The following is a 144,179-nucleotide window of genomic DNA, read 5'->3' as shown; positions in this document are numbered from 1 at the left end:
AACGTGATGTTTCTGATTTTGTTCAGTCCTGTGTTACTTGTGCCCGTGCCAAAACTCGGCAAAGACCTGCAGGACTCTTACAGCTTTTACCCATTCCAGAGACTCCCTGGTCCCATATCGCCATGGATTTCATCACCGATCTGCCACCTTTTCATAATAACACTGTCATCTGGGTCGTGGTAGATCGGTTTTCCAAAATGCCTCACTTCATTCCTCTACCAGGTCTTCCTTCTGCTCCACAGCTGGCGAAGTACTTCTTGTTGCATGTCTTTCGTTTACATGGTCTTCCACAACACATCGTTTCGGATCGAGGTGTGCAGTTTGTCTCTAAGTTCTGGTGAGCCCTTTGTAACCGTCTGGACATCAATCTGGACTTCTCCTCGGCCTACCACCCTCAGTCCAACGGTCAGGTGGAAAGGGTCAATCAAATCCTTGAGACTTATCTTTGGAATTTTGTTTCAGCTCGACAAGATGATTGGGTCGACCTTCTCCCCTGGGCTGAATTCTCATATAATCTTAAGGATTCCGAGTCCACGAGGTCGTCTCCCTTTTTTGTTGTCTACGGACTCCATCTCCGTCCTCCTCTTCCTCTCCCAGTCTCCTCCGGTGTGCCTGCTGTTGATGAGCTGGTCCATGACTTCTCCACCATCTGGCAACAGACCCGATAGTCAATGTCCCAGGCTTCTTCACACATGAAGGCGCAAGCGGATAAAGGTAGAATACCTCCTCCATCTTTCTCTCCTGGTGACATGGTGTGGCTTTCATCCAAATACATCCGCTTCAAGATCCCCTGTTACAAGCTCGGTCCCCGCTACCTTGCTCCCTTCCAGAGTCTACAAAAGATCAATCCTGTTTCCTACAAACTCCGTCTACCTGCTACGTTACGTATTCCCAATTCCTTCCACGTCTCTCTCCTCAAGCCTCTTGTTGTAAACCTGTTTTCTCAGAAGAATCCTCCCCCAACACCTGTCTCCGGCTCATCAGATGTCTACAAAGTTAAGCAGATCCTTTCTGCAAAAACTGTGAGAGGTAAACAATTTTTTTTGGTCGACTGGGAGGGTTACGGTCCTGAGGAGAGATCTTGGGAACCTGAGGAGAATATCCTGGACCGTGACCTTCTCAGGAGTTTCCTCTCTCGTAAAAGGAGGGGAGACCAAAGGGGGGGATACTGTTACGCTATGCGCTCCAGCCTCACACGCTGGCCGTGAGCGTATGGTCCCCTTACCTTCTGCTGCCGACGGGGCTGGGACTCGCACTGCGGGACGCACCCGCATGCGAGCCCCAGTCCGTCACTCTCCGGGTGTTTCCCCTGCCTCTGCTTCCACCTCTCTGCTCCAGCACACGTGTCCCTGTCCCTTAGGGCGTGCGCACGCCGGAGCTTTAAGATTTAAAGGGCCAGTACGCTCATTAGTGTAACCACCTGTGTCTTGTTGATAAATTCCTCCACCCTCCTCAGTTCTCTGCCGGATCTTTGTTGCCTTGTGCCCTAGAGAAAGTGTTCCTTTATATTGCCCTGCCATGTACCAGATCTCCTGCTCTTGTGACCTTGACCTTGCTTCTCTGCCGCCTGCCTACTGAACTTCTGCTACATCCCGACTATGCTACTGTGCTGCCTGCCCTGACCTACAGCTATCCTGACTACGAGTTGTCTCATCCCTTCTGTGCTTCGCATCTCCTTAGCCGCCTGTGTGGTTGAGCCGTTGCCGGGGGTTACGACCTGGGTGTTGCCTGCAGCAGCAAGCCCATCCTGCTTTGCGGCGGGCTCTGGTGAAGACCAGCGGCACCTTAGACTCCGTTCCCTGGCACGGTCCGAGTCATCTGCCACACAGGTTCAGCGGATCCACATACACCGGAGTTCCTGTCTTCAGAAACGTGAGTGTTACAGAACAACATGTTAAAGGACATCTGTGCTGCATGAATTTTACATATTCCTCACCTTTTACATATAACTCACCTTCCTACGTTCCCCTGTTGCTCTGGTGCCGGCCTCACGGTTCTCCGCTGTGGTCCTCTTGCTGCTTCCTGGGGACAGGAACGTCACAGAGCCATCAGTGTATCACCGGCTACAGCAATGTCCCTCCTCGGCCGATGATAGGCACATGACAGTGCGCTCAGCCTATCACCGGCCGAGGCAGGACATCGCTGTGGCCGGTGTTACGCTGGCAGCTCTGTGATGTTGCCGTTCCCAGGAAGCAGCAAGAGGACCACAGCGGAGGACCATGAGGCCGATACCGGAACAACGGGGAAATATAAGAAGGTGAGTTAAAGTTTATTTTATTTTTTTTTTTTTTTACAGCCCAGGCACAGTAATATGTAAAATTCATGCAGTACAGATGTCCTTTAACTATACTCAGAGCCATAGAATATCAGAGAGAATTGAAGAAACATAAAAAGTCTAAACCTATAAATCTAAATGTGATCCAAGGGAGAGATGTAGGACGCAAATTTACTGAGAAGAAAACATACACTGGTGAGAGGAAAGTTGTTTCTTATAAGGAGACAAAAGAGAAGGGATTGTGTTTCTATTGTAAGAAGCCAGGCCACTTTGACTTTACATGGGGTTGTGGGTGTGTATTAGCACACGGGTGTTATGTAGTGCATCTGAGTATACACTTCTCAGTGTAGCAATCTTCAATAGAAAATTCACTCAAACAACCAACTTTGTGTTCCAATTTCAATACTTTTGCTTCACATGTTAGTCTTCATACGAACAACTTTCTTTTACATAGTAGCTGCACACCTTGCTTTACTCTGAGAACAGCGTCTGGGAGCTCACCGGCCGGTGAGCTCCCAGATGCTGTTCTCAGAGTAAAGCAAGGTGTGCAGCTACTATGGACATTCCAACACAGTGCTCCAGCTGGGGCATAAGAAGTTGCACCAGAAGCTGAATATCCTAATCAGTGACTAAAAAGCACTGGGTGAATATCAAATTGTGTTCTTATATGCTGTTTCCATGTACAAGAAAGTTGTTCGTATGAAGACTAACATGTGAAGTAAAAGTATTAAAATTGGAACACAAAGTTGGTTGTTTGAGTGCATTTTCTATTGAAGAAGCCAGGCCACATAAAGAGAAATTGTCCATCCTTATCATCCCCTGTGCGATCTGCTGGAGTTCATTTGGCACAGGAGATGATGAATAGGAAATCGTCAATCCAGAGTCCACCCCATCCCTACTAGTCAACACATCGGGGCCACAGAGATATCTTGAACTACAGAATGGGGAAGTAGTCAATTGTTTAGTGGACACTGGAGTAGCTAGAACAGTACTTGGGGCCCAAGAAATACCAAAATGTTTATTAACCAAACAGCGGGTGGAAGGAATGGGGTTGACAGGAAAGTCTATATCACTATGGGAGACAAAACCTTTGACTGTGCGAGTGAAAGGGACCACTCCAGTAGTAGCACAGATGTTAGTGTCAGAAACTTGTCCAGCCAATTGATAGGAGCAAACCTTCTGTCAGCCCAAAAAGCAAAAATAGTGTTCAAAGATGGAAAAATGAAAATTGAAAAGTATGCCTCAGAGTGTCAACAGGTGGCCTATGTAGGTACATGAAGTACTGTGGGTACAAGAAGTACTTGTGGATCAGCATCCGAATGCCCAAAGGGAATTTGAAATTGAATACCCATTCCAAAGTCTGGCAACATTGTTAATTCAAGTACCAGACTCCTTATGGGCAAAAGACAAAATGGATGTGGGGAAACTACAAGTCACCCCTGTTAAAATTAAAATGAAGCCAGATAGAGTCCCAGTGAAATTCAAGCAACATCCTCTCAGTAAAGAGCAAACTAGGGCAGTGTCTCTACAAATTCACCAACATCTCCAAATAGGGGTTATACATGAATGCAGATCACATTGGAACACTCCTCTTTTCCCAGTAAAAAAGACCAAAGAGGGGGAAGCAACATTCTACAGGATGGTACATGACTTAAGAGAAGTAAACAAATGCATGGTGATTGACAGTCCAATAGTCTCAAATCCTCATACGTTGCTAAATCAAATTCCACCCAGGGCAGAATGGTTTACAGTAGTGGACTTGGCCAATGCCTATTTTTCCATACCTCTGGAAGATGGGAGTCAATTATATCTAGCCTTCACACATGACGGAAAACAATATTGTTGGACCAAATTACCTCAAGGGGGAGGGGCACTTCACCCTCAGCTTTCTCAGAAGCTATGCAAAAGGTTTTGCAGGGATGGGAACGCACTATCCCACCACCAGGGGGATAAAACAGAAAGGGGAGTAATATGAGGGGGTAATACAGAAAGGGGAGAAATATGAGCAGCATAATTTACAATGGGGACAAAGGGAACAAAATGAGAGGGATAATAGGGATGATATACCATTGGGGGCAATATGAGGGGGTAATATAGAAAGGGGAGCAATATGATGGGGAAAATAAAGAAAGGGGAGCAATATGAAAGGATAATATAGAAAGGGGGAAAATGAGAGGAGTTATATACAATGGTGGCAAAGTGAGTGGCATAATATACTATGGGGTAATGTTTCTGGCATAAAAACCTATTGCGGCAATGTTTGGGCCTGCTAATCTATAGGGACAATTTTTTTACCTAATACTGTACAGCTGCACAGAGGGATCTAATACTATCTAGGGCAGTGTGATACATATAGGAGGTTTGTAAAGAGTTGAGGACTTTTCTGTAGCGAGGAGCCCAAAATGTTTGCCTGGCAGATTCGGTGAAGACGAATTGTGATCGGGAGAAATCTTCATGATGACCCAGGACAGATGGAGAAGAAAGAGAAAAGTGAACGACTCTGATTAGAGAAGTATAATGACTTATATGATCTGCAGCACCTGTGTACAGCTAAGCTCTACTTCTATATAGGGGTTATTGATCTTTTGTATAGTGGTTTTTATTCAATAACAATATAGCAGTGTTAGTCATTGGTAATGGTAGTGGTCATAGTGTGGGGGAATTATATGCCCCTTGTATTGTGGTGTTGTTAGTGATAATGGTCTGCTTATAGTGGCTTTTATTTCCTTACAGTATGGTGGTATTATTTAGTCACTCTTTAACTAATATGGAGTGGTGATATTATTTTATGTTTCTAAGCTTGATAGGAAGATAAAATCCAGCGTGTGCCACAGGGAGGGGGGGGGGGGGGTGTTTAAGACTACAAGCCGTGTAAGGGGCCCCAAAATTTCTGATGGCAGTTCTGCATCTACTACAACACATATCAGAAACGATGGCTGGTCAGGGCACTGGAGACGTGGAGCCTACATCTCACGGCCACATGAGCCCTGTGGGGGCTGAACTGGAGGAGTAGGGAGAGGAGCACAGTTTAGGTTTCGCAAGATGGGCGGTTTTTCTAGTCATTGGACGAAGGAGAAGGAGCAGCTAGAGGAGCTAGAGGGTTATGAGGAAGGCAAGACAGAGGACCCAGACACACCGTGGCAGTATGCAGTGGAGATGGAGGCAGGGAGTCCCTCCGAGTCACTTGCACAAATGGTATGATGCTTGCTCACTTGCTTGCGTAGTGACCACGGAATTGTCAAATGGGGGCCTTTTTTACACCCACTGAGAGGGAGGACAAACTGACCTACTACAGAGACATCCTAGGTAGTCAGTTGGCTGATGTCTTTCTGCGCCATCGTTCATCCTCTCACAGGTCTGAATTGGGGGGCCCTCTGTTCTCACCTTCCACTGCCATGGCTGCTGGGGAGGGGTGGGGTGGCAGGAGCAGTACCAGCTCCATCAGCAGCAGCCTGAGTCTACAGTCGCTGATGAGTAGCTTTCTTCACCCGCATAGGGAAGCAACTTATCAGAAGCAGGTAGACCTGGAGCAGGACCTGAACCAGCAGGTAGTGGCATACTTTGACATGACCATGCCAACACACCTTGAAGATCCGCTGGACATTTGGGCAGCCAAACTTGATTTGTGGTCGCAAATAGAAGAGTTTGTCCTGGAAAAGCTGTCCTGCCCGGCCAGTAGTGTGCCATTAGAGCAGGTGTTTAGTGCGGCGGGGGCCATAGTAACCTCAAGGAGAACTCATCTGCCCACGAAAAATGTGGAGAGACTGACTTTTGTGAAGATGAATCAGGCATGGATCAGCCAGGATTTCCAACCACCAATGCCAGATGTATCAGAGTAGATTGACAATGGTGCCACACCAACACTTCACAAATATGGATAGTGCAAAACATGTTTAAGGTGCTGCTCCCCAGTTACAGACATTCCTCGCCATCAGACCACAAGTAAATATTGAGGATATGCATTAGCTAAAACTTAATTGTTCTTAGGATAAAATATATGTACTCATTTTTTTTAAATCAAACAAAAGGAAAAGTGTGCAATAAACACCATGTACCACCTACACTATCAAGTACAATGGACAATACGTTGTTCCCTTCCATCTTTTCAAGGAAAGTGTTACTCGTCTTAAAAAGGGCGGCCCCACACAGGAACCAATCCTTATTTCACCTATAAACCTTGGGAAATGGCAGTGTTTGTAGGTGGAAATAGGGAGAGGTTCCTGTGTGGGGCCGCCCTTTTTAGGGCGAGTAACACTTGCCATGAAGGGAATTAATAATGCGAGAGTAGGGCTTTACAGGGGAAGTGTTTACCCCCACCAGTTACAATGGACCATACGTTGTTCCCTTCCACCTTTTAGAGGTCTTTGCATCACATCAATACTTGGTGGTGTAGGTGGCACATGGTGTTTTTTGCACACCTTTCCTTTGGTTTGATAAAAAAAAAAAAATTGGGGGCCATATATTTTAGTGTAAGCATATTATTAAAAGTTAAGTGTTATGTAATGCATATCCTCAATACTTACTTGTGCACACTAACACTTTTATAAAAAAGACCGTTTTCTTCTGCCTACCTGCCTCAGCTACTATTCTGATCCTACCACCCGCCTAATGCCCCACATCTGATGCCAAGTTCTCCTTTTTTCACCCACCTTCGTCACCGGGTACTGGTATAGCTACCCACCACACCACTCTGTCACTAGGTCACTTTCAGGACTCCCGATGCTGCTGCTGCCACCTCCAGGCTGTCTCATCCTACCATCATATGTTCTCCTCATGCTGATGCCAGCTCCAAGCTGTCTCATACTGCCACCATATGTTCTCCTCATGCTGATGCCACCTCCACACTGTGTCATTTAGCCACTATACGGTCTCCTCATGCTGCCGCCACATCCACGCTGTGTCATTCAGCCACTATATGTTCTCCTCATGCTTCCGCCACATCCAGGCTATGTCATTCAGCCACTATATGGTCTCCTCATGCTGCTGCAAACTCCAGGCTGTGTCATTCAGCCACTATATTATGCCACCAACTCCATGCTATGCCATTCAGCCAATATATGGTCTCATCATGCTTCCGCCACCTCCAGCCTGTGTCATTTAGCCACTGTATGTTCTCCTCATGCTGCCCCCACCTCCAGGGTGTGTCATTCAGCCACTATATGTACTCCTTATGCTGCCACCACCTCCACGCTGTTTCGTTCAGTCACTATATGGTCTCCTCATGCTGCTGCCACCTCTAGGCTGTGTCATTCAGCCACTATATGGTCTCCTCATGCTGCTGCAAACTCAAGGCTGTGTCATTCAGCCACTATATGCTGCCGCCACCTCCAGGCTGTGTCATTCAGCCACTATATGCTGCCACCAACATCAGGCTCCACTATGTGATCTCCTCATGCTGCCGTCAACGCCAGGCTGTGTCATTCAGCCCCTATATGCTTCCGCCAACTCCAGCCTGTGCCATTCAGGCACTGTATGGTCACCTCATGCTGCCACCACCTCCACACTGTATCATTCAGCCACTATATGGTCTCATCATGCTGCTGGGATAGTACCTAAATGTTTATGGTAGCACTAGCTACCAAAAATCTTCAATTAAAATTTGAAAATGTATCTTTTAATCTTTGGAATTGTGAGGCCCTATGGTCTCCTCATGCTGCTGCAACCTCCAGGCTGTGTCATTGTGCCACCATATGGTCTCCTTATGCTATGGTCACCTTAGGTTAAACTTGAAACATTTTCTAAAATCTAAAATCTTCAATTTAAATTTTACAAAATATCTTTAAGGTTTTCTATTGTGAGCCCCTATGGTCTCGTCGGGTTACTACCACCTCTAGGATCTGTCATTGTGCCGCCATATGACTCCTTGTTAGATTGGATTTTGTGGTCATACAGTATTAGTTCAAAGTAAACACTGGTACATTAAACTTGGGAATCTAATATAAATCTTACATTTTAATTTAAAAAAATCAATGTAATCTTTTCATTACCTGTGGAATTATTACAAGAATCCAATGAAACAGCTTGGAGCGATAACAATGAACCATAACTGACAAAATGAAACATTTGCACTTTCACAGTCAGGGGGGTGCTGAGAGGCAGGGGCTGGAACAGGTGGTATCTCATCTGGCGGAGGACCACCAGCTCGATGCTCACAAAAATGGGTACTCAAAAAATTTTAATAAATTAAAATTAAATAAAAAATACATAAAAAAATTTCATTATTCTCTTCAATTTTGACACCATATGGTCTCCCTGCTGCCATATGCAGACGCTCTGCGGCAGTGATTCTAATAGCGATGCTTGTAATCTACATGACATACTGAAAAACAGTATTATTTCACTAACACAGCACACTCCCTATGCGTGTTAGGACAAGGCAAAATGTGTTCTACACACCTATTGAGGCTATATGGTCTCCTTATGCTTCTGCCACCTCCACGCTGTGCCATTCAGCCACTATATGCTGTAGCAAACTCCAGGCTGTGTCATTCAGCACTGTGTGGTCTCTTCATGCTACCACCACATCCACGCTGTGTCATTCAGCCACTATATGGTCTCTTTACGCTTCCGCCACCACCAGGCTGTGTCATTCAGCCACTATATGGTCTCCTCATACTGATGTCACCTCCAGGCTCTGTCATTGTGCCGCTCTGCAACAGTGATTCTAATAGCAACGCCTCTGATCTGCATGTCATACTGAATAACAGTATTATTTCACTAACCCAGCACACACCCCATGCGTGTTTTACAGAAAGGCAAAGTATTCTACACACCTATTGAGGCTCTCTGTAGGCCTTGTTAACCTGAAGGAGATTGGGGGTGTACACTCAACCTTCTAGAGACATAGATAACTTTTAAATGCTTTTTGTACTTTAACTCTTTAATTGTAATCAACCTTAAATATCCCTCCTTTTATGCCTTATATGTATCACTTAAGCACATGTAAGAAAAGGAGCTTGCACAGGCCGCACGAGGGGGTGAGCATCAGAAAGCTTTAACCTAGTGTAATGTGGTTGATTCTTTTCTGTCATTCAGCTGAATTCACTTTGACCACTGAGATCATATACCTCACATCAGAAGAAAGCGACACCTTGTAAGACTAGAAGCGGCCTACTATATCATGGGGTTGAACATTGATAAGAAGGAAAGCTATCTTCAATAGGTGAAACTGTAGAGTAAGTTATTTTATTTCTGGAGCCGAGCTGCTTTGCATACTTTTTTTTCCCATGGAGCATTGCAGGCTTTCTAAGACTCCATATGCCAGTTCGGCGCTCTTCTCATGGAGTCCTACACTCACCTGAAAAGGTAAGAGATTTTCTGAAAGCAGTGGAGCCCTTGAATTGTCCATGTATCTCTGGCGTGAGACAAGGCTATTCATCCATTCTGTGTGATGTTATTGTGATTGCACAAAAAGTACAGAAAGTGAAATAACTGCAGAGGATGTGGCACCTTTTTATTCATCTGTCCTGTGTTGTGCTATTAGTATAGTAAACGGGCACTTGCAACACTCCAGGTATGAAACGTGCTGTAACGAGTCAGGAAAAGAAGTTTACAAGGGCCATTGACGTAAGCCTATTGCGGAGGAAGCGACTGTGTAATCTGACATAAAGCTATCAGGCAGAGATAAGAAATACACTGAAATAATGGATTTCAAGTGCTTTGGCACAGACTGAAACATAGCTCACTTTTATTGGAAAACCTTTATTATAGTCCTGGTGCCATTCCTGTTTTGTAACCACAGACAAGTATCAATTGTATATAAAAGTACTACCCCCCCCCCCCCCCCACCACCACCACATACTTCACATACACTTTTTTTTTTTTGCAGTTAAAAACTAAAGGAGTTTCTTGAGTTTTGCTATTAACAGAAAATTGTAATATATTCCACCTCTCACTATAACACATTACAGTCTTGCCTGTTGGCAGTGTTTTAGTGATATCATGGCTCAAGCATAACCTTCGGCACTGCAGACATTTTGGACTACATCTCCTATAATGCTTTTACATCTAAAATGCTGCCAAGGCATCATGGAAAATGTAGTCCAAAACATCTGCAGTGCCAAAGGTTGCCTATGCCTGTCATGGATGCATGCAAACAATGCAGCTAGCAATATACTGTATGTCATCTATATGATGTCATACACTGTTTGGTCTTGTGACTGCTCCATCTTTGGGCCCAGGCCCAAATATCTGCTTAAAGGGGTAGTACTAGTACTCGGGTCTCTTTGATGCTCCTATAGAGATTGAATAGAGTGCGTGCCATCTGTAGCACACACTCCTCTCAGAAAGCTGGGGCACTGGGCAGGAGATCGTGGTAGTGGTGGTGGTGAGGGGGGCGGGGGGGTTATATATTCTCCATCTTGGCACTCCTTAACCTTTCTAATATACTTCATAAGAAAATGTTATTTATTTTTTATAGAAATCATGGCTTATAAAATCATGGCTATTATGGGAAAATAGAAGTGTACCTGCTTTTACTATTTATCTAATGCTATGTATCTAATGCTTTTACTGTGTATCTAATGCTTTTTTATGTATCTGAATGCTTAAATTGTATTACAGCACGTGTAATGGTGTTTGCATTCTGTGCACACCTAATTTGCTTAAAACAAAGACATTCCACAACTTGTATAGGGTCCACTGTGATTGGCAATAAAGTTTGAATACCTCATAAGGTACAAGTGGACTCTAACCAATCAGGTGATGTCTGTGAGAATGTACTAAAAAGAACGGACATCCCTTTCTGTGTGAGTCTCTCTACCTTTCTTTGAATGTCAGGATTCTCATCCTTGTACTTCAATGTATTCCTAATAACTACCTTAACCCCTTAAGGACGCAGCCCTTTTTCGCAATTCTGACCACCGTCGCTTTACGAATTAATAACCCGAAAACGCCTTTACCGAATATTCTGATTCTGAGATTGTTTTTTAGGTACATATTCTACTTTATTTTGGTGGTAAATTTTCGCCGTTACTTGCATACTGGCATTTCGCCGTTACAAATCCCAAAATTTCATATCAATGACTTTGTCTAAGCTGAAACACAGGCATGGACAAAGGCCAGTAAGTAGGGGTGGGCTAGCACTCCTCTGTGCTCTCTCCTGTCTGATAGTACTCCTCTGTGCTCTCTCCTGTCTGATAGTACTACTATGTGCTCTCTCCTGTCTGATAGGAGAGATGACAGAGGAGTGCTATCAGACAGGAGAGAGCACAGAGGAGTGCTATCAGACAGGAGAGAGCACAGAGGAGTACTACCAGACAGGAGAGAGCAAAGAGGAGTATTATTAGACAGGAAAGAGCACAGATGAGTACTATCAGCATGGAGAGAGCACAGATGAGTACCATCAGCCCGGAGAGAGCACAGATGAGTACTATCAGACAGGAGAGAGCACAGAGGAGTGCTGTCTGATAGCACTCATCTGTGCTCTCTCCTTTCTGATAGTACTCCTCTGTGCTCTCTCCTGTCTGATAACACTCCTTTGTGCTCTCTCCTGTCTGATAGTACTCCTCTGTGCTCTCTTCTGTCTGATAGTACTCCTCTGTGCTCTCTCCTGTCTGATAGGAGAGATGACAGAGGAGTGCTATCAGACAGGAGAGAGCACAGAGGAGTGCTGTCTGATAGCACTCATCTGTGCTCTCTCTTGTCTGATAGTACTCCTCTGTGCTCTCTCCTGTCTGATAGCCCTCCACTGTGCTCTCTCCTGTCTGATAGCACTCCTCTGTGTTCTCTCCTGTCTGACAGCACTTCTCTGTGCTCTCTCCTCTCTGATAGCACTCCTTTGTGCTCTCTCCTGTCTGATAGTACTCCTCGGTGCTCTCTCCTGTCTAATAAAACTCCTCTGTGCTCTCTCCTGTCTGATAGAACTACTTTGTGCTCTCTCCTGTCTGATAGAGCACAGTGGAGTTCTATAGTGTTGCTCGCGAATATTCGCACTATATATTCGTAATTACGAATATTCTTTTTTTTTTTTTCCACAGTACAAATCGCAGTGATCATCCCTCTCTGCTTCCAGCTTGTGTGGTGTAAAGAAGGCTCTAATACTACTGTGTGAGACTGGCGTACGAATTTTCTCATATGCTAATTTTCGCATATGCAAATTTTTGTTTATGCTAATTCTTGTATATGCAAATTTATGCATAGGCGAATTTTTGCATATGCAAAAATAAAATGCAAATATTATGAATATGCAAATTTAGAGAATATATGACGAATATTCGTCCATATATTCGCGAAATATCGTGAATTTGAACATGGCCTATGCCGCTCAACACTAGAGTTCTATCAGACAGGAGAGAGCACAGAGGAGTTCTATCAGACCTCAGGGGCCTCACCATCCGACATAACAAATGTAGGCGGAATTTGGGCAGCTGTAAATGGTGGGGACACATTACTGTCCTGCTCAACTACTGGATTACTTCCAGCCATAAACAGTGGCTATGATAAATAGTTTTTGATTAGGAAAGTGTTATCCATGTTTGGTAGGCCTCAGGGGTAGGGGTAGTACAGTCAGGGTATTGCTTTGGTATATCAGGGGTTAAGGTTAACCCTATAGTTCGTGACGCCAGGCTGAGGGCTAGTATGCTGAGATAATTCTCCAGCCTATCGCCGCCCTTCCCAGTAACGACAGGTGCATATGAATAATGACTGAAGGTCCACGAGATAGCTGAACTTGAACTTGGATGAGCTTGCAGTACATCCAATGCACAATAGCAGTCTCATTCAAACAGTCTCTATATAGTTCAGTGACTGACAGTTGTTGCGGACCTTGAATTGTATTATAAGTCTCTGAATTTAGGGTTAATTTTGAAGATCCGTCCGGATTTAGGGGATAGATAAGGTCTGGTGATCTTGCAGAATGCTTAGGGACTGATACATTCACGGTTAAGAAGAGATCAGCCGTCGCCGCAAGGCTAGGGCCTAAATTCACTGATGACAGCCGTGCAGATCCTTCCGTCAACAGCCCACAAGGAAAGAGAGCTAACAATGGCCGCCGCTCCCTTATATGGGCAGGGGCGGGGTTGTTCTGATTGGTCCGAATATCTGTCACTCACCGTCACAAAGAATGATGGGTGCAATACGTCACAGGGACCTCCAAAGGTCCTTAAGCAAAAACCATAGAGTTTACCTGATCACGTGACCCACAGGTCCTGCTATGCTCCGTACAGGTAATTAACTAATTATACGGTATACATTAGTACTATTATATTTACATAAATCCTGAATAAACTATTAGTTTAATGACTATCTAGATGAGAGGTGACAAGGGGCAGACTAGACAAAAAGGACCCCGACGTCCTAGGGACTCTGGCTATGGGGACCTACATACAGGTACCGTGTAGGATGCGGTACCGGGACACCACACATGTAGGCCCCTAAGATACTGGATAGGTTCTTCCCTTAGGCCCGTGCCTAGGGCTGGTCCTGTGGAAATGGCGGCAGTGCCTCATTATAGTCAATATATTGGCAGTCAGCAAAACAGTCTTCAATACTTACATACATATACAAGATATAGCCCAGTACCATAAAGCAGAACGGATGCAGATTCAAAAGGAATTCAGTGTGAAAATGTATCTTGCTGAATTTCATAAAGGTACCCTGGGGTAGGGTCACATGTTCTGTATTTTGCTGCATATTTTCCTACCCATTGGAATCAATGGGTAGAAAAATACGCAGCTGCGTGTGACCCTACTCTAAGAGTACATTTACACTATGGAATTTTCAAGCATAATTCCTTTCTGAAATTCTTCTTGGAAATGGCGTTGAGGCAGAATCCCATTGCTGCATGGTGCACACTATGGAATTCCTTAACCAAAAGAATGAACTTGAACGGAATACTGTGTGGAATACATTCCATCCATGGGGACCAGAAAAGTCTGCGTGGTCCTAATGCCAAATGATTCAGTCAGCACTGGCCGTTCACTAGAATGTTTCCAGATGGAGATTCCGTTGTGTTAAACCCCACCTAACCAACTCTAATATACTTCAATGTAACATTTGGCTGCTGTGGAAAATATTTACTGCAAAGGCCGAGCCATAAGAGAATATGGTATAAAGTCTGATCCTAGGAATCGCTCCCTGTGGTTATAGAGTTCTTTTATGACTGAGGGATACAGTTCCCATGGATTTAATATAAAAGATCAGTTAAAAAAAAAAAGCTGATCCTTTCCGGGGCAGCATTGAGGTGAAGTACTACAAGAATAATCATGGCTGTCAATGATTCCCCTACCTAAAATACATTTTCTCCATTACACACATGGAAATACTTGTCGGACAAGGTGCTTTACTCATACAGGTCTGTACTCATCTGAGAAGTGCAATGTGCTCTCCAGTAATACATGCACACTCATGTACAGTATGTTCAGACATACCTCTCAGTGTATTGTATAAACTTTACAGGATATTACTGAAAAGATAAGCATAACCTGGCACGTGCTCATCCGGTGATCACCATAAGCTTGGCATCCAATCAACTCTCTACACGCTGTACTCTGGATAATGTATACAGTAGATATTACTTAGTTTTCCAAAAGGGTCTTCTCTATTCTATGCTCTCCAAGATTAATTGGTCTTACAGTATAAATTCAACATTATCCAGGTCAGGTCCAAACACAGTTTAGCCATGTTCAGTATAAGGTTAAAGATGTATTCGGGCCAAAGATGTATTTGGCTGGAATACTCCTTTTATAGACAGTAGAATTGAAATGCATCAAGGGGGATTTTGTGATGACTGGCATTTTAAATCCCAGTCCTAAATTAAATCCCATTGCCATTAGGTTTGGCAGATCAAGTGGCATAACTATCTTAAAAAATCTCCCATTTTGCGGCTGCCCACGTGTTGCTCTTTGAAATCTATGCCAGCCAGGAGCTGTCATAGCTTTCGGCTCCAACTTGTACCAGCTCTCTAGTGCAAGTTGTAGTTTATCCAATGGGCTTGGGAGGCCACATCTTTTTTACACTTAATTCCGCCCACTTGGCGAGGGCAGAGTAATTTGCCAAACAACCGCAAATTTTGCAAAGACTAGGAACTTGCACAAAAATGTACAACTTTTCTATGCTTATAATGCAATACAGCATTTCGATAAAAGAGCAGAGAGGTTATGGATAGGGGAGCTCTCCTGAACACCTGGCAGAACAGATGAAGTTTGTTGCATATGTATATATCTATTCACATTCACTTCAATGAGAGCCGAGAGCTGCAAGCGATCAAAATGTTATCATGTAACTATAGGGGACCCACTCCAAAACACCGTCCCCTTATCCAGACCAGATTTTGTAAAAATGGATTTCCAGGCCACCTTGTGTTATAAATAGTGGCCCTTTTCTTTGAGAAGACCAATTTTGGTGGTCTCAAAGAGATTTCTTGGGAATTGCATAACTCTTTAAAAGGAAACTGATACAGCTTCTGACAGAGCACTGTACACAAAAATTGGTTTTTGGCACTACTTTGCTCACAGTCTAATGTGTCCAATTCCTTCTTCTGGTACAGGTAGGTCCTCAGGGACATAACTATAGGGGGAGGTAGCAGTTGCACCAGGGCCCTAGTGACTGAGAGGGGGGGCTCAAGGCACCCCTACCCAATAAAAAGATACCAATATCATATGGCAGGGATGGGGCCCTGTAAAGATTTTGATCGGAGCCCAGAAGCTACAAGTTTTGCCTTTGTATAACCTGTTTATATCAAGTCTCTCTGTAAATTATTCCTAAGGCTATTTCACAGCACCAAAAACTTCCTGTGGGCTGCAGATCTCTTCGGGCATGCCTGATGCTCTTGTGTTGGGCCCATTGTGAAAAGGTTTATTATGTATACATGTTCAAGCACTTTATTACATTCCTTATCTCCTCCACTGTGTATTATGTTATTTATGTACTGTTAACCAGGTGACCCTGTCTGCCCAATGAGAACTCCTAAATTTGCCAGTGCATAGTGTGGGGTGGGGGGCGTTGCCCCATTTTAGTTTCAGTTCCAGTCTGAGCTCCAGTGTGGAAAGAAGGTAGAAATCATGTGTGGAGAATCCTGAGGAAAGCCTAAGAAAATATATTTTCAAGTCAGCCCCGCCATTCTGCAAGTGTTCCCCCATACAGCGGTGAGTCAAGCCCTGGCGGTGATAGTGATTTGACCTTGTCAGAACCCTAGTCAGCGTGGCATCTTCCAGTCTCAAGTCTATATCAATCAAGTGGGTGAAAAGAACCATAAGTCCCAGCAAGGCAACAGGGCTCCCAAGGGTTACACTACATCCATTCTACTCTGCTCCATGCTGTGTGTAATACCAACGGCACCTTCTTACCCCCCCCCCCCCCGAGTCTGGCCCAAGAGAAGCTGTCTTCACCTCGGGCCGACCGTGTATAGGCTAATGGTGCCCTGGCGTCACAAAGTGATAAGAATTCCTTGCACCTCTGTGTCACGACAACTCTGTGTAATCTCAGGGCTGTATTTACAGCTTATGTTGCCCTAGGCACTCAGCCTGAATCTCATTAGAGTGATTCCACAAGTGGCATACTTTTCTCAAGCTTATCTGTCATAAATACAGTATGCAGCAAAGAACGCATTACATGCAGATATATTTAAAGATTCCCCATGGATCTCATCCCCTACACAGAACTTGATGCCTAATGGCAAATACAGCCCTTTTTAGTGTATTACAAAAATAGGATTTTTATATATAACTAGCTGAGTACCCGGCGTTGCCCGGTTTTTTCCTTCCTAATCCTTGTTGGGGAGGAAAATAAACAAAGGAGGAAGCTTTTGACTTCATATCCCGTCCTCATATATTGTTGTCATATCCCAACCTCCTATCCCGTCCTCATATCTCGACCTCCTTTCCCGTCCTCCTATCTCAACCTCCTTTCCCGTCCTCCTATCCCGTCCTCCTTTCCCCTCCTCCTATCTCGACCTCCTATCCCGTCCTCCTATCCCGTCTTCCTATCTCGACCTCCTATCCCGTCCACCTATCCCGTCCTCCTATCTCGTCCTCCTATCTCGACCTCCTATCCCGACCTCCTATCCCAACCTCCTATCCAGTCCTCCTATCCCGTCCTCCTATCCCGTCCTCCTATCCCGACCTCCTATCCCGTCCTCCTATCCCGACCCTCCTATCCCGGTCCTCCTATCTCAGTCCTCCTATCCCGGTCCTCCTATCCCGGTCCTATTCTATGTTTGTTGTTGACATATAAGTAACATGTGTGCCAAGTTTCATGTTAATATCTTTAGCCGTTTGGACGTGATGCTGGAACATACATACATACATACACACACACACGTTGAGTTTTATATATATAGATTTCTTGAATTTGTGCAGATCCAATAGGGACAAATGTGTATAAGACAGGTCTTAATAACTTCATGCAGATGAAAATATCCTTATTTTTTCTGGACACAAATCAGACTTTTTTTGGGAGTAGGCAAGCATACCTCAATGAACTCATTGGATACTAACTTTATACTAGGAAATTAAAGATTATACAAAGCAGGGGTTTCATCAAAAGGTGAATAATCTTTGCTTTAATAATAATTGACTTTGACTAATTAGAGTTTATGAAAAGTATTTTTAGAATGAGATTCAGTAATCTGTTCCCACCAGGGATTGTGCTGCTACATGGCTGTCTGAGCCAGTAGCAAACATGGTCAGTTTAGATAAACTGGTTCTGTACTCTGGATTTCTTGGAAGCAAGAATATCAGCATTACAATAGAATGGTAAATGTGCCAACCTCACTCTCTGGAACTGCCTACAGTACTTTTCTAGGGAACTATAAAGTGGCACAATGTTGACCTATTATTTACTTTGGCCAAACATTTCTTGTTAAGCTTTTCAGCACATTTTATGATCTACTCCAAGCCAGATCTTCTTGAAAACTAGATGGCAATGTACACATTCAGGCAAGTGATTAATTCTGCCAATAAATGATTCCTGGACTCTTATCTTTATTACTGCATCAATTGTCTGTTAGGCCATGTTCACACGGTGGAAAATGTGCGTAATGCAGACATATTCCGCACATTTGTGTGTTCTGCTGGCTCTAGGACCACTCTAAAATGTGCCATTTCTAACCAGAATCTGCAGAAACAATGAACATGATGCTGAAATTAGGATTTTTGCTACAGGTGTTTCCACCATAGGAATTCAGCCGTGTGCGTGGTGCAGCAGAATTCCATTGAAAACAATGGTGGTCTTTGGATCAAAACAACCTCCCCAGTCAGATCAAGCTCTTTTTCAAGACATGATGCATGTCTTGAAAAAGAGCTCGGTCCGAGCTCGAAACGCATTGATTGCTACTAACCACTGTATGTATGGATGATGAACAAAAAAAGAGTTTTTTCTGATCCAAAGACCACTGCTGCTTGCCGAAATCCAGAGGAAATCGGGTACTTCAGGGTTGCTAACCCGCTCATATATGACATGCTGTAACAGATGTTATGCTCTCAGCATAACCAACCTTGGTGAGCATAACTGATGTTCACCTTTCAAACTACAGTATATGGCAACCTTGGATAATCCACTAGGATCGCGTTCCTATTTTTAGGTTTTTCTAGTTGCATTGAAAACAATGGGACTCTGCTGCAGCAGAATTTCTGGTTGAATGTTTTTGCAGAATGCGGAATGTAAGAATGGGATGCCGTAAATTCCATTCACCATAATGTAAACTTCATGTAGCATAATTTCCGGACTATTACCTACTGATCAATGATATGCCATAGCATAGCAGTGATCAGTGTTATTGGCGCTCCTTTACTGCCTGCCATGGCTGTCTGCAGTATAAGCATGACGATTGGATGGCATGGAGCATAATCAGGGACCTCCAGCTGCCGCAATTTCACTGCGGTAATCCCGATCAGCATCCATTATCTAACCGGCAGTTAATTTCATTTTTACATTTTTCACAGTATTTCCTTATTATACTAGAGTTAATCCATTTCCTTGTAAGCTGTTTTTTCCATTCGGAAACCAACTGACTTCAGCATGATGCTGCAGATATTTGTGATCTTCTACGAATATCCTTATCAAAATCTCTTGATAGGGAAACAGATAAGGGTTCTTTAACTTCTTTGGTTCTTACATTATCAATATCTTTTGTTCTCGGTATTACAACGGAACTTCTAAGTCTAGGTTTTTCTAGTTGCATTGAAAACAATGGGAATCTGCTGCAGCAGAATTTCTGGTTGAATGTTTTTGAAGAATGCCGAATGTAAGAATGGGATGCCGTAAATTCCTTTCACCACTATGTAAACTTCATGCAGCATAATTTCCGGACTATTACCTACTGATCAATGCTATGCCATAGCATAGCAGTGATCAGTGTTATTGGTGCTCCTTTACTGCCTGCCATGGCTGTCTGCAGTATAGGCATGACGATTGGACGGCATGGAGCATAATCAGGGACCTCCGGCTGCCGCAATTCACTGCGGTAATCCCGATCAGCATCCATTATCTAACCGGCAGTTAATTTCAGGACTTCTAGATGCAAACTTTGATCGCAGTGTCTAAAGGGTTAATGCCAGACATCACCTCGATCGTTGATGTCCGGCATTAGCCACAGGTCCCAGCTATGATGTGCGCTCAGCTGCTGAGAGTGCTGCACAGTTGGGGTAGCGTACACAGGGCCCCTCCGTGATACGTGCAAATGTCTAGTATTGGTCCCGATACTGATACCAGTATCATTATTAGTACATCCCAAATGTACATACCAACTTAAGACAAAACTGCATGTGAGTTTTACAGCAATCTGTTATTTCCATTTGGGTGCATTATTATTGTTGTTATTATTATTGTATCAATGAGTGTAGCTGTCACTTCAGACTGCAATAAACTACAACAAGATCAAATTATATGAATAATAAGTTATTTCGTGATAGTCTCCAGGTTTATGTGAGCGAGAAGGTGAAAGTGGGTTCCCATGTCTACCATTTCCTTGGCTTGGCAAGCATTGGATGTACTTACCCTAATAGCAATGGACCTCAAGCACAATAGGCCCTAGCATCTGGTCAATTTGCCTAGTCCAGACAATGGCCCTGCTGGTGACTTATTAAACTTTTCTGAAGTCAACTGGGTACAGGGAAGTACTTAGAAAGGAAACTAAACACAATACACCTGCAACATTTATTCCTTCCTGGATCCTGAATTCACTGCCACCCACCCTGCTTAGTAGAAGTTGAGTAAACTTCAGTTTATCTGTAATAAATAGATATGATGAAGCAATTTAGTAATAATAAATTACTCAGTGGCAAAGATTAACTTTTTAGTAGACATTTGTGTCAAGTTAAACAGCGATCATGTGATACAGAAGCAGGTACATATATTGAGAGTGTTATGAAGTGCTGAATGTGCCCCCTTTGTTCCGAACATCAGTTTTGGTGCAAATATTGGCATGAAGTAAGCAACCTAAAGTTGGTATAAGAAAAGTGTCTAATATGACTAGAAAGTTGCACCAAATTTACTATACAGCTTAAGCCACTATGATAAATTTGGAACATCTTCTGTATCTTAAATAGGCACGGTCACAATTTTTTTTTTGATATGTCAAATGTTTTGATCAGTTCAGGTCTTAATGTTCCGACCCTGATCGATTTTTAGATAGAGCTAGTAGAAATGCGCCATCCCCTGCCATCTCGAGAATGGGGACCCGAGTCACATGATGCAAATCTGTGGAACCATGTCGGTCCTATAGACAGAGTGGGGAGAGATGCTCTCAGCTGCACGCTTCACTTCCAACTCTCTTTTGCGATCTGTCGAGCCTGAGTATTGAGAACTTTTAACATGTCCTAAAGTTTTATCAAAAGTATTTTTTTTTCATGACTGATACACTTTAAAGGGTAATTTGTTTTAAAAAAACATTTAGTTTTCTATGTTTTATTTGTGCTTTAAAAAGCTCAAGAGCACATTTTCCCCCATCTCATACACAGACTTTGGACCAAAGCCCAAACACAGAAAGTGCAGCCTGGAGTGCTGAGGGGGGTGGGGAGTTCCAGCCTCATCCAATCATAGCTCCTCTCACACTTAACTGACCCCCACCCCTCCAGACTGCACTTTCTGTGTCTTGGCTTCGGTCCTAAGTCTGTGTATAAGATGGGGGAAAATGTGCTCTTGAGCTTTTTTAAGCACAAATAAAACATAGAAAACTTCTTTTTTTTTTTAACCAAAGTCTATTAGAAATCTTTATTTACCATAAAGGAGTACAATAACAAAAAGTAGTTTTAATGAGAGTTACCATTTAAGTAATTATAAAGTCTTTCCCTGTCACTTCATACAGTACTTTGCACATGCATATGACACAAGAAGCTCCGTTGTAATACCGAGAACAAAAGATATTGACAATGTAAGAACCAAAGAAGTTAAAGAACCCTTATCTGTTTCCCTATCAAGAGATTTTGATAAGGATATTCGTAGAAGATCACAAATATCTGCAGCATCATGCTGAAGTCAGTTGGTTTTCTAGTGGAAAAAACAGCTTACAAGGAAATGGATTAACTCTAGTATAATAAGGAAATACTGTGAAAAATGTAAAAGGAAATCCAAAAATGAAGCAAAGAGGGAAAGGAAGCTGTTTGAGTATAATGTCATTTCTCTTTGTCCCTGCAGTCATCTACCTTTTCTCCTCCTACGGCTGGTTGTAGCAAGAGAATCAATTGCTTTGGACTGTTACCATGCTTTTAACAAAAGAGACTAGCAAGGTGTTTCTAATTCTAATCAATTTATCATGTGTGAAATTCTGATAAAACCACGAAAAAAAAAAAATAAATCTACAGAACCCCAAACAGAGCTCTAGAAAATGCCTTTCTTAGGCTGGGTTCACACCACGTTTTTCAAATACGGTAACCGTATAGGGTTTTCCCGCAAAAAAACGTATACGACCGTATCCGAAACCGTATGCATAGAGAATGCATTGTAAACCATATTCCAAATGTTGTGTACGGTTGCATCCGTTTTGCCTCGGATACGGTTTTGCCGATTTTTCAACCGTAGGCAAAAACGCCGTCAACCACGTTTTTGCCTCCGGTTGGAAAACCGTATGCGAACCGTATGCGTTTCTTTTAACATTGTTGTCTATGAGAACCGTACACAGAATTTCAGAATGCGGTTGCACACGGTTTTTCTAATCTGTTTTTGGAGTTGACACATGCGCAGATTGGAATCTCAATAGAACAATAGTAACTTTCTTAAATTGCTGGAAAACTAATTCCAACAAAATAGCAAAACCGATGGCAAAAACATATGCAAACGGATAGAACCGTACGGGGAAAAACCGTATACGTTTTAATTTGGAGTCATACGTTGTATAAGGTTGCATACGGTTTTTGCCATACGTTTTTTTAGCGGAAAACCGTATACGGTAATGGTATTTGAAAAACGTGGTGTGAACCCAGCCTTACACAGTTTTAAAAGGAGTTATCCACCATAAGGTGATGTTAGTACTTACCTGCCAGAACTGGGTATTTCCTGTTTAAATGTTATTCTCTAAACTACACATCCCACAGTGTTATCTAATCAGGGCGCCTACAGCTGTTTCAAAATTGAAGCAGGACAGGCTCCCTCTGATCACCTGACTAGTGATGTCAGGTCTCGACGCACTGCAACCTGGGAAATCCTGAGACCTGAGTAATTTTGTATGCTGTTAAAAATAAATATTGGTGCGATAAATCACAGAAGAATTGGGAGATCACTGTCACACACAGGTACAGACACTAATTTTACAGCCCCTGAAGCATAGTCAAATAAAAAAAGATCCTGGAATACCCCTTTAAATCTCACAGACTTCTGTAGTGTACTTGTGCAAAGTTTACCACACATCGTGCAAACTTTTATTAAATCTCCCTTAATTCCACAAAATTTAATGTTAAACAAAACAAAAAATAACTACACAAAAGGACCTACAATAAATTCTCCGTTATCTCTGATATGGCGGGAAGTTTGACACACACACATTAGGGGAGATTTATCAAAACTTGTGTGATTGGTTGCTATGGGCAACTGCACCACTCTTCCTCTACACGAGTTTTGATAAATCTCCCCCATTGTCCCTCATTTGCTAAGACTGTGAGGTTTTATTTGTTGTATGTTTAATAAGGTTTAACAATCTGTTTGTTACTATTTGTTTTTGAGCAGGCTTTTTGATGCAATTTTGGTGCACGCAGGAAAAAAATGAACTCTAAATTACATTCCAAATGAGGAATTGTACACACATTGGCCCTCATTTACAAAGACTGGAGTGTCGGTTAGGTTTTTTTTTCAGTGTACTCGTCTTTTTTTTCCCTTGTGATTTACTAATCTGTCGCCCAATTTCCCTTTCTTTCTGTCGCAGGTTTTTTTTCTGTCACATGAAAAGTATTCTGTGCGACAGAAAAAAGTCTCTGCAAATTCTGACTACACTAGTGCTTGTACTACTACCCCCATCATGGAACAGGGTCTTTACTTGTCATTCATAGCAGTGAGCCAGCACCTGTATATATAGATGGTGTATATATAGATGGTGTGAGGGTCAGACATATATCCATATGTCTGACCCCTACCGCGCATCTATATATACAGGTGCCGACTCAATGCTATGAATGACAAGTAAAGCAGTGCAGGGAGCGGAGGCTCGCGCTGCTGCTGCCAATATCTTACTTGTCATTCATAGCGGTGAGCCGGCATTTGTATATGTATGCTGTGAGGGTCAGACATATATCCATATGTCTGACCCCCACAGCATGATATGCAGCTGCTGCCCGCTATGAATGACAAACTCTTAGCAGCGAGAGCGGGCAGCAGCCCTCCGCTCCCCCGCTAATAGAGTTTTCATTCATTGGCAGCCAGGGGAGGGAGAAGATGAAAATTAATAAGCGCAGCTTGGTGGAGGCAGTACATATATATATATATATATATATATATATATATATATATAAATATGCGCAGCGGGGGTCAGTATAGATATATAATAGCGCTGGGGGGGCAGTACATTTATTCAAGCGCAGCAGCCACTAAGTTTGATACAGCGCAGCAGGGGGAAAGATATATATCTGGAGGGGCCAGATATATACCCCCCCCCAGCGATTCTATACATCTTTGCCCACCACAGCGCCTCTATATTAAAACTCTGCCAGGAGCCCTGATTGGCTCCTCGGTCCCGGCCATTCAGGGCTTCTGGTGGGAAATTTAAAAATGAAAGTTTACTGTACATTGCAGGGGATTGGAACATGCCGCCCGCTCCCCTGCTTAATAACATCGGATCGGGTCTCAGAAGTGAGACCCGGTGCGATCAATCCCTCAGCCCCTCTACTACTACCCCCAACATGGAACAGACCCTGTTCCATGCTGGGGGTAGCAGGATTCACTCCGTTATGAGGAATTTACCGACAGCTCTGAGTTGTCTGTTTTCTGTGAAGCAAAACTCACAGGTTTTCCTGTGAGTTTTCTTCACACTCCGAGTGTTTTTTCTGTTTTTGTCGGGTTCACGCCCCCTTTCGAGTAAAACACGCCCATTTTGTAGGTAACAAAAAAAAATCTGAGTGTTTAAGAAAATGTAGGTTGTGCGCCTAAATTTAAGTCGCAGATTTGGTCGCAAGCGGGATGCAACCAAATTTTAGGCGCAATAACCAAGAAAAAGCGTTGGTTATCCTTTAGTAAATGAGGGCCATTGTAACTAGGGAACCTAGTACCAAGTAAAATTACTTCGCCTAAAAACTACCCAAACCCTTCACTTCTGATTCTTAGGAATTTTGGTTATGTGGTTTTGTAGTGTTCTTTTTCAGACCATCTTTGTTTTGATCAGAAATTTTTCCCACAGAATTCTCTTTTGTTTAGTTGGAAACCTTAATACCCCTTTTGTTGGGTTTTAAGTTTGGTTGGATTTGTGGATTTTTCTGCTGCATTATGTTGCATGATGGTGCAGCCTTGGCACAGACATGTTACAAACAGCGTGTCCCAAAAAAATAAAACATTACCTACTTCTCAAAATGAGGGCAATTGCGTAGGAATCTGAGGACAGAAAAAGATGCGGCACAGAGTAGGAAGGCAGAAACTGGAGAACAACATTGAGTTGTCCAGGAATTGCAGTGAAACATCATCCAACTTTACTTCTATTGTGGCAAGGTAGCCTGCATGACGCCCCAACAGTGTAACACTGAGGTTCATTGTAGTAATCCAACAATTTTACCACAACTGGTTTTTATCTTCATAGTAACATAGAACCCCAGCCTTAAAGGAGTTTTCCCAACTTTCTAATGTATCCCCAATCTACAGGACCACAGGGGCCCCTTCCATCTTGGTATGGCTCACTAGATTTTCCCAATTGGAATTAAAGGGGTTATCCAAAATTTGCGAAAAAGAGCAATTTTCTTTTAAAACAGCATCAGACCTGTCCTCAGGTTGTGTGTGGCATTACTACTTGGCTCCAGTCACTTCAATGGAACTCAAAGGCCACTGCCACAACTAATAAATGTCCTTTGTCGCCTAGGGCTGGATTTGCAGCTACACTGCTCAGTACTATTATGTCTTCAATGCTGCTGCTGCTTCATAGGGTGTGCTTTAGAGATATAATGGCATTTTAACTTCTATTCTTTCTGTATGCGCTGTATGGGAAACCTTACAGCAGCTAGTTGCCACATCGGGGAAAGCTGTCAAAGAGAAATTAAACAGAAATACTGATGATAGACTTTGGGTACAAGTCATAATAACAAGAAATAGAGCTTCTCACACACAAGACATCTTATCTTGAAAAGTCATCCTACACACAGCAGTAGCTAAGCCCCGCCCCTACTTCCCATATTCCTTTCTAGTCTATTTCTAGAAATGAAATTCCCCTAACAGGCAGTGAACAGCATTGCAAGGTAGAGAGACATCTAGTTGGCCAAGTCTTTAAAGCTTTTTTTTTCCTAGGATAAGTACTTTACGTAATATAAATAAATGTTGTCGATCACATAGGCTAACACATGGAGGGAAGATGTTTGAAATAGCACTGAAAGGTATTCTAAAACATTTTATGGAGGTAAGAGCTTGACCCCTCCTGTATTTATCCTAATTTCATGTCTGTTATTCAAGGAGTAAGGAGTAATCTTACAGAAAACACATTTTCACAAATCTACAGGTTGGGCAAAGCGATTACATATTTATCGATTTAACAGCAATCTTGTGGGTAGGTAATAAATGTTTTTCGTGGGATAACCCCTTTAAGCTGAGACACTAACATTAGCACGTCTTATCTATGGCTCCAAGTTATGAAAACATTTCTAGAACAATCAGATAAAATATGTTCTGAGATTTTAATCTACAGTATACAACAGAACAACATCACCGCAGTAATCTCCGAACCTTTAAAGTAATTGAAAAGTATATTCTGTATTTCCTCTTTATATGGCCAATAGGTAATGAATTGTGGCTTTTGTTTTCTTTTTGCGATTGTCTTCCAAAAGTGACTGTCCACCTTTAACCAATTATTTTCATTATTCAGGCCCAATATTCTCTGCCGGTTATTTTTTTTAACCCCTTAATGACCAAGATTATGATGGCCTTAAAGGGCCTCCAAAGGATAGGGGATAAGATGCCTGAACACGGAGTTCCCATCGCTGTGAACCCCTGCAATCTCCTGCATGCTATCCCGGCATTCTGAACTTTTCATTCCGAACGCTGAGTTTGAGGCCGTGGCGTCACGACACGCCCCGTCCATTCATGTCTATGGGATATGCCACAGGAACCCATTGTTCTAAACATACTGTTTAGAACACTGGGTGCTGCACGTAGATCGTGGAGGGTCCCAGCAACTGTCCTGCTCTGGACAGTTCCTAAAATGGACAGAGGTGTCAGCAGAGAGCACCATGTGCTAATCATTGCTATAAATAGTCCCCTATGGAGACATAAAAAGTAAAAAAAAAAAATTTGAAAAAATCCCCTCCCCCAATAAAAATGTAAATTGCCCCTTTTCCCCTCCCAAAAGCATAATAAAAATTAACATATTTGGTATTGCTGTAAATGTCTGAACTATCAAAATATAATTAAAATAATATAATTATTATGGTGAATGGTATAAACATAAGAATAAAAAAGTCAAAAAATTGCTGTGTTTTGGTCACTTCACATAAAAAAATGCGATCAAATAGTCACATATACACAAAGATGGTACAAAAAAAAAAAAAGCCTACAGATCACGGCACAAAAAATGACCCCTCAAACAGCCCCGTATATAGAAAAATGATAAACTTATAGGAGGTCAAAATAGCGCAATTTTAAACTTACTTATATTGTGAAAAAAGTCTGAGTTTTTTTTTTTTTTTTAAAAGCAGTACAATAATAGAAAACCATTTAACTAGGGGTATCATTTTAATCTTATTGACCCACAGAATAAGGAAATCATCATGTCTCCAGTCCCGGAAACACAGAGGTTTCTGAGACTGGAGCAGCAGCCCCGCATAGAATGTGGGTGCTGCACGGAGATTGCAGGGGGTCTCAGCAGCGGGCCCCCTCATGATCAGACATCTTAGGGTAACTTAGGTTTTTAGGACAGGTATATCCTAAGTTCTGAGCACTCATCCATAACTCCCCCCCCCCCCCCCCCCTTTGCAGGCTGTCACAGAAGGGGGCAAAATATTGAGAAGGCAGGGAAGCTTGACAAGTCTCCCTGCAGTAACAGGTAGGACATAGGACATACCTAACCTAAAAAATTACCCTTCTTTTTACAGCTATTCACCTGCCTTATAATCCAGTATATTGGGATTAGTGCGGATGAAATAGCTGCCAGGGTCTCTATCATTTCTGAGCTTATGTATTTTGGGTCCTGTGTATGTATGGATTACTTTGGTTGTTTTCAACATCTGGTAAAAATTTCATGTCAATAGCACCTTTGAAAAAAATATTTAGTGAGAAAAATGGTGACATGTTTAATACTAATTTCACCCACTGTACGATGTATTTAGGCTTAACACTGTGGACTAGAAAGTCTCTTCAACCTATACATATAAGGATGTTCATGTTACATTTATGGCCTCCATTTAAAGGGGTAATCCAACCTTATAAAATTGATGGCCTATTCCCAGGATAGGCCATTAATAATAGAATTGCGGGGGTCCGACTTCTGGCATCCTTGCCAATCAACTGTTTGAAGGGCCCACATCACTTGTGCATGTGCTGCAGCCTTTTCAGCATTTACTGCTGCTCATTCTTTCATTTCTAGCAAGTAAATGGGGGCAGTGCTTTACCTAGCACCCACTACAAATAGTATGGGAATGCAAGCACAAGCACTACAGGAGGGCTACAGCCCCTTAAATAGTTGAATGGAGGGGATAACTGAAGTTGGAACCTCACCGATCTAATATTGATGACCTATTTGAAGGATTGGAAATCCACATTTTTCCATACTGTAGTATTTAGGTAATATGAAGAACAATCATCACAATCATCACAAACCAGGAAGGAAAGCGTTCTGGATCGGCGTTTTCTTTTTTTCTTTTTATTTATAGTATCTTTGTTACAATATTTCCATCATTAAGAAACATTGCAATCTTTGCCTCTTTGAACAGATCTTTAAGTGTCGGCTCGTGTTCTTAGGATTTGTTTTCATGACCACAAGACAGGATGTTGGTTTTGTAATAGATGACGTGTTTGTAGAGAAGCTTTAGGTTGTAATACAATGTGTATCAATAGCTGACTCATATTTTTATTTCTAGACTTCCTGCTGTATCCTTTGTGTAACCAGGTAAGGTAATTCTACCTGGACGAAAGACATTCTGATAATCCCTTTATGGCCGGTGTCATGGCCTCTGCAGCGAGACTGGTAAATAAGAATTCTCTTTTCATTGGGAAATAATCCATTGAGAAGTTATCACTATGATCTCCAGAGTTCCGTGTTTTTACTCCATATCAACCAAGTATGCAAATCACTATAGACCTTTATTACACTCTCCTGTTGGGGCAAGTGCTTTATATCACCTGAGTGCAAGAAAAAGTGCAAATGTGTCACACTAAGAAAAAAAAAAGAAAAGAAAAAAAAACCTGAATGAGGATGTGGTCCATCGTAAACCCTTCTCCGAAAGGAAAGAGGCCCCCCAACAAATCTACCCTTTCCCTCCGGGCCAGAAGGCACCTTCAAGGGTCCTGGTTCGATGTCTATTTTCGCCAAAGCTACTAAGGGACAACAAGTGCTCTTAGCATCAACCTAAGCATTAACAAAAAGGTGTCAACCAAGGAGCCATATACTGATGGCATCTCAGCTGAAGCCAAGATACCCATGGTTGCAGGGAGGTGAGGAACCATAAGGCCATACACACCTCCCCTAGACCACCAGCAGGGCCGGTGCAAGGATTTTTGTCTACTCAGGCAAAGAGCTGCATTTTGGTAACACCCCCCCCCCCCCCCACCCCTCTTCCCTGAATCCCACTCCCTTCAACATGTAGTATTTATGTGCCTCAATATGGTATGTAACAGTATCTTTTGGCACTTAAAAACATAGCACAGAGGTACACCTGGTCCCTGAGGCTCTGTAATATTGAGCTGCAGGGGATATACAACACATGTCAAATGTGGTGTGTACAGTGGCTTAGAATCCCTTTTAACTTCTTAAAGATTAGGCAAATTTCCATCTTAAATTTTTTATTTTTCCATATCTGGAACCCTATTACTTTATTTTTTTTGTATACCAGGCTGCATAAGGGCAAATTTTTTGCGCTATGATCTGTAGTTTTTATTGGTACCATTGTAGTATTGATCAGACTTTTTGATCGCTTTTTACTTCATTTTTCTAATATATAATGTGATAAAAACAACGCAATTCTGGGGTTTGGTATATTTTTTTACATTAACTACATTTACCACACGGTATAAGTAATGTTACAATTAATAGTTTGTTTTTATTATGTTAACTGTTTTTTTTTTTTTTTTTTTTTTTTACAGAAGATGGGAAAAGGGGATTGAAGCTTTTATTTTGGAAAGGATCAATGAATGTTTTTTTTTTCCAGCCTTTATTAACCCCTTAACGACCACGGACGTAAATGTACGTCCTGGTTTGGCGGGACTTCCCGCACCAGGACGTACATTTACGTCATGTGTATGACCGCGAGCATCGGAACGGTGCTCGCGTCATACACGGCAGGTTCCGGCTGCTAGTAGCAGCCGGGGACCCGCTGGTAATGGCCGACATCCGCGATCGCGCAGATGTCCACCATTAACCCCTCAGATGATGTGATCAATACAGCATGCAGCATGGCGGCCAGAGGTCCCTTCATCTGGCTCCAGCCGTCTCGCGGGGTCTTCTGCTCTGGTCTGAGATCGAGCAGACCAGAGCAGAAGATCATCGATAATACTGAGCAGTGCTGTGTCCTATACATAGCACTGCACAGTATTAGCAATCAAATGATTTCTATGAATAGTCCCCTATGGGGACATAAAAAGTGTAAAATAAAAGTTGAAAAATGTAAAAATAAAAAAAAAAGTGAAAAATCCCCTTCCCCAATAAAAAATTTAAGTTTTTCCCCATTTTACCCCCAAAAAGCGTAATTTTTTTCAATAAACATATTTGATATTGCTGCGTGCGTAAATGTCCATGCTATCAAAACATAATGTTAATTATCCCGTACGGTGAATGGCGTAAACGTAAAAAATAAAAAAATGTCCAAAAATGCGGCTGTCACATTTTATTTTAAAAAAATAAAAAATTATCTAAAAGTTTTATATATGCAAATGTGGTATTGATAAAAAGTACAGATGACGGCACAAAAAAATTAGCCCTCATACCGCCCTTTAAATGAAAAAGTTATAGGTGGTTAAAATAGGGCAATTTTAGATTACTGATTTTGATTTTGTACAAAAAGTTTTAGATTTTTTTTAAGCGGCACAAAAATATAAAAGTATTTAGCCATGGGTATCATTTTAATCGTATTGACCTACAGAATAAAGAAAACGTCATTTTTACCGTAAACTGTATAGTGTTAAAACAAAACCCTCCAAAAGTGCAAAATTGTGGTTTTCATTAAAATTTCCTCCCTATAAAAATTTTGGGGGGTTCGCCGTACATTTTATGGTAAAATGAGAGGTTTCATTACAAAGTACAATTGGTCACGCAAAAAACAAGCCCTTATATGGGTCTGTAGATGGAAATATAAAGGAGTTATGGATTTTAGAAGGCGAGGAGGAAAAAAACGACAAACGCAAAAATTAAATTGGCCTGGTCCTTAAGGTTAAAATGGGCTTGGTCCTTAACCCCTTAAGGACACATGACGTACTGGAACGTCATGTGTCCACTCCCGATCTATAACGCGGGGCCACGGCGTGGCCCCGCGTCATAGCGGTTCGGGCCCGGCCTCTAACAACGGCCGGGACCCGTGGCTAATAGCGCGCGGCATTGATCGCTGTGCCGCGCGCTATTAACCCTTTAGACGCGGCGTTCAAAGTTGAACGCCGCGTCTAAAGTGAAACCGAAACCATGCCGGCTAGCTCAGTGGGCTGTTCGGGATAGCCGCGGGGAAATCGCGGCATCCCGAACAGCTGACAGGACAGCGGGAGGGCCCCTACCTGCCTCCTCGCTGTCCGATCGCCGAATGACTGCTCAGTGCCTGAGATCCAGGCATGAGCAGTCATGCGGCAGAATCATCGATCACTGGTTTCTTATGAGAAACCAGTGATCAATGTAAAAGATCAGTGTGTGCAGTGTTATAGCCCCCTATGGGACCTATAACACTGCAAAAAAAAAGTGCAAAAAAAAAGTGAATAAACATCATTTAACCCCTTCCCTATTAAAAGTTTGAATCACCCCCCTTTTCCCATAAAAGAAAAAACAGTGTAAATAAAAATAAAAATAAACATAAATGGTATCGCCGCGTGCGGAAATGTCCGAATTATAAAAATATATCGTTAATTAAACCGCACGGTCAATGGCGTGCGCGCAAAAAAATTCCAAAGTCCAAAATAGTGCATTTTTGGTCACTTTCTATATCATGAAAAAATGAATAAAAAGCGATTAATAAGTCCTATCAATGCAAAAATGATATCGTTAAAAACTTCAGATCACGGCGCAAAAAATGAGCCCTCATACCGCCCCATACACGGAAAAATAAAAAAGTTATAGGGGTCAGAAGATGACAATTTTAAACGTATAAATTTTTCTGCATGAAGTTATGATTTTTTCCAGAAGTGCGACAAATTCAAACCTGTATAAGTAGGGTATCATTTTAATCATATGGACCTACAGAATAAAGGTAAGGTGTAATTTTTACCGAAAAATGTACTACGTAGAAACGGAAGCCCCCAAAAGTTACAAAATGGCGTTTTTTTTTTCAATTTTGTCTCACAATGATTTTTTTTCCCGTTTCACCGTAGATTTTTGGGCACAATGACTGACGTCATTACAAAGTAGAATTGGTGGTGCAAAAAATAAGCCATCATATGGATTTTTAGGTGCAAAATTGAAAGAGTTATGATTTTTTAAAGGCAAGGAGCAAAAAACGAAAATGCAAAAACGGAAAAAACCCCGGTCCTTAAGGGGTTAAACTTTTTTTTTTTTTTTTTTTTTTTTTTTTTTTTACACTTTTTGGTCCCTTTGGAGAACTACATTGGTTTGTGTGCTCTGTGCTCCATTGATAAAACCTGCTCTAGACAGGCTATCAATCAATGACAGAGCCGTGGACACCAGGGAAGGAGAGGTAAGCCCTCCGGCTAACTCTACAGTTGATCACCCCCCTGTGATCACGCTGCTGGGGGGAGATTCACCCCACTAGATCACCAGGGACTGTTCAAAAGGTACCTTTAGATGCCACTGTCAGCTAAAGGGTTAATAGCCGGCTGCAGCGATTGCTGCATGGCAGCTATTAGCGGTAGCCCCCAGCTACTGAAATCAGCTGGGGGCCACCCAATATGGAGCGAGCTCGAGTCAGGAGCCAGCTCCATACACCCTGAGCGGCACCATGATGGACTAGGTGCTTCACGGATTGCAAAGCAGTTAAAGGGGTACTCCGGTGAAAACTTTTTTTTTTTTTTTTTTTTAAATCAACTGGTGCCAGAAAGTTAAACAGATTTGTAAATTAGATTCAATCAAAAAAGCGCACCCGGCACTGCCCGGCTCCAGCACCTATGCTCTTCAGACGCTCACCTTATAGCAGATCTTAATGAAGTGTCGCTGGTTGTGCTCACTGCAATATAGTCACCGGCATATATAAAACGTCATCCACAACCAGAAAAGAAGTGCAGGGCACTCACCATTTGATGCTTAAGTGTTTCTTAAAAGGTTATTTCGGAGCTACGGGCCGTTTCTCGCGATAGTTGTGCTTCAACTATTGTTGAAGCGCAACAATCGCGAGAAACGGAACGTAGCCCCGAAATACACCCCTGTTGAGCGTCTGACCGCACTGATGTAACAAGATCAACCGAATAAAGAACACTTAAGCATCAAATGGATGTGGATGAAGATTTGTAAATTACTTCTATTAAAGAATCTTAATCCTTCCTGTACTTATTAGCTGCTGAATACTACCGTGGAAATTCTTTTCCGTTTGAAACACAGAGCTGTCTGACATCTCTGTCGATTTTAGGAACTGTCCAGGGTAAAAGAAAATCCCCATAGCAAACATATGCTGTTCTGGACAGTTCATAAAATGGACGGAGATGTCAGCAGAGAGCACTGTGCCCATGATGTCAGCAGACCGTTCTATGTTTCAAAAAGAAAAGAATTTCCACTGTAGTATTCAGCAGCTAATAAGTACAGGAAGGATTAAGATTTTTTAATAGAAGTAATTTACAAATCTGTTTAACTTTCTGGCACCAGTTGATCTAAAAAAAAAAATATATATATTTTTTCACCCCTTAAGGACCCAGCCATTTTACACCTTAGGACCCGGCCATTTTTTGCACATCTGACCACTGTCACTTTAAACATTAATAACTCTGGGATGCTTTTAGTTATTCTGATTCCGAGAATGTTTTTTTGTGACATATTCTACTTTAACATAGTGGTAACATTTTTTGGTAATTTGCATCCTTCCTTGGTGAAAAATCCCAAAATTTTATGAAAAATTTGAAAATGGATATTCCAAATAATTTTTTTTTTGGTTCACATATACAATATGTCTACTTCATGTTTGCATCATAAAATTGATGTGGTTTTACTTTTGGAAGACATCAGAGGGCTTCAAAGTTCAGCAGCAATTTTCCAATTTTTCACAAAATTTCCAAACTCACTATTTTTCAGGGATCAGTTCAGGTTTGAAGTGGATTTAAAGGGTCTTCATCTTAGAAATACCCCACAAATGACCCCATTATAAAAACTGCACCCCCAATGTATCCAAAATGACATTCAGTCAGCGTTTTAACCCTTTAGGTGTTTCACAGGAATAGCAGCAAAGTGAAGGAGAAACTTCACAATCTTCATTTTTTACACTTGCATGTTCTTGTAGACCCAATTTTTGAATTTTTACAATGGGTAAAAGGAGAAAATTTTTACTTGTATTTGTTGCCCAATTTCTCTCGAGTAAGCACATACCTTATATGTCTATGTAAATTGTTCGGCGGGTGCAGTAGAGGGCTCAGAAGCGAAGGAGCGAGAAGGGGATTTTGGAGAGTAAGTTTTTCTGAAATGGTTTTTGGGGGGCAGATTGCATTTAGGAAGCCCCCATGGTGCCAGAACAGCAAAAAAAAAAACACATGCCATACCATTTTGGAAACTAGACCCCTCGGGGAACGTAACAAGGAATTAAGTGAGCCTTAATACCCCACAGGTGTTTCACGACTTTTGCATATGTAAAAAAATTTTTTTTTTAAGGTACCCCATAAGTTGGCCTGAAGTGCACTGCAGGCGAACTACAATGCTCAGAAGAGAATGAGTCATATTTGGCTTTTTGAGAGCAAATTTTGCTAGGGGGGCATGTCGCATTTAGGAAGCCCCTATGGTGCCAGAACAGCAAAAAAAACACACATGGCATACCATTTTGGAAACTAGACCCCTTGAGGAACGTAACAAGGGGTAAAGTAAGCCTTAATACCCCACAGGGGTTTCACGACTTTTGCATATGTAATATAAATTTTAAAAAAATTCACAAAAATGTGGGTTTTCCCCATAATTTTACATTTTTAAAAAGGGTTAATAGCAGAAAAGACCCCCAAAAATTTGTAAATACATTTCTTTGGAATAAGGACATACCTTAATTTTTGATGATTTTCACTCCACGGGTGCACACCAGGCCTTGGAGTGGGAGGTCAGTCAGGGGCCTTGAGCTTATTCTAGCAGCCAGGATGCTCAAGGAGCATTAATGGGGGGGGGGGAGCACTGAGCCCTAAAATAGGGGAACACTATGGGGGACAACGGGCCTTAACTGGGGAAGACAGGTGGGGTACAGAGGCCCGTAATATGGGGTACAGTGGGCCAGAAAACTATAAATCATAAAATAATAAAACAGGATATGTTCCCAGAATGATGACCCAGAGCATAGCTAAAACAAAAAAAAAAATATATATATATGCCCGCCCCAAACCCTATGCTCCGAGTCATCACTCTGGGAATGTGATGTGTGTGGCAGTCCCTAACCTGTTGCCTCAAATGTGCACCCGTTCAGGTGGAGAGAGAGCGCTGCGCATTTGTGGCAACATAAAAAAGTCCCCAATGATAGTGACTCAGTGACCTATGACCTATGACATTTTTGAAAAAACACCCCCAGAGGTCTTATCGTTTTTTTTTTTTTTTTTTTTTTCAGGATTTTTTGGGCAATTTAGTGATTCATGGGGGTTATATTTTGGAATGTACTCTGGACTTGGTACATTGGTCAAATTATGGAAAATTGTAATGAAAGGGAAAATTTAGTGCTCCATGGAAGTGTGATACTCCCTGAAGCAGTCTATGCAGAGGCCCGGATTATCTGGGCAAGTGTCACACTGATGACACCTGGTGTCCTTCCGCATCCCCTTCCTGTAACACACACTGCATTTTTTCTGGGATCGCCCCTTCTTTCCACTGTGGGGGATCACACCTGGAAAGTGTTGGCCAGGGACGATCCTGGCGCCTATAACTCCAGACCCTTGGGAAGTCGGGCCTGATCTTTCCCAGTCAGCAAAGATCAGGAACCTTAGGACTTCTTCTTGGTACTGGAGGAATGTCCCTGTGTTGCCAGCGTACTGGAATAGTACAAAAGTATGTAGTGTGTGGTGCTTGGTGTAAAAAGTGTAATAACAGTAATAGAAAAAAAGCTTCGGCCAAAAAAAGAAAAAAAAAAAAAAAGGGGGTGGCGCACGCAGCTCCCTGAACCCCTAATAGGACCTGGGGTCAGGGATCAGACCCTAATAGGACCCTTGGGGACCTATTATGGGGGAGGGGGAGTACTTATTTTTTTAACTTTTTTTTTTTTTTACTTTTATTTCACTTTTTACTCCTACCTGTTCCTGCAATCCGCTGTCCCTATTCTAAGGCTCCTGAGGGGGGATCCACGGCTTCTTCTCACTGCTGCACCCGCTGACTGAATGAAGAGAGCGGGTGCAGCAGCGGGAAGGGACCATTAACCCCTCCTCTGCCGCTCTGCTATTGGCTGGACGATCGCCAGCCAATAGCAGCGTTGTGGGCGGTGACAGTATTGTCACCGCTCCCAAGCAACGGCAGGTGATAGGTGGTGTACTGTACACCGCCGATCACCATTTATTTCCAGGTCATCGGGTCACAAGTGACCTGAATGACCCGAATCGCCGAAGATCGCTTGCGTGATTTCGCAAGTGATCTCCGGTGATCGCCGACATCCATGGGTCCCGGGACCCCCCTCGGCATTTGCACGGCATGCCTGCTGAAGGATATCAGCAGACATGCTGTTCCGATCTCTGCCCGGCGCACGGCAGGGACTGGAAAACGCCAGAACGTACGGGGACGTACGTCCTGGGTGCGGGGATGTCCCCATACATCCTGGGTCCTTAAGGGGTTAAAGCACACATTGAATTTACCTGCTACGTGTGCAAGGGATGTCGTTGCCATGCTGCTCTTCCAGTCACGTGACAGGATCAGCACAGAGCAGTGCGACAGCGATGTCCCCTGCATGATGTGCATAAGCAGCAGGTAAATGAACTCTTACCTCCCCAGTGTTCTGCTGCTGCCCAGTTCACAGCCACTCCAGTGGGCTGCCTGCCCACAGTTAAATGTCTAAATCAGCTGACAGTGAGTGGCTGGGGATTCTGATTTTTCCGCCCACACTTCTTGCTCAGCAGCATCAGTGCCGTAAGGCAGCCAACTTAGCTGCCTTACGCATGTGCCGGCCCTGTACACATTTACAGCCACCCATAGAAAGATTGAATTTTTTTTATTGCAGTGAATTACCCAGCTGTGCTTATAGTAGCAGCATATAGTAACTTTAAGTTCCTCGTACACAGGGCAAAACCTGTGGCAGCTCCTCTATCTAGTCTAGAGGTCTTCGTATATAGCAGTAAGGCCATTGGGGTCTAAATCTCCAGGGTCTGGATGAAACTGCTACCTCTGCAATCACTTTAGCTAGTCTCCTAAGTAATACTTCCTAACCAACCGTTAATTCGGTTACCATTAGACATATGGGGATGTAGTGGTACAATCTCTTTATTCACATAGAGGGAGATTAATCATAACCAGTGCAGAGGAAAAGTTGACCAGTTTCCTATAGCAACCAATAAGATCGCTTCTTTTATTTTTATCATGGCCTCTGAAAAGTGAAAGGCGCAAAATAAGTGGTTGGTCAACGTTTCCTCCGCAGGTCTTGACCCCCCCCCATTATCTTTACATGGGACAGATAATGACCTCTAAATATACTCCTAGAGAGCATCATCTCCATTACCACACATACACACAATATAAATGCACACTTAACACTAAGTTCTTTCAGAAAATACATTTCCCTTTAATTTATTAAAGCCATTGAAATCTATTAAAAATACAAAGTAACTCTCCACATTAAAAACACAAACTGCAGTTGCTCATAATACATAGAAACTCATTACAAAATATAATAATATATATTTATCAGTCTAACACTTTCACTAGACAGAACATTATTCAGTGCGTTGGATGAGCAGTGGCATCTCCCTGTTTCTTCAAGAAGACGCTTGACAAAGATATACAATTAAATAGCAAATTAATATAAAAAAGTCCCTTGCCACGAAGGCTGAAATGTCAGTTCCTTGGCTCCTTCAGTGCGGAGTCTGTTACTTTACAGTCCACTTATCTATACAGCACTCCTTCTGCTCGACAGTGGAACAAGGCAAATAATCTAGAACGTTCCAGGTTGCACCCCCACATTATGTCACACGTTGCTTATTTGCATGTCAGCAGAAGGATCCAGTAACACTGGGGCCGCTGCTTTGTGCGTTCTTTCACGTCTGACATATCTTGGTTTTCTTCCTAAAAGAACACAAAGATTTAACTGGCTATAAACTTTAGAGATCACTTAAAAAAACTAAACAAAAAACACAACATGGTGGGGGAGATTTATCACAACCTGCCCAGAGGAAAAGTCACTGAGTTGCCCATAGCAACCAACCAGATTGCTTCTTTCATTTTTGAAAAGGCCTCTGAATACTGAAAGAAGTGATCTGGTTGGTTGCTATAGGCAACTAAGCAACTTTTCCTCTCAACAGGTTTTGATCAGGTGGGGTCTGAGTTGGGGCAAGTGCACCCGGTTCTATGCCACAAGACAGTCTCATAATATAAGTCTATGGGACCATCTTGGTAGTGCACACAGAGAGCAGAGTGTGAAGCACTCAGTTGTGCGCTTCTCTCCCTGATTGATTTAGCAATCATTAGGAGTCTATACACTCAGATCCTGACTGATCAAAACTTCTAGGGATGTCAGAAGCAAAGGGGTCACTTTAAATGGCTTTGGCCAACAGCTACTTCACCCAACAACCCTAATACGCATACATGCACATCTGAGTCTGTATGTTCTCTAAAGGGGAGAGAGATGTAAGCTATGGCCAGATATTACTGGTGGGAGCTTATGTACCCCATAATCTTCAAGGATTGACATGCTGAAAGCACACTGCTTAATCCTTTTGGGGGAGAATTAGCAGGCTCCTTCCTATACACAAGATTGTAAACCAATCCCCCAGTAATACAGTTTAGCAGACATAATTCTAACATGTATGGACAGCTTAAGATCAAGATCTCACAGATTCACCATCCCAGCTTGGGTGGTACTAAATAAACTTTAAAATCAGACTTCCAAAATTGTATGAAACTTTATTCACCCAGTATCAGCAATGTTATAGCAATTCCTTGAAAACGTGCATAACAAAAACAATGTACATACAGTAAGAAATGCAGATTGAAAAATGCCATCAATGTTAAGTGACCCTTGTTATTTCATATAATAGCACATATCACTTAATATTGATAGTATTTTTTTCACTATACATTTCTTACTTTACATTATGTGCATTGCTAATGAAATTCACTTTTATATGAAACTGATAATTATACTAATGTAATCACTACTGAAAAGATAGATCAAAAGATAATGTACTTGCTTGCAGACCGCTTCAATTAGGAGCTGTAGCGTCGCTGACACTGGATGAATTAAGTTCCATACTGCTTTTTGTTAGGTTTGTACACAGGGTGGGCAAAATGTTAACAAATGTTGAAATAGACCGTTAACAACACAGTGATTTACTATATACACAAGGGCTTCTCAAACTTTCTTCTTAAACCTCACCAGCCAATCCACATTGATGCTGAAGTCTTCCAACAAACCGATAGTACCATGCCGGGCCAAATATCACCATGCAGCACCAATCTTAACCACAACACATAAGTGCCAATAAAGTACCACCATGCAGTAATACATGATATCCCCCAGCAGCACCACATACTACAGTGCAGCACAATATACTCTCCCAGCAGTGCCAAACACATACCACAGAGCAGCACAGAATACCCCCACAGCAGCACAAAACAGATACCACAGTGCAGCACAATATACTCTCCCAGCAGTGCCAAACATATACCACAGAGCAGCACAGAATACCTCCGCAGCAGCACAAAACAGATACCACAGTACAGCACAATATACTTTCCCAGTAGTACTAAATACCATAGTGTAGCACAAAATTCAAGTCAATAGGAGAAATGATCAGCACCCTTCCTCCTCCTGTCCATCTTTACCAGCAGTACCGTACACCTTATGCTGGTAGGGGTCTATGTTAATGCCCAGCTCTATTGAAGTATCCAAAAGAGAAACTCAATGGTTAGTGTCATGTAGTTATTTATTTATTTTCAATAATTACTTTTATGCGCTGCTGGGGAGTACAGAACAAAATACCTCCCCAGCAGTACATACAATATAAAAAAAACAAAACACACACACACACACACGGTATGATACAATGTAACTTCCCCAGCAGCACCATACAAATACCACAGTACATCTCACCAGCAGCACCAAATACTACAGTGCAACACCCAATACATAAGTCTCTTTTTATATTAGATGTTGTCATTTAGGAACCCCTTTATTGAGTGAGACTCCGGAATATAACAACCAGCAAGCAAAAGGACCATGAAAGCAGTAAGTTGTGTGCAACAGGATGAGGCTGAAGCAGCTGTTGTCATGTATAATGTGTCACTATGCAGCGCTAAGTAGAGTGCAGGGAAAGGGGTACCCATCTCTGATATCTGAACTTTCGAGGATATACACAAGACATTTGTTATATTTTGTATGCACTTAACCAAGTAGACGTTACATGCTACACAATGTGAAATAAAAAATTCCCATTTTAAAATTGCATAACCAAACTGGGCATTGGGTTTGTTGAGGAACCAGGCCATATAGCCCTGCATGTTTTGCCCAAAATATAGTGAACCCTTTATAACAGGTATAGTTACAGGGATTGATTCTAAGATCCATGGATCAAGTATTTCTATGAGTCCAACTGACAAGTTCTGGTATGTACAATATTGTGTGGGGTTACCTGAAGTATTTGGTTCTGGAATCATGGATGCCTAAAAGAAAAGATGGAAACTATAAAAAGGTCAAGTAAATCCATTAATAGTTCACAACAATCCATATATCAATCACACTGGCAAATCTATCAAATAAAATGTGCGGTTAGCAAGAACCCTTTATATAGTAAAATCCCTGTTCACTCTGATTTAAGGGCCTGAATACAGGGATATCTGTAATTAACTGACTAGCTTTACAGGACTCCTAACCCACTGAGTAGCACCACCCACTGGACTCCTAAGCCCAGAATAAGCAGATAGTTTATCATCAATAGATACTAAAAGTTTCCCTTAAAAGAGGTACTCCGGTGGGGAAAAAAAATAAAAATGTAATCAACTGGTGCCAAAAAGTTAAATAGATTTGTAAATTACTTCTATTAAAAAAGAGTTAATCCTTCCAGTACTTATTTGCTGCTGAATACTACAAAGGAAATGCTTTTCTTTTTGGATTTATTTTCTGCCTGTCCACAGTGCTCTCTGCCGACACCTGACATGGACAGAGGTGTCAGCAGAGAGCACTGTGGACAGACAGAAAAGAAGTCCAAAAGAAAAGAATTTCCTCTTTAGTATTCAGCAGCTAATAAGTACTGGAAGGATTGATTTTTTTTTTTTTTTTTTTTTTTTATAGAAGTAATTTACAAATCTGTTTAACTTTCTGGCACCAGCTGATTTAAAATAAATAAAGTAAAAAAATAAAAAAGTTTTCCACCGGAGTACCCCTTTAAGACTGTATATGAATCTGATCTGCTCAACTTCCACTCTACAAAAAGGTGATGTCCGTAGATAGGACATGTACAACATAATAGGTTTCCCTAATGATTACATTTTGCATTGATTTAATAGAAATTTCTTACCATTTCATTGGGCTGAAAGATAGATGCTAAATATAAAAGAAAAAGCAAAAAAACAAACATTAAGTAATTCTGTGTATAAACAGACTATTTATACAGACTATTTTAAAAGGGGATACCCCACTATTAAGTCTTATCCCCAATCAATGACATAAAGGTAGAAGTGTATGATCACAGGGAGTCCCACCGCAAGAAATGGAATGCCACATTTTCTGTTGTAAAGGTGTGGTTGTTGTCACACAGTGCTTGGCTTTCCCTGGCAGTGCAGCTCTAATCCAATAAGTGATAAAAAAAAATAAAACAACTCTCGGGCCTCATGATTTTCTGAAGAATGCTTACCAGTGTTTATTCACACATGGAAGGTAATCACACCAGCGTTACGCAGAACGCGTTTCGGCATTGCCGAAACACGTTCTGCATAACGCTGGTGTGATTACCTTTCATGTGTGAATAAACACTGGTAAGCATTCTTCAGAAAATCGTGAGTGCCGAGAGTTTCTTGATTTTACATTGAATTACCATATCAGTGTGCATCACTTGAAAACGAGTGCAGGCCCCATTCCACATATTTTGCAATCCATAAGAGACCGGAGCCCTATTCCTGTGGATAAGATTTGAGCCTTAAATAGGTAGTCCGATGAAAATATGTTATCCCCTATACAAAGAATAGGCGATAAGATGTTAGATCTCCCGCTGCGGGGGACCCCCGCGCTGCGGCACCCCTGTCATTCGGTGCACAGAGCGAACTCCACTCCATGCCTGATGAGTGGCGAAGCCAGCCACCCCCCCGCCCCCTCTATTCATGTCTATAGGAGGCAGCGTGATTGCTAGTATATAGCATCACGCCTCCTCCCATAGACGTGAACGGAGGGGGTGTGGCGTGACATCATGAACGCGGAAGCTCCAAGCTTCTGTGTTCTGGACATTACCGCAATCTAACATCTTATCCCCAATCCTTTGGCTAGGGGATAAGATGTTTTCAGTGGAGTACCCCTTTAATGGCACACAGCTTGGCACACAAATTTCTGACCGCCATTCATTGGACGTTGTATATAACATAAATGCTTCCCCAATGATAGAAAGTCTTTGGGGACTACTGCAATTATTTGAGCTGTGCTGGAACTTATGCAATACCCCCCCAATATAATAAAGTATACTTAGATAGATATATTAAGATCATGTGGGAGCCCTAATATAAAAGCAGAATGGCTGTGGCTTATAGGCAGCTAAAGGTCTTCATAGCGTTCAAGCCAAAGTAAGGCGTCATGTCAGTCCTTTTAGCCAATAAGATTTCTTTCAACTCTGATGATTGTTTGGATAGAGATTGATATAGGGATAATCTTTTTCAATGTCAGATTGGTTTCAAGTGTCAAAAGAGTTGTACCATTCTTAAAGGGGTTGTCCAGGAATAGAACAGCAGAGCTAATTTCTTTCAAAAAACGCTCCTGGTCTGTCTCCAGGTTTGGAGTGGTTCTGCAGCTCAGTTCCATTGAAGTGAATAGAGCCAAGTCATAACACCACACACACACACACACACACACACACACACACACACACACCCCATGTAGACAGACGTGGAGCTGTTTTTGAAAGAAACTTGTTCTGTTTTATTTTTTTATTATTAATTATTTTTTTATTATTATATTTAATTATTATTATTTTAATTATTATTATTATTTTATTATTATTATTTTAATTATATATATATTTTTAAATAAGGATCTTTTGCTGTATAGGCAGCCCCTATGGAGATAGATTGGTCTCTATGGTTACAGCAGATCATAAACAAACCCTGCTTAGCCCGATCCTGCAGTCATGAGTTATTGTACTCTATTTGCCCTCTCATCTTGACAATTCAGTAAAGAGCAGATGGAAGAAAGAAACAAGAGTGCAGAATAGAAGTACACAGCGTCTGGTTTCCCATTGAGAACCATAACAATTCAGAAACATTAGCTGTGATTGGTTTCTGTCCTCAGACAGACTAGTAAATCTAGGCCAGTGCTTGTAACCATGGAGACACAAAAGGTCTGTATGGGACCTGTATACATAAAAAATTGATTTCTTGTAAATTACACTATTTGTAAATATTATTTTGGATAACATGGATCAATAAAAATAACTGCAGAAGAAAGCACAGCCATTAACATAAAAAAATAAAAAGGACGCCTCGTTCTGCAGATAAATAATATGTCACAGACTATATCTGATCCCAAGAATACATTGGAGATGAAGTGCGGCCATTGTTGGTGACATAAATGCTCTTAATCTAGTACATTTCTTCTACTGTACTATAAAAGACAAGAGCTGAGCTCATACTTCTGTCCTTCACACCTGACTTCATGTGTCAGATACCTTTATTTCTCCTGTAGAATATTTCCGGTAGCAAATGCGAGCGCTTGAGGTAAAAGAATGAGGCCACCGAAAAAACAAGGAAGAGGCTGATGAAGAGCGTTCCTAGCAGCAGAGATGCAGCCACCCCAGGATTACCTGTATTAGAGATTGAACAGAATGACTCCATTTACCATCATCACTTAACGCCTGTCAATCACTGTCAGGGACACTTCATATTAAAAGTCACTTTAAAGAACCCAAAGAATCAAACTTATGCTGCCATTTCAAGGAGTCCCTACTATGCGACTTTTAGGAAAAGCCCACTCAGCCAATCACGTGGTGTAGCAGTGACCCACCTAAGGGTGCGGTCACACGGAGTAAATGGAGAGTAATTCACGCTGAAAAATTTACGGGCGGAAAATTTTTTTTTTTCGCGCGGACATGGGGGAGAAAGAAGTGAAAAGGTTTTTCATCCATTTATGTGCACATTGCACGCGAATTTTGCACAAATTGCGCGCGAAAACGATGTTGGGCGGATTTTTTTTTACCATTAACTTCAATAGATTTCTGCTAGCGGATTCCGCTTGAAGAATTAACATATACTTTCTTCAAGCGGAACGGAATTCAGCGTCGGAATTCTGCTAGCAGAATTTCCGTAGTGTGAACAGGACAGCAGAAATAACATTAAAGTCAATGGGCAGAGGAGATGTGCATTAATTTGGAGCGGATAATTCAAGGGGAATTATTCGAGTAAATTCCTCTTGAATTACTCTGTGTGAACGCACCCCAAGCCTGTGGTTGGCTGAGTGGCCATTTCATACATTTTCCAACCCACCCCACTCTCCTATAAACCCTAATAAGAAAGACAGAAATAAGTTTTATAATAAATTCAATAGTTCAAATTTTAAAAGGTAGAGTTTGAGACAATGAAACCTATAGATTAGACTTACTTTAGCTCACAGATCTTGCTGATGATTTAATGTTTATCACTAACTTCTCTAATCAGGTGCTTTCCTCTAGGCCAGTGGTCTCCAACCTGCGGACCTCCAGATGTTGCAAAACTACAACTCCCAGCATGCCCGGACAGCCAACGGCTGTCCGGGCATGCTGGGAGTTGTAGTTTTGCAACATCTGGAGGTCCGCAGGTTTAAGACCACTGCTCTAGGCAGTGTAACTTGTTTAATAAAAATTCAAATTAAAGGGGTATTCCGGGAATTTTTTTATTTGACTATGCTACAGGGGCTGTAAAGTTAGTGTAGTTCATAATATAGTGTCTGTACCTGTGTGTGACTGTTTTCTCACAATTCTTCTGTGATTTTCACCCCAATATTAATTTTTATCAGCATACAAAATGACTGTTGTATCGGATTTTTCCCAGATTGCAATGCGGCCGAGACCTGACTCACTAGTCAGCTGATGACAGCGAGCCTGTCTGCTTCAATGGGTGGAGGGATCAATCTGAAACTAATGCAACAGCTGGAGGCACCCTGATTGAAAACCACAGGTCTGCAGCTCATTTATGTTCCAATGGGTGGGGTAGCTGATGTGTGGGAAGGAGGAAAATAGAATTGTGGGATTTGTAGTCATAAAAAGAAAAAATCAAAACAGGAAATACAAGTTCACAAAAAGCTAGCCACAGTGTTCTGGTAATCTCAGAACATAGCCATTTAGCCACAAGACAAGTGCAGATCCTTTTTAAGCATGTCCATTACTGTCTGCCAGGTACGTACTAAAATCACCTTATGGTGGATAACCCCTTTAAAGTTACCTGACAATACTGAGGAACCATCACAACCAACAGAAAGATGCAACTAGAACAACTATATAAAACCATGGAAAAATAAAAGTATAAAAGATGACTTCATGTTGTGAGTCATGGGTCACAAGTTGTCACGCTACAGCATATATATTGTAAAAAGAAGCAGGTGCATACTTTCTGTAAGATACAGATACCATTTCTGCACCTGCCGTGAACCTGCACAAGCTACATCACCTGTCAGAATTCAAAACGCGCCAACAAGGTCTTCTATTGTCTGTTACTGGTCGCGACTAGTTTTACTGAGACTACAATAAACATACCATGTAAAACTCTAGAAGGGGGGTTGGGGGAAAGTCTTATAGTCTTAGAAATAGCGTAAAACTTTTCTAAAGACTGTCACTCGCAAGAGTGGCACTGTATAAGGGGTTTCGTATTTAATACTAAAATACCCATTAATCACCTATATAATAAAGAATCTTTCAGCAGCAATTCACGTTTGATACTGCTGACACTGTTGGATAGCAAGGCGACACATGGAACTATTCATACATCTGTCTGTGCTTCAAAAACATAGAAATTCTTATGGATGAAGAAGATGCATTTTGAAAGGGAAGGTCTGGCAACCCTGGCTTGACTATTCGACTTCTGGCCAACAGGCTTTACTCTTCCAACAGGTTGCATGCTGAGAGACAGAAGGGAGCCTCCCTTTCCCTTCGCTCTTTTTTTTAAACCTTTCCCTACCAGTCCAACGATTCTTCCCCCTCCCCCCCCTTTTTTCCTCCTCTCTGTAACGTCAGCGCTCCGGCCAGACTCTGGCCGTGAGCGCTCTTCTCTCACGTCCCCGCATGCAAGTCCCAGCCTGTCACTCACCTCCCTAGTCTTCTGTGTCCGCAGTCCCGGCGCGTGTGCCCGCGCCTTCTAGGGAGCGCATGTACCAGAGCTCTGTGATTTAAAGGGCCAGTACACCCTAACTATTGTCTACACCTGTTCCTTCCCTAGAAGTGTGTGCACCTCCCCCTGCCCTGGGCCGGATCTTTGTTGCCTTAGTGCCTAGCGAAAGAGTTTTCTGTGTTGCCTTGCCATGTTCCAGACCCTTGTGTTCCGTGACCTGATCTTGCGCCTTGCCGCCAGCCTATTTACCTTCTGCTACATTCCTGACTACATTACTGTGCCGCCAGCCCTGACCTCCTGCTATCCAGACCATGTCTTGCCTAATCCCTCCTGTGCCTCGCATCACCTCAGCCACCTGTGTGGTTGAGTCATGCCAGGGGTAGCGACCTGGGTGCCAGCTTCCGCAGCAAGACCATACCGCTTTGCGGCAGGCTCCAGTGAAAATCAGCGGCACCTAAGACTCCGCTCCCTGGCACGGCCTGAGTCATCTGCCGCACAGGTCCAGCAGATCTACTACCACCGTGTGAGTCCTGCTTTCTGCCATGAGTCTTTACACTCTCTTCTTTCTTCCTTTATATTGTTTTCTGTTCTTGTGGGGCAGCTAAGGACAGAGTTCCCACTGACTGGAGCCTGACTTAATGTTTGTCTCAGCCAAATATTGTTTTCGATTGCTGGTTGTGCTCTTCTTATTACGGCTTGTTTTTTTAAATTTTTTTACTACTTTGTGCCTTGCACTATAGTGCACCTTTTCATGATACCTGCTAATATTTTAAAAATACATGCTTATTAAAAATGTATGACAACCAAAAACACTCTTGTTCTCTGGTGCCTAGAGTCATAGAGGCATCCCCAAGGCCCTTAAGTGCCCTGAGGGCAGAAACATTGATGAACAATGCTGCCACTCCCATCCCTGTCCTTGCTTTAGTCAGGGCTCTGCTGCCAGCTGACTATCCATCAAGCAGGGACAGAGGTGCAGTTCCAGCCTTTAGCACTTCCGGGCCTTGGGAACGCCTCTATGAAACTTGGCACCAGAGAATAAAAAACACATTTTTCTATGTTATGGAAGCCCAGACAAATACAAAAATGGTAACATGTGTCTCCTTGTCCAACCAGCAGTTTGGAACATAAATTGTAGCTGACAGAGGCCCATGCAGCCAACTTTCATTTTTAAGTTTATTTTTTTTTCCTCTTCACTTTAAGAGCCATGAATTTAAAAGGGGTTATCCTCCATAAAAGGTGATTTTAGTACATACCTGGCAGAGAGTAATGGACATGCTTAGGAAGGATTTTTGCTTGTCTTGGAGCTTAGTGACTATGTTGTGAGATTACCATAACGCTGTGGCTATCTTTTTGTGAACTGGCTGTTTCTTGTTGGAGTTGCCTCTATCCAACTCCAAATCCCATAACTCCTTGTGTGTAAACGTGAGGTCATTATTCTCCCTCCCACATATCAGCCACCCTATCCAGTGAAATACACCCCCCTTGCTGCCTTCAATGCAATAGACCAGTGTTTTCTAACCAGGCTGTCTCCAGCTGTTGCAAAACTAAAATTCCCTGTAGAATGATCTCCCTCCCCACACAGTAGTCGCTCCACTCATTGAAGCAGGACAGGCTCATTTTGTATGCTGTTAAAAATAAACTTCGGGGCAAAAGATCATATGAGAATTGTGATACCACCACACAAAAGGTTCAGACACTATATTATAAAACTACACTAAAATTACAGCCCCTGGTAAATCCTCACCAGTACAGCATCACGGGATTGGATTGATAAACCTAGGCACCTACTAGACTGCCCATGCCACAGCCTAAGAAATTTATGCCCACTCTGATAAACCCCGTCCATTTGGCGAGCATGAATAGGTAAAAAAAAAAAAAAAAGTCACAACATTTTGTGCAAACCAAGTCCTTTGGGCAGGAATTTGCAACTTGCAACTTTGTAACTTCTGTTGTAAGTGTTGTCCCCAGATGTCCTTGGTGGGATTTAAACCTGGGACCCAGCATTGCAAGGCAACAGTGCTAATCACTGAGGCATAGATGGGACTTTCTGATCAGTTTTTACTCAGGTTATATGGGATGTAGGGTTACAAAAATCATCTTGTGTGATTTACAATGTGATATTTTAACAGTATGAACAAAACCGATTTTTATACTGTGCATGAATTCATATTAAGATTTCATTAATTTTGTTTATTAATTAACAGATTATGCAATACTGGAATCTTTTGTAAGTGTGTCAAAGTACACAAAAGTATTTCAGGAGTGATCTGTTAATTGTCTAACCAGAAAAATTATATTTGCAAGCACATGTATGCCAGTTCTAATTCCAGGATCACGGTCTGGTTTGGCCACATATAATATAACTGAACATGTGGGCAGCGTTCGCTTGTCTTCACTTTCCTTCACAGCTCATATCACACTATGATAAGTGTATTGATCTTAGTTTAATCATTAGGTCTCACAAGTAATCTGAGGCCACCTTTGAGCAGCACAATGTTCCCAGGATTGGATTTTGCCTCCATTCTTCTAGGTCACCAAGCAGACATTGGAAATGCTCGTGTCTGGAGAAATATTTTAGAATATGACAGCAAATTTCTAATTGTTGTCTATAAAAGGAAGTGGAGGGGTTATGCATTCAACTCCCCTCAGATTAACATGAGCACTGAGGACTTTACAGCGAATCCAAAACTGTATGACCGAAACATGGCAGGGGACATTTGCCTGACATCACAAGGTCATCATTAGTGTCATGGCAAAATTGGGCATCAACCAGAAGGTGCAAAGTCATTATACCAAATGCCCATTCTAAATGGAGTCCCTCCACCACTATATAAGTTCAAAGGGGTACTCTGGGGAATTAAACCCATAGACCATACTTTCCCACTCATCAGCCTTTTTAATTGTCTAAATAGCTTTCATTGGGGCGTGGCATGTGAGCAGACACACAGTCCAGAGCTCCGCTGAGCATCCTTCTATTATCCTGGACATCAGGCCATATTATTGTCCTTAAATCACTGCCTACCTGTGGGTGAAGGTGCCCAAAACATTGTGGCGTCAGGATGGCCGGGCGGAGACGAAACAAGCAGACGCAGGGAGCGCAGGAGGATGGTGAGGCCGAGATGCAAGGGAAGCCGGCGCCATCTTGTCCTGAGGTGTCAGGAGTTGCGGAGCGGCTGGAACGCTTCATGAGGGTCACAGACCAGCCCAAGCGGGCTCCGGTGGATGATTGGAGCGAGGAGGAGCAGGATGGGGTTGACTAGCTGGCAGGGCCCTGGTCTCTTCTATGGCTAAGGACCCCTCTGCTCTGTTAAGTGGGCCTGAATGCCCTGACGCCGCAGGTCAGTCTGGAATTAACCCTTTGCTTACTGGACTGCCATCTGCCTTTCATGGGGACTCCTCTCCCATTGCTGCACTATCCCCTGATGGCCCTGGTAAGCCTACTGCTGCTGTATCCTCTTCTGAGACTATCTCTGCTGTAGTTGCACAGCTCCCTGCCATTAACAACCCCTCAATTGCTGTCAGCTCCCTGTCATTATTAACCCCTCAATTGCTGTTGTGGTGCCTGCTACATTAAGTAACCCATTACCTCCATCTACTCCTGCTTAGCCTACTTTGAAATATGTCTTTTTGGCTGTCTCCAAGGGCAACACTGATGTTAAAATGTTACTGGGTGGCCTTCATGAGGATATTAACCTTATCCGCCATGATATGCAAAAGGTTTCTGAGTGGGATAGTGCGGTTGAGGAAAGAGTGGAGGATCAAGTCCCTCCGCTCAAGAGAGATCTGCATCGTGTGATTAATAATTTGACTGCACTTGCCGCTAAATGGTGGTGGGCGTCCCTGAAAAAGTCGAGGGTTATGACCCTGGGAAATACTTTGAGAATTGGCTCCTTACTACATTTCGAAAAGAGACTGACTCCTCTATTTGCTGTTGAGTGTGCCCACAGGGTGCTGACTTGTCCTCCATCGCCTGGGGCCCCACCCAGAGCTGTCCTCTTCCGCATTTTACACTATAAAGGATAAGATATTCTCCGCAAAGCTAGGGACATGGACTCGCTCTCTATCAATGGCAGCCATATCTCTATCTTCCTGGATTTTTCGGCCGAAGTTCAAAAGAGGCAAGCTAAATTTACGGATGTTAAGAGACGCCTGCGTGCACTGAATGTGATGTACTCTATGCTATACTCTGCTAGTCTCTGAGTGGTCACCTTAGGAACTACTCACGTTTGACAACTCTGTGGCGGGGGCGGAATGGCTGGATATTCATAAGGGCGCAAATACAGCGCGCCCGTACCTGAAGTTCCTGTGCGGACTATGTGTGCTAATGTTGGTCCTGCCAGCCTGCCTAGGACTTCCTGTGCCTTGGTTTATAGCTAGGCCCTATGGTTTTGAATATGCTCCTGTGCCTATGTTATTTTTCCATTTATTGCCTATATTACTGATCATATGTTCTATGGGTGCTTATTTATGCTACCTCATGTCCTTTCTATATTTTGTTCTTATTTGCTCGGATTTGAGCACGGCATATTTGTGAGGTATCTCCTATCTTTAAGTCATCTGCTCACTCTACCTGGGCTATTTGTTTGCCCCGTGTCACAAGATGCGACTTTGGTTTTTGTTGTTTGTCTGGGGTGCTTGTGTTTTTCAGTGTCCTTTCTTCCTCTCATTGTGCAGTGCTCTGTCTTTTATGACTCTTCCAAATTTTGAATATTGGCAGATACTGCGTCCACCCCCTTGTATTTTTACTTACGTTTCCTTTGTTTCTTTATGGCTACTGATTTGCATGTGGTGGCATGGAATGTAAGGGCCTCAATGATCCCAACAAGTCTCTTGCTGTTTTTCAGGTGCTCAAACCCTATCAACCTGCTGTACTGTGCCTCTCTGAGAAGCACTTGACAGGTGACACTAAACATGTGCTGAATAAACCGCGGTTTGGCCACACCTTCCATGCCACGTTTTCCTCACATGCCCGGGGTGTAAGTGTGCTCATTCATAGAAGCATTTTATTTGTCTATACTTCTAGTCCTATAGACCCGGAGCGTAGGTTTGTTTGACTTTATGGCACTTCTAACTGTACCTTGGGTGTGCAGATTGCACTCTATATCCCCCCCCCCCCATATACTCAAACGATTCCTTGTGCAGGGTGGTGACTTATTTATCCTCTCTGCCTGATGCACCGCTCCTGGTGGTTGGGGGATTTCAATAATTTGTTGCATCCGACACTTGATAGGTTTAGTAACAGAGGGCCTTCTGTGACTCCCGGTTCTATGGGTCTGGCTAGGATTGTGGAGGAGGTGGGGTGGGCACATTTAAGGAGAAGACTTAATCCTAAAGGTACAATACTCCTGCTATTCTACCTCTGATGGTATGCTCTCACGTATGGATCTCGCGCTGGGCAATGAGTTGGTCTTTCCCCTGGTTACGTCGGTGGAGTAGTTCCCCCGTAATCTTTCTGATCATTCCCCTGTATTTGTGCATCTCACTTTCAATTCTCATCCTGAGTTGCAGGGTTCTCTGCAGCGACTGAATCCTTTTTGGCTTCAGGTCCCCTCAGTAGCCCTTACGCTCAAGTCTGATGTGGAAGCTTCTCTCGAGATCAATGCAGGGACTGCCTTGGTAGGTACAGTCTAGGATTCTTTAACCCCTTAAGGACTCAGGGTTTCAGTTTTTGCACTTTAGTTTTTTCCTCCTTACCTTTTAAAAATCATAACCCTTTCAATTTTCCACCTAAAAATCCATATTATGGCTTATTTTTTGCGTCGCCAATTCTACTTTGCAGTGACATTAGTCATTTTACCCAAAAATGCACGGCGAAATCGAAGAAAAAACGCAATTTTGTATATTTTGGGGGCTTCCGTTTCTACGCAGTGCATATTTGGGTAAAAATTACACCTTATTATTCTGTAGGTCCATACGGTTAAAATGATACCCTACTTATATAGGTTTGATTTTGTCGCACTTCTGGAAAAAATCATAACTACATGCAGGAAAATGCATACGTTTAAAAATGTCATCTTCTGACCCCTATAACTTTTTTATTTTTCCACGTACAGAGGGGTATGAGGACTAATTTTTTGCACCGTGATCTGAAGTTTTTATCGGTATGATTTTTGTTTTGATCGGACTTTTTGATCACTTTTTATTCATTTGTTAATGGTATAACTAGTGACCAAAAATGCGCTTTTTTTGACTTTGGAATTTTTTGGCGCGTTCGCCATTGACTGTGCGGTTTAATTAAGGATATATTTTTATAGTTCGGACATTTACGCACGCGGCGATACCACATGTTTATTTTTTTTACACTTTTTTTTATGGGAAAAGGGGGGTGATTCAAACTTATTAGGGAAGGGGTTAAATGACCTTTCTTAACACTTTTTTTTAACTTTTTTTTTGCAGTGTTATAGGTCCCATAGGGCTTTGACCGCCGCTTCTAAAGGGTTAATACTGCACATCGCCGCGATCGGCGATGTGTGGTATTAGCCGCGGGTCCCGGCCGTTGATGAGTGTTGGGACCGACGCGATATAATGCGGGATCGCGGCGTGATCCCGCTTCATATTGCGGGAGCCGGCGCAGGACGTAAATATACGTCCTGCGTCGTTAAGGGGTTAAAGGCATATGTACAGGGTATCTTTATTAGGGATATCACAACCTGTAAATGTAAGAATATGGCGATCCAGACCTCATTACAGCAAGTGCTCCTGGCGGAACAACAGTTTTTAGGTGACCCTTCTCACCTGGCTAGAGATAATTGGCAGTCCATACAGACTCACATGTGTTGCAGATGGCAGATAAGTGCTTTTTTCAACAGCAGCGCTATTTTGAGTAAGGCAAGAGTACAGGTCGCCTGCTGGCCCATACTATTAAGGTCCAGCAGGGGTCCGCTTCTATTCCTTGCCTCTGTGATAGTGCCGGGACTGTTGTCCAGGATCATGTGGACATTTTGAATGTGTTTGTTTCCTTTTATGAGGACATTTATTCCTCTAAACTGACATATGATCTGGTTGCTATTGATCAGGTATCTTGCTCCTGGTGCTGTCACAGACCCAAACAGACGACCTAGGTGAGCCTGTTACTCTTTAGGAATTAGAGAGTGCGCTGGGGGACTTGCCTTCTGAGAAGTCACCGGGTGTCGATGGGCTCCTTAATGAGTATCTTAAACAATATCAGGATGTTGTTTTGTTGCCCCAGTTGCTGGGGGTTTTGCAGGCTGCTGCGGAGGGGGACTGGGTCTATGTTGGAGGCCATCATAGTCTTGTTATTGAAGCCCGGTAAGGACCCACTCTCATTGGGTTCATATAGACCAATCTCCCTATTGTGCTCTGAGGTTAATGGCGAAGTTCCTGGCCAATTGTCTTTTGAGGATCATTACAACTCTGGTGCATGGGGATCAGACGGGGTTCATGCCGGGGAAATCGATGGCAAATATCAGAAGGCTCTTTCTGAATCTCCAGCTGCAACCTGAGGGTGCCGTTTGTAGGGCTGTGCTTTCACTCAAAGCTGCCAAAGCTTTAGACAGCATTTAGTGGAATTTCCTGTGCAGCGTCATGTGTCACATGGGAATTGGGCCAAGGTTCTTAACATGGGTGCAATTGTTGTATGCTGCTTCTCGTGCTAGAATTGGGGCTAACGGTTTGCTTTCCCATTCCTTTCTCCTGGGTCGTGGTACACACCAGGGGTATTCCCTTTCTCCATTATTATAAGTCTTCGCAATAGAGCCCCTGGTGGTACTCATTAGGGTTTCCACAGAATTTAGAGGCTTCCGTTATGGGGACCTAAAGGAATGTATTGCCTTTTATGCAGATGACCTGCTCCTCTTCCTGGGAGATGTTGTGCATTCCTTGCCCCCTTTGATGGCCCTGCTAGAAATTTATGGTACTTACTGCAGCCTATTAATTGGGACAAATCCACGCTCCTTCCCCTTGACCCTCTCCATTCTGCATCGGTTATTTCTAGGGTTGGCCTTCCCATAGTTACACAGTATAAATATCTGGGTGTGTATGTTACTGCCCTTCCCTCAGACTGTGTTACTCTCAATTTTATCCAGTTAGACCGTAGTTCCCGTAAAGTAGCTACTTGGTGTTAGCTTCCCCTCTCCATGGTCGGTAGATCTAACCTAGTTAAAATGGTTCTTATGCCTCAGTATTAGTACATTTTACATTATACTCCTGTCTGGATTCCTATAAAATATTTTTCTTAGGATTCAGTCCTTGTTTAGGGTGCTTATGTAGAATGCAAGTTGGCTGTACTTACAAAGAGGCGGGTGGCTTGTCCATTCCAAATCCTTGGTTGTAATTTTTTAGCATTGCAGGTTAAACAGTTGAGGGGATGGGCACAGTTTACCACTATGGGGTGCACAGGTGATCTAATGTCAAGGCGTATTGGTAAAGTGACCCATATTTTTCTGCTGGAAATGGCTGCACAGACACGCCCCCCCAGACCTTCCTCCTACTTTTGTGCTCATCTTTAAAGGTGGGGATGAAATTTAAGACCCTTATGCATTACCCTGTATTTGTTACATATTCTCCTCTTTTGCATAATTCTGGTCTGAATTGTGCTCGTTACCTGATATTTCCCTTTGGGTTACCCATGGGGTTTTGTATATTTTGCAGCTATATGATGGGCTGATTTTGAAGTCATTTCCTTAATTCCAGGAGGAATTTATTCTGCCTCACTCATTCTTTTATATAGTTATATGCAACTGTGACATGCCCATGCAGCGCAGTCTGGAGCTTGTGATTTGACTGTCAGCTCGTCTGGTGGTGGTGAATGATTTGTTCACTCAGATTTCTACTAAAAAGTGTAATATCTGTTGTATAGGGAACTGCTGTCCTCTTATCATGAGGCCTATCTGTTGAATATTAAGGATGAATGGAAGGTGGATGTGGGTCCCATATTGGATGAGCAGTGGGCGCAGAATATGGCTATGAACCCACAGCTGGCAGTGTTGGTGGCCAATCGGGTGTCCCAAATATTTCTACTACATTGGGTGTATCGTACTCCCGCATTCCTGCATAGGATTGGGGTGTGGCCGGATTCCTGCTGTCCCCGTTGTTCCTTGTCCGATGTTCAATTGCTTCATGTGATGTGGGACTGTACTCATTTTTACACATTTTTTGAATGATGTGGGACGATTGATTAGGCGGGTGTATGGTTGCCCGTAAAGTTTGTCCGCTCTGACACATGTATTGGGATATCTGGATGAGGATGGTGGCTTGTACATTGGTATTAGGATTTTGTACCAAGCTTGTAAACTAATTGCAGAGCATTGATTGCGGGCTTCCCCACCCACTATATCCGAATTGATTGTAAAATTAAATCACATCAGACTAGAAAAAGGTGTATACCTTCATTTGAGGTCATTTGGGGGCCTTGGATTGATACCCCTGGTCTGCCATCCACCTATATGTGGAGAACTCCCATGGAGGTGTTTCTGGGGGGGGGGGGGGGTTGAGGGGGTCTAACAACTAATCTTGTCTGTATTTTGCTTGTAAACTATCCTTGTCTCATTTACTCTTCTGTTTTGTGTTTGCCTTGGTGTGTTGTCCACTGTCTAATTTCCTGTTTTTTTGTGTCCGTGTTACCTATGCCACTTGTTATTGCCCTTCTTCTTGTGCTACTTGATATTATATTTTCTCTTCTGTGAAGCCCATGCAGTGTTTTTGAATATGTTTTAGCCTTAAATATGCCTCGTTTGTTGGACGATTCAGTATATTGCACTGCACTATTTTTCATAATATTGTTTTTTGTTTTCTCTGCTGTGAAGAAAGGACACGGGGGTTGGGGTTATTTCTGTGTGGGTGGGATGGGTTTTCTGGGTTTATGTTTTTTCTTTGTTTTTGTATGCCGTTTTATATAAAAACTACTTAATTTCTGACAAAAAAAAAATTATTTCATTAGCTATATAGAGCAGTTTCCCCTCTTTAGTTGTCACTTACATGAATGAAGTGAGGGAATGACATCATCCAGCCATCCACTCTTTCTCTGTCCAAATCCCTTTCTGGAACCACCCTCCACCCTCCTGAGATACATAGACCTTGTGGTTTCTGCCCTGCTCTCATGAGTCATGTTCCCTTTAGTGCTGAGCACTGGAAGGCATGTGTAGACTCTGCCAATCAGGCACAGAGTCTCTCTCTGCTGCTCAGAGCAGGAGGGTTGGGACTGGAAGAGCAGAGCTGCATTGATTGGTGGGAGATGCAGGCAAGAGAAGACAAGGATGGCAAAGAATATCAAGCAGCCAGAGAAGACAACAGAGGCCACAGATGGCTTACAGAGAACATATCCAGGTAGAGTTATTGCTTTTGGAGCTATATATCACATGCATACACACATATAAAGCCATTCCTACTAGACGATCCTGGTTAATATAACCTCTTCCAGAACTTTGCGAGTGCCAAAAATCCACTAGCATGCACCATTATCTCCTATATTATATTCTACAATACACATCCTTCCAACACAAAACATTCATTGGGAACAGAGTGAGAAAACAAATGGAATACAGAGTGTTGCCACTTACTCAAATGATGAGGAACAGATGGAGCTGTGCTGATATTCATGTGGATTTCCGATGCTTGAGTGGAAACTGACACATGACAAAAACAGAAATTTAAACAACAATGCTGGAATGACTGTATCGCCAAGCTGACGGACTGTGGTATTAAAATAAGTTCTGGAAAAACTGCACTTTTGTTTAACCCCTTAACGACGCAGGACCGTGATCCTGCATCATATCGCTTCGGTCCCGGCGCTCATCAACGGCCGGGACCCGCGGCTAATACCACACATCGCCGATCGCGGCGATGTGCGGTATTAACCCTTTAGAAGCGGTGGTCAAAGCTGACCGCCGCTTCTAAAGTGAAACTGAAAGTATCCCGGCTGCTCAGTCTGGCTGTTTGGGACCGCCGCGGTGAAATTGCGGCGTCCCGAACAGCTGATCGGACACCGGGAGGGCCCTTACCTGCCTCCTCGGTGTCCGATCGACGAATGACTGCTCCCTGCTTGAGATCCAGGCAGGAGCAGTCAAGCGCCGATAATGCTGATCACAGGCGTGTTAATACACCTTAATAGACCTATAACACTGCAAAAAAAAATGTAAAAAAAAAAAAAAAAAGTGTTAATAAAGGTCATTTAACCCCTTCCCTAATAAAAGTTTGAATCACCCCCTTTTCCCATAAAAAAAATAAAGCAGTGTAAAAAAAAAAATAACATATGTGGTATCTCCGCGTGCGTAAATGTCCAAACTATAAAAATATATCATTAATTAAACCGCACGGTCAATGGCGTACGCGCAAAAAAAATTCAAAGTCCAAAAAAGTGTATTTTGGTCACTTTTTATACCATTAAAAAATGAATAAAAAGTGATCAAAAAGTCCGATCAAAACAAAAATCATACCGATAAAAACTTCAGATCACGGCGCAAAAATGAGTCCTCATACCGCCCTGTACGTGGAAAACGAAAAAAGTTATAGGGGTCAGAAGATGACATTTTTAAACGTATAAATTTTCCTGCATGTAGTTATGATTTTTTCCAGAAGTGCGACAAAATCAAACCTATATAAGTAGGGTATCATTTTAACCGTATGGACCTACAGAATAATGATAAGGTGTAATTTTGACCGAAATATGCACTGCGTAGAAACGGAAGCCCCCAAAAGTTACAAAATGGCGTTTTTTTTCGATTTTGTCGCACAATGATTTTTTTTTTCCGTTTCACCGTGCATTTTTGGGTAAAATGACTAATGTCACTGCAAAGTAGAATTGGCGATGCAAAAAATAAGCCATAATATGGATTTTTAGGTGGAAAATTGAAAGGGTTATGATTTTTAAAAGGTAAGGAGGAAAAAACGAAAGTGCAAAAACGGAAAAACCCTGAGTCCTTAAGGGGTTAAAAAAAGGTACAGACCAGAGTCTGCACGGGAGCAAATTATATTGCCAACATATTCCACAGCTTTATTCAACAATTGTTGACATTCATATCAGTCCCTGTCTTGCAAACTATTTTCTCCATCTTAAAACATACATAAAAAGGGATAAATTCATAGGAAGCTCCCAGTAGAAACCCCCCAAAAAAAGAGAGTAAACAAACTCAATGCCGAAATGTCTCCTGTCAGATTTGCACCCTGACACCAATGCTGCAAGGCCCACCACTGAAAGGACACATATCACTTTTACAAACTTTGACAGGTCATAAGTTTAGATAAGTGTGTCCGGATTGAGACCCCTCAGTCAATAAAACAAGGGGGCAGAAATGCTTAGCCGAGTACGGTGTTCCTTTGTTTTAGCATGGCTCTCCTTGGAAAGTTTACATGCATTGGTACACCTCTTGCCCTGCTCTTTAAGGAGAGCTGTGCGGAAATGATTGGGCACACTACTCAGCTGAGCGCTACCTTAGATTTAGGGATTGGCGGGGGTCTCAGAACCTCGACACCTAGTGAACAAATCTTCATCCCATGTCACACCCATTTAATTAAATAGGAACATTCAAAAACAGATGCTGATTTATTTATAGTATGAATAGCATGAAGACTTTTTGGCAGGATGAAATTAATGAGCTGAAGAGAATAAAAAAAAAGAATAAAAAAAATAGAATTTTCCAATATACTACAAATGGCACCATTTTAGGTCTTTTCATGTATCTGATCCTTTTTTGGGACACTTTATGTAGTAAAATAACTCAAAACCTTCAAAAAGGAAAGAATTCAGTGATTTACTGCACGTGCAGGATTACTGCTAGAACAGCACGTATGTGAACCATGGGATAAATGACAAGAATTCAGACCAAGCAAGGTGGACTGGTTTTTCAGATATGCAAATATTTTCTAGAAACAACAATGATGTGCAAATGATCAGAAAGTACTGGAACAGGGTGATCTATTTAGCAGCTGACCTCACCTACTACTCCCACAGTTTAGCTTCTTGCCAATGAAAAAGACTCAGTTTCTGGACTATATCTGAATGTAACCTATAGATAACTTAAGGGGGTTATACAATCCTTTGTGTTCCCTAAAGCTATGCACATTACAGGTTGTTCTTGTAAAGTTCCCATTGAAATCAATAAGCCGTTTGTGTAACGTACAGAATGGAGCAGGAGATACTCATTGCAGCAGAACTCAGTTTCTGGGAAAAACTTTTTTTCTAGATCTGGACAGCTCATTTAAAGAGTCCTAGGGAAAGGTCAAACGTTTTTATCGGTTGGAGTCTGAGTGTTTAGACCACAACCAATTCACAAGAATGAGCCAGGAGAAGTGACCATCCAGAAGCCTCTCTCCCTGCTCTGTGTACGAGACCAAGATGGTCCCATAGACTTACATTCGTTTTGGTCAATTGACACACAGCAAGGAGAGAGGCTTCTGGCCAATCACTTTTCCTGGCTCATTCTTGTGACTGGTCGTGGTCTGAACACTCAGACCCTGACTGATCAAAACTTTTGATAAGTCTCTATGACAGATCACAAGTAATTTTTTTTTTTTTTTTTTATGACCCTGCCCATTTAAGTAGTGACAATGAGATTCCTACATCGTGCCTGCTGATATAAAGCATTAAACACATCTGTATTAAAATCCAATGGTCCTAAACTAAGAAGTAACCTATGCAAGGAATAAATCAGCCTTTTAATTTTATTCTGTAATTTCAAATTCTAAATTTTTTTATTTTTTTATTTTTATTTTTTTTAACATTCCTTTGGATTTTTATTTGACAGGTTCAGATACTTAAACAGTGATAAACCAGTATGACCTGGTCTTCCCGCATTGTCTGCTTCTTTTCTTCTCTCTGTCAGGTGGACATGAGGTGACTCGTCTGTGTGAGTGTAAGACATATGAAGCAGCGGAGATGAATGCTGCTGCTCCTGTCCAACTGGGTCTACAGCTTCTGCAGCCACATCATACACAATATTATTGGATGAACGGTGCATTGACTGCTATGTACCATCCATAACATACAAAAGGATGACTGACTGAGGAGGGGGCTGTGAAAAAAATAAAGTCCCTATAGAAGGGGGCTTTAACTTGTGGCTCACCACCTGTTGCAAAATTCCAACTCGCAGCATGTCTTGACAGTTACCGGCTGTTCTAGCATGCTGGGAAATATAATTTGCTTAACACCTTAACGACGCAGGATGTAAATGTACATCCTGGTGAGCTGGTACTTAATGCAACAGGACGTACATTTACGTCCTATGCTTAACCGTGAGATTTCGGAGCGGCAGGTCATGCGCGGCAGGTCCCGGCTGCTGATAGTAGTCAGGGACCTGCCCGATCACGCGGATGTCCGCCATTAACCCCTCAGATGCCGTGATCAATACAGATCACGGCATCTGCTGCATTGCAGACACTAAAATGGATGATCGGATCACCCGCAATGCTGCCGCGGTGATCCGATCATCCAGCATGGCAGCCGGAGGTCCCCTTACCTGCCTCCGCTGCCTTCCACGGGTCTTCTGCTCTGGTATGCGATCGAGCAGACCAGAGCAGAAGATGACTGATAATACTGATCAGTGCTATGTCCTATGCATAGCACTGAACAGTATTAGCAAAAATAAATTTTTTACACTAACATGCTGGTGTTGCCCTATACTTTTCATTTTGACAAGAGGTAAAAGGGAAAAAAGCCCTCCAAAATTTGTAATGCAATTTCTACCGACTACGGAGATACCCCATATGTGGGCGCAAAGTGCTCTGGGGACGCACAACAAGGCCCAGAAGGGAGAGTGCACATGTACATTTGAGGGGATTTGCACAGGGGTTCCTGATTGTTACAGCGGTTTTGACAAACGCAAAAAAACAAAATCCCACATGTGACCCCATTTCGGAAACTACACCCCTCACGAAATGTAATGAGGGGATGTAGCGAGAATTTACACCCCACTGGTGTCTGACAGATCTTTGAAACAGTGGGCTGTGCAAATAAAAATTTTTGTACAGCCCACTGTTCCAAAGATCTGACAGACACCAGCTCAAGCAGTCTAGTTTCCAAAATGGTATGCCATGTGGGGGTTATTTTGCTGTCCTGGCACCATAGGGGCTTCCTAAATGCAACATGCCCCCTGAGCAAAATTTGCTCTCCAAAAGCCAAATGTGACTCCTCCACTTCTGAGCATTGTAGTTCGCCCGTAGTGCACTTCAGGTCCACTTATGGGGTACCTCCATACTCAGAAGAGATGGGGTTACAAATTCTTGGGGGTATATTCTGCTATTAACCCTTACAAAAATGTGAAATTTGGGTGGAAACACATTTTTGTGAAAATTCTTCTTTTTTTTCTTCTTTTTACTACATATGCAAAAGACGTGAAACCCCTGTGGGGTATTAAGGCTCACTTTATTCCTTGTTACGTTCCTCAAGGGGGTCTAGTTTCCAAAATAGTATGCCATGTGGGGGGGGGGGGGGGGGGGTTTGCTGTTCTGGCACCATAGGGGCTTCCTAAATGCAACATGTCCCCCAAAAACCATTTCAGAAAAACGTACTCTCCAAAATCCCCTTGTCGCTCCTTCGCTTCTGAGCCCTCTACTGCGCCCGCCGAACGATTTACATAGACATATGAGGTATGTGCTTACTCGAGAGAAATTGGGCTACAAATATAAGTATACATTTTCTCCTTTTACCCCTTGTAAAAATGCAAAAATTGGTTCTACAAGAACATGCGAGTGTAAAAAATGAAGATTGTGAATGTTCTTCACTTTGCTGCTATTCCTGTGAAACACCTAAAGGGTTAAAATGCTGACTGAATGTCATTTTGAATACTTTGGGGGGGGGGGGGGGGGGGCAGTTTTTATAATGGGGTCATTTATGGGGTATTTCTAATATGAAGACCCTTCAAATCCACTTCAAACCTGAACTGGTCCCTGAAAAATAGTGAGTTTGAAAATTTGGTGAAAAATTGGAAAATTGCTGCTGAACTTTGAAGCCCTCTGGTGTCTTCCAAAAGTAAAAACATGTCAATTTTATGATGCAAACAAAGTAGACATATTGTATATGTGAATGAAAATAAATTTTGGGGGAATATCCATTTTCCTTTTTTCATAAAATTTTGGGATTTTTCACCAAGAAGGGATGCAAGTTACCACAAAAGTTTACCAATATGTTAAAGTAGAATGTGTCATGAAAAAACAATCTCGGAATCAGAATGAAAACTAAAAGCATCCCAGAGTTATTAATGCTTAAAGTGACAGGGGTCAGATGTGCAAAAAAATGGCCGGGTCCTAAGGTGTAAAATGGCTGGGTCCTTAAGGGGTTAAAGGTAGAGATCACTGTACAGTGGTCCCTCAAGTTACAATATTAATTGGTTCCAGGATGACCATTGTATGTTGAGACCATAACTCTATGGAAACTTGGTAATTGGTTCTAAAGCCACCAAAATGTCATCCAAAAATAGGAAAAAAGTGAGGATTAAACAAAAATATATAGATAAAGCAAGTCGTTACATATACCAGTAAGAAAGATTATCTGGGAGATTTAAATAATTATGTAGAGGACAGGAGCTTCTTCATAGTCCCATACAGTACACACAATGTCCTAAAAAAGTAAAATGGAGCCGCCCTCACCTGGTGTCCAAAGAAGCAGCTAACTGTGCCACATGTAATACCTCCCTGTACTGTAGGGGGAACTACCAGACAGAAATTCAATGCATACCCTTCAGTAATACAGGTGTTTTTACCAGTGGATGTCCATTCTGATTGGTCGGTTCTTCCAGCCATTGACATGTTTCACAGATCTGGGCTGTCCGTAGCATTGTATGTTGAGTCTGGTTTCAAGTTACAATGGTCCAGAAAAGACCATTATATGTTGAAACTATTGTATGTTGAGGCCATTGTAAGTTGAGTGATCACTGTATATTCCCATCACAAAAATATATTGAAGAGGTACTTACCAAGTCTGCACGCTGTCAGATTCTGAAACACATCTAAGCCGGTTTCATTTGTACATTTAATACAGGAGAAGCTTCCATTGTTTGTCCATACCTGATAACATCCTAAGAAAAAAGTTCCAAAGAAAAAGACATTTCAAAGAAAAAGAAGAGGAATACCTACAACATGTTGTGACAGTCCATGGAGACTTAAAGGGGAAGTCCAGTGGTGAAAAACTTATTCCCTATCCTAAGGATAGGGGATAAGTTTCAGATCGCGGTGGGTCCGACCGCTGGGGCCCCCCCGCGCTGGCCAGATAGCGTGTGTTGACCACCGCATGAAGCGGCGGCTGACACGCCCTCTCAATACAATTCTATGGAAGAGCTTGAGATGGCCGAAGGTAGCGCTCTGGCCCTGCCATAGAGTTGTATTGAGGGGCGTCAGCCGCCACTTCGTGCGGTGGTCAACATGCCCCCTTCCCGCGGGCTGTCAGGGCCCCGTACAGGAGATCCTGGGGGGCCCCAGCGGTTGGACCCCCCGCAATCTGAAACTTATCCCCTATCCTTAGGATAGGGGATACGTTTTTTCACCACTGGATCTCCCCTTTAAGCAATAGGCTGGATTCACATGCAGCAATTTGCTGAATTTTTTTTTTAAATTGCATTGAAATGCTATACAAGTGATACAAAATGTACACCAGTATTTTGGCTCAAGTTGATAAAAATTGTCTTGTTGCCCAGTGACCAACATATAAGCCGTATTAACAGAATTTCTGAGATTCACAAAAAAAGTTATTACTTTCAATACAGAAAAATTAAACCAGTAGGATTAATGGTGCGTGTTAAAATAGAGTGTTTTGTTTCTATGTTTCTTTTCTCCTGCATACACCCAACATACCAAGCAGAAACCCACCCCATTCCTTAGTCAGCGAGCCCTCTTGGGATTATGTCATTTAATATGGTTTGCGCACTGAAGAGATTTTGGGTGTGATTCGAAGTCAGAACAAATGCTGTGAACACAACCTAACCGTCTGTCATGCTTAGAATAACTGGTCTCAGCCGCTTCTGTCCTTACAGCATAAGCATGGAATCTCAGTATGTAGAATGCCAAGGCTATGGTCCTCCTGTTATATCATTGCTGTATATACACAAAAGTAAGGCATAGGAAGCTGTGATTCTCACCGTCAACCATAATGTCTGGTGTCATTGCTGTGTCTTGTGGATTTCGGAGTAGTAAAATATCAGGCAGAGTGAGTCGGGACTGTTGCACAGCACCAATCCAGGAATGTGTTGGGTGACAACCGAAGATCTTCTTAGCCCTATGCTTTGTGCTGTGGTCACAAAATCTCCATCAGAGATGATGCAAGGTTATTCCCAAATCTTCTCTGCTCCTCCCTGCTGTAGGCTGGAGTTCATGTAGTATGCATGTGACTAGCAGTATGTAGAGTCATCTGCAGCCTCTGTGCCCTAACGTGGGTCATATTTGGTGGCCCAGTGTGAGTTGTACCAGCTGCCATGCCAAACTTAGCCTGGTGACTGAAGTATTATAAGGTTTTCTGGACAGTTGTGTGTTCAAGTGCTGTAGGCCTATATAACTGTATTGCCTTCACTGCAAATGTATTTAACTGTCATAACATACACCTAGTTTTACAGCATGAAGAGGGTTACAATTTTACAAAAATTGTCCTGCATTTCACTGTAAAGGAGGCATAATCTAGTCACAGCTAAAGTCTCCTAGCCAACAGATGCAGGTAATGTCCCAGCACCAACCACTTAAAATAGGAAGAGGTGGTTCTTCTTTTCTCTAGTTAGTTGAATCCTGAGCTTAGTTAGGGGAGCACATGTTACGCTTCAGGTCCTGTCATATCCTTGAGGAGATTGTACTAGTGAGCCTAGGTCAAGTTAGAGTGAGTCTTACATTCCACAGTTAGACCACAAAAGTTTACTTGTCTATAAGCAAAATTAGGACTGTTGCACACTGCCCCCCCCCCCCCTTTTCTACCTCCTTACTGCAGCCAGACTCTTGCTCCCCAAGCATTGGCATCTCAGCAACTTCCGGAAATCCAGCACTGGACCAACAAGGTGGATCAGCTCTACCGTTTGGAGGAAATGTCCCACTGGGAGTCTTGTACTAGAGCATCCTTTCTTGGAATCTGGCACGCGTGGGGGAGGTTTAGAAATGTTGACAAGCGCCCACACTCTCAGGTGACACCAAGTGCTCCCTATCTGCTTGTTCTCATTCTGTATTATTTTGTTTTAGTGAGCTTTGTGTAAGGGAAGCAGATTTTTTCATTTTTATTTTAAGGATATTGTGGGATTCTATATTAGAGACTTTGCAAGCAGCCGTTGTGGATCAGCCCCATAAAATCCACATCCTGGCCACCAATGCCAGGCAGAATGCAGACATTGTCCGTCTGTGAATGCAGCATGACAAACAACAGATTACAGATTATTTTAAAGAAAAATATCACTTATCTACGCCAGAAATCCAATGCACAGCTTGGGGTTTCTGACCCTCATTTTGAATTTGCATGCCGTGGTTTTTTGAGTCCTGCCTGCCCGCCCATTGTATGTAGGAACAAATCTTATTATTAATTTTGTTTTATTTTCATCCACTTTTTGAAGACCATGTTGGCAAAAATCCATGGTAGATTCCCATTAAGCTTAAGGTGTCACGTAGCATATTTTATACGCTGCGTATTTCAGCTTTGAAATACGCTAAAGATGTCAGTGCCAGCAAAATCTATGGCACTTAAAAGGAGATATGTCATACAAAATAACGTATCCCCTATTTGCAGGATCCCCCGCAATCTCCTGTATGGAGTCCCAGCTCTCCCCAGGAGTGGTGCATCCCAATCCACACCTGAAGCTGCAGCCACTATACCCTCTCCATATATCTCTATGGGAGAGCCGTTCGGCTTTCTTTGCCTCTCCTATAGAGATATATGGAGGGGCGTGGTGGCCCCAGCTTCGGCAGGCATCATGACGCGCCGCTCCAAGGAAGAGCCGGGGCTCCGTACAGGAGATCGTGCGTGTGTGTGTGCTTGGACCCCCCCCCGATCTAAAACGTATCCCCTATTCTGCAGATAGGGGATACGTTTTTTTTGTATGAGACTTTTCCTTTAATATTTGCAGTGTATATTATTAAATTTAGGAATTGCTGCAGGAGTGACTGCATGAAACACGTTGCTAAACAATAAAGAAGAGGTGTATATCTTTGACCAAAACTTGCTGTAGGCCGAATTTGCAGTGTATTTGCTTGAGTCAAATACACTGTGGATGCGCTACGTGTTACCCTACCTAAAAGAAAATGTATATTTGTTTATTTATTTTTTTAACAGTAGAAATACCGAAATACCTTGGACATCTACTTTGAAATCAGTGCAGATTTCCACCAAGCAAATTGGATGTGAATCAGAGTTTGCACTATTATGATGTGGATGATTCAAGTTTCTGTTGAATATTCCTTTAGGCTTTTTTTTTTTTTTTTTTTTTTTTTAAATACCGTACATCCTTTTTTTACATTGTGAACCCTAACAGATTACAATTATCAGTTGTTTTTTGCAGATTTATAGTTAGGGCATCAATATCACTTTTCAAAGCACAAGGTGCTGCCATCCCAAGAGGTGCAATGCTCAATACCAGCAACCAAGTAGTATAGTGAATGTGGGCTACAGCCTACAGCCCTCTGTGTGTGACAGTTCTATTTATGGGCTACACTGTTGGATGGACCATTATAAGCCACACTTCTCTTTACACCCATTATAGAATCTATCTCTGGTGCGGTGCATGAACATTACACATTCCATAGCTGCAGAACTAACGTAACACTTTAACCATTATTCATACCCCTGTAATTAATAGAGAGCACATTGTGGTTGGCACTTGCAGGCAGTGAACGTGTTCGGAATTACCTGGACTGCATCGCATATCTACAGGGCAGGAATCGCTTAAGATCAGTCTGTCACTACAGCAGTCAGAGACCTAACGCAAGCAAATAAAGATAAAATAAGGTTAAATAATGAAGAGGGATGATGCCAAGTCATAGAAGCTATGGGAGTTCAATCTAGAAGTATGGGGGTTGGCTTAATTGACTGCAGTGTGTTCTGGCTTACAGAAGAGAAAAAAAAATGTGAGTTTGTTCACATACCCAAAAGCGGATTATTCTGCATAAAATCTGCCATGTACAGTATTTGGGTATCATTACACAGGACTTAAATGCTGCAGATTTTTTCAGATTTCGACTTTGCCTTATGTCCTTTGGATAGGGGGATACGTTTTCCTTCTTGAGACTACTCCTTTAATAGGGAAACTGAAAGAAATGTGCAGCATATCCTCCCTGTGTGAACAGACCCTTACAGTTGCACAGAGTTGATGAAATCTGTATAAATCACATCCACATGCTGCATATAAAATTCCACACCTAAATAACTCCATTGCAGATTTTACACCCATGGATTGATAAACCATTTTTCGGAAAAACAGCAGATTTAGCACTGATTGTCCCTATTGACTTTAAAAAAGGGAAGTCAAAATTCACAGTATACTGTATATACATTGCAGATCTGCAGCAAAATTTACTGCTGCAGACTTTAAATACATTGTTATTATGGTAGCAGAAAACAACCAATCTGCACCCAAATCTGCAACAGCAAATAAATCTGCACCTTAATGCACGCTGTATACTGCTGTGTTTTTTTTTTATTTATTTATTTATTTATTTATTTATTTATTTTTTTATGCAGAAACACTGCCAATTTTCCATTGAGGAAAATCCACAGCATATCCACTCTGAACATTTTATACAATTTGTGGGCATTTACAGGGATTCTGTGAGATAAGAAAATCATGACTGCTTTACTCCAGAAACAGCACCACTCAAGTCAATAGATTGGGACTGGTATTACAGCTCAACTTGTTCGTTCAAACGGTGCGGACTGCAAGAAATGAGCCGTTTCTGAAATTAAGACATCACATTATTCTTATCACATACAATCTTAAGAATTAAATGTTTGCTCTAAACAGCCCCTATTTATTTCCCACCATAGAGCACATTGATCTGATAGAGGGTGGTCCTGACCTTCCATGAGCAAGAACCTAGAGCTGCATTAGGTGAAGCACCAGCATTAGAAGTGCCAATATCCATAGAAGTCAGTGGATGCAGAATGATTGTGATGAGCTACAATGCAGGACAATTGCAGCCGGCTAAGACTATAAAAATATATATATATATATTGAGAAATATAACAAAATGTTACGCCAGTATTTACTTTTCTCAAGGATTGGCAAGTTGATATATTTATGTGCAATGTGGTTTCACAATGAACTATTTTTCAGTATAAGCGATGCTCAGTTTTTTTCCCCCCAGTTTATAAAACCCAGTTTCTTATACTCTAAGGGTATGTTCACATGTACGGATTTTGCTGTAGATTTCTTTCTGGTAAGTCAATGACAAAATCTGAAAAATATGCACATGGGAACGTACCCTATAGGCGGAATTTATTTTAGAACAGAATAATTCTACTTGCAAATTCTGATGGTGCAGCCTCTCATTGTCTTCAATGGGATCCTGCAAGACCGAAAATTCTGCCACAATTCAAATTCTGGACTCCTTCAGAAGAGCAGACCTGTTCTACTTTGAATTCTCCCACCATAGTTTGCAGTACACTTTAATGAAACTGATCTGCAATACCACACATAAACTGAGGACAAGAGAGGTGCTGTTTTTGGAAGAAATCAGCTGTCTTTTCACTCCTGGATAAGCGCTGTAAGAAATATGTATTACTAATACTACTCCCTTTACAACTGGGGGAGGTGTCTCCTAGGTAAAGCTTCTGCAATAAATAGCATGGAGGAATGAACAGATATACTGGTGCAGATTTACTATTAAAAATTTTCCAGTATTCTTCCACAGTTGCACTGTGTGAACCTAAGGGGTATTTCCCCCACTAAAAAGGCATCCTGATGCAACAACTACATTTGAAATAAATGACATGTCTCTTAGGGTCTATTCACGCGGCTGAATTTCCGCTTGCGGAATTTTGTCTCAAATTAATGCCCATAGACTTCATGGGATTCCGCACTCCCATTCACACTTCTGACTTTCCACTTGCGGAATTCCGGAGTTCTGCCATGTGAATAGACCCTTATTCTGGCTGTCCAGGCATGCTGGGAGTTGTGGTTTTGCAACATCTTAAAAGGCCACAGTTTGCTATATTCTATCTATAGTCCAGTTGAAGAATATATATATGCCTTAAAAGCGGTACTCCGGTGGAAAAAGTGCCAGAAAGTCAAACAGTTTTGCAAATTACTTTTATTAAAAAAAATGTAATCCTTCCAGTACTTATTAGCTGCTGTATTCTACAGAGGAAGTTCTTTTATTTTTGAATTTCCTTTCTGTCTGACCACAGTGCTCTCTGCTGATGCCTCTGTCTATGTCAGGAACTGTCCAGAGCAGGGAAAATCCCCAAAGCAAACCTCTCCTGCTCTGGACAGTTCCTGACATGGACAGAGGTGTCATCAGAGAGCACTGTGGTCAGACAGAGCGGAAATTCAAAAAGAAAAGAACTTCCTCTGTAGTATAAAGCAGCTGATAAGTACTGGAGGAATTAAGATTTTTTTTGTAATATAAGTAATTTACAAATCTGTTTAACTTTCTGGCTCCAGTTGATTTAAAAAATAAATAAAAAAAGTATTTTCCATCGGAGTACCCCTTTAATGTACGAATTTGGATAGATCACACAGAGGGATCTTTATATACATACCAAAAAGTTAGTCGATTCTCCCACGGAATTCATGATGAACCTGCCCAGGAAAACAAGACAGGCCACAGCCATTCTAGGGTCAAAACCGTGTACTGGTATTAATGCACAATAATGATCATATGCATGCTATAGTAATCCTATACAGTGGTCCCTCAAGTTACAATATTAATCGGTTCCAGGACGACCATTGTATGTTGAAATTGTATGTTGAGACCAGAACTCTATGGAAACCTGGTAATTGGTTCTAAAGGCCCAAAAGGTCATCCAAAAATAGGAAAAAGTGAGGATTAAAAGAAAAACAAGTAGATAAATACAGATAAAGCAAGTCCTTACATATAAAAGTAAGAAAGATCTGCTGGGAGATGTAAATCACTGTATGTCAGTGTTTCCCAAGCGGGGAGCCTCCAGCTGTTGCAAAACTACAACTCCCAGCATGCCCCGACAGCCAAAGGCTGTCGGGGCATGCTGGGAGTTGTAGTTTTGCAACAGCTGGGGGCACCCTGCTTGGGAAACACTGGTCTATGTAGAGGACAGGAGCTTCTTCAGGGTCCTGTACAGCACACAGTGTCCTAAAAAAGTAACATGGAGCCGCCCTTACCTGGTGTCCAAAGGAGCAGGTAACCCTGGAACAGGTAAAGTGTACAGAACATGTACTACCTCCCTGTACTGTAGGGGGCGCTACCAGACACCAGTCAGTGCATACACTTCAGTAATACAGGGGTTTTTACCAGTGAAATGTCCATTCTGATTGGTCGGTTCTTCCAGCTATCGACATGTTTCGCAGATCTGTACTGTCCTGTAGCATTGTATGTTGAGTCTGGTTTCAACTTACAATGGTCCAGAAAAGACGATTGTATGTTGAAACTATTGTATGTTGAGGCCATTGTAAGTTGAGGGATCACTGTACTTCTCTGTAATTCCAAATATTAGCAGGCTACTCACCTTGGAATTAAAGCGAAATCTTTTTACCCATGAATTTTTTTTTTTTTTCGCGACTGGTTGCTATGTAACCAGGGACGTTATCTCTAGTCGACTGGATGAGTCTCACATGCAAGGACCTGCCATTAAAAGAAAAATCAATGTAGTGCAGAGGAACTGTTACAGTGTGGAACAGCTGATAATAAGAGTCTAAATCACTGCGGCATGCCGTCTGCGAGTGACAGGGAGATGGGTCAGGGGAAGCCAATTCCCGGCGCACGTCCTCTGGGTAGTGATTGCAGCAGCAGACATAAAGGGTACACATACCAATCATGCAGAGACAACCTCCTGCCGGGCATACACAGATACACAACAGATAACCTGGCCTTCCATTTGAGATTACAAGCTGTAAGGTTATGTTTTGTGCTGGCACGATGATCATACACAAAACCAATTCTCTAATGCTAAAATATAACTCGTGGGGAAAAAACAAAAATTGCAAAACGTATACAGGTTTGTTAGGGTTTAGAACTGGGTAAAATTGACAATATAATAGCAAACGGTAGTATAGAGAACAGAATTCTAAAATACAAATATTGAGTATTCATACTGCCTCATAGAGGAGGAGTTATGTACTGCATCCAATTCATAAATTGCCTTGTTATTATAACTGAAATACCAACAAACACTAAGCTAATATAAGAATATAAAATATTAGTGTTGTATGCACTGTATTCAGCAACATGGCACATGCCGTTTTTATATAGCGTAGATCACTAGCAGAAAAGTGGTGGTATTAACCCCTTAAGGACTCAGCCCATTTTGGCCTTAAGGACTCAGACAATTTAATTTTTACGTTTTCATTTTTTCCTCCTCGCCTTCTAAAAATCATAACTCTTTTATATTTTCATCCACAGACTAGTATGAGGGCTTGTTTTTTGCGCGACCAGTTGTCCTTTGTAATGACATCACTCATTATACCATAAAATGTATGGCGCAACCAAAAAACACTATTTTTGTGGGGAAATTAAAACGAAAAACGCAATTTTGCTAATTTTGGAAGGTTTTGTTTTCACGCCGTACAATTTATGGAAAAAATGACATGTGTTCTTTATTCTTAATACGATTAAAATGATACCCATTATTATATACTTTTATATTATTGTTGCGCTTAAAAAAAATCACAAACTTTTTAACCAAATTAGTACGTTTATAATCCCTTTATTTTGATGACCTCTAACTTTTTTATTTTTCCGTATAAGCGGCGGTATGGGGGCTCATTTTTTGCGCCATGATCTGTACTTTTTTTTGATACCACATTTGCATATAAAAAACTTTTAACACACTTTTTATAATTTTTTTTTAAATAAAATGTATTAAAAAAGTAGGAATTTTGGACTTTTTTTAAATTTTTTTTCGTTCACGCCGTTCACCGTACGGGATCATTAACATTTTATTTTAATAGTTCGGACATTTACGCACGCGGCGATACCAAATATGTCTATAAAAAATGTTTTTTACGCTTTTTGGGGGTAAAATAGGAAAAAACGGACGTTTTACTTTTTTATTGGGGGAGGGGATTTTTCACTTTTTTTTTACTTTTACTTTTACATTTTTTTACATTTTTTTTTTACACTTGAATAGTCCCCATAGGGGACTATTCATAGCAATACCATGATTGATCACAGACCAGAGCAGGAGACGCCGGGAGCCGCACGGAGGAAGGAGAGGGGACCTCCGTGCGGCGTTATGAATGATCGGATCCCCGCAGCAGCGCTGCGGGCGATCCGATCGTTCATTTAAATCGCGAACTCCCGCAGATGCCAGGATCTGTATTGATCCCGGCACCTGAGGGGTTAATGGCGGACGCCCGCGAGATCGCGGGCGTCGGCCATTGCCGGCGGGTCCCTGGCTGCGATCAGCAGCCGGGATCAGCCGCGCATGACACGGGCATCGCTCCGATGCCCGCGGTTATGCTTAGGACGTAAATGTACGTCCTGGTGCGTTAAGTACCACCTCACCAGGACGTACATTTACGTCCTGCGTCCTTAAGGGGTTAAAGGGGTACTCCGGTGAAAATTTTTTTTCTTTTAAAATCAACTGGTGGCAGAAAGTTAAACATATTTGTAAATTACTTCCATTAAAAAATCTTAATCCTTCCAGTACTTATTAGCTGCTGAATGCTACAGAGGAAATTCCTTTCTTTTTGGAACACTGATGACATCACGAACACAGTGCTCTCTGCTGACATCTCTGTCCATTTTAGCAACCATTCATAGCAGATGCATAGCAGATGTATGCTAAGGGCAGCATGGTGGCTCAGTGGTTAGCACTGCTGCCTTGCAGTGCTGGCGACTTGGGTTCAAATCCCACTTAGGACAACAATAAATAAAGCGTTACTATTATAATAACGTCAGCAGAGAGAACTGTGGTCGTGAGGTCATCAGAGAGCATTCCAAAAAGAAAAGAATTTCCTCTGTAGTATTCAGCAGCTAATAAGTACAGGAAGGATTAAGATTTTTTAATAGAAGTAATTTACAAATAGGTTTAACTTTCTGCCACCAGTTGATTTAAAAGAAAAAAAGGTTTTCACTGGCGTACTCCTTTAAGGATTTAACTTAAAGAGCAAGTCCAGCATTGCCAACTGTTCTGTAAGATTCGGTGTGGAGAGACGCTGCATGAACTAGGCCAGTGATCTTCAACCTGTGGACCTTCAGATGTTGCAAAACTACAACTCCCAGCATGCCCAGACAGCCGTTGGCTGTCCGGGCATGCTGGGAGTTGTAGTTTTGCAACATCTGGAGGTCCGCAGCTTGAAGACCACTGAACTAGGCAATACATTCATCTTTATTCTCTTTATCCTCCCTACCTACTTGTCTCTTTCGCTATATGACCTCTCCCCCCTTTCTACCTCCTACTTTTTTTATATACATTATTTTATATCTTCTTCATTGCCTGTTACCTGGATTATTGACCATAAGCTGAGGTGTAATAGATCCGGACTGTAAGGAAGTCTAGAGATATTACTAGTACCATTTTACCGGATCTATGCAGATTATTACCATATTGTAACTTGGTCTTGTTAATATGTAATAACTTGTTTGTTTATTTTATATACTTACTTTCTTTACTATCAAATATGTGTTTTAATGAAAAAATCTTTAATAAAAAAAAAAAAAAAACAGAACTAGACAGTACAGTTGCTTAGCCAACTCTATAATGCCCACTGAGTTCCGTGCACAGGCCCCTTTTCTTGTTAAATGACTCGTGCACGAAACTTGCTGGGAATCAGAATGGTTGCTTCAGCCCCTGTACTGCCCCCAGCATCTCTCTATGCCGAACAGACAGGAGACCAATGCTGGACTTGCACTTTAAATGCGCACACACACACAGGGGAGGACTGACCGGCTTATCTATTCGGACGTTGTCCGAAGGCCAGGCTGTCCGCCGCCTGTCATAGGAAATCTTAAAAAAAAAAAAAAAAAAAAAAAAAAGGGAGGATGGAGGTATATATATTTTTATTAATAATATTGATATATTATAATATAAACACACACTGGGTACGGCGCCGCCGCCTGTCCACACAGGGTACGGCGCCGCCGCCTGTCCACACAGGGTACGGCGCCCCTTCTCCCTGCCGTTTGTGGGACGGTTGGCGGTAGGAACATTACTATTGAGGAAACCGCAACCCTGGCATCACAACATTCAAGGGTTAATACCACTAGACCCTACACTACCACTGCAACACCCCACTCACAGTTACTCTCTCGACACCACAGATATGTAAATTACGTCTATTAATAATCTTAATCCTTCCAGTACTTCTTAGCAGCTGTATACTACAGAGGAAATTCTTTTCTTTTTGGATTTCTCTTTTGTCACGACCACAATGCTCTCTGCTGACACCTCTGTCTATGTCAGGAACTGTCCAAAACAGGAGAAATTCCCCATAGCAAACATATGCTTCTCTGGACATTTCCTAAAATGGACAGAGGTGTCAGCAGAGAGCACTGTGGTCGTGACAGAAAAGAAATCCAAAAAGAAAAGAATTTCCTCTGTAGTATGCAGCCGCTAATAAGTACTGGAAGGATTAAGATTATTTTAATAGAAGTAATTTACAAATCTGTTTAACTTTTGATTAAAAACAAGTTGATTAAAAAAAAAAAAAAAAATTCCACCGGAGTACCCCTTTAAGGTGAGTGAAGGCTGGAGCCAAGTTGAACTGGGTATCACAGACAGAGATCCCAAGTTGGCATAAAAAGGAGGAGGATAGTTCAGTGTTTTTAAGCGCTTGGTGTAGTTAAGGTGATTGGCATTGCCATTCCTCGAAGTACACCATAGCCTAAAGCGCACAGCACAACTCAAGTTGTAGTTTAGAGGTTCTCGAATACAAGTTTAGAGGTAAAGATTTATGGTCTTGAGTTGGAGTCAAGTTAGTGGTCAAGACCGATAAAGGATCACATGGAACCAAGCCAGACTACCACATGAACTTACTGATGGCATTATGCATGCCAGTTTTGTCCTGGCCTGAGAAACATTTCCTTTCTTTTTCATCACTACATCCCAAGTTGGACCAGTTTTTCCAAGTCTGAAGTGGATAATAATTTCAAGGTCCCCTTAGCTGTCTTTGCCTTTGGTGGAGCTCTGGTTGGACCAGACTACCCTTCCATTGCTGGGAGCCAAACAATGATATGCTGTCAAGTTCTCCTAGGGATCCATCTATCTCAGGAAATAACTTCTGAATACACTGACTCTACAAATGTTAATTCCACATGCTAAAGACTATTACAAGTACACCAGAAGTTTGTGTGGTAGCCTGGGGGTGTAGGGTATATGGGGTGTTGCTGTGCGGTAACTGAAGGGTGCTTGTTTAACCCTTATCACTCCTGAAGCCAGGGTGAGGGCTCCTCTGTATATGCTTGTCCTATCGCCGCCCGTCCCAAGAGCGATAGGGTGGTATTAACCCCTTAAGGACACAGCTCATTTTCACCTTAAGGACGCAGGCCTTTTTTGCAAATCTGACCACTGTCACTTTAAGCATTAATAACGCTGGGATGCTTTAACCTTTCATTCTGATTCAGAGATTGTTTTTTCGCGACATATTCTACTTTATGTTAGTGGAAAAATTTCGTCGATACTTGCATAATTTCTTGGTGAAAATTTTTTTTTTTTTAACTTTGAAACTCTCTGCTTATAAGGAAAATAGAAATCCCAAATAAATTATATATTGATTCACATATACAATATGTCTACTTTGTGTTTGCATCATTAAGTTGACATGTTGTTACTTTTGGAAAGAATCAGAGGGCTTCAAAGTATAGGAGCAATTTTCCAATTTTTCACAAAATTTTCAAAATCTGAATTTTTAAAAGGGACCAGTTCAGTTTTGAAGTGGATTTGAGGGGGGTCTTCATATTAGAAATACCCCACAAATGACCCCATTATATAAACTGCACCCATCAAAGTATTCAAAATGACATTCAGTAAGTGTGTTAACCCTTTAGGTGTTTCACAGGAATAGCAGCAAAGTGAAGGAGAAAATTCAAAATCTTCCTTTTTCCCCCCCACTCGCATGTTCTTGTAGACCAAGTTTTTGAATTTTTACAAGGGGTAAAAGGAGAAACATCTTCATAAAATTTGTAACCCAATTTCTCTCGAGTAAGGAAATACCTCATATGTGTATGTCAAGTGTTCTGTGGGTGCACTAGAGGGCACAGAAGGGAAGGAGCGACAATAGGATTTTGGAGAGTGAATTTTTCGGAAATGGTTTTTGGGGGGCATGTCACATTTAGGAAGCTCCTATGGTGCCAGAACAGCAAGAAAACCCCCACATGGCATACCATTTTGGAAACTACACCCCTCAGGGAACATAACAAGGGTCCAATGAGCCTTAACACCCCACAGGTGTTTGACAACTTTTTGTTAAAGTTGGACGTGTACACAAATAAAAAAAATTTTCTCACTAAAATGCTGTTTTTTCACCCAAATTTTACATTTCTACAAGGGGTAATAGGAGAAAATGCCCCCCAAAATTTGTAACCCTATTTCTTCTGAGTATGGAAATACCCCATGTGTGGACTAAAAGTGCTCTGCTGGTGCATTACAATGCTCAGAAGAGAAGGAGCACCATTGAGCTTATGGAGAGAGAATTTGGTTGGAATAGAAGTTGGGGGCCTTGTGCATTTACACAGCCCCCCGTGGTGCCAGAACAGTGGACCCCACCACATGTGACCCCATTTTGGAAACTACACCCCCCACAGAATTTAATAAGGGGTACAGTGAGCATTTACACCCCACTGGCTTTTGACAGATCCTTGGAACAGTGGGCTGTGCAAATGAACATTTTTTTTTCTCATTTTCACGGACCACTGTTCCAAAAATCTGTCAGGCACCTGTGGGGCGTAAATGCTCACTGTACCCCTTATTACATTCCGTGAGGGGTGTAGTTTCCAAAATGGGGTCACATGTGGTGGGGTCCATTGTTCTGGCACTATGGGGGCTTTGTAAACACACGTGGCCTTGAATTCCGGACACATTTTCTCTCCAAAATCCCAACGGCGCTCCTTCTCTTCTGAGCATTGTAGTTTGCCCGCAGAACACTTAACATCCACATATGGGGTATGTTCTTACTCAGAAGAAATGAGGTTACAAATTTTGGGGGGCTTTTTTCTTATTTTCCCTTGTGAAAATGAAAAATTTTGGGTAACACCAGCATTTTTGTGAAAAAAAAGTTCTCTTCATCTTTCCCATCAAACTTTAATGAAAATTCGTCAAACATCTGTGGGGTGTTAAAGCTCACTATACCCCTTGTTACGTTTCGTGAGGGGTGTAGTTTCGAAAATGGGGTCACATGTGGGTATTTATTGTTTTTGCGTTTATGTCAGAACCGCTGTAATATCAGCCACCCTTGTGCAGATCACCAATTTAGGCCTCAAATTTACATAGTGCGCTCTCACTCCTGAGCCTTGTTGTGCACCTGCAGAGCATTTTACGCCCACATATGGGGTATTTCCGTACTCAGGAGAAATTGTGTTACAAATTTTGTGGGTCTTTTTTTCCTTTTAATGCTTGTGAAAATAAAAAGTATGGGGCAACACCAGTATGTTAGTGTAAAATTTTTAATTTTTTTACACTAACAAGCTGGTGTAGCCCCCAACGTTTCCTTTTCATAAGGGGTAAAAGGAGAAAAGGACCCCACAATTTGTAGTGCAATTTCTCCCAAGTACAGAGATACCCCATATGTGGCCCTAAACTGTTTCCTTGAAATACGACAGGGCTACGAAGTGAGAGAGCGCCATGCGCATTTGAGGACTAAATTAGGGATTGCATAGGGGTGGACATTGGGAATCACTGACATAGAATACCCCTAACAGGGTGCCTCCAGCTGTTGCTAAACTCCCAGCATGCCTGGACAGTCAGTGGCTGTCCAGAAATGCTGGGAGTTGTTGTTTTGCAACAGCTGGAGGCTCTGTTTTGGAAACACTGCCGTACGATATGTTTTTTATTTTTATTGGGGGGGGGGGGGGGGGGACAGTGTAAGGGGGTGTATATGTTGTGTTTTACCCTTTATTATATGTTAGTGTAGTGTAGTGTTTTTAGGGTACATTCGCACTGACAGGTTTACAGTGAGTTTCCCGCTAGGAGTTTGCGCCGCGGCAGAAAATTTGCCGCAGCTCAAACTTGAAGCAGGAAACTTACTGTAAAACTGCCCGTGTGAATGTACCCTGTACATTCACATGGGGGTGGGGGGGGGGGGGTGGGGGGAAGGGGCAAACCTCCAGCTGTTTCAAAACTACTTTTGCAACAGCTGGAGGCACACAGGTAACAGAACCTAACTGAAGGTTTTCCAACCAAATTCAGTATTTTCCAACCAGGGTGCCTCCAGCTGTTTCAAAACTACAGCTTCCAGCATGTACTGATCGCCGAAGGGCATGCTGGGTGATGTAGTTATGCAACAGGTGGAGGTACGCAACTACAACTCCCAGCATGCCGAGACAGCTGTTTGGGCATGCTGGGATTTGCAGTTTTGCAACATCTGGAGGGCTACAGTTTAGAGACTACTGCACACTGATCTCCAAACTGTGGCCCTCCAGATGTTGCAAAACTACCCATGCCCAGACAGCAATTGGCTGTCTGGGCGATGTAGCTTTGCAACAGCTGGAGGCACACAAATACAACTCCTAGCATGCTCAGACAGCCGTTTGCAGCCGGGCATGCTGGGAGTTGTAGTTTTGCAACATCTGGAGAACCACTGTTTGGAGACCACTGGGTAGTGGCCTCCAAACTGTGAACCTCCAGATCTTGCAAAACTACAACTCCCGGCATGCCCAGACAGACAACTGCTGTCTGAGCATGCTGGGAGTTGTAGTTTTGCAACATCTGTAGGATCACAGTTTGGCGACCACTACACAGTGGTCTCCAAACAGTAGTTCTCCAGATGTTGCAGAACTACAACTCCCAGCATGTACAGACAGCCAATGCCTGTCTGGGCATGCCGGGAGTCGTAGTTTTGCAGCATCTGGAGCATCACTCACCGGCCAGTCAGATCCCGCCGCAGCCTGCAGGATCCGCCACCGCCACCGGGTAAGAAGGACTTATTCCCTCTGTGCCCCGCTCTCCCCGGACCACCACATGTGGGCGGAGGTCTGGCAGCGGCGATGGCGGGGGCACTTACCCCTGCCATTGCCGCTGCCAGACCTCCGGATCGCCGCTGCCGAACACCCGGATCGCCGCGCATCAAATGCCCACCGACCACCCCCGCCGCCCCTACACATTCGATCACTGATCGGGTTAATCAAATGGGGTCCCGGGCGGGAGTGGTCTCCTGCCGGACACCCCGGGACTTTAGCTAATTAACCCGATCAGCGCCACGGAAGCGCGCACAATGAACGCCGTCTTTATACGGCGGAATGAGTGAAGGTATCGCGTTATCCGCCGTATAAATGCGGCATCCAGGGGGACGGGGGTTAAGCTGAACTTCTCACCTGCCGGAGACAACCGGAGGTGAAAAGTTCAGCCCCCCGGGATGCAGCAGCAGCTGCAATTATGTGAATGAGGGGTATACCCGTCACTCTGCGCGAATGCACTTCAGCATCTGACGGGTATACCCGTCATTCTGCGTTAAGGGGTTAAATAAACGATTGTCCACAACCGGAGATTTTGCCGAAAACTGTCGGAACTTTTACTGCAGCTTTATGCAAGATTAAACTGGAACAGTCCATGTAACAAAGTCTATTTGGAGTTTGACAGCTGGTTGGGACCTCGTGAGTTTTATAGAGCTTAGGAGGTTAATATGCGCTGTTCCACTGGATTTAGTGGATTGGTATTAGATCCAGAAGCCACGCTAGCTTTAGCGGGGATTGGTAGTTAAACTCACGGTTTCGCAAGTTGCAGAATTTGCAGGCTTCTGGCCTGGTCTTGTCTTTGAAAGTAATACGGATCTCCTCTCTCTCTCTGATCGTCCAGCACCCAAGAGAGCGATCATTGGCTGCAGCTCCATTATATGGGCAGGGGCTGGCCTTAAGCTCATTGGTCCATACCATATGTCAATTCTCTTTACAAAGGATTATGGTCCAACATGTGACCATACCATGTGACCTCAGAAGGTCCTTAAGCATAACCTTAATAGAATTAGCATTAGTCATGTGACCTAAGGTCCTGCGACACTATAAAGACAATTAAATATATAATTACTTATACATATAAACATCATAAAATTAAAGAAGGAAGAGGTGACTATGTGCTATCCCATGCGGAGGATGCTACTGGAACGAAGTAACTCTGACCACCTTACAAGGTACGGTAAGCCGGGACACCACATTTGGAACAAATATGTTAAAAAATAAATAAATAAAAACACAACCTTCATGACAAACCACATTTATTATGTATTTTTGACATTTGTGCGCCCCATCCGACAAGGGAATGCGGCTTAAAAGGAGTTTTCCGCTGAAAAACTAAATTTTTTTCATGTAAAACTGGCTCCAGAAAGTTCAACAGATTTGTAAATTACTTCCATTAAAAAATCTTAAATCCTACCAGTACATATCAGCTGCTGAAGTAGAGTTCTTTTCTGTTTGACAGTGTTCTCTGCTGACACCTCTATCTTAGGAACTGTCAAGAGCAGGAGCGGTTTGAGATGGGGATATTCTCCTACTACTGTTAGACAGAAGAGAAGAACTCAACTTCAGCAGCTGATAAAAAAAAATCTTAATCCTTCCAGTACTTATCAGCTGCTGAAGTTGAGTTGTTCTCTTCTGTCTGACAACAGTAGTAGGAGAATATCCCCATTTCAAACCACTCCTGCTGTTGACAGTTCCTAAGATTGACAGAGGTGTCAGCAGAGAACACTGTCAAACAGAAAAGAGCAACTCAACTTCAGCAGCTGATAAGTACTGGAAGGATTAAGATTTTTGAACAGAAATCATTTACAAATCTGTATCTTTCTGGAGCCAGTTGATATTAAAAAAATAAAATAAAAATAGTTTTTTCACCGGACTACCGCTTTAATAAGAGAGGATAAGAGAGGTTTTCACTTGACTGTGTGCCAAAAATTGTGTCTAAAGATTGGCATAAAGTAATTAAATTTAGACGAGACACTAAAGATGTGCCATATTTATCACACAGCATAAGCTACTGTTTTAAATCTGGCACGTTTTTAAACTGCCTAGTCCAGGTTTACACAGTAATAGTAAATCTGCCCCAATATATCCAAGTCACTGAATGTAGCTATCTCTCAGTAAGAAGCAGAAAAGACCACAGTCATCACTCCCCTTAGGCTTTGTTCACAGCTGGGTTAGTGGTTAGTTGCAAGTAACATCAAAAATACTGAACAAAATAGCACAGAATACTGCATTATTTTTTTCCATAAAAATAGCATACAGGAAACTCAGCACACCTCATTATAGTTAATTGGATCCTCAGTGTCTTTCATGGAAACAATTCAGGACAACCATTATTTTCTTTGTTTTTCAAAATTCCCAGAGTCCTTCATGCAAAAAGTTGTCTGGTGGAACCGATATAAATGTAACGTCAAGGATGGATGGCTGTATCAGCACAGTTTAGTAAATGGTGCTGGGGCAGTCACCCACCAGTATATGTGCACCCGCTCTATTATAAAGGGCTAGATAGAAAAATGGCTAAGATTATTCCACCCTATGGATAAGTTTCCACTTGGTTTTTTTTTCTGCCAGTTTTTGGAATACTACCACTGCAGTTTTTGAGCCAATGTCAGAAGTGGATCCATAAGGGAGGAGAAGTGTAAGTTCTTCCTTCATATGTCCTATTCCTTTTGAATACACTTCTGGCTTTGGCTCAAAAAGTCCAGTGGCAGTTTTCCAAAAACGGAAAAAATTTATAAATAAAACACACACACACACACACAAATATGGAGGCTCATATTCCATGTTCAGTCAATGGACTGAACCAGTGTTTCCCAACCAGAGTGCCTCCAGCTGTTGCAAAACTACAACTCTCAACATGCCCGGACAGCCAACGGCCCGTGCTGGGAGTTGTAGTTTTGCAACAGCTGGAGGCACCCTCATTGGGAAACACTAAACTGGACAGTTGCATAAATCAAACAAAGTAAGTAGAGAAAAGTGCAAAGATTTCCAAAACGTATTGGTATTTGCAAAAGTTTGGTGCTGCAAAAAAAATAAAAATGAAATAAAATAAATAAATCACCTTTCTTGAAATGCAGATCCCGACTTCTGAATGTTCCAGTTGGTTAATGTGAACCCAATCACAATGGTGCCGCTGGGACAGGGACATCAGTCGTAGCTTCCGTCAGGAACTGAGGTCTTTCACACAGAAGTAAAAAAAAAAAAAAAAAAAAAATTAATAAATACAATAAAATACATGATCAAGACACATGAAACCAAGGTACTGCGGACAATAAGAGAAGTGGCACCAGGTGACCACAGACATAAGGATAACCATCAGCGCGACTATCATTCAGTGGACAGCAAGCAGCTGCGATTCCCACTTCATGTATATTTTCACGCCCCTAGGTTTTATTGCTCTCCGTAACCATAAAGAAACAAAATGACAGTCTTGGTGACATGCTGTGTCATTACGCTGTCATCTCACAAGTCTGTGTCCTATCTGCAAGAATGTTATTTTGTTTCTCTCGCTGAGAATAATGAAACTCGTTTCCACTGGCTAACAGAGTACCAAACCTTTTCTTTTCTATGTTAAGCAATAGGATAGGAACACCCAGCATGCCAGACATGGCCATACACATAAGATACTTGTCAGCCGAACATTTGGCCAGCTACTGTATCTCTTGTAATCCTCATCTCGGCCGTGTTGAGCATGCATGTGTTCTAAATGGAGAGACAAAGTAAACGGCTGCCAGAGTCCTTCAAAGAGAAAAAGATAGAGCAGTTGAAATCCAACATGCTCGATCCTTCTCTCCTCTTGACATCTATCACGAGGCCCCTATACACATTAGACGTCTAGCTGGTCCTGCTAAAATTGGTGGGTTCAACCAACACATATCTAATGGACTGCTTAAGGAGTTATTCCAGTCTATAACACTTGAATAAGGTATTTGTGTATGTCTGTAGGGGTCTGACTGCTGGGATCCCCTGCAATCTTGAGAGCGGGTCATTAGTCTCCTAGCAGAATCGAGCAGCAGAACACACACACACACACTACCACTGCTCCATTTTACCTTAGGAGACTTATGACCCAGTTCTCAAGATTATGGGAGATCCCAGCAGTTTTTGGCTGAAATACCCCTTAAGGGTGCGTTCCCACAGGGCGTATACGCAGCGTATTTGACGCTGCGCAAAATGTATGTCAGCAGCGGGAAATACGCTGCGTATCTCTTGCTCACTATACACACAGGGCTTTCCGGCGGCAGCCCTATGTGTGTAGTGAGTTTTGGAGGCGGGGCCGCGTGCCGGCGTATCTGTGACGCGCGGCTCCGCCTCCAAAACTCACTACACACATAGGGCTGCCGCCGGAAAGCCCTGTGTGTATAGTGAGCAAGAGATACGCAGCGTATTTCCCGCTGCTGACATACATTTTGCACAGCGTCAAATACGCTGCGTATACGCCCTGTGGGAACGCACCCTAAAGGAGATGGTACTACTTCAAGTCTTAAAGAGGTTCTCCACCATAAGGTGATTTTAGTACGTACCTGGCAGACTGTAATGGACATGCTTAGGAAGGATCTGCGCTTGTCTTGGGGCTAAATGGCTATGTTGTGAGATTACCATAATACTGTGGCTAGCTTTTTGTGAACTGGCATTTGTTTGATTTTTCTTTTGACTACAAATCCCACAATTCCATTTTCCTCCCTCCCCCACATCAGCCACCCCACCCATTGAAACATGAATGAGCTGCATCATTCAAAAGACCTGTGGTTTTCAATCAGGGTGCCTACAGCTGTTGCATTAGTGGCAGATTGATCCCTCCACCCATTGAAGCAGACAGGCTCCCTGTCATCAGCTGACTAGTGAGTCAGGTCTCGGTGGCATTGCAGCCAGGGAAAAATCTGAGACAACAGTCATTTTGTATGCTGTTAAAAATATTGGGGTGAAAATCACATAAGAATTGTGAGAAAACCATCACACACACACACACACACACAGGTACGGACACTATATTATGATCTACACTAACTTTACAGCCCCTGTAGCATAGTCAAATAAAAAAAGATCCTGGAATACCCCTTTAAAGGGAGAAGGTCTTGAGAGATGCACAGTCAATGGAGAAGAGTTAGGCTACAATCACATTGCGTTCTTGCCCCCATTAAATCGGGTCCGAAATGGGATACTGAGGTATACTGTTGTTGCGAGCAGCGGACTGCATTTACTTATAGCCGAACAGTCACCTAGTGACTCCTTTAAGGATGTATGCAGCCCTCGTTAGGAGTCCACTTAAAATAGTGAATACATCTTGAACTCAGTCACTAGGCATGACTCTTATTGGCCATAGAAAACTTCTTTAGAATTTACAGGTGCATTAAGAAGGCCAATGGGACTATGCCCATCCTACCTACTTTATAATTCAACCATGGTAAAAGGACATAAACCAATGAGAAAATGATAAATTCTTTGGCCCTTCAATCTAAATAGAATATATTGTGTGCTCCAAGCTAAAATCAAAGGCAGGGGTTTACAGAGTTCTTTGTGGATTATAAATATCATAAATCCCACTAGACCTTCCCAGTGGATTACAAGTACCTACGTTGTTTAGCCCCCTAAAATGATCTGTGTTTCTGATGGATTACAACGGATTACAGTAATTTGTCTCCGATGGGTTTACAATTGCTATATATTCCAGTTTATAAATCTCTGTGTTCCTATAGGATTACAACACCTGGATTATGAATTATTTATATTCCGGGGAATACAATGATTGTGTTTCAGTGGACTATAGGCCCATGTTATACTAGCCTTGCACTGCACCATACAGGTTAAAATTATAATCGTAACCCATGTTAGTCAGTAGTTTCAACGTGCATAATAAAGTTAATTTTATCCACATGCTGCATGGTTATTACAGAATCACAAGGAAGGCTGTGTCATTGCTCACTGGAATCATATTGTTGGCAGAGGTTAGTGGAAGGATCTACAAAAAGGAACCAAGAAGAAGTTGATTAGAATAATAAAGCAAATACCGTATTTTTCACCGTATAAGACGCACATTTTCTTCCCCAAAACTGGGGGAAAAAAGTCGGTGCGTCTTATACGGCGAATACACACCTATCGCGGCGGTCCCTGCGGCCATCAACGGCCGGGACCCGCGGCTAATACAGGACATCACCGATCGCGGTGATGCCCTGTATTAACCCTTCAGACACGATCAAAGCTGACCGCTGCGTCTGAAGGGAAAGTGACACTAACCCGGCTGTTCATTCGGGCTGTTCAGGACCGCCGCGATTTCACCGCGGCGGTCCCGACCAGCCCGACTGAATAGCCGGGTTAGTGCTTACAGGACACCGGGAGGGACCTTACCCGCCTTCTCGGTGTCTTCTCCGTTCAGGGATCCCCTGTATGTCCGGCGCTCTCCTTCCTCGTCATCGCGTACATGCGTCGGCGTGCGCAACGACGTGATGGCGGCGACGGATAGCGAGGATACCCGGCCGGCAGCAGAGACGTTCCGAAGCGACGGGGACACGGCGAAAGCGATGGAGCGACATCCGGGGCAGCGGTGACGGGTCCGGAGCGGCGGGGACACGCGAGTATTACCTCCTATGCAGTGGTCTTCAATCTGCGGACCTCCAGATGTTGCAAAACTACAACTCCCAGCATGCCCGGACAGCCGTTGGCTGTCCGGGCATGCTGGGAGTTGTAGTTTTGCAACATCTGGAGGTCCGCAGGTTGAAGACCACTATTGGGTTCAAAATCTTTATTTTTTTAGATTTTTCACCTATAAATTGGGTGCGTCTTATACGCCGGTGCGTCCTATAGGGTGAAAAATACGGTAGATAAGTTTGTTGGGGAAACCTGTACAATTGAAAGCGGGCTCTAAGACCCTGTTGGAAGTCTCTAGCCTGGATACAAGATGAGATACAATTGGGTGCAAAGTGTTACAGGTTCCAAATGGTGTCATGCGGCACATTTACCCACAAGTGTTGCAGTTGGGACTGTAGAACCTGCACACTCATAGGTTGCTGAGGTGGGTGTCCCAGCTGGTCCCACAAATAATCAATTGGCGGTAAATCTGGTAGAAGAAACATTCCTGGGAAACCCTTGCTGTGTGTGGGAAAGTATAATTTTGCGGAAAAATGCCATCTGAAAGCCTCGAAAGGCAACACATGTGGCTGCTGGATGTCCATTGCACGTATCGCTGATCTGCTATTATCCCTGGTATCACTACTAGGGTTGACCGACTGTGGTATGCAGTGGCTCCCCAGATCATCACACCAGCAGCTGGGGCAGGGGATGGGGAAAAGGAAACCGTGGGAGCTGCTCTTGAATGTTGGTTGATCATATGATCCTCTCTACTGGTGGTCTGTCCGTGATGTCTAGAGCCTATTCACAGCTTGTGCCCTTATGTATCCAACATCTTCCAGCTTGGTCAAAACAGTCTAGATGGTTGAAAATTTGTTGAAACGACCATCTTGCTTCTCTCAGTCTAATGATGTCCCTGCTCTCCAAGTCTGTCAACAGGGCAAAAATGCCTCTACGAGACCATCCTAGGAGGCAAGTATAGCAATTATTGATCTCTCACCTAGAAGTGCACTACCTCAAAGTAGCCTCTGAGATATTATATTTTTGTTTTTTTATTAAAAGCACTTTTATATGTTTAGGCACAATGCAGTGTGGTAGGCCTCTGGGGTATGGGTAGTGTAGTCAGGGTCTTGCTTCAGTATATCAGGGGTTAAGGTTAACCCTATGGTTCATGACGCCAGGCTGAGGGCTAGTATGCTGAGGTAATTCTCCGGCCTATCGCTGCCCTTCCCAGTAATGATAGGTGCATGCATAAAATGACTGAAGGCCCACAAGGTAGTAGAACTTGAACTTTGATAAACTTTACTTAAAGACTTGCGGTACATCCAATGAAAAATAACAGTCTCAGGAATACAGTCTCCATACACTTCAGTGACTGACAGTTGTTGTCGACCTTGACTTTAGATAAAAGTGTCAGAATTTAGGGTAATTTGCGAAGATCCGTCCGTATTTAGGGGTTAGTTATGGTCCGGTGATCTTGCAGAGTGCTTAGGGATTGATACACTCACAGTTTAGCAATGATCAGCCGTCGCCGCAAGGCTCGGGCCTAACTCACTGATGACAGCAGGGCAGATCCTCCTCTGTCAACAGCCCACGAGGAGAGGAGATGCTGCTTGCTTGGCAGCCCAGGAACAAGAGAGATTAATGGCTGCAGCTCCCTTATATGGGCAGGGGCTGAGCCCTTTTGGATTGGTCCAATCAGCTGTCACTCACCGTTACATAGCCTGATGGGTAAACACCTGACTTCCTCCAAAGGTCCTTGAACTACAAACCATAGAGTCTTTGGAACGCATCACGTGACCCGCAGGTCCTGCGACGCTAACTAGGTAGGTACACTTACTATATAAATATATACATTAAATCTGAATAATTTTAATTACAAAAGGGGTGACAAGGGGCTAACTAAGGATGAGGACCCCACCTACACCTAGGGACTCTGACTTTGGGGACCTCACCACAAGGCAACGGATGCAATCCGGTGCCGGGACACCACAGCAGCAGTAGGGGTTGGGAAAGATGAGAATACCATACGGGTGTCCAGACATGTCCAACCACCCCTGTGTGTACTGGTTGGTTGATTTCACTGACAAATATCTAGGGGCAGCTGAGGCTAACACAATACAGTATTGTTGTATCAGTTTTACTGTTTCCGTTACAGTACTTTAAACTTCAACCATGCTATTGTGTACGCCTAAAAAAAAAAATATATATCTATCTATCTAATATCTCTATCTCTATAGAAAATGAATACCTCCAGAATAGGCCAATATCCAATTGGAGGGCTGCCAACACCCAGCATGCTGCCGACCAACTGTTTCCCTGAGCTGCGGCATACACAGAGAACTTTGCTCCATGCCGGATGACTAGCAATGCGGCACCGGAGGCTCGTGGCGTCACAGTCACGCACCCCCCCAAGGGACATCATACCCTCCCTCTCAATGCAAGTCTATGAGAGGGGGCATGACAGACACCATGCCCCCACCCATAGACTTGCATTGAGGGGGCCTGGCATAAAGTCACGACGGGGCGTGACCAAGCCTCCGAAACACCGCAGCCAGCATTTTTAATGCCAGGTGCAGCAGGTAGATCAGTGGCGGGACCCCCGTGATCAGACAAAGGGATAAGATGTCTAGGGGTGGAGAACTCCTTTAGGGCTGGTTCACAAGAGTATATTTCCTTTCAAACTCGCAGCATGTTTCCTGCTTTAAGGGGCGGTCTTTCCACAGGCTGTCCGTAGGGATCCTACTATCTGTTGTATTCCGGGGGGGGGGGGGGGGGGGGTGGGGGTGGTGGTCTATTGTAGAGAAGGTTTCCCTTTATGCAGATGACACACTGGTGTACTTAGCGGATGCTGGGGGTTCGATTTTGGGCTTGCGGATCAACTGGGCTAAGTCCTCCCTAATGGCGGTCTCGTCTGGTGTCCCCCCTCCCTCCTCTCTTCCGGCAGTTGTGCAGGTGGTACCTCATTTTAGATACTTAGTGGTGGAGGTGACTGCATCCCTGCTGGACTATGTGTCCCTAAACTTAGAGCCGCTCTTATGCTCCACTGTGGAGCGGTTGACTGCCTGGTCCTTGCTCCCTCTCTCCCTAGCTGGCAGGATCAATATATTTCAAATTATTTGCCTCCCTTTACCTTTTTTCACTTAGCTCCCCTGATTCCCCTCCCCCCCACCCCCCCCTAGGAAATATTTCAATACATTATATGGTGCTCTGGGATTCTTCTACTGGCAGGAAAAACCTACCAGATTAGGTAAGGCTCTTCTCCAGGCTCCTATATGGCATGGCGGCTTAGCTGCTCCTAAATATATATAATTTTCTTGCCTCCCAACTGGTCTATGCAGCATGGTAGATCGATCTGGATCTGTCGAACTTGGCAACAACCTTGGCTGGAGCAATTATGGATCCTATGAAGCTCTCACTCTACAGGTATCATTCTCGCTTTTCCTTTCCTACTCCCCTTCAAACTATATCTAAAGTGTGGTCCGTGGTGTCAAATAAGTTTCCGCAGCCTCTGGCATCTCCTAGGGCACCCTTGTGGGGGAATGTACATTTACCTCACCTACATGGGTTACAGGAAGCCAGTTTCTGGGGTTCTCATGGAGTCAAATTTATGATCCACTTGTTTGGGGAGGATCACATTTTCTTATCCTTCTCAGACATGAAGGAAAGTTATAGCATCCCTGGAAATGCCCGTTATAGGTATCTTCAGCTTAGGCATGTGGTTCAGGTGCAGTTTGGCTCTCTGACGTTTACTCCTGCATTTTCTGATGTGGAGCTTCTCCTGGGCACTACGGATCTTTCTAAACCTATGCTCTCCTCCAGACACTGGGGCCTAGCCCTTTCTCACAAGCCTTTCATAAGTGGGTGGCTAATATCCCGGATTTGTCTGAATCTCAGTGGAAGGAGGTTGAAGGCTCCTATAATTCCACTGTGGTTAGTAGTAGAGATATGCTGATCCAATCTAGATATTTTTTGAGGTTGTATTATACCCCTGTTAAGTTGAAATGCATTGATCTTTCCCAGTCTGATCTGTTTTCGTTGTTCTTCGGAAGTCGGTACTTTTTTTCTTACATGCTGCGTGTACATTAGTTGTCGCCTACTGGAGGGAGGTGATGGGATTTTTGGCAGATAATCTAAACTTTCCTTTCTTACTCCCCCCTGTGGTATGCCTGCTGGGAGTCATTAACCCCTTAACGACCAAGGACGTATATTTACGTCCTTGGCTGGCTCCCACGATATAACGTGGGGTCACACGGCGACCCCACGTCATTTCGAGTCAGTCCCGGCATGTATCTGAAGCCAGTACCCGGGGCTAATAGTGCGCAGCAGCTATCGCGGTGCTGTGCGCTATCGACCCTTTAGACGCGGCGTTCAAATTTGAATGCCGCGTCTAAAACGAAAGTGAACGCTGCTCGGCTGCTCAGTGGGGTTGACCGGGACCACCGCAGTGAAAATGCAGTGTCCCGATCAGCTGGGACACGAGCAGAGGTCCTCTTACCTGCCTCCGGTGTGTCCCTTCGGCGATTGATTGCTCCAAGCCTGAGATGCAGGCTTGAGCAATCGACCGCCGTTAACACTGATCACTGCAAAGCTATGGCTTTGCAGTGAACAGTGCTGGCAATCAGTGTGTGCAGTGCTATAGGTCCCTATGGGAGCTATAACACTGCAAAAAAAAAAAAAAAGTCCAAAATTAAAAATTTTTGGTTGCTTTTTATATCATGAAAAAAAATGGATAAAATGTGATCAAAAAGTCCGATCAATGCAAAAATAGTACCGCTAAAAAAGTCAGATCACGGCGCAAAAAATTAGCCCTCATACCGCCCCATATGCAGAAAAATAAAAAAGTTATAGGGGGTCAGAAGATGACAATTTTAAACGTATAAATTTCCGTGCATGTAGTTATGATTTTTTCCAGAAGTACAACAAAATCAAACCTATATAAGTAGGGTATCATTTTAATCGTATGGACCTACAGAATAATGATAAGGTGTCATTTTTACTGAAAAAATGTACTGCATAGAAACGGAAGCCCCCAAAAATTTCAAAATTAAGTTTTTTCTTCAATTTCGTTCCACAATTATTAATTATTATTATTATTATTATTATTATTATTATTATTATTATTTTTTTTTTTTTTTTACACCTTTCGCTGTAGATTTTTGGGTAAAATGACTGATGTCACTGCAAAGTAGAATTGGCGGCACAAAAAATAAGCCATCATATGGCTTTTTAGGTGCAAAATTGAAAGGGTTATGATTTTTAAAAGGTGAGGAGGAAAAAACGAAAGTACAAAAACCCTCAGTCCTTAAGGGGTTAATAAGGCGGTCTCTACTTTGCATAGACGCATGCTAATTCGCTTTCTGCACTTCTGTGCTCGTAAAGTGGTAGTATTGACCTAGAAAGACACCCCCAATAAAAGGAGTGGTTCTGAAGGTAGTGACCACAGACCTCTTCTCAGTTCCTATGCTTCCTGGCTGATGTTTTTGTCACTTTTGAATGCTGGTGGTGCTTCCATTCTAGTGGTAGCATGAGATTGAGTCTCCAACCCACACAAGTGGCTCAGGTAGTGCAGCTCATCCAGGATGGCACATCAATGCAAGCTGTGGCAAGAATGTTTTCTGTGTCTCTCAGCGTAGTGTCAAGAGCATGGAGGCGCTCCCACGAGACAGGCCCGTACATCAGGAGATATGGAGGAGGCTGTAGGACGGTAACAACCCAGCAGCAGGACCGCTACCTCAACCTTTGTGCAAGGAAGAGCAGGAGGAGCACTGCCAGAGCCCTGCAAAATGATCTCCAGCAAGGCCACGAATGTGCATGTGTCCACTTAAACGGTCAGAAACAGACTCCATGAGGGTGGTATGACGGCCCGACATCCACAAGTGGGGGTTGTGCTTCCAACCCAATACCGTGCAGGACGTTTGACATTTACTAGAGAACACCAAGATTGTCAAATTTGCCACTGGTGCCCTGTGCTCTTCACAGATGAAAGCAACTTCACACTGAGCACATGTGATAGACGTGACAGAGTCTGGAGACGTCATGGAGAACGTTCTACACCTGCAACATCCTCCAGCATGACCAGTTTGGCAGTGGGTCAGTAATGGTGCGGGGTGGCATTTCTTTGGGGGGCAGCAAAGCCCTCCATGTGCTTGCCAGAGGTAGCCTAACTGCCATTAGGTACCGAGATGAGTTCCTCAGACCCCTTGTGAGACCATATGCTGGTGCGATTGACCCTGGGTTCCTACTAATGCAAGACAATGCTAGACCTCATGTGGCTGGAGTGTGACAGCAGTTCCTGCAAGAAGAAGGCATGGATGCTATAGACCCTTCCCCAGACCTGAATCCGATTGAGAACATCTGGGAAATCATGTCTTTCTCCATCCACCACAGACTGTCCAGGAGTTGGCGGATGCTTTAGTCCTGGTCTGGGAGGACATCCCTCAGGAGACCATCCGCCGCTTCATCAGGAGCATGCCCAGGTGTTGTAGGGAGGTCATGCGGGCACATGGAGGCCACACACACTACTGAGCCTCATTGTGACTTGTTTTAAGGACATTGCATAAAGTTGGATCATCCTGTAGTGTGGTTTTCCTCTTTAATTTTGCGTGTGACTCCATATCCAGACCTCCATGGGTTGATAAATTTGATTTCCATTGATAATTTGTGTGTGATTTTGTTGTCAACACATTCAACTATACAAAGACAAAAGTATTTCAAACGATTAGTTCATTCAGATCTAGGATGTCTTATCTTAGTGTTCCCTTTATTTTTTTGAGCAGTGCATCAGTTTGTCCTGTGTCATAACAAAATCAAATCTAAACACATTACGCTTACCCATAGTGGGTAAGAAAGATCCGGAACGTGCGTTGAGGTCGGAGGAGCGCTCAGGTGTTTGTCCCACTATAGGTAAGTGTAATGTGTTAAGATTTGACCCAGGAATAAACTGTGATAGTATTAGCAGGTTCTGTTTGAAACCGCAGCAATACCAATTTGGAATCTAATATGTGTATACTGATATACTTTACATTGGGGGTCATGATTATCTATATTGTTTACAGCACCTAGCACCTTCCCTTTTGTGTGCACTTTATTGCTTGTATTGTGGTTAAAGGGGTACTCTGCCCCTAGACATCTTATCCCCTATCCAAAGGATGCTAATTCCTCCCGACCATGGGGATGGAAGATCATGATGTCACGACTCCGCCCCTGTTTAACATCATGCCCCGCCCCCTCAATGCAAGTCTATGGGAGGGGGTTGTGGCAAAATTTTTGGTTTTGCCGTAGATTGTTATAAAATACAGCAAGTGATGTCATTAAAAAGTTGATTGGTGACGCAAAAAACAAGCCCTTATATGGGTCTGTAGGTGCAAAATTGAAAGTGTTATGGTTTTTAAAAGAGGGGGGGGGGGGGGCGCGAGAGGTAAAAGAGTGAATAAAAGGAATATTGGCCTGGTCCTTAAAGGATAAGGCTCATGCTGGAAAACTTATAGGGGATAAGTTTTAGATCGTGGGGGGTCCGAGTGCTGGGGCCCCCCCACGATATCCTGTACGGAGCCCCTGTGCTTTAAAACAGGAGCACGTCACGACCCCTGCCGAAACGGAGGCCGCCACACCCCTCCATAAAGCTCTATGGGAGAGCCGAAGGCTGCCGAATGGCTCTCCCATAGAAATATATGGAGGGGGCCAGGCGACCTCCGCTTCGGGCAGGGGTCGCAACTAGTGTTGGGCGCAAACATTCGAAACGCAAATTTTTGCCGCAAAATATATTTAGAATATAGCACTATATATTCGTAATGAAAAATATTAGTTTTTTTTCTTCACAGTACACATCACAACAATGATGTGTATTGTGTAAAAGAAAAAAAATAAGTGATCATCCCTCCCTGCTTTCAGCTTGTGGTCCAAAGAAGGCTCCAATATTAATTTACTGTGTGAGTAGGTGGGGAACAAATATCTGCACTTCCAGAGGACACTGATCCCTCCCTTCTTTTAGCTTTAGATAGGGTAGGTTAGTTTAGCAGATAGTTGAAAAGTATAATCGCGCATGCGCAATATACAAATTTCATTATGATTTTCGCATGAAAAAAAAAATGAAAAAAAGTGAACGAACATAGCAAATATTCGTACATATATTCATGAGATTTGAATATGCCCTGCCGCTCATCACTAGGACTTGTGACGCGCTCCTGTGCTAAAGCACAGCGGCTCCGTACAGGAGATCGTGGGGGGCCCCAGCACTTGGACCCTCCGCGATCTAAAACTTATCCCCTATCCTTCAGATAGGGGATACATTTTCTAGCATGAGAATTATCCTTTACAGGGGAACTTCGGTGGAGAAAGTTTTTTATTTTTTTAAATCAACTGGTGCCAAAAAGTTAAACAGATTTGTAAATTACTTCTATGAAAAAATCTTAATCCTTCCAGTACCTATTAGCTGCTAAATACTACGAAGGAAATTCTTTTCTTTTTGGATTTCTTTTGTTTGTCCAGTAGTCTCTAAACTATAGCTCTCCAGATGTTGCAAAACTGCAAATCCCAGCATGCCCAAATAGCAAACAGCTGTCTCTGCATGCTGGGAGTTGTAGTTGCGTACCTCCAGCTGTTGCATAACTACATCTCCCAGCATGCAACAGCTGGAGGCACACTGGTTGGAAAATACTGAGTAAGGTAACTGAAGGTTTTCCAACCAGTGTGCCTCCAGCTGTTGCAAAAGTACAACTCCCAGCATGCGCGGTCTATCAGTACATGCTGGGAGTTGTAGTTTTGAAACAGCTGGAGGTTCCCCCCCCCCCCCATGTGAATGTACAGGGTACATTCACACAGGCAGTTTTACAGTTTTCTGCTTCAAGTTTGGGCTGCGGCAAATTTGTCGCCGCAGCACAAACTACTAGCGGTAAACTCACTGTAAACGCCCGCCAGTGTGAATGTACCCTAAAAACACTACACCACACTACCACATAATAAAGAGTAAAACCCTACATATACACCCCTTACACTGTCCCCCCCCAATAAAAATGAAAAACATATCGTACGGCAATGTTTCCAAAATGGTGCCTCCAGCTGTTGCAAAACAACAACTCCCAGCATTTCCGGACAGCCACTGACTATCCAGGCATGCTGGGAGTTTAGCAACAGCTGGAGGCACCCTGTTTGGGAATCACTGGCGTAAAATCCCCCTATGTAGTCCTCAAATGCGCATGGCGCTCTCTCACTTCAGAGCCCTGTCGTATTTCAGGGAAACAGTTTAGGGCCACATATGGGGTATTTCCGTACTTGGGAGAAATTGCACTACAAATTTGGGGGGCTTTTTATCCTTTTACCCCGTTATGAAAAGGAAAAGTTTGGGGTCTATACCAGCCTGTTGGTATAATTTGTTTTTTGTTTTTATACTAACATGCTGATGTTGCCCCATACTTTTTATTTTCACAAGCAGTAAAAGCAAAAAAAAAGACCTCCAAATTTGTAACACAATTTCTCCTGAGTACGGAAATACCCCAGATGTGGGTGTAAAATGTTCTACGGACGCACAACAAGGCTCAGGAGTGAGTGCACTATGTACATTTGAGGTCTAAATAGGTGATTTGCAAAGGGGTGGCTGATTTTACAGCGGTTCTGACATAAACGCAAAAAAAAAATACCCACATGTGACCCCATTTTGGAGACTGCACCCCTCATGTAATGTAATAAGGGGTACAGTGAGCATTTATGCCCCACAGGTGTCTGACAGATTTTTGGAACAGTGATCTGTGAAAATGAAAAATGTAATTTTCCATTTGCACAGCCCACTGTTCCCAAGATCTGTCAAACACCAGTGGGGTGTAAATGCTCACTGCACCACTTATTAAATTCTGTGAGGGGTGTAGTTTCCAAAATAGGGTCACATGTGGGGGGTCCACTGTTCTGGCAGCACGGGGGGGGCTTTGTAAATGCACATGGCCCCTGACTACCATTCCAAACGAATTCTCTTTCCAAAAGCTCAATGGCGCTCCTCCTCTTCTGAGCATTGTAGTTCGCCCGTAGTGCACTTCAGGTCAACTTATGGGGTACCTCCATACTCAAAAGAGATGGGGTTACAAATTTTGGGGTGTATTTTCTGCTATTAACCCTTGCAAAAATGGTGGGGGGGGGGAAACAAATTTTAGTGAAAAAAAAATATTTTTTTTTTTACATATGCAAAAGTCGTGAAACACCTGTGGGGTATTAAGGCTCACTTAATTCCTTGTTACATACCTCAAGGGGTCTAGTTTCCAAAATGGTATGGCATGTTTTTTTTTTTTTTTTTTTTTTTGCCGTTCTGGCACCATAGGGGCTTCCTAAATGCAACATGCCCCACAAAAACCATTTCTTCAAAACGTACTCTCCAAAATCCCCTTGTTGCTCCTTCGCTTCTGAGCCCGCCGAACAATTTACATAGACATATGAGGTATGTCCTTACTCGAGAGAAATTGGGCTACAAATACAAGTAAGCATTTTCTCCTTTTACCCCTTGTAAAAATTCAAAATTGGGTTTACAAGAACATGCAAGTGTAAAAAAATGAAGATTGTGAATTTTCTGCTTCACTTTGCTGCTATTCCTGTGAAACACCTAAAGGGTTAAAATGCTGACTGAATGTCATTTTGAATACTTTGGGGGGGTGCAGTTTTTATAATGGGGTCATTTGTGGGGTATTTCTAATATGAAGACCCTTCAAATCCACTTTAAACCTGAACTGGTCCCTGAAAAATAGTGAGTTTGAAAATTTTGTGAAAAATTAGAAAATTGCTGCTGAACTTTGAAGCCCTCTGGTGTCTTCCAAAAGTAAAAACACATCAATTTTATGATTCAAACATAAAGTAGACATTTTTTTTTGGAATATCCATTTTCCTTACAAGCAGAGAGCTCCAAAGTTAGAAAAATGCAAAATTTTCAAATTTTTTCATCAAATTTTGGGATTTTTCACCAAGAAAGGATGCAAGTTACCACAAAATTGTACCACTATGTTAAAGTAGAATATGTCACGAAAAAACTGTCTCAGAATCAGAATGATAACTAAAAGCATTCCAGAGTTATTAATGTTTAAAGTGACAGTGATCAGATGTGCAAAAAACTCTGGTCCTAAGGTGTAAAATGGCCTGGTCCTTAAGGGGTTAATAGAAGTAATTTACAAATCTGTTGAACTTTCTGGCACTAGTTGATTTAAAAAAATAAAATAATTCCACCGGAGTACCCCTTTAAGAAGTTAAAGGGGTACTCTGCCTCTAGATATCTTATCCCCTATCCAAAGAATAGGGGGATGTCTGATCACATTTCAAATATGGAAGCTTGGAGCTCCCGTGTTCATGATGTCATGTCACGCCCTCACCATTCATGTTTATGGGAGGAGGCATGATGTGATGTGTACATCACGCCTCCTCCTATAGACATGAATCAAGGGGGGGGGGTGACAGATGTGGTCGCCTGTCAACCGGCACAGAGCGGAGTTCTCTCTGCGCACCGGAAGACTGGGGCGCCACAACACCCCGCTATCAGACATCTTATCCCCTATACTTTGTATTGGGAATAAGAGGTTTAGGAGCGGAGTACCCCTTTAACTTGAAATAGACAGCACTGTGCATGGTGTAGTGGTTGTGCTGGGTTAGTGCACCTCATCTTTCACTCATTTCAGTGGGAGCGGAGCTGCAGTAATTTAGTGTGGCCACTACACAACAGCCCTGATTTACTAAGAGCAGAGGGGAGTTTTCTTTGTGGGTCTTAATTCCCTACAATTTTTTTTTTCCATGGTATTTAACAATGTTTAAAGGGGTACTCCCACCCTAGACATCTTATCCTCTATCCAAAGGATAGGGAATAAGATGTCTGACCGCGGGGTCCCGCCGCTGGGGACCCCCACAATGTTGCATGCGGCACCCACCTGTTTATTGTCCGGAAGCGCTAGAGGGTCTTGGTCCGTGACGTCAGGACTCTGCCCTGTGTGAAGTCACGCCCGTCCCCTCAATGCAAGTCTATGGGAGGGGGCGTGACACCTAAATTCCTGTATTATTTACCAATGTTTCCCTAATTATTATTTTTTTTTTTCTTTGTAACACATGTGCTGATCTGTTGGGTTTTCCTCAGCTTAAATCCACATTTTCTGTGGAAACCTTAGTAAATATGTTGGGTTTCTGTGAAAATGACAGGGACACCCCCCTTTTTCAGAGCCCACGCCCCTGGGTTGGGTTTTGCAGAATCTGGCACACGAACCGACAATACATGTCGGGTTTACAATAGTAAATCAGGGCCAATGTACGGAACAGCTTTAGTCTCTGGTCACTGATTTTGTGATCACCATGGTTCTGCAAAACAGCCGATCAGTCTGGTGGTGGGGTATGGTCTCCTTTTCTTCCAAGAAACATCGCCACTGTTTCTGACAGGCTGCACCTGGTATTGCAGCTTGGTCCAACTCACCCAACTTTCCTCAGTCCGTAAATGACACATCTGTGTTGTTATACAGCTACATCCCCCTCTCTGGCACTAACCTCTGTCCAGCCTGCCATGTTTGTTAAGCCAACAGGAAGAATGAGGATTTATTTCTCTTAGGCTACATTCACACTAAAACCAGGAGTGGAACCGACACAGAAAAAAGGTGCACACTTTCCATTACAGCTTTTCTTTGTGTCAGTTCCGCTCCTGGTTTTGTTGCAGAATACTGGGGGGGAGAAGTTGCCCATAGCAACCAATCAGATCGCTTCTTTCACTTTTAAAAAGGCCTCTGCAAAATGAAAGAAGCAATCTGATTGGTTGCTATGGGCAACTTTTCCTCTGGACAGGTTTTTATACATCTCCCCCACTGTGTGTAAACATAGCCTCATGGTAGGTTTACACAGCGAGTTTTCTGCGGCAGAATTTCCGCAGCGGAAAATGCACAGCAGACCTCATTGAGGTCCATGTTATCTGCTGTGGATTTTCACTTTTAGAAACTCTGCAGCGGGAAACCTGTCCATGTGAACATAACCTTAGAAAAGGTTTTACATTTTCAGGGATCCTTGAAAACCAGCTCCAATAGTCTTCAATATGGCAGAGGCCATATTCGAATTTGCTATATTTCGCAACTATATTGAGGATTATTCGTCCTATGTTCGCAAAATTCGCATATTTTGAAAATATGAAAAAAAAAAAAAAAAAAAAAAGAATATTCATCATTATGACTACATAGCACTATATTCTAAATATTTGCAAAATCCCGATAAAAATTTGCATTACGAATATTTGTGCTCAACACCAGTCTTCACAGCATCAATGATGCTCAAGGTTTAGACAGTGTTTCCTAAGCAAGGTGCCTACAGCTGTTGCAAAACTACAAACCCCAGCATGCCTGGACAGCCGGCTGTCCAGGCGTGCTGGGAGTTGTAGTTTTGCAACAGCTGCAGGCACCCCAGCTTGGAAACACTGTTTTAGAATAACGAACAAATAGAATCTGAACAGTAAGATGAATCATAATTAAAATAAAACAGGAACAATATGAATAAGCCATAAGGCATCTCCAGTTGCAAACTATAGGACTTCAAAAACAACCAAATATCACAAAACTGAGGGACAGGCTTGTTTATAGCAGTTTATCACATTTATCTGATACTATCAGATGTTACCTCCCTTCAGCATCATCTATGGATAAAATAAATAAAAAAAATAGCAAATACTTTGTAGTTTGTTTTTTAACATTTTTTCAGTTCCCTTCTTAGACATCCCCCAAAACACTTACCTGGTGGTGAGCTCTCGGTGACGTGAGGCGTGTGCCAGGAAGTCCCTCACTGTGCACTTCCTTCCTGGAACTAAAAATCAGTAAAGTTCAGACTTTTTTTTAAAGATACACTGATCCGACAAAACATTAAAACCACTGGCAGGTGAAGTGAATGACACTGATTATCTCCTTACAATGACACCTGATAAGGGTTGGGATATGTCAGTGTGGTGGCCCAGTACAGGAGTTGCACCCCTGTACCATTGCTGCCCTGTCAGGTGGACTCTATTTCAGTGACCTCTGCCCCGCCCTTTAACCTATGCTCCCTAAATAGTTAATATCACCAATGTTATCTAATGTAATGTGTATATATTGTTATGTGCCTTTAAATACTGTGGTCATGTGTTGTAACTAGAGATGAGCGAACTTACAGTAAATTCGATTCGTCACAAACTTCTCGGCTTGGCAGTTGATGACTTATCCTGCGTAAAATTAGTTCAGCCTTCAGGTGCTCCGGTGGGCTGGAAAAGGTGGATACATTCCTAGGAAAGAGTCTCCTAGGACTGTATCCACCTTTTCCAGCCCACCGGAGCACCTGAAAGCTGAACTAATTTATGTAGGAAAAGTCATCAACTGCCGAGCCGAGAAGTTTGTGACGAATCGAATTTACTGTAAGTTCGCTCATCTCTAGTTGTAACCAAGAAAGGTACCAGTGACCATGTGACCTATAGAGTGCCCTATGGGACCCCTCCAGAGTCTCCCCCATATAAACCCTGCGAGGAGCTAGTTCAGTCTCTTGAGTTCCAGTCTAAGCTAAGCTGAGCTACAGCAAGGTCAAGTCCTGAGAGAGTGTCTGGTGTCCTGAGGAGGCCCAAAGCCTACCACGCAGCCACGAGTCCACTAACCCACAGGTGAATGTCAAAACCTGGTGATCTACAAATGGGGTGAAGCTTGTCAAGTCAGTCAAGATCAGTCTGTATAAAGTCAGCGTGGGCCTGCAGCAAATTGTCCAAATCCACCATAAGTCCCAGCAAGCCCTAAGGTCTCTGAAGTCACTGGTCACCTCCTTGGGCCTAACTAAGCTGTCAGGACTATTACACCTGTCTACTTCAGTAAAGCTGCCGTTGTTCTGTAACTTGGCGTTGGAGTCATTATTTGCCCCGTGCCTAGCCCAGGATCCAGCAGTATACCTTTGGGTGGTGAAGAGGTTAAACCACGCCCTGGCGTCACGTATACAAGGAGTCAATGCCATCTGCCCCTAGGGTAATAACATCTGCCTTCATCACACACTCACCACATCAGGCCGTATTGACATGGCAAAATTTCCGAGCAGAATCCGGTGAAAAAAATTTAGATCGGAAATTTTGTTGCAGCATAGCCCATTGTTCTTTTAGTGGGATTGTGCTGCACCATGCAAGGTACAGAGCTATCTGCCACAGAAATCCTAATTCTAGCCTCTAGACTTGTCAATACCATCTGCAGAATCTGCTTGGAAATGTATTTCTTTCTATGGAGATGGCGCATTTCCATGCAGTCCTGGCGCCAGCTGGGAAAACTTTCCGGGTAGATATTACGTAAAAATTCTGCCATGTGAACATGGCCTTAGGGTGCCTTCTGTGAAATATCTCCAGTGTAGGTCCACACTACGTTTCTGCCCCTGTTAATTGTATCCGGCGGAAATGGAATGCCGTCAAATACTGTTAATCGGTGCAGTGGACCCCATTTACTTCTATGGCTGAATGGAGTTACCTAGTGAAATAGGGCATACGTCTTGAAAGGAGTCACTAGGGGTGACTCTTTTCTGTCACAGAAGTGAATGGGGTCCGCTGTTCCTGTAAACAGTATACGTTGGCATCCTTTCGGTATATGTTGGCATCCTCTCGGCGGGATGCTGTTGAATACGATTAACAGGGGCAGGAATGCAGAGTGGACCTACTCTAATTCCATGACACATTGTGCAGATTTGTTGTTTTGGGTAAGTTTACGCTACGTTACTGCTCCCACTGGTCCTTTCCTTCAGCATCCGCATGTATACAATAAACATCAGCGGACCTCATGGCTTTCTATGGCTGTACAGAGTCCCCTAGGGGGAGATTTATCAAAACATGTCCAAAGGAAAAGTTGCCCATAGCAACCAATCAGATCAATACTTTCATTTTTCAGAGGCCTTGTTAGAAATGAAAAAGGCAATCTGGTTGCTATGGGCAACTGGGCAAATTTTCCTCTGCACAGGTTTTGATGAAGCTGCCCACATTTTTTTAGTCCCATAAAAAATAGCGCACATGTCCCCATTGGAGTCACTAGGTGACTCTGTTCGGCCATAGAAATCAATAGGGTCCACTGCTCCCGTTTACAGTATATTTCATCATCCCGTTTTCGAAGGGGTGCCAACGCAGTGGACTATCAGGAGAACTGACAGAGTGGGAACCTACGCTTTGTTGCAGTTGTGTAAATTTAGAAAAGGAAAAAAAGAAAAACCATGGAGATTTATTAATCCTTATACATAGGAGCAGTTGCCCATAGCAACCTATCAGAGCCCAGATTTCAGAAGCCTTTTTAAAAATGAAAGTGGAAATCCTTTCCACAAGGTTAGAAAAATATCTCCCTATGTCAGTGTTTCCTAACCAAGGTGCCTACAGCTGTTATAAAACTACAACTCCCAGCATGCTCGGACAGCCTTTGGCTGTCCGGGCATGCTGGGAGTTGTAGTTTTGCAATAGCTAGTCTATTCTTTCTGCAGATATCGGAATCAGGATGTTTCTGCCGGGGAAATTCCGCTGTGAAATCAATGGGACTGTGCAGCAGTTGAATATTCCTGCGGAATTCCACACAGACATGCCACCGTGTGAACATACAGGGGAATTTACTTATGAAGGACTTGTATAGAAGAACAACTTAGACCATTTTCACATGCATGTATCACATTCACATTTTTGTGTCCATATTAATGGTCTATTCCCACGTACAGTATTCGGCGCAGATTTGATTCGCAGATTTGATGCGCAGGATTTCATGCTGTGTGCAGTCAGTTTACATTACGTTTTTTCACACGTACAGTATCCTGCGTATATTTGATGTGCATGATTTGAAGCTGCAGATTTGATACTGTGTTCAGTCATTTAGTTTACATTGAAATCTGCAGCTTCAAATCCCGCGCATAAAATATGTGCAGAATACTGTATGTGTGAATAAACCCTAAAGGCTCATTTACACGGACAGATCCACGGCGTATTTTACACTGCGGATCCACCAACAATGGACCTGTATCATCTGCTGGCTGCTCATAGAGGCAATCCGCCGTTACAGACAAACACACTGCGATGTGCGAGTAGCTGGGCGCATGCTCAGTGTACTCGCACACATCGCGGCCGCTCCCCCTGCTCCCTGAGCTAGGCCTAAGGCAGCCGCGTTGTGTGCGAGTATACTGCGAATGCGCGCAGAGACTCGCATGTCGCAGCGTGTCTGCTCATAGCAGCGGATTGCCGCTATGAGCAGGAACAGAGGAGGCAGCATCATAGGGTCCATTGTTGACGGATCCGAAGTGTAAAATATGCTGCGAATCCGTCCGTGTCAATGAGCCCTAACGGCGGATTTCGGTGGATTTCTTTTTTTTTTGTTTTATTTTTTAATAACTGGTGCAAGAAAGTTAGACAGATAACACAAGCCTTTCAGTACTTATCAGCTGCTGTATGCTAGGAGGAAGCTCTCCTGACCTGGATGGTTCCTAACACAGACATAGGTGGAAGCAGAGAGCACTGTGTCAGACTGGACAGACTACACAACTTCCTACAGGGCATAAAGCAGCAGAAGTCTTAATTTATATAATTTACTGTCACCAGTTGATTTAAAATCACTTATTTTTCACTCTGGAATACTAAGTACCCCTTTAATACAGTGACAGTGCAGTAATATCTGTGGATATCATAAAATAGAGAAGGAGAAGCTGAGCAGATGGATCTATAGTTTTAAAGGGGTACTCCACTGGCCAGCATTCGTAACTAAATGTTCCGAGCGCTGTTTTCGCGATGCAGGGGTTGGCCACGCTCCCTCGTGACGCCATGGCCACGCTCCCTCAATGCTTGTCAATGGGAGGGGGCGTGATGCCCCCTCCCTTAAACTTGCATTGAGGGGCGTGGCCGCCCCCGCATAGCGAAAACAGTGTTCAGAACACCTAGTTCCGAACGTTGGCCAGTGGATTACCCCTTTATGGGAAAAGTTCTAAGATAACTTCATGTAAATCTCTGCTCTTTCTGGGCTAAGTAGTCAAGTGGGCGGTCTTCTTAGTGATTGACAGCTCTCTCTATATGAACGCTTATACACAGCTGTTAATCACCCACGTGACTACTTGACACTTTACTTGAATAAATGACAAGTAATACTGGAATTTTTCCCACATTTACATATATCCATCTGCTCAGCTCCTCCTGCTCTATAACATGATGTCATCAGTAGGACAGCCTACTGGACTCCTATGAATAAAAAAGAGATGTAAATGCCTAGTATACAAGTTATACTGAATCTTTTCTCACAGAGCTATATATCATTCAGCTCCTCCTGCTCTATAACATAATTCCTGTATATTAGACTACATTTTCAATGCGATAGATTCCTTTGAAATGGAACCTATCATGTCTAGCATGGGGTTTGATCTGCAGACAACATGAGGTAGAGCAGGACATTCTGAGCAGAATGATATATAACTTAGTGAGAAAAGAATCAGTATAACTTATATGCTCGTCACTTACATCCCTTTTTCTATTTATGGGAGTCCAGTGGGCGGTCCTAATGATTGACAGCCTTTCATACAGGACTCTGCATACAGACATTACTGTCAAGCACTAATATAAACGTCCAGTGGACTCTTAGACATGTAAAAAAAAAATGTAATGGACACCTATCTCTGTATGGCGAGTCATATTGGTAAGGCTGTCACTCAGTAGTAGGACCGCCCACTTGACTCCTAAGTGTGGAAAGAGGAGGGATGTAAATAAATATTATACAAGTTATAGTGAATCATTTTCCACAAAACTCTATATCAATCTGCTCAGCTCCTCCTGCTCTGGCCGCTGTGTTAAACATGACAGGTTCCCTTTAAAGTTCTTCACACACACCCCCCATTCTATATACATGCACGTGTGGACCTTGTCCCAGGGTAAAGCACTATGATAACTCCATTATTTACATCTGCTGCTTAGCAAACAGAAGAAAGGACAAGTGTTTCATATCATAAACTATTGTTTTCCCGCTGCTGACCATTATTTCTCATGCATGCAGCAGAGGCAGTTATATGGGACCAGTATGGCGGTATTATAAATGTGTAGACACCCATTGCTCCCTGTATGGTGCCCCATGGGACACTGTATTGCACCCTAGTATACATACTTGCCAACAGTCCTGATTTTGCCGGGATGCATAGGGGGGTGTTTTTTTTTTCATACACCCCACCCAAGTGTGGGCATTTTGAGGGCGTTCCCAGGCGTTTCTGGGGAGTTCCCGTACAGTCTCTAGGGCAGGGCTTAAAGCATACCTGTCATTTGGGGAAAATATGAAGAAAAAAAACGTATTCTTATAAAATAGATGTTACCCATGCTATTCCGACAGGTTTTTATGTTGCTTTAGGTTTCTTTTTCATCGTCCCAGCTGCCTGATCATCTCGAAGCTCTTTCTGCAGTTCTCGCTCAGTCTTACTGGAGGCGTGCACAATGTCTGCTGGGTTTGCCAGCTCTTTTCAGGCTTGCATTACTTCCCTTCCCATACTTCCCATCATGCAGTGCACCTTCTCCGGAGAATGTCTCCGTCCCTACTCTCATTGTCACATGCGTTTGATAGAGAGGAGAACTATAGGAGAGACAGTGGCAACAAAATCCTTAGGAATGGTTGAGCGAGCCATGTCTATACACAGTCTGGGTCTAATCCCCCCAGGAGAATAACTACAATTCAGAGGGACGTATAGAAATACAGAACAATGTCGCAGGTTACCTGGTTTGCAGGGAGTGCTGTGCAGAAGTAACTACTGCGAATACAGGATGTCAGAGCAGGGATTGTGCATAATGCATGGAACAGACCGCCCCTACAGTAACCTGTCTGTGATTCACTGCTACCAGAGACGGATAAGACTAGTTACACATTTAGTTCAGTATATCTACAAAATAAGGCTGGCTTCACACCACGATTTGAGTGTCTGCTGCACAGATATGGAGCCATTAACTATTATGGGGCTGCGGACCCGATTGTAGTCAGCTAGTGACTACGATCTGGTCATTTTCTCAGCATGTCAGATTTTTTACACGGACAGAAAATCGTGGTTCTGCTGAGAAAATGACCAGATGGTAGTGACTAGCTGATTACAGTGGTCCCTCAACATACGATGGTACTCCTTTCCAAATGGACCATCGTTTGTTGAAACCATCGTATGTTGAGGGATCCGTGCAATGTAAAGTATAGGACAGTCGTCTACAAGCTGCAGACCTCCAGATGTTGCAAAACTACAACACCCAGCATGCCCGGACAGCCAACGGCTGTCCGGGCATGCTGGGAGTTGTAGTTTTGCAACACCTGGAGGTCCGCAGGTTAAAGACCACTGTTATTGCAGGTTATACTCACGTGTCCCCGCCGCTCCGGACCGTCATCGCTGCCTGGGATGTTGCCTTCCATCGCTGTCACCGCGTCCCCGGGATGTCCCCGACGCTTTGGCAAAGCCTCTGCTTCCCCGGCATCCTCGCTCTCCGTCGCCGCCATCACGTCGCTTCGCACGCCGCTTCTAATGGATGAAGGGACGGCGTGCGCAGCAAAGTGATGACGACGATGTAGAGCGCCGACGATGCAGGGGATCCAGAAGAGGACGCGCCAGTGCCCTGAGAACAGGTAAGTGATCGTCAGCGGACCACATGGGGCACCGTAAACGGCTATCCGGTGGCAGCTGAAGCAGTCTGCACTGCCGGATAGCCGTTTATGCGATGGCCCCGACATACAAAAGCATCATATGTTGATGCTGCCTTCAACATGAGAGGCCATCGTATGTTGAAATGATCGTATGTCGGGGCAACCGTAGGTCGGGGGGTCAATGTACGATCGGGTCCGCAGCCCCATAATAGTTAATGGCTCCATATTTGTCAGTACATGTCTGGGCACACAGAGGTGTACCTAGTGCCCCTTGTGCCCCTGGCCAGGTATTGTGTCCACGCTCCCCCCCCCCCAAAAAAAAAAAATCACATTATTTTAGCAAAAAACAATAAACATTCTTCTTATCTTGCCTGAGCTGTTTTTAACCCATTAAAGGACAAAGGGGCAGCTGAGCATGCATCATAGCCGGTTAGTCCCAACAGCTATCAGCTCAGGGACCTGTGGCTAATGCCCGACATTGCTGATCGGGCCGATACCCGGCATTAACCCTTTCAACTTTAATCGTAGCATCTAAAATGTAAAAATCCAAGCTGCTCAGCAGAGCTGATCGGCACACCCGCGGTTAAATCATGAGGTCCCAATCAGCTAAAAGGATGGCGGAAGGACCCTGACCTGCCATCTCGCTGTCCGATCGGTGTTTCAATGCTCCATGAAGCCTAAGCAGCCTGGAGCAATGAAGCACCGATAAAGTAGCCCTTCTGGGTGTCCCTCCTAGCGGTCTAGAGGAGGTGTGTGTGGCCATCAGGTTCCTCGCCTCCCTGCAATTACCCTGGGTACTCCTGCATGGGCAGGGTACCGACCATTATTGGCTCTGAGGGCAGATGCCTTGGCTAAAGCCAAGGGGGATGCCGGGAGCATTTGTGGTCCCTTAGTAGCTTCACGCGAAAAGGGACATCGAACCTGGATCCTCGCAGGTACCTTTTGGTCCGGAGGCGAAAGGTAAGGTTTGTGAGGGGCCTCTCTCCTATCGGAGAAGGGCTTGCGATAGACCGCATCCTTTGTACACATTTTTTCGGGTGTAACACGTTTACACTTCTTCTTGCACTTTGGATGATTTGAGAGCACGTTCCTCGGCTCTTAGATTAAAAATAATAAGGCACCGATAAAATTGATCAATGCTGTTCTATGAAGCAGTCAATGTTTGCAGTCTGAATATTGCATGTAATAGTCTTCTTTGGGGACTAAATAATAGTGAAGAAGTCTAATCTAAACAAAAATGGTACCGATAAAAACTACAGATCATGGCTCAAAAAAAAAAAAAAAAACCTCATACATTCTCGTATATGAAAAAATTGAAAAATTATAGGGGTCAGAAGAGGACAACTTCAAACATACAAATTTTCATACCAAAAGTTATAATTTTTTAATAGTAAAATAAAATAAAATCTATATAAATTGGGTATCGTAATAGCATAGACCTACAGAATAAAGATAAGGTATCACTTTTACCGAAAAATGCACTGTGTAGAAACGGAAGCCCCCCAAACATACAAAATGGCGTGTTTTATGAAAAATTTTGCCCCACAAATAATTTTTTTTGTTTCCCCATAGATTTTGTTATTAAATAAGTGATATCATAGCAAAGTAAAATTGGTGGAAGAAGGGGAGGAGGAAAAAGGTAAGGGCAAAAATAGGGACCCCTTGCGTCCTTAGGGGTTAAATACTGTGCCTCCCTAAATGGATTAGATACTGTTGTGATAGCCTGGGGGATGTATGGTATGGGGAGTGTAGCTGTGCAGTGATTAAAGGGTGCATGTTAACCCTTGCTCTTCGTGACGCCAGGGTGCGGGCTCCTCAGAAATGCTTGTCCTACCGCCACCCTTCCCAAGAGCGATAGGGAGGTAGATAATAATAAAATGTCCACAACCGGAGAGTTTTCTGAAACAGGTATAACTTTTACTGAAGATTTTCTGCAAGCTTCATAAACTGAACAGTCTCTATGCATACAACTGCTTCCTTTGGAGATTGACAAAGGTTGGGACTTTAGCAATTTAGAGTCTTTAGGTATTAGGCGCTGTTCCACTGGATTTAGGGGATTTAGTTGCGGTCCAGTACGCTAGCATTAGTGTGGGTAATTTAGAACTCACGGTTTTAGTTCAGATGAGGCCGGTAGGTTTTTCAGGTCTAGCGTGTCTTTGCAAATTGCGCAGATCCGTCCTGCTAGTCCGGCATCCACGAGAGCAGCAACCCAAGAGAGTGATAATTGGCTACAGCTCCCTTATATGGGCAGGGGCTGGACTAGTGTTAATTGGTCCATACTGATGTCAATCACCATTACAAAGAATTGTGGGTAACATGTGACCCAAAGACCTCCAGAGGTCCTCCAACATACCATAGAGGATATTAACATGGTCACATGACCGAAGGTCCTGCGACGCCAAACAAGGTAAGTACTTTACATTATATTAGATATACATTATTTATTAAATATATACACATATTAACATTAGAGAATTGGACTTGAGGAGAGGCGACTAGGGGCTGTCCCACCTGAGCGTAGTTACTCTGACTTTGGGGACCTCTATACTAGGTACGGTATGTAATACGGTACCGGGACACCACACTGTCATAGTATGATACTGTCATAGTATGATACTGTCTCCCCCATATGGATTAACTCCCTTCCTGCCCCAGGACGTATGCATAAGTCCCAGTTACCTACATGGCGATATCCCACGGCTCCCGAGACTGGCGTGATCCCATTAATCCCATAGATGCCGTAATCAGTTCTGATCATGGCTTCTATGAGAATGATAGGGGTAGAGGGCTCTAGTTTGAAACACCATGGCTTTTGACACTCTCTGCTCTCTCCCTGTGCCCCTGGACAAACAGCTGTTACACAAATTGTCGGCTAAGCTATAGATGTGTACTTATGTGCATGTATATAATTATCCTAACTATCTGAACATATGAGAGGAAGCAGAGCTAAACTCAAAATAAGGTCTCATTCACAGTAGGATGGTGCCATCTGTGTCAGTAAATTGTCAAAATGGATGCCGACGTTAAAGAGGTACTCCAGTGAAAACCATTTTTTTTTATCAACTGGTGTCAAAAAGTTAAACAGATTTGTAAGTGACTTCTATTTAAAAATCTTAACCCTTCAAGTACAGAAAGGACATTTTAAAATAATAGAACATCCTCTAGAGCATACAGCAGCTGATAAGTACTGGAAGGGTTAAGATTTTTAAATAGAAGTCATTTACGAATCTGTTTAACTTTTTGGCACCAGTTGATTTTTTTCACCGGAGTACCCCTTTAAAACACTTATCCACTATCCACAGGTTGGGGAATAAGTGTCAGATAGTAGGGAGTTTAAAGGGGTTATCCAGGAAAAAACTTTTTTTTAATATATCAACTGGCTCCAGAAAGTAAAACAGATTTGTACATTACTTCTATTAAAAAATCTTAATCCTTTCAGTACTTATGAGCTTCTGAAGTTAAGGTTGTTCTTTTCTGTCTAAGTGCTCTCTGATGACACGTGTCTCAGGAACCACCCAGTTTAGAAGAGGTTTGCTATGGGGATTTGCTTCTAAACTGGGCGGTTCCCGAGACACGTGTCATCAGAGAGGACTTAGACAGAAAAGAACAACCTTAACTTCAGAAGCTCATAAGTACTGAAAGGATTAAAAAAAATTTAATAGAAGTAATTTACAAATCTGGGAAAATATATGTATATACCAGTCCTCAAGAACACTAGGGATGTGTAGAATAAAGAGGAAAGAAAATAGTGGATCTAATAAGGATTTATTAATATATGTATATATGTAAGTAAATGCAAATAAATCACCAATCACTCTGCAGGGCCCTTGCAGGAATGAATTGGCTATAATCAATATATAAATAAAAATGCAAATGAAAATGCTGATAAAAATGCAGATAAAAATAATATAGCAGAAATGCACCAATGTCCACTACGGTGGTTAGCAACGTGTCTCTTTTGGTTAGTAGTCACTCTTGGTCACAGTTAAGTCCAAGGATATCCAATTAAAAGAGTTACAGTTCAGTAATCAACTCCTATGATACTGTAGCCAAATATAGCAATAGTGGCGATAATAGCAACAGTTGTAGCAATTATGGCAGTAGTTTGTAGAGTATCGGTGCACAGCACCACTCACCCTTCTTCTCGGCTGTTAGCGATCCCGGCAAGCAATGATGTTCACAGGTAGCGATTTCGGCAGACCGCGATGTCCTGTAGGTGATAAAAGCTGTTTGTATTGCCAGTCTGGATCGTAGCCTAGGTGAGTGGTTCTCCGGTAGGCTGTAAGTATCCTGGGCTGGCACGGGGAGGCGTCCGGCCTAGGGAGAACGTGTCCAGGAACTCTGCCATCCGGGGCTGTGAATGGAGATCTGGGAGCAGCTGCGTGTCTGAATGATGCGCTAGCTGCGCGTGTGTTGCAGTGGTCCCAGTTCTGTGAGCATCCAGCAGTTGCTAGCCAAAATGTGTGGATATAGTCTCTTTAGAAGTGGTATGAGGTGCTTTTGCAAGTCAGACGCGTTGTGCACTGATACTCTACAAACTACTGCCATAATTGCTACAACTGTTGCTATTATCGCCACTATTGCTATATTTGGCTACAGTATCATAGGAGTTGATTACTGAACTGTGACTCTTTTAATTGGATATCCTTGGACTTAACTGTGACCAAGACTGACTACTAACCAAAAGAGACACGTTGCTAACCACCGTAGTGGACATTGGTGCATTTCTGCTATATTATTTTTATCTGCATTTTTATCTGCATTTTCATTTGCATTTTTATTTATATATTGATTACTTACCAATTCATTCCTGCAAGGGCCCTGCAGAGTGATTGGTGATTTATTTGCATTTACTTACATATATACATATATTAATAAATCCTTATTAGATCCACTATTTTCTTTCCTCTTTATTCTACACATCCCTAGTGTTCTTGAGGACTGGTATATACATATATTTTCCCATTTTTTGACTAGGCCTGATTGGGTGAAGGCATCACCTTTAACCTCGAACACTCTCCATACATTTATCTTTAAGTGAGCTACACATCCTATTGTCCATATTTCTAATTTACAAATCTGTTTAACTTTCTGGAGCCAGTTGATATATATAAAAAAAAGTTTTTCCCTGGAATACCCCTTTAACCACTGAGACGCCCTGTGATTTCAAAAAGGGGGACCCGATTCTTGTTTTAAAACTGGAGAACTGAGTCATACATGTGTACAGTGGTCCCTCAAGTTACAATATTAATTGGTTCCAGGACGACCATTGTATGTTGAGACCATTGTATGTTGAGACCATACCTCTATGGAAACCTGTTAATTGGTTCTGAAGCCACCAAAATGTAATCCAAAATTGGAAAAAGTGAGGATTAAATAGAAATAAGTAGATAACTAATATAGATAAAGCAAATCCTTACATATAAAAGTAAGAAAGATCTGCTGGAAGCTGTAAATTACTGTCTATGTCAGTGTTTCCCATCCAGGGTGCCTCCAGCTGTTGCAAAACTACAACTCCAGGCATGCTGGGAGTTGTAGTTTTGGAACAGCTGGCGGCACCCTGGTTTGGAAAGACTGGTCTATATAGAGGACAGGAGCTTCTTCAGGGTCCTGTACAGTACACGCAAAATGTAGCTGCCCTTACCTGTGTCCAAAGGAGCAGCTAACCGTGGCACAGGTAAAGAGTAATACAGAACATGTAATACCTCCCTGAACTGTAGGGAGACACTACTAGACAGTCAGTGCATGCACTTCAGTAGTACAGGTGTAAATGTCCATTATAATTGGTCAGTTCTTCTGGCCATTGACATGTTTCACAGATCTGGACTGTCTGTACATTATATGTTGAGTCTGGTCTCAAGTTACACTGGTCCAGAAAAGACCATTGTATGTTGAAACTATTGTATGTTGAGGCCATTGTAAGTTGAGGGATCACTGTATTATCATTTATTGTCTGACAAAGACAGCAGGGTATAGTGGTCGGCTATCTTCACTAGCTTTATAGACAAGTGTCAGCATGCATACCTGACTTAATGCTCTGTTTCAAAATAAGGCTTGGGTCCCTCTGTAGATCGCAGGGGGTCTCAGCTGTCGGACCTCCCATGATATGACACTTATCTCCTGTCCTGTGGATAGAGGATACGCATTTTACCTTGGAATACCCCTTTAACTGATCGGTGGGATTGTGAGACGCTAATTCTTCTCCTGTTATTATTCTTGCTGTATTGACAATTAGAACTGTGACCACCGACGATCTTCTCCTGATGAATGATTTCACAGAACACCTTTACACAAATAAACTTCAAGCTCTTTACTTGACATTTTGTCTTATCAATGCCAGTCTGCACAGTGACAGCCTTCAGAAGAAGGTTACTTTTTTAGGCAGTGCTCACATGAACCACGTATATAGTTCTGTGCACTTTTGATCGGCACTTTCAATCTACCGCATAATCTCAGCACAGGGTAAATGTTAAGCATGGAAAGTTACCGAGACACATAATGCACGGTACAGTCGCCTCAGCTGAGTTTCATTGTGTGATAACATTCCTTTAGTATATCCTTATCCCAATTAACTGTTTAATTTGCTTGTGTCCTATCAATGCTTGTATGAACAAATAAGGGAGGGGTCAATGAGTAAGAGCAGTGGACTCTGACAACAGACACTCCTATTCATAGCCGTTAATGCAAACCGCGATCTTTATTGTGACCTTGGCCAAGTCCTGTGTTCCAGCTTATGCAATACATAATATGAACTTAAAGGGGTTCTCCACCATAAGGTGATTTTAGTACGTACCTGGCAGACAGCATTGGACATGCTAAGGAAGTATCTGCGTTGTCTTGGGGCTAAATGGCTAAGTCATGAGATTACCATAACACTGTGGCTAGCTTTTTGTGAACTTGTATTTCCTGTTTTGATTTTTCTTTTTTTGACTACTAATCCCACAATTCTATTTTCCTCCTTCCCACACATCAGCCACCCCACCCATTGAAACATAAATGAGCTGCAGACCTGTGGTTTTCAATCAGGGTGCCTCGAGCTGGTGCATTAGTTGAAGATTGATCCCTCCACCCATTGAAGCAGACAGGCTCCCTGTCATCAGCTGACTAGTGAGTCAGGTCTCGGCCGCATTGCAACCTGGGAAAAATCTGAGACAACAGTCATTTTGTATGCTGGTAAAAATAAATATTGGGGTTAAAATCACAGAAGAATTGTGAGAAAACTGTCACACACAGGTACAGACACTATATTATGAACTACACTAACTTTACAGCTTCTGTAGTATGGTAAAATAAAAATAAAATTTCGGGAATACCCCTTTAATGCCATTAATTTTAATGGTCTGTGAACACCATAAAGACCCAACCAATGGTCTGCCGTTAGTCACATCCTGACTGCTTACTGTATACCTACTGCACTTTATCTCAGAATTTCTTTGTCTCTAAAGCTGACCATACACATTAGATATCTGTCAACTTGAGGGTGCGTTCACACGTGCGTATTTTAGCTGCAGATCTGTTGCAGATTTGCTGCTGCAGATTTTGCTGTCCATTGACTTTAATGGGTAGATAAATCTGCTGAAGCAAATCTGCAGCAGATCTGCAGCAGAAAACATGCACGTGTGAACGCACCCTAATAGAGCTTTCTCCCCATACCACATTGAGAACATACTCAGCTGAACCAAGCATACAAGGGATTTTCCATTTAAAAAAAAAAAATGATATATGAAAACAATGGCACATTCACTCTCAAAAGTAGTGAAAAAAATTAATTGTGGATTTATTGGCTCACACCACAGCAGCAACGTTTCAGTCTTACTATAGGACCATTGAAAATGGTCCTACAGTAGGACTGAAATGTTGCTGCTGTGATGTGAGCCAATAAATCCACAATTAATTTTTTTCACTACTTTTGAGAGTGAATGTGCCATTGTTTTCTTCTACTATTAATGGGACCTTGATCAAGTCCGGGGCACTGGCACCAAACTGGACATTGCATATGTAGTGCTGCAAATTTCTTGTGTGTGTACGGTATGTATGTGTGTTTGTATATAATATATATATATACTCTCTCTTCTCAGATCACTCCTGATCCAGTGCGACTGCTGCTCTGGAGTACTTGGTGAAAGTACACAGGTGACGCCACTGTGCACGTGTCACTGTAGCCAATGACTGGCTTCTGTGGTTACGTGCAATTTGTGTGCTTATATGGTGTTATTGCACACAACAGCCCACCAAGCATCAGCACAAAAGGGGCATGACAGTCATATACAGCCCACCAAGCATCAGCACAAAAGGGGCATGACAGTCATATACCAAGAGCAAGAGTGGCAGTGGGCAGAGATGACATCATGCACTAATGGAAGAAGACAGTTTGTGGAGGGACATTCTGGGCATTATTCAGCTTAGAGTACTTGAGTCCTGGCATCATGTGGATGTTACTTTGATACGAACCTTTGATACTTAAACATTCTACAGACTGTTTTCCCCTTGACAGCAGCGGTAAATGTCAATACCCCTGCTACCCTGCAAAAAATAAAAATAAAAATGTTCCGAAATGGTTTGAGGAACATTAAAAAAAAAGTTCATGGTGTTCACCCGGCCTCCAAATTCCCCATACCTCAGTCTAGTCGGGCATCAGTCTGAGCCGACAAGTAGTCAATGACTTTGTATCCTGGAAACAATATGTACACATTTTAAAACAGACCATGGATAGTTATTAGTAGACTAGTAGGTCTATGGCTATGCTGCAGGTTCACTGTGGTGAATATAGAAATACAAAAGTGCCGCAAATTATGATGTGAATGGGACTTAAAAAAAGCAAACTAAACAGAACTTTTAAAAACTTCATAGAGGAGGGCCATTGCCAAAGTAGTTTCATTTTTATATTAGATACAATGCTAAATTATTTTAAATATCAAAAGGGATTTTTTTTAAGTGTAAATATCTGATGTGAGGAAATCTGCTAAATTTTATGACTGCTTGGCCATGCTTCTGTTTCTTGTGCAAATTACAGTCTGTCCTAGTAAATTTAAGCACGTAATCTTGAAGATGAGTCAGGTAGGTTAGTTACAGAGGAAATGATATGCATTCTCATGACGAAACACCCAGAGATAAGAAAATATGTTGTACTTTGGCACCTGCAGTCTATAGTAATGAAGCAGGATACATAACATTAACATACAGTACTTGACGTAAACTGTTTAGTACAGAATACAATGCACCGTGATAAAATTTCAAGAACAAAGGATTGAGTGTGTACCTCATAAAATCTGCTGAATATATCCTTTTGTACCAAACCAGTTTTTGCAAGAGTTTTCCAGTTCTAGGTAAATAAAGCTTAAATGGACACTGTTGGAAAAACTTTTTCAAAAGTTGTGATCTGAGTGAGTCTGAATATTCAGACCTCCACCAATCAGGAGAAGTTCATAGTAATATAGTTTGTAAGGCTGAAAAAAGACAAGAGTTCATCAAGTTCAACCTAAAACCCCACTGTGTTGATCCAGAGGAAGACAAAAAACCCCATGAGGCTGATGCCAATTGCCCCACGACAGAGGAAAAATTCCTTCCCGACCCTAATATGGCGATCAGAATAAATCCCTGGATCAGCGTTCTATCCCCATACAGTAAATCCAGTATCCATAATCTGTAATGTTATTACTCTTTGGAAAAGCATCCAGGCCCCCCTTGAACTTGTTTATGAGACCGCCAAGATTATGCCCATGAATGATCTTTCTTGATGGTCTCCTCATGTAAGTCTATGAGCGTTTCTCTAAGACAAGACTCAGAACAGGGAGAGGAGTAAGTGGCAGTGCAGACTTCTCCCAGCTTGTTCTCCTGAACAATTTTGACTTTTGCTAGGACATGTCAAAAGTGTTTTTCAATGACAGGTATACTTTAAAAGGGTTTTCCTACTAATATCATTTATCACCTACTAGCTGAGTACCCGGCATGGCCCAGTTTTTCCTTCCTAATCCTTGTTGGGGAGGAAAATTAACAATGGAGGAAGCTTTTGACTCATCCCCATATCCTGACCTCATGTCCAGATCTCATATCCCGACCTCATATCCTGTCCTCATATCCTGTCCCTATGTCCCATCCTCATACCCTGTCCTGAGGTGGGACTGATTTGTAATGAAGATATTGTAAGCTGAAAATAGAAGGGGACGTGGCTTTGGGGACTGGGTGTGATTTGCAAGCCAGACCGATGCACAAAAAGGGTAGATAATAAAAGGGGTGGGGCTTTAACAGTGGGCATGTCTTTGTGAGATGGGGTGTGGCTTGCAAGCCGGATTGACACATTCACCAGGAGATGTAGAGTGGAGCTTGTGGAGTAAGGTATTGAAAGTCCCATATACTTGCATGGGACTTGAAACAAAAACCCATCTTTTATATAAGGGTGTAGGTAAGGGCTAATTTAACTATCATATATTTTTATTTAACATATAAGTAATATGTGTACCAGGTATTATTGAAATATCTCCAGTCGTAGGGAAGTTATGGGGTAACATACATTTCACCTTGATTTGCATGGGACTTTAAACAAAACCCCAACCCTTACAAATGTGGGTAGTTATGGGTTAAATTAACTATCCTATATTTATAGTTGAAATATAAGTAACATGTGACCAAGTATTATTGAAATATCTCCAGCCATTTGGAAGCTATGCAGTAACATAAATTTCCCATAGACTTGAATGGGACTTTAAAAAATAACCCTGACCCTGGCAAATGGGAGTGAGTAAGAGTTAAATTGCCTATCCTATGTTTGTTGTTGACATATAAGTAACTTGTGTGCCAAATTTCATGTTAATATCTTTAGCTGTTTGGATGTGATGCTGGAACATACACACACACATACACACATTGAGTTATATATATACACTAGCTACACGTTGCCCAGTTTTTCCTTCCTCATCCTTGTTGGGGAGGAAAATAAACAAAGGAGGAAGCTTTTGACTTCATATCACTTCCTCATATCCCGTCCTCATATCTCGTCCTCATATCCCGACCTCGTATCCAGACCTCATATCCCGACCTCATATCCCGTCATCATATCCCAACCTCTTATCTTAACCTCCTATCCCGTCCTCCTATCTCGACCTCATATCCCGTCCTTATATCCTGACCTCCTATCCCGACCTCATATCCTGACCTCCTATCCAGTCCTCCTATCTTGACCTCACATCCGGTCCTCATATCCCATCCTCATATCTCGACCTCACATCCCATCCTCATATCTCGACCTCCTATCCCGACCTCCTCTCTTTGTGAGATGGGGTGTGGCTTGCAAGCCGGATTGACACATTCACCAGGAGATGCAGAGTGGAGCTTGTGGAGTAAGATACTGGAAGTATCATATACTCACATGGGACTTGAAACAAAAACCCATCTTTTATGTAAGGGTGTTATTTGACATGTAAGTAATATGTGTACCAGGTATAATTGAAATATCTCCAGCCATACGGAAGTTTTGTGGTAACATACATTTCCTATTTTTTTCCATGGGACTTTAAACAAAAACTCCGACCCTCATAAATGGGGGGAGGGTAGTTAAGAGTTAACCCCTTAAGGACCAAGCCCATTTTCCCCTTAAGGACCAGGCCAATTTTATTTTTGCGATTTCGTTTTTTCCTCCTCACCTTCTAAAATCCATAACTCTTTTATATTTTCATCTACAGACCCATATAAGGGCTTGTTTTTTGTGTGACCAATTGTACTTTGTAATGAAACCTCTCATTTTACCATAAAATGTACGGCGAACCCAAAAAAATATTTTTGTTAGGGAGGAAATTTAAATGAAAACCACAATTTTGAACATTTTGGAGGGTTTAGTTTTCACACTGTACAATTTATGGTAAAAATGACATGTTCTTTATTCTGTGGGTCGATACGATTAACATGATACCCATGGCTAGATACTTTTATATTTTTGTACCGCTTAAAAGAAATCTAAAACTTTTTTTTACAAAATCAGTAATCTAAGATTGCCCTATTTTGACCACATATAACTTTTTAATTTTTCCGTATATAGGGCGGTATGAGGGCTAATGTTTTGCGCCGTCATCTGTAATTTTTATTGATTCTCCATTTGCATATATAAAACTTTTAGATAATTTTTGATTAATTTTTTTGGAATAAAATGTGACAAAAAAGCTGCATTTTTTGGACTTTTTTCTTTTTAACATATACGCCGTTCACCGTACGGGATCATTAACATTATATTTTGATAGATCGGACATTTACACACACGGCGATACCAAATATGTTTATTTTAAAAAAAATACGCTTTTTGGGGGTAAAATGGGAAAAACTGAAAATGTTTATTTTTATTGGGGGAGGGGATTTTTCACTATTTTTAAACTTTTTTTTTTTTTTTACATCTTTCAACTTTTTTTTTTGTTACACTTTTTATGTTCCCATAGGGGACTATCTATATCAATCATTTGATTGCTAATACTGTTCAGTGCTATGCATAGGAAATAGCACTGATCAGTATTATCGGCTATCTCCTGCTCTAGTCTGCTCGATCTCAGACCAGAGCAGGAGATGCCGGGAGACGAACGGAGGCAGGTGAGGGGACCTCCGTCCGCCATTACAGATGATCGGATCGCCGCGGCATCACTGCGGGTGATCTGATCATCTATTTTAACGTGTGCATTGCCGCAGATGCCATGATCTGTACTGATCACAACATCTGAGGGGTTAATGGTGGACATCCGCGCGATTGATTCGTGCGGATGTCGGCCATTACCGGCGGGTCCCCGGAACCTGCCATGCATGACACGAGCACCGCTCCGATGCTCATGGTCCTTGTCAGGATCCGGACTGGTAATCGGAGAGGACACTGGAGGTGGATCCTCTGTGTCAGTGAGGTGATGGCGTAGGCCGTACCAGGGGAACGGAGTCTAAGAGGTTACTGGTTTTCACCAGAGCCCGCCGCAAAGCAGGATGGACTTGCAGCGGCAGGTAACCCCTAGGTCGTTCCACCCGATAGCGACTCAACCTCACTGACAGCTGAGATAAACGCGGTACACAAGGACTAGACGGAGGCGAGGTCAGACTGGGTACACAGGCTTGGAACACACTATAACACTTTCTCAGGGCACTAGGCAACAAGATCCGGCAGGGACAGGAAGGGGAAGTGGGTTTTTATAACAATGGGAGTGATTGACACAGATTGGGCCAGGCACCAATTAGTAGTGCACTGGCCCTTTAAATCTCAGACAGCCCGCGCGCGCGCCCTAGAGAGCGGGGCCACGCGCGCCGGGAGGTGACAGCCACGGGACAGGTGAGTAGAACGGGATGCGACCCGCGGGCAGGCATGTCCTGCCGCGCGGATCGCATTCCCGCAGGGGAACTCAGAACAGCGTCTCCGATCAGCGCTGCTGACCGGAGCGCTGCTGGGCAGAAGAAGCCGCAAGCGCTCCTGAGGAGGAGGGGGACCCGGAGCGCTCGGCGTAACAGTCATACACACGATGTAAATGTATGTCCTGGTGCACAAAGTACCGCCAAGCCAGGACGTACATTTAAGTCTGTGGTCGTTAAGGAGTTAAATCAACTATCCTATATTTTAAGTGGACATATAAGTAACATGTGACCAAGTATTATCAAAATATCTCCAGCCATTTGGAAGTTATGCAGTATAGGTTTCTTTGTGGGTTTTAATTCCCTACAATTTATTTTCCACAGTATTTACTAAGGTTTCCCTACATTTTCCACTTTCCCTATATTTAGCTTTTGTTACACATGCTCTGATCTTTCGGGTTTTCCTCAGCTCAAATCCACCACATTTTATGTGGAAACCTTAGTAAATATGTTGGGTTTTTGTGAAAATGTCGGAAACACACCCCTTTTCGGAGAACACGCCCCGTTTCCTCTGCGGCCATGCCCCTTTTTGGGTTTTCATAGCAAATGGAGAGTTAGTCGGGGTTTTTTCAATTCTGGCGCAAATTCTGGTGCAATATCTGGCGCAGACAGAATTTCTGGCACAATGCTACAGAGTCTGGCGCACAACCCGACAAAACATGTTGGGTTTGCAATAGTAAATGAGGGCCATTGAGTTTTATATAAACTTCTGAGACTTCCACTGATTCTGGGTAAAATGTCCTAGAATCTCCTTTGTAAATAGAGCGGTAGTACGTCCTTTAATAAAATTGAAAAAATTGAAGGGGTCTTTGTGCTAGGACCGATCAGAAATGCGTGGTCTCATAGACGGCAATGCATTTCCGTGCGTTGTCCGCAGAAAGAAAAGACATGTTTATTCTTTCTGTGGACAACGGAATTTGATTTTTTGCACCGGATGCGGAAATTCTGCTATGAGAACAGAGCAGCAGAATCACATTGCTTGCACTGAACTGAATGGTGACTGACTTGAAATTGATAGCAACCCATGCTTACTTTGAGACTGTAGACTGACTGACTTAAGATTATTATTCCCCTGGAGTTTTGAGCTTAACGCCAGGCTTGACTTTCACCTGTGTAATGGGGTTCCTGAGAATGGCGTGGCTCCAGACTTTAGACTTCTCCTCTCTTAAAGGTTTCTCAGATCACCTCAGACTTCTCTGCACACTTCTCCAGACTGTACCTCAGCTCTCCTCCAACTCCAACTTTGGACTGAAAACTCCTCTCTCCCTAAACTGCATAAGGTAGGGGCATCCCATTGGGGCATCACGTTCACCTGGTTCACCCTGCAGGGCATCCCTTAAAGGAAAACTGTCACTAAACCTCCCTGCACTAACCAGGTACTGGCTGGTAGTGCGGGGGATGCTGATCAATATGATGCATACCATGCCCGGGTCCGTCGCGCTGTTCGCCCGTTATCTTTATTTTTCAATATATACTAATCATCTTCTAACTGGCACAGGCAAGGTTACTGCCTTCATCTGGCACTGTGACGTCAGCGCCGCATGTCCGCAGCACTGCCCGGCTTATGTATATTCATGCCCTCCCTCTGCATCTCCCTCTCCTCCCTGCTCTGTATGTGTCTCCACTGCCCATGTGTCAGATTCCTGTGTTAACCCGGAAGCGGCTTCAACGCAGCTTCATTCCAGTGAAGCGGGGCTGCAGTAAGGGTCTAGTAAGTAAAGGTGCAGTAAGCCGGCACATGCGCAGTGGAGTCACATACAGAGCGGGGATGAGAGGGAGATGCGGAGGGAGGGCATGAATATGCATAAGCCGGGCAGTGCTGCGGACAAGCGGCGCTGACGTCACAGTGCAAGATGAAGGCAGTACCCCGCCCGTGCCAGTTAAAAAATGATTTGCATATATTGAAAAAGTAAGATAAATCGCAAACGGCTTGGACGGATCCGTACATGGTTGGCATCATATTGATCAGCATTGCCCGCACTACCAGCCAGTCATAGTTAGTTAAGGGGGGGGGGGTTGGGGGGTTTAGTGACAGTTTTCCCTTTCCTTTAAAGTAACAGTAACACTGGGAATGATTATTTAACACAAAATGGCAACATAGCACAATGCAGTATACCCTGTAGCAGTGGGCCCAGAACAGAGAAACCAGACGTGCCTAAAGAAACATTTAGCTGACAGGACAACATCCTGTACTAGGACACCACAAATGGGACTCTGAGACTGCCTAGTAGCTGGAGACATTAAATTAATTAAGACTTTGTATCTTCATTCACTTTCAATCTTGTATTTTCATGTTAGATGCAATGGAACTATGCAAGACATTGGATTGCTTTGGACATAGCCTTTTAAGAATTTTTATTCTATCTCAGGGATTAAAGTCCTTGTCATTTCGCATTCTAAAGAGAACCTATAGAGTTTGTTAGAAGAGATTTCCCTTTACATTAGACACAAATGATATTCTCTTTGTAATATAATTCGATTTCCTATAATACAGACACCTGCCTGCAGTTAGAGATTAAACTGATCTCTAAATCTCACAGTTACTCTTCTGTTTAGTCTCTCTGTGAATAATGGATAAAACTGATTGTTTGCCTCCATAAAAGAATTACTCTGGCTTATAGTTATGGGTTTGAAATAATCTACTGAATTTCAACAATGGGATAGGAATAGCTGGAAGAAGTCGCTTTGAAGTAAATCTTGAAGGCGTGTCTAGATTTGCTGCAATTACAGTGATTTATCTTTTTTTAGCCTTCCAGAAAATAAAGACATGAAGCAGATGGCAGGTTACCGTACATTATTTATTTGACACGTTGAATTTCATACAAGGATTAATTAAAAAAAACTAAATATATCAATAAATTAATATTAATAGTTATCCTCTCTAAGCAGAATGCTTGATAACTAACTGTGGTGTTCTGACCGCTGAAACCCTCCACCAATAACAAGAATGAAGGTCAATGGTCGTCTATAGAGATGAGCGAATTTTTGAAAAATTTTATTCAGCCCATTCACCGAAATTTTCAACTTTTTTTTATTCGATCCAAATAAATTTACGGTGAATTGATATTACAAACGGCTATTTCCGGGCTATGATAGTGAATAATACTGTAAGGTGCTATATATTTTAATAATATGTTTAATAAAGTGTGTGTGTGTTTTTTTTTTTCACTTTTTTCCCTACATTTATTAGGTAGTACTACTACTCCCAGCATTATTCACTCACCTCTGCTGGGCATATGGCCTCTGACTGGGTGACATGCAGGATCTACTATCAATTTAAACTCTTAAGGTCCTGGTATAAGTCGTGACACCACATCATACCTGGTCTGTCAAGGCGGCTACTGACAGACGGGGCCCTGGGCTAATAGCGCGCGTCACCGATCATTCTGCCGCGCGCTAATAACCCTTTAGACGCTGCGTTCAAAGTTGATCGCTGCATCTCTAATCAACGTAAAAGCTTCCTGGCAGCTCAGTCGGGCTGATTGGGACCATTGCGGGGAAATCGCAATGTCCCGATCAGCTAGAATGCAAGTGGAGGTCCCCTCACCTGCCTCCGTCACGTCGGATCAGCGATTGATTGCTCCAAGGCTGAAATCCAGGCTTGAGCAATAGACCGCCAATTACACTGATCTTTGCCGTGTCAATACACGACAATGATATGTGTATGAGATCAGTATGTGCAGTGAAATAGCCACCAGGGGGCTATAACACTGCAAAAAAAAAGTGTAAAAAAAAGTTAATAAAGATCATTTAACACCTTCCCTAATAAAAGTAAGAATCACCCCCCTTTTTCCATAAAAAAAAAAAACTGTGTAAATAAAAATGTGGTATCGCCGCATGCGGAAATGCCCGAATTATAAAAATATATCATTAATTAAACCGCACGGTAAATGGTGTACGTGCAAAAAAATTCCAAAGTCCAAAATAGCGTATTTTTGGTCACTTTTTATATCATGAAAAAATTCATAAAAAGCAATCAAAAAGTCCAATCAATACATAAATGGTACCACCAAAAACTTCAGATCACAGGGCAAAAAATTAGCCCCCATACCGCCCCATACGCGGAAAAATAAAAGGTTATAGGGATCAGAAGATGACAATTTTAAACGTATACATTTTCCTGCATGTAGTTATGATTTTTTCCAGAAGTGCGACAAAATCAAACCTATATAAGTAGGGTGTCATTTTAATCGTATGGACCTACAGAATATTCAAGGACATTTTTCTGACCGCAATCCTGAACTTGGTGCTAAATATCTTTTTGTTACATGTATCCAGTAATATTCAGGTACAAATAAAGCATTATGCAATGTTCCAGTACCCATGTCCCATGTACAATATATGAAGTTGTTGTGTGGCTGAGGAATTCTTATTCTAAATGCGTAAACCTGTGTTTGGGGTAAAGTGAGTTAAACCTGTTTAGTCTCTCTAGCCAAAGTAGTGTGGACATTTCTGCTCTTGCTATACAGATAAGTTTAGTCAAAAAGTCTGGCCAGAAAAGTGTAAACAACTAGTCAAAGTGCACCTCCTAGGTCTACTAAGTGAAGTTCAGGCCTAGTCAGTGGTCTATTCAAGCTGAAGCATGTTGTAAGCAAGAATACCAAAAATTGCCTATACTTAAGAACCAAGTACTGTTCCAGTTGCTAGAATCTTCTAACCTAAGACTGATCTGTGTCATGTGTATGGTGATCATGGCACTGTGTAGAGTCTCTTAAGTTTCACCAAGGTCATCTTCAGTCCACGCTTTGAGGACATCTTTCTTGAAGTGCCCTATTTCCAGCTCCAAGAAGGAAAATCAAATCTACTAGTCAGAAGTGGAGAAGAAGCTGAGCAAGGACCCTTTCTTTGAACACTAATCTCTTTGTGGACTTCCAGTCGGTAAGCACATTACAAAAAGATTCTTCAGCATATGCCCTGCACATATTGAGTAGTAAAGTATCTATTTATTGTCAGTGGATCAGGTTATAAGAACAAGAATTATCATGGGTAAAACAAATTCCAAGTTCACAAAAACAAAAACTGAGGTTGAACTGAGGATAAATTATGTAACTGACTGGTAGATCTAGCCTTAAATAAAAATCTAATCTAGAAGTAAAGAGGTCAGCAATAGTTGAAGCAATGACTGTTCCAAAACACAGACCTAAAAGTGGTGCAGATATGCAGCCAAGGTCAGATAGCAGCCAAGTGTAGAATTCAGGGCAGTGCCAGATCATTGTAGATCTATGTGTGAACAATGAAACCTGGGAGTGCTACAGAAGTGACTCTGCTGCATGTGCTCTACCTGGGGCATATCATGTCCACATCAGTGCATTATCTCATTCTTTACAGTCAGAGTGTGTTTGCCAGTCACTCATAGCTGCACGTACAACAGAGGCTCGGTCTATTACTAGAGTATCTGCACTTGTGAGGAAACTTCATTTATCAGATCAGTCTAGAAAATTTTAAGCAAAGAATTAAGGAACTGACCCAAGTATTACTTGTCCCTCCTATTAAACAATCTTTATTCCGGACCCTCCTTGGGTCCATAACGATATTTATGGTACTGTAGGTTTGGTACAGCAGAACCATGATGCGTCTGTATGTTACTTTTGGAATATGGATTGTTAAACATGAGTACAATACTGCTGTCTGAGTGAGGCTTAAAGGGGTACTCCACTGCTCAGTGTTTAGAACACACTGTTCCCAACACTGGAGCCGGAGTCGGGAGCTCGTGACATCATAGCCCACCCCCTCAATGCAAGTCTATGGGAGGGAGCGTGACGGTCATCACAACCTTGCACTGAGACTTGCACTGAGGGGGCAGGGAGTTACATAATGGGGGCGGGGCTATGACGTTACGAGCTCCCAGCTCCTGCATTCGAAACAGTTTGTTCCAAACGATGAGCAGTGGAGTACCCCTTTAAGGGAAAGTGGAGCGACCTTGTTAGCACTGGGTTCCTCTATCTGTGAAGGATAATAGACTGAGCCAACACTGTGAGGGGGGGGGGGGGCATTTTGGTACCCCCCCCCTCTGTTCTACGAATGCTATTTATAAAGTGCTAAAATGTAGATTCTCATTTAAAACAATGGGACATGGCAGAGACTTACCTAGAGTATTAGGCACCCGAGGAGGATCCAGATGGCACCTCCTTCCCCCGAGAATCAGAGGTTACAAAATAAAAACTAAAAACATGCACATATAAATAATGTTACAATAGCTAAGGTTTCTATACAGTGAGTATACTGGATACCTCTGGATACCTCTAAATAATGGTCATACAATGATCAAATAACAAGAGTATACAAGGAGAAAATATTATTACCATACATATTAATGGCCAAATCCAGTATACTAATACCAACATTACCTCTGAAAGGGTCAGCACCTCCAAACAAAATGGTATATGTGCACAGGTTCACACTGCTAGCTTTGTGTGTTTCCAGTAAGGGACAATGTACAAATTATGCCACCACACCATGACAACTACCATTACTACTGACAAATGACTTATACCACTATACTGATACTGAATAAAATCTGCTATACAAAGACCAATATTTCCATACAAAGGGACCATATAAAGGCAAATACTAGCTGTACGCTAATGCTCTGAAGACTGTATAGGTGATCACAAATACAACTCTCTAATCTTCTCCATCTGGCCCAGACCGTCAGAAAGACTTCTCCAGCCATGACTCGTCTCCACAGAATTCACCAGGCAAACATATTTGTCTCCTTTCTCCAGTACCATCCCCATCTCTACACAAATTCCCCATGTTTACTGCCCTGCACAGTAACACTGCCCCCACACAGTATTTATGCCCCTTTTTTGCCCTATATAGTAGCTTGGCCCCACACTGTGCTTGCTACAATATAGAAGAAATACCCTCACACTGCCACCATTTGCTATTAGGCTCCATACAGGCCTCATATAGTACCCCCCATGTAGTAGTAGCCCCCACTGTTTGTGCCTCCTATATAGTAGTAGACCCCTTTGTGCTTCCTATATAGTAGTATCCCCCTCTCTGGGCCCCCTTTAAAGTAGCACCCCCTCTGTGCCCCCTTCATTGTAGAAGCCCCCCTACGTGCATCTTCCCCAAGTACTTTAGTTCCAGCTAGGCTAGTGGATATTCAGGGGATAACTCACAGGACTTGCTTTGGGTACTGAAGTCCTCAGGAGAAGCAGAGTACATGGATCAGCACTGCAGGTCACTGGGAATGGGGTCCTATATATGAATTGTGCCATTTCATGAGCATTACAACGATGTTTGAACTAAATCTATTTTTGCAATCCAAGCAGAAAAGACACCACAAGGCAATGGAATGAATTAGTTACACATAATATAATTCTGTAATGCACAAAATGGTTTGTAAAGATTTTCTCTCTTCTTGACAGGGACATAATTTATCAAGGGAATGTGTTTTGTTTAGAACGTCTCTATTTAAAGCAATACGGCACAATTCATAAGACAAATAAATCAATTATGATGATTGCTGATTAATTATGGCTTTGGGATTGCTTGGAGCATGACATTACTTTACTATGACTCCAGCCATCTCATTATTCTCAATTAGTCGATCGAGAAGATTATCTACTATATCCTAAACTCCTAAAGCATGCACACATTATGACATATATTAAGAATTCAAGCAGGTGTCATATCAGATACCTATTAGTTTGAGGCTATTATATAACGTGCAAAATACATTACACTATGTTTAGCTATTACGCACAGTTTTTCTTCATAATATATGGTGATTTACTGTTCAATTACATTTTTAAGAACTTTTGAGTTCTATATTAGTGTTGCTCGCGAATATTCGCAATGCAAATTTTATTCACGAATATCGCATATTCGCGAATATTCGCGAATATAGCACTGTATATTCGCAATTACGAATATCAGTTTTTTTTTTCACAGTACACATCACAGTGATCATCCCACTCTGCTTCCAGCTTGTGTGATGTAAAGAAGGCATATGCAAATTTTCGTATATTCGAAATTTCGCATACGCAAACCGCGAATATTATGGATATGCGAATTTGCTAATATATGACAAATATTCGTCCATATATTCGTGAAATATCGCAAATTCGAATATGGCCTATGCCGCTCAACACTATTCTATATGCACATTCATTGTATGCCTGTAATTCAAGTGGCTGGAAAAACAGCAATCACTTTCTATTGGTATTTTCAGCCATTAAAACAAATGGGCATTTTTCATGAAAATTGTGAAAACATGGCCATAGTCTTATCTCTTTTGTTGTGCTTAAAGCTGTTTAGTCCTGCATTTATCCATTCAATTTTTATGATACTGTGCATCATGTAAAAGCCTGTTTTGGTGGATTATATGTGTATCTGACTAATGCATGAGATTATCCTTTCTCTACGGCTCTTATGTCTTTTGATATACTTTGGATTGTTCTATGTTACATGTCACCATACAGTTTGTGTATATATCCTGAGACCAAAAGAAACAGTTAAAAAGGATTACTTATTGTATTGAACAAAAATGTATCTATGTTGAGAGTGTTTTTTCATGCATTTTTTTTCACCCGTAAAAAAATCACACATCTACCAACCAAATAAAAAAAACACTTGGTTCTTTATTATAAAGAGGTTAGTATGTTTGTTGGCGGGATTTTTACTGTGTAACTGAAATAAAAACTGCTGCAACATCTGACTCAAAATAGAAAAATCACATTGTTTTTTGTCTAAAGCTAACATGCCCTTACACTGACCATAGGAAGTGACCATGTAGAAGCTGTTGGACATTGCTTTCGTTTTGGTTAGTATTTTCTTGTTCCACACATCTGGGTTTCTGTGTCAGTATGTGGAATTGCCCACTCAGCGGCTCAGGTGGGACACTGTTTCTGCCACTTATTTATGGACATTTATCAACGGGTTTAGTCAGGTTTTCTTTACTATAATTGTTGCAAAATTGTCGCAACTGCGACTACGCGATTTCGTGCGACATTTTGACTGGAAAGCGAGAAAAGCAAGGTTTCCAAAAATTAACTGCGTGGTAATAATTTTAAAATGGATTACAGATAGTCAGGTATTTATTAACTGCGACAGTCGCAACTGCGCAAAAAAAACGTCGCAACAGGGTTAAAAATTGACTACATTTACTCAAGCTCAAACATGGAGCAGAAAAAGCTACTACCAAAGTAAAAAAGGAAAAATTGCTTACGTGAAAGAAAATTATCAGAGGCTGAAACCAGTTGATAAATAAGTCACACATAAGCAAAAAAAAAAGTAAGGAAAAAATTACTAAAATAAAGAATACATAAGCAAACATTGATAAATGTCCCTCATTGGTCCAGTGGTCAATTCCATGTGCCAAACCTAAACCTGAAAGTTCTCTGCTGCAGGACCAGGGCTTAGTGAGAACAGCGGCAGTGAAGAACTGAGGTAAATGTAAGTATAGTTTTTTTTTTCAATTTAACACAAATATTAAAAATGTACTCCCTGAAATACCCCTTTAACCCCTTAAGGACTCAGGGTTTTTCAGTTTTTGCACTTTCGTTTTTTCCTCCTTACCTTTTAAAAATCATAACCCTTTCAATTTTCCACCTAAAAATCCATATTATTGCTTATTTTTTGTGTCGCTAATTCTACTTTGCAGTGGCATTAGTCATTTTACCCAAAAATGCAAGGCGAAACGGAAAAAATAATAATTGTGCGACAAAATCGAAGAAAAAATGCCATTTTGTAACTTATGGGGGCTTCCGTTTCTACGCAGTGCATATTTCGGTAAAAATGACACCTTATCATTATTCTGTAGGTCCATACGGTTAAAATGATACCCTACTTATATAGGATATTGTAGTACTTCTGGAAAAAATCATAACTACATGCAGGAAAATGTATACGTTTAAAAATGTCATCTTCTGACCCCTATAACTTTTTATTTTTCCACGTACAGGGCGGTATGAGGACTCATTTTTTGCGCTGTGATCTGAAGTTTTTATCGGTATGATTTTTTTTTTGATCTGACTTTTTGATCACTTTTTTTTTCATTTTTTAATGGTATAAAAAGTGACCAAAAATTCGGATTTTGGACTTTTTTTGCGCGTACGCCATTGACCGTGCGGTTTAATTAATGATATATTTTTATAGTTTGGACTTTTACGCATGCAGCGATACCACATATGTTTATTTTTAGTTTTTTTTACAATGTTTTATTTTTTTTTATGGGAAAAGGGGGGTGATTCAAACTTTTATTAGGGAAGGGGTTAAATGACCTTTATTAACTCTTTTTTTTTAACTTTTTTTTTGCAGTGTTATAGGTCCCATAGGGACCTATAACACTGCACACACTGATCTTTTACACAGATCACAGGCGTGTATTAACACGCCTGTGATCAGTGTTATCGGCGCTTGACTGCTCCTGCCTGGATCTCAGGCACGGAGCAGTCATTCGCCGATCGGACACCGAGGAGGCAGGTAAGGGCCCTCCCGGTGTCCTTCAAGCTGTTCGGGACGCCGCGATTTCACCGCAGCGGTCCCGAACAGCCCGACTGAGCAGCCGGGTCACTTTCACTTTAGAAGCGGCGGTCAGCTTTGACCGCCGCTTCAAAAGGGTTAATACCGCACATCGCGGCGATTGGCGATGTGTGGTATTAGCCGCGGGTCCCGGCCGTTGATGAGCGCCGGGACCGATGCGATATGATGTGGGATCACGGCGCGATCCCGCTTCATATCGCGGGAGCCTGCGCAGGGTGTAAATATACGTCCTGCGTCGTTAAGGGGTTAAGGTGGCATATTTTGCTGCGTATTTGCTGCTGCATATTTTCCTACCCATTGACTTCAATGGGAAAATAAAATATGCAGCAGCAAATATGCAGCAAATACGCCAGGTGGGAACATACCCTTAATCGTACTCTTTGCTTAGAGGGGTTATCTGGCTCTAAACTTTTTCCAGTTTCCCAAAATCCTGCCCAGGCTAACCCCTTGAGTTATCACCCTCCGATCTTGCGGTGCCTCCGGTATTGCTGCCTCTGCTGCTGTCCTCCTTCCTTGAGTCAAGGGATTGACTCATCAGACTGAAGCTCAGCTAATAGCTAGGTGCAGCAAATGTCTTGCCTTGACCAGTGATTGCCTGAGAGGCAGTGTGTCATATTTAGCCCCAACCCCTGTCTTCTTCCTGGTGCCGGGCCCAATACATCACACTGCTGCTCAACCTATCACTAGCCGAGATGGGACATCACTGTGGCCAGTGAATAGCTGAGCTGCAGTCTGACGCGTCGACCCTCGGCACCAGGAAGAAGATCTCAGGGGAGGCCAAGGGAGGAATACTGGAGGCAGGGCGCCATAGCAATAGGGGCGCCGGGTGGCCGAAACAGCTCGCAGTGTAACAGGCCGGTGTGAGGTGAGATTTTCAAACCCATGCAAAAGTCGAACCCCAAAGTTTTCCTAAGCTAGAGTGGGGAGGAGCGAGGGCAGAGCCTGATGTCGCACGTCTGCATGAGATAATTAAGCCATGACCCCTTATCTTCCCCTCCTGGAGGATGCAGCTCTGCATTAGACAAGAAGACAGAGCAGGGGGGGGAGAGAGGACGTACACAGCTCCCTGCCCTCCCCCTGCTCTGTCTCCAGAGAACCTAACTTACCACGGGGAGGTTGCAAGTTTGCATGGGGAAAACTCAGAGCAGGGGGAGGGGAGAGAGGATGTACAGCTCCTCACCTCCCTAATGACTTCTGTGTGTGAAGGAGGACATACTGCACAGGCTGGGGATAATTTCTGTGCGTGAAGGAGACATATTACATGGTCTGGGGATGTATAGACTGCAGGGGAATAAATATCATACTGGGGATCATTTCTATGTGTGTGTGTGTGGGGGGGGGGGGGACTCCTGAATGAAACATGCTGGGAGTTATAGTCCCTGTTATGTGTGTGTGCCAAACACTGGTGTATGAACTACAACTCCCAGTGTTGTTGCAAAGATTTTTTTTTCCTTGTGTATGTTTATGGGGTAATGGGGGGGAGGGGGGGTGCCACAAGGTTGGCTCACACAGTGCGCCTGAACACCTAAGGCCAGCCCTGACTGGAAGGACAAGGGGATTGGAAGGAGGTAAGTCAAGTTGTTTTTTTTTTTTTTTTTTGCACATGTACTTGTATATGTCTATTGTAGATGCACATTGACTCTATGTTGCAGTAGCTTGTGCTAACTGGACAAGGATCTTCTCAGGGATGAACCATGGTAAAAGTGTAAAACTTTGCTCCACTTACTTCCTATGGACAAGGCTGCAACACATCTCTTATCTCTTAGAAATGTGCATCTAGGAGAAGTTCCCTCAACTTAATGGTGAGGCACTCTACCAGAACCTGAGGCAAAACAACATTCAGTGTACTTGCATAAAGCCATTGTGTATCTTACTTTAATGCTTCCCTGTTTCTGTACTTCTTGCTTTTGAGATATTTTATCCTTGCAGTGGAACTCGCTAAGCAAAACAGGTGTGGATTTTGCTTGTAGACTGTAAGGGAATTGTGGGCAATTTGTTTGAGGTGTGCCTAACTTTAGCTACACCTAAGGCGTACCATTGCAGTCTCCTTATGTGGTTACAGGAGCTCTCCTGATTTTGGCCAGGCTCTGACTGCACTAAAGAGAAAGAAGTTCCACCTCTCGTCCAGGGCTTGGGGGATGGAGTTGGGACATCTCTTGCAGCCACTGGCTAGAAGGTTGACATGTGGCTGCATTCTGCTCTCTTTAAATTGTTTTGTGAATACAATAAAAAAAAAAAACTGAAAAATACAAACAAATGTATATGCAATGTAAAAACTAAGTTATATAAGCCTACTGCACTCAAGACACACATTTACTGTCCAGCAAACCACATGACTCTACGGCCACCTGACTTAATTTTGGTGTAGCAGCTGGTAGAGTTGTACTAGCCTACCACATATAAAGAAATTATCATTAGATGGTCTGCTACAGTATTGTAATGATATTATGCCTAATGCTATCAGTATAATTTTTTTGCACTTTGTATATTTACATACTCTATCGAACAGGAGTGGCTACTAATTCAATCAAAAAGTTAATATTTATGTGAGCTGGTATCAAGACTTTATTGGGTATTGTGTCTATTTAATATGTAAATCTGACATAGATAAGAAAGGAAAATTTGAATGGACAATGGCCCAAAATGCCCTATATAAAGTACAAAGTGCCAAAAGTTCTTTGTTTGCAGGCTCCTGAGATGTATATCCAGTATAATCTGAGGATGCTACAGTAAATCCAAGAGAGAAGGGAGAGAAATAGACAGCAAGAGTGACCGCAAAAGTTTGGGAGGCATTGAGTGTTTGGGCTGTTTAAGTGTCAGCCCTAAGATATGGCGAGAGATGGACAGAGAGAGAGAGTGAGAGAGAGATTGACTGCCCTGCGGCCTAAGCAAGTTGAGTGGAGAGGACTGGTGGAGTCCAGAGAGACAGCATCAAGCACAATAAGCTCATGGAAATTAACCCAAATGTTAGAGAGTAACCTCTTGATTCCCGGTCTTCTGGCTAGGATCAGAGAAATTTTTGTAGATCCGGACTGATGTCCGGGCAGTATATCTGCACACATTCACTTATTTCTTTTATGTCACTTTTTACATGTTGTTTTTTTACACAGGATTTTCAGGGTGCGGTAGCCCTTCTCAGTGTCCCTCCTGGCAGTCTAGGGGAGGTGTGTGTGTGTGGCGATCAGGTTCCTCACCTCCCCACAAAAACCCCAGGTATCCCTGCATTGGCAGGGCACCAACCGTTTATCGGCTCTGCGGGCAGATGCCTTGGTTAACACCTAGGTGGATGCTGGGAGCATTTGTGGTCCCTTAGTAGCTTCTGCGAAAAAGTACATTGAACCTGGAACCCCGCAGGATTGTTGGGGGGCCTCTCTTCTTTCAGAGAAGGGCTTGCTATAGACCGCATCCTTTGTGCACGTTTTTTTAGCATAACACGTTTACACTTTTTCTTGAGAGCATGTTCCTTGGTTCTTACATAAAAGTAAACTCTCCTTCTGCACCTTGAGGATAACCTGTGTCAAAAGTGTCCACAGTGCTGGAACTTCAGACAAACCAACCCTCACTTTTGTAATCTGCCGGTGGAAGAAGCCACAGTAAACATCCATAGACAAAATATTTAGCTGGCTGACTGGAAAAAGAGTGTGCAGGTTGCTGCACAGATGTGCCAAGTCCCTGTGGCCCTCCATGCAGATATGGGAGGGATAAGCGGGTAGGAATAAGGGTAGTAGTCCCTTTTAGAAATGTCACTTGGCTGAGTGGTGCAACACAGAGTTTCTTGGTAAACCCCATAATATGAAGCTGTTCCCCCTACACAAAAAGCAGGAATCTGAAGAGCTCCCATCCCTGCTTCCCCTCCCTTCCTGTCTGCTCAGGATAAAACCAGTGATGTAAAGATGGGCGCTCCTATTACTGCTCATTAGATTTTAAGACCACAGGAAGCCTTTCTCAGTCACAGTAGTTTCCAATAGAACAGACTCATTGCTGTCTGTCTTACCTGAGAAAGGCTTCCTGCTGCCTTAAAATCTAATGAGCAGTGATACAAGCTCCCCTGCTCACATCACTGGTCTTGTTTTGAGCAGACAAGAGAGGAGAAAAGCAGGGAGCTCTCTGCATTCACATCTGATATTGAAAGATCTGGCTAAAAACATTATATTAGTAAGTTGCTTTCTTACTTTGCTTTATTAGTTGCTTTATACTTTTTGACACCATACACAGGTATCTTCTATTACTGGAAAACTGTCTTAAATATTTAAGCTAACTGAACATGAATTTTCCCCATGATGGAAATGTGGCAAGATAGTCTGAAAAACTCCACTTAACTTACTTTTGCTGCAAACTGTGACATGACACTCTAAGATGTGCATTCAGGTGAAGTTTCCCTAAATTAACAGGCTGGCATTGGTCTGACCTGAGGCAAAGCAAGATCTAGTGGAAAAACATAACCTTCTTGGAAGAAAATACTGAAAAGCTAAACAATCATTGCAGTGGGACCTTACTTGCTAGGCACAGAGTTGGACTTGCTTGTAGACAGAACTAGTGACAGTGTGTCTTATACGTTGGAGGTATACCTGGTGTAGCTATACCTAGGCTCACAGAAATACTGCTCATTAGATTTTAAGGCATAAATTTGTAGAGTAGAGTACATGTGCTCTTTCCTAAGCCAGGAGGGCAAACTTGGGACAGGATACTGCATTCATAAGTAAGGAAACCACTTGTGACTTGAACAATCATTCACCTGCACATAATATGCAATACATGTAAAGACTTTAAGCTCAATCTTGTAATCTGCATTGCAGGACCATATAACATGAGTGGAGACATTTTTGTAAATTCTTAAGGCTTGTACGGCAACAAGGGCCACTTGCACGCTACTTCCCGGAAGCCAGCATCATTGACAGTAAGGACTAGTGACACACTGTACCAGCAGCTCTTGTACATGTCATCAGTATTGGGAGTGAATGACTGTTCTGTATGGTATTGGAAGTATTTGCAAAGTCTCCCAGTAAAGACCCATTCCACCTCCTCCTCCTCCCCCTCGTCTCCCTGTGTCTGATATTCCTGCACCGGCTACACCATCTTGAGTGATCCAAATTCCACTTGCCTCCCACAGTATTGGGGTGTGCTTCAGGGGAACCCCCTTTTTATTGACAAAATTATGTGAAAGTCTATGAAATATTTTTGGGACTCAATAACTACTCAAGCCATGTGTGGCATAACTGTATCCTCTCTAGTGTCAAGAGGAGAATTACAAGTTACAGCAGTCCCTTCTACAAGTAACTCCTTGTGCACCACACTAAGTTAAAGGGGGTTTCCATGATTAGAAAAATAGAGCTGATTTCTTCCCAAAACAGCACAACTCTTGTCATTGGGTATTGGTATTGCAGCTTAGTTCCATTGGAATGGAGTCAAATTATAGTACAACACACAGCCTGAAGGCAGGTGTGGTGCTGTTTTAGAATAAATTAGCTATGTTTTTCTATGTCTGCATAACTCTTTTTACCGTTGTGTTTACTGTGGAGCTACCACATAGAAGGAACCCTCAGCTTAAAGGGGTACTCCGCCCCTATACATGTTATCCCCTAGGGGACAACATGTCTGAATGTGGGGGTCTGGCTGCTGGGTAGTAGACGCCACACCCCTCCCATAGACATGAATGGAAGGGGCATGACATCACGAACACAGAAGCCCCAGGCCCCAACCCCCCACACGATCAGACGTGTTATTCCCTATCCTTTGGATAGGGGATAACATGTCTATGGGTGGAGTACCCCTTTAAGATAGTTTGAGTCTGTGCAAGGCCCCCCTCTTCACAGGCACCACTTTAAAGGAGATATATCATGTACAAAACATATCCCTTATTGTACATGATACTTCTCCTTTAAGATACAAGGAAGAGAGGAACTGGATCAACCTTCTTCGTTATTGTTGCGCTCATCTCAGTAAGGGACTGGAAGTATTCTGAGAGATTCTGAGCACATTTCTCTAATGTAAGGAAAGGTGAGGTGGTAACCTGCAGTCCCTGCTTACCAGAAATCATATTATTGCTCATGCCACGTTGAAAGCAAGGAGATAAGACAGCTAAGTGACAGATCAATTCATTCCTTGTCTGCAATAAGAAAGGTTTAATTCAATACATAATAAATGGATATCTGATACAGTATTAGAATAATCGGCGCATGTACAAAATGAGGAACGGAATGAGGATAAGTGATTCATTGATAGACGCATAGCGTCACACAAGTGTTACTAACCACTTAGGGACTAGTTTACATGTTTTGGGAGTTACCCCAATGATGTGGTGGATATTGATTGGTACAGGGTATGCCTGCAAACAGAGACTACCGTATTTAAACCTCGGAATCCAGGAATAGCGTCACTTACAACTCTGCCCTTGATAAAGCTGGTTAGTAGTGTTGAGCGGCATAGGCCATATTCGAATTCGCGAATATTCGCGAATATATGGACGAATATTCGTCATATTCGCGAATATTCGCATATTCGTAATAGTCTCGTTTTATTTTCGCATATGCGAATATTCACATGCGCGAAAATAAACATATGCGAAAATTTACATATGCATAAATGTGCACAGACGAAAATTCGCATATGCGCACATTAACATATGCAAATATTCGTATATGCGAATATTCGCATCGCAGTCTCACACAGTAGTATTAGAGCTTTCTTACACCACATAAGCTGGAAGCAGAGAGGGGTGATCACTGTGATGTGTACTGTGAAAAAAAACCAAAAAAAAAAAGAATATTCGTAATTGCGAATATATAGCGCTATATTCGCGAATATTCGCAAATTCGCGAATATGCGATATTCGCGAATAAAATTCGAATTGCGAATATTCGCGAGCAACACTACTGGTTAGTAGGAAAAAATTCCTGAAAATTACAAGGGCACATCCCAGCAGGGAGCCTATATACCACCTATAGGAGTTAGAAATAGGAGGGTAAACTCCATTACAATCTGATCCAATAGCTGTGCTTTTATTACACATTAGTTTTGCTCAAATTTGATACATTTTTTTAAATATGATTAAATAAAGGAAAATTTTATTTGAATAGGGATCCCTAGTTTGGGAAATTAGTCCAAGGAGGGCGTAAGCCTGAATGGGAATTAGTCATTTTGATCTTATACACAACCCAAAAATTCAGTGGAAATGACGCATCTGAGCAATTCAAACAAATGTTTAAAAACAAAACATTACCAGTCGGCTGAGGCTGATAACAGTCATAGAGAATGTCTCATTTACATGTTATTATGCTGTACTATGAACTCCAAGGGTTTCTCAATAAGGTAGGGCAAGTTATGAACTCTACCAGTGGAAAATCAGAGTCAATGGACAAATGGAAAGGTCTCCTGCACACTTTATTATAGGGTAAATTCAAACATTTTATATTTTACCTAAACATGAACCTTGAAAAGTTGGATTTTATTTTGTGTGTGTAGAAGTACAGAATGGTGTGTTGACTATAATACAATATATAGTGGCACATGAAAGAAAGGGGGATCCATAGCCTTTCACCATTGCTTTCCATGACCCATTGGTCAATAACTCCCTTTATTGGTCAATACCCCAATAATTTTTGAGTGTGTCTGCTCAATTTTGTGATGTGTGGCGGAACACCGGACCTACTTCTTGTTTAATTTTTGTTACTGGTTCTTAATCGGCTAACTTTTATTTTAAAGATCATTTAGATGTTGATTGGACAGGCACTATGCACTTAGTTTTTTTTGTATATCTGATATGTCTGTACCTTTTTGTCTGCCTTTCATATTTGTAATGCCAATGTTTTTTTTTACTTTTCAATAAAATGAATTAAAAAAACAAAAAAAAGAAGAAGAAATAGGAATGGGTCCAAACAGAATGGGCCCCATAGCAGTCGCATGGTCTGCCAAAATAGCATGTAGGCCCTTGAGTGCCATCAATAACATCCATTAGGGCTCAGAAATGAATGGCAAAGCTTGGTTGCTAAAATTAGGAAAAACAAAATTGAAAGAAACAAAAGGATCTGTACTTTTCTCCGGGAACAGCATGATACTTTTGTGTATGAGCTGTGTCTAGTATTGTATCTGTGTCCAATGGGGTAGCATTCATTACTAAATTCGGCCCATGGAATAAAGTTCCTAAAAAATCCGGAAACATTTTTTTTATAACCTCAGACACTTCCAAAGTGAATTTTGCCAAGTGGAATGTAAAGTAAGTGAGACTGTATTATTGGTGGCATGTTTTTACATACATGCCTTCTGACCTTCCGCATTTTGCATGCCATGTATGCTTTCTGGCCCTTACTCATCCATTATGAAGCGCCTTCATTTTCAGTCATTTTGAATATTCTGCTTAATGTCCCTAGGTATAGAACTAAAAGAACAAGAAGCACTTGCCCCTAATGTGCGGTCAAAAGCGGAAGTTGGACAGCTGATAAGAATCTTTAAATATGCTCCATACACAGAAACCCTCTGTAGCGGTGACTTGAACAACCATTAATAAAGACTTATATTGTCATAGCTATATCAGGGATATAAGACACTTCCTCATAATAACAGTATGAGGAAGTAAGAGATATAAACAAAAGAATCTAGATTAAGAAGATATACATCTTTACTGCCTTAAAGTGAACATTCCCCCTAATAACACAATGTCATTCATGGTTCATTCTTCTGTGTTGAGAAATCTCTTCTAGAGAATAATTACCTGCATAGTTATAAACAGTAGTTAAAGCAGACTTGTTCTTAAAAAAAAATAAAAAAAAAAAAATGCATGAATTTGTTAGATTTACCCATTAGACTGGAGACCAGGTGATTTTAGTGCTCTTGTTGCTGTTTTTGTGATCCTGAGAGTCCCCTTCATGGTGCACAGCTATTTTTCATTCTCTCTATTTCGGAGTGGGGTTGGAGCTTTTTTCTATCAGTTTGCACACATGTACGTCCTAACTTTTCTGGCCAATCACAGAAGAGGATCTACTCCTCTCTGCTATGTTATTAAATAGTGTTGGAGGGCAGTGGACTGAATAGGCTGGTACTGTGTTGGTCTGAGGATTTACAGTACACAACTATGGATGACATGTGAGAAAGAAGGGATTTACTAATTGACTAGGCATGTAAGCTGCTATGTGAGGAGAAATTAAAGAAATAGCAAGGAAGATGTTACACTAAGCACTGAACTGCTGCTGCTGATAATGATGAAAAGCCTGCTGACTAAAGCAAGAGGGAAATTACATTGAGGATGCAGAACTGTGCACAAACATTAGTAGGAGAACCAGCCTTTACACAAGAGGCACACACCAAGAACTAAATGGGGGGGGGTGTCAAAAATTAGATTAGATTGAAGTAATTAAAGCCTTAATGTACTTCTCAGGCACAGTGTGGATCCTCTGGAGGAGACAGAGAGGCTCACAGATTGCAATCACACAGCTCAGACTCTCCTTTCCTAAGCATAAGAGTACCTAAGCCTCACCCTCATGTTCTGTATGTTGTCCTGGATCCTGCTACTAGAGATGGACTGAGCCTAACAACAGGCACAGAAAGGAAGGAAGTAAGGCACCTACTGTAGTAGCCAAGACTTTTTTGTGATGTAGGAAGGCTTTATTGGTAAATGAAGTGATTTACAAATATTTTTGAAATCACATAGGTTATCAAATGGATTTAAATTACAATATTTTGGCTGCCTGCAGCTGCCTCTAGGGGGAGCATAAGAGCTTAATGCATACATTTGGAACTCAATAATAAAACAATATGCAGTAAGCTGCTAAGCTCATCCTAGAGGTGTCTGCAGGCAGCTAGAATGGTGATAAAATTACAAGGGGAATATTCATTTTGTTATACTGAGCTAAGCTATCCAATACCTAGCTGCTGCATTTGACTCTTGTGGCTATGTAAGTACCCCTTTCTTATGGTCCACTGCCTAGGCAATAAGATCCAAATTATTGTAAAAAGGTGTACGCTTCTAGGTTTCTGATCTGGCTTTTGCAGACCATTCACTTTATTTCTTTCTGTCCTGATTTTATGTCAAACATTATAAAACTCTAAGAAGAAGAAAAAAAAGATAAATAGCCAGCACAACTACCTAATACACGGGTGCACGCTGCTGTGGCAAATACAGAGTGCACAAAAAAAAAAAAAAAAGAAGATTGCAGCAGCACTCTTGGTCAAAACATGGAGGCTCTTAGCGCACTTTTTGATCAAAACGTGCCCCCCCATCCACCACGTGGAGGTGGCCTCCTTTCGGATGGGACCCTAACAAACATTCTGAGCTTAACACTCACCTTGTTACGCCGAGCGCTCCGGGTCCCCGCTCCTCCCCGGAGCGCTCGCTACACTTCCCTCACTGCAGCGCCCCGGTCGGTTCCACGGACCCGGGGCGCTGCGTTACCACCTCCGGCCGGGATGCGATTCGCGATGCGGGTAGCGCCCGCTCGCGATGCGCACCCCGGCTCCCGTACCTGACTCGCTCCCCGTCAGTTCTGTCCCGGCGCGCGCGGCCCCGCTCCCTAGGGCGCGCGCGCGCCGGGTCTTTGCGATTTAAAGGGCCACTGCACCGCTGATTGGTGCAGTGGTTCCAATTAGTGTTTACACCTGTGCACTTCCCTATATCACCTCACTTCCCCTTCACTCCCTCGCCGGATCTTGTTGCCCTAGTGCCAGTGAAAGCGTTCCTTGTGTGTTCCTTGCCTGTGATTCCAGACCTTCTGCCGTTGCCCCTGACTACGATCCTTGCTGCCTGCCCCGACCTTCTGCTACGTCCGACCTTGCTTCTGTCTACTCCCTTGTACCGCGCCTATCTTCAGCAGCCAGAGAGGTTGAGCCGTTGCTAGGGGATACGACCTGGTCACTACCGCCGCAGCAAGACCATCCCGCTTTGCGGCGGGCTCTGGTGAAAACCAGTAGTGACTTAGAACCGATCCTCTAGCACGGTCCACGCCAATCCCTCTCTGGCACAGAGGATCCACCACCTGCCAGCCGGCATCGTGACAGTAGATCCGGCCATGGATCCCGCTGAAGTTCCTCTGCCAGTTGTCGCTGACCTCACCACGGTGGTCGCCCAGCAGTCACAACAGATTGCGCAACAAGGCCAACAGCTGTCTCAACTGACTGTTATGCTACAACAGTTACTACCACAGCTCCAGCAATCATCTCCTCCGCCAGCTCCTGTACCTCCTCCGCAGCGAGTGGCCGCTTCTGGAATACGACTATCCTTGCCGGATAAATTTGATGGGGACTCTAAGTTTTGCCGTGGCTTTCTTTCCCAATGTTCATTACACTTGGAGATGATGTCGGACCAGTTCCCCACTGAAAGGTCTAAGGTGGCTTTCGTAGTCAGCCTGCTGTCTGGAAAAGCCCTGGCTTGGGCCACACCGCTCTGGGACCGCAATGACCCCGTCACTGCCTCTGTACACTCCTTCTTCTCGGAAATTCGAAGTGTCTTTGAGGAACCTGCCCGAGCCTCTTCTGCTGAGACTGCCCTGTTGAACCTGGTCCAGGGTAATTCTTCCGTTGGCGAGTATGCCGTACAGTTCCGTACCCTTGCTTCAGAATTATCCTGGAATAATGAGGCACTCTGCGCGACCTTTAAAAAAGGCCTATCCAGCAACATTAAAGATGTTCTGGCCGCACGAGAAATCCCTGCTAACCTACATGAACTCATCCATCTTGCCACTCGCATTGACATGCGTTTTTCCGAACGGCGTCAGGAGCTCCGCCAGGATATGGACTCTGTTCGCACGAGGCGTTTCTTCTCCCCGGCTCCTCTCTCCTCTGGTCCCCTGCAACCTGTTCCTGTGCCTCCCGCCGTGGAGGCTATGCAGGTCGACCGGTCTCGCCTGACACCCCAAGAGAGGACACGACGCCGCATGGAGAATCTCTGCCTGTACTGTGCTAGTACCGAACACTTCCTGAAGGATTGTCCTATCCGTCCTCCCCGCCTGGAAAGACGTCCGCTGACTCCGCACAAAGGTGAGACAGTCCTTGATGTCTACTCTGCTTCTCCACGTCTTACTGTGCCTGTGCGGTTGTCTGCCTCTGCCTTCTCCTTCTCTGCTGTGGCCTTCTTGGACTCTGGATCTGCAGGAAATTTTATCCTGGCCTCTCTCGTCAACAGGTTCAACATCCCGGTGACCAGTCTCGCCAGACCCCTCTACATCAATTGTGTAAACAATGAAAGATTGGACTGTACTATACGTTTCCGCACGGAGCCCCTTCTAATGTGCATCGGATCTCATCACGAGAGGATTGAACTGTTGGTCCTCCCCAATTGCACTTCTGAAATCCTTCTTGGACTTCCCTGGCTTCAACTCCATTCCCCAATCCTGGATTGGTCCACTGGGGAGATCAAGAGTTGGGGGCCCTCTTGTTCCAAGGACTGCTTAAAACCGGTTCCCAGTAAACCTTGCCGTGTCCCTGTGCTTCCTCATGTATCCGGTCTCCCTAAGGCCTATATGGACTTTGCGGACGTTTTTTGCAAAAAACAAGCTGAGACTCTACCTCCTCACAGGCCTTATGATTGTCCCATTGACCTCCTCCCGGGCACTACTCCACCCCGGGGCAGAATCTATCCTCTGTCCGTCCCAGAGACTCTTGCCATGTCTGAATACGTCCAAGAAAATTTAAAAAAGGGCTTTATCCGTAAATCCTCCTCTCCTGCCGGAGCCGGATTTTTCTTTGTGTCCAAAAAAGATGGCTCTCTACGTCCTTGCATTGACTACCGAGGTCTTAATAAAATCACGGTTAAGAACCGCTACCCCCTACCCCTTATCTCTGAACTCTTTGATCGTCTCCAAGGTGCCCATATTTTTACCAAACTGGACTTAAGAGGTGCTTATAATCTCATCCGCATCAGAGAGGGGGATGAATGGAAAACGGCATTTAACACCAGAGATGGACACTTTGAGTATCTGGTCATGCCCTTTGGTCTATGCAACGCCCCTGCCGTCTTCCAAGACTTTGTTAATGAAATTTTTCGTGATCTCCTATACTCCTGTGTTGTTGTATATCTGGACGATATCCTGATTTTTTCTGCCAATCTTGAAGAACACCGCCAGCA

The 144,179-nt window shown here is 42.8% G+C and overlaps 1 protein-coding gene across 6 annotated transcripts; it reads right to left on the bottom strand.

Annotated features, from left to right (window-relative positions):
- Positions 1-38,038: 38,038 nt before the first annotated feature.
- Positions 38,039-105,906, bottom strand: C10H1orf159 (chromosome 10 C1orf159 homolog). Of its 6 annotated transcripts, XM_056542514.1 has the most exons (13): positions 105,770-105,906; positions 100,409-100,478; positions 83,188-83,303; positions 71,530-71,645; positions 70,588-70,660; positions 67,738-67,807; positions 63,848-63,949; positions 57,500-57,565; positions 44,354-44,488; positions 42,005-42,030; positions 41,120-41,150; positions 40,243-40,364; positions 38,039-38,555 (listed from the first exon to the last, which is right to left on the bottom strand). In XM_056542514.1, exons 5-12 carry the CDS (start codon positions 70,657-70,659, stop codon positions 40,282-40,284), a joined length of 585 nt encoding a protein of 194 aa, XP_056398489.1. In that variant the 5' UTR covers position 70,660; positions 71,530-71,645; positions 83,188-83,303; positions 100,409-100,478; positions 105,770-105,906; the 3' UTR covers positions 38,039-38,555; positions 40,243-40,281. The 6 variants fall into 6 exon arrangements, with proteins under 6 accessions (XP_056398489.1, XP_056398486.1, XP_056398490.1 ...); XM_056542511.1 differs by lacking the exon at positions 40,243-40,364; XM_056542515.1 differs by lacking the exon at positions 40,243-40,364 and having other exon boundaries at positions 70,588-70,627.
- Between the last annotated feature and the right edge of the window lie 38,273 nt (positions 105,907-144,179).

Source organism: Hyla sarda, chromosome 10 (assembly GCF_029499605.1).
Source record: "Hyla sarda isolate aHylSar1 chromosome 10, aHylSar1.hap1, whole genome shotgun sequence".
NCBI lineage: Eukaryota > Metazoa > Chordata > Amphibia > Anura > Hylidae > Hyla > Hyla sarda.
Note: the sequence above shows the minus strand (reverse complement) of the source record. Positions and strands in the feature narration are given on the sequence as shown.

Bases quoted from the DNA above. Each gene is read 5' to 3' on its own strand.
- C10H1orf159 (XM_056542511.1), bottom strand. From the start codon at position 70,659: ATGGCTGTGGCCTGTCTTGTTTTCCTGGGCAGGTTCATCATGAATTCC. The intron at 57,566-63,847 runs GTAAGTACCTCT...GTCATGTGTCAG, and splicing joins TCTGACAGCGTGCAGACTTG to TTTCCACTCAAGCATCGGAA. The intron at 44,489-57,499 runs GTAAGTGGCAAC...TCTCTAATACAG, and splicing joins ATCTGTTCCTCATCATTTGA to GTAATCCTGGGGTGGCTGCA.